Raw genomic sequence first — 132,198 nt, 5'->3', positions numbered from 1 at the left:
TCCAACCAAATTTTATTCTTCCCTCTCCGCCCACTCGCAGCTCAACTCCAATAAAAAATATAACAAGCCCCGAAACCAGTTTGGCTCAGTGAATAGAGTGTTGGCCTGTGGACTTGAGGGTACCAGGTTTGATTCCAGTCAAGGGCATGTACATCCTCAGTAGGGGGTGTGCAGGAGGCAGCTGATCGATGTTTCTCTCTCATTGATGCTTATAGCTCTCTATCCCTCTCCCTTCCTCTCTGTAAAAGAAATTAATAAAATATATTAAACATACACACACACATCCTATATATTAAAAGGCCAATATGCAAATTGTCCCCATAGGAGTTCCAGCACTCACTCTGGTATGTGCTGACCACCAGGGGGCGGTGTGGGATGAAAGAAGGCCCCAGCCAGCAGATGGCAATCGGGGGAAGGAAGGCCCCATAGGCCCTGATCACCAGCCAGGCCTGGGGACCCAACCCATGCATGAATTTCATGCACTGGGCGTCTAGTGCATGAAATATATATACATATATACATATATACATATATACATATATACATATATATATACATATACATATACATATACATACACATACACATACACATACACATATATACACACATATATACACACACATATATATAACAAGAATCAGGCTCTTCAAGATTGGTTCTCAAAGTATTGGACAGCAGCATCAGCAGTATCCGGGAACCTGTTAAAATGCAAATTAGTGAGTACCACCCCAGAGCCACAGAATCAAACTCTCTGGATGGGGCCCAGGCTTCTGTAACTTCAACATGCTCTCCGGGTGATGCTGATGAGCACTTAATGAGACCCTGTCCCAAGACAAAGCTTCTCAGCTTGGCTGCACATTAAAATCACCTGGAGAACTTAATAAAGGTTTGGCACTTAAGTGGCACCCCAGAGAATCTGATTTTATCACACAGCTAAGGTGGAGCATCACTGTTAAAGAAAGTCAGCACCCCAATACCACCCAAGGCCGGTTCCTCCTCAGGCAGAAATCACCATCTCTTGTTCTACAATAATTCCCTTCCTCCCCTGAAGGGTAGAGTATCTAGGGTATACCTTGCCTAGGGCATAGGATAGATGTAAAAATAATAACCTGCAGGATTAAAAAAGGGAAGAAGTCATCGATTGCCACTAGTCTGCCTGTTAAACAGCCTTTCTAGCTTGCAGATCGGCCCTCGCCTAGTCAGATGGCTTATTTAATGATTAAAAATTCTATTAGGTTTAAAATTGGCTGTTTATTTATTTAGTTGTGCATGTGAGTTCAGTAGAGCTATTTATGCCCTACCACTCTTTATTTGCTTCTCCTGGGTCTGGTATCTTATGGTTTGTGAGTTTCAAGCAGTTGATTTATATGAAGCCCTTCAAAAGACTTCCTAAATTGAAAACTATCTGAAATTTCTTTTACCAAAAAAAAACAAGAATTATATATAGTAATTTTTAATGATTGTGTCTCTACCTGGCAATTTACTACCAGAAGTGTTCAAAGTGACTTATTTTTCACCCAAAATATAAAGCTAAAAGCAGTCATTGATTCCTACTGATATTATAAAATCCAATTAAATTATTCAAGCTGGGAAATAAGAAAGCTGAAAGGTCTCTGGTTTTCCGTCTTTTCATACCCAGGTTTTAAAACTATTCCTAAATGCATAGGATTGGTAATCACCTAGCTTTTTGTTAGAGCATACTATTTTATATTACTTCATTATATATTTTACCCTCCTAGGGCTATACTGTAGACCATACATACTATTTTTGTTGTTAATGCTCTCCCAAGAATACTTTTTCCTTGATTTTTTTTTCAGAGAGAAAGTAGGAAGGGGAAAGGGAGGAAGAGAGAGAGAAAGAAAGATTGATGTGAAAGAAGCACATCAATTGGTTGCCTCCCGCCTGCACCCCCAACAAGGCCAGGGATTGAACCTGCAACCCAGGTACTTGTCCTTGACTGGAAATCAGGCCCAAGACCCCTTAGTGCTCAGGTCAACTCTCTAACCACTGAGCACACCAGCCAGGGAAGATCATACATACTTTTGAAATTAAATTTGTAGCTTGATACCCATAAAAAGTGTGACTAAGAGTTGAACTGTTATTGCTGAGTATATTTAATAGAGTATATTACTTAGTAGAATTACATTGAGGTTACGTAACTTTGGCAGAGCTGTGTAAGCAACTTTCCATTTGTCCCTTGGGATGTGTCTGGATGATGATTAGTAGACTCAGATGTAATTTTTTCTCAAGAACACACATGGCTTTTAGAAGACATATATCAATACTTTAACCCACATTCTAGGTGAATCCAAATTGCCAGTCAGCTCTGGACCTATGGTAGCCAGTTTCCAGGATGCCCCCCAGTGAGCCTCACTTCTTGGTATTCCCAACCTGTGTTGTGCCCTCCCACACTGTAGCATGGTTTTAGTGGGTGACCAATCAATAAAGCCGAAGTGATGGCGTATCACTTCCAAGAATTAGATTATAAATGACTATGGCTTTCTTCCTTAGGGTTCCTTCAGATCACACACTTTGGGAAAAGAAATCTGTCCTGTTATGAGCACACTCAGATAACCTATGGAGAGGCCCATATGGCAAGGAACTGAGATTCCAGCCCATGGCCAGCAAGGATCAGAAGCAGTCATATGAATAACCATTGCTCCATCCCCAGTTGGGCTGTCAGATTATTGCAGTTCTAACTGACAGCTTGACTGCCTTCCTTTGAGGAACCTGGAACTAGAACCACCCTCTGGGTTCTCCCAGGTTCTCAATTCCCAGAAACTGTGTGAGATAATAAACATTTATCATTTTAAGCAGTTAAGTTTAGGGGCAACCTAGCCCATTCTCAGATTGGACTGTGACTAATGAAAGCTTGGTTTTCCCTCACTGTAATCTCAGCACTTCAATAACTTCATCAATCACAAGAACATTTGAAAAGTATGTAAAGGATTCGTTCATTATAGACTATAATTTTATAGCCTCAACCCCAGGTTATCATCAAACAAGCAAACTGTTATAGTCGTGTAATGGTCACATTTCTTTTCTCAATAATTCAAACTCAGAGGGAAAGTGTATTCGTACACAAAACACCTTTGATGCTAAAATTGAAATTTCAAGATCCCAAAGCCTCAGTGAGTTTACAGTGTCCGTTTTTTATGTTAGTAAATAGAGACTAAAAAAGGAATGCTGAGCTTTGGTCCTTCTTTGTGTAGTCAGTTCTTTGGAATTACATGTGTGGCAAAGCATAAAGGTCTTCCCCAACTGCCCATCACAGTTCAGAACATCAGGTTTTCATTTTCTCCTGCTTTGTTTAAAGATTACAATATATATTTAATATATCATTTATAAGCAATACCAGTTTTGCAACATTTAAGCAACTTTTTAATAATCAGATTAATTTCCTTGCATTCTGTATGTTCTCATTACTTTTGCCTGGAGGTTTCAGTGATACCATTACAAAAGTAAAGAAACAATTTCACTTTGCTTATTGTGAGAAAAGGCTTATTGTGTGAATGAAGTCCTTTAAGAATGTTTTTGTTAATGTATTTTAGAGGCAGCCCATTATTTTTAACATATTAGATTTTACAAATGCAGGGTATTTCAGTAACTGTATAGACTCTAAATAGTATATTTATCAGCAATGAAAAATACAAGGTAGTGTATGATAATATGGCTTACGGCAGCAAATATTCATAATTAGTTTCTGAGCATTTTGCAACCAATGCACTAAACCCAGCAGCATTGTGTTTCTCTGCTTCTGTTTTATCCTTCACATTTTCTAGGAAATGAAGGTCCAGATAATCTCTGCCTCACCTTGTAACTTTGAAATAGTTACAATGTTGGTAGTTCTGATTGATTTATACTCTGCACTTTTGTAACATTTTCCATTTTCTAATACAACTTCAAAATCAATTTATGTTATTTGAACATCAGATACTATCATGGTGAATCCCTTCCCCCTCCAACTCCAATAGCATTTCAATTAAAATGACTGTGTGACACAATGCTATGACCTTATCACACAGTGGAACACTGTTAATGACCACATTACTGCCTATTTTAAAATGTTCCATAGTAAAGAGATGTGTACATTGTGTACATATGAAAATTAGTGGTTATAATTAACTCACAGAGAGTATGGAGGGTGACTTCAAACACAATTTTCCCCATGGTTACTTTTTCAATATTCTCATTAGGGTCTTGATAAGGATTCAGTAATTTCCTAGCTAACAACTTATTCCATTTTCATTTCTTTAATCACAATGTGTATAATCATATGTGAGCATGAAATATCAGCAAGAATAATATCCATTGTCTCCAGTTAACTTTCCAACCTAAATTTCTACTTAGAGAAGATGGGGGTAAAGACCAATAAACTGAACTGAAGGCTGTGACCTGGAGAGAACCAACCCACTTTATTCTCAGAATAATTGTCCTTTACTTTTTTTCCTAACTTGTCTCATTTTATAAGAGGTAAATGGAAGCATCCTGCATATTCTATATCTTAGGTTACCTTAGGTGCTTCAAATATCAAGAGAGGCAGGGACAACATGGAACAGACACTTCTTCCTAGTCTTTCCACTAAGTATAGCTAAAAACTCTAGATATTGCATATAAAACAATCATAAGAAGACTCTGAAAGGTGGAGAGAAGACCATAGAGCAATTAAGAACCTTACAACTGAAAGAATGATATAGCAGTTAATCCTTTGGTTTTCTTTTTGCTTTGTGTATTCTGCACAGGGTACTCGTGAAGCTGGCAGCCAACCCAGAAACATCAATGGCCGCAGACAAAAAGAGAAGAAAAGCCTTTTCCTCTAGCCAAAGGTCCAGGAGAGGGGCAGCAGGACTGAAAACTTTTAGACAAATAACTGTTCTACTCCAGTCAAATACCACAGGAAGAACCGGCCCCACCCCAGCCCTGTAGGGAGTTTAGATTTCACTCCGCCCAGCTGCAAAGAGGTGCAGCCATCTCCGCAATGTCACTGGAAATGCAGTGCCTAGACTTGTACTCCACCGAGCTACACTGAGGCATCCACACCACCTCTGGGGCCATGTTAGAGAAGCCAAGATTTTCATTCCTGTCCAGTGACAGTGATTCCTCCCCCTCAGTGTCAGTGCAGGCCATGTGAGGAATAACAATATACCCCAGGGTGATGTCAGTGGACCCTGATGGGAGATCTGAACTTCCACCCTACCCAACAGTAATGAGGGACTCCTCCCACCCTACCCAACAGTAATGAGGGTGTCAACAGACACTGAGCCAGAAACATGGTCCTTCACCCCCACCTGGCAATAGCAAGATGGCACTCCCACTGGCCTGGTGTCAGAGAAGATTCTCTAAAACGGAAGACTTAAATAAGATACAGGGTATCCTAACAAACAAACTGTCCAGGATGCTATTGAAAATCATTTGTCATACCTAAAACCAGGAAAATCTCTACTTGAATGAGAAAAAAGTCAATAGACACCAATACAAAGATGACTAGATGTTGAAAGCATCTGACAAGGATTTCAAAGCAGTCTCATAAAACTGCTTTGATGAGCCCCAGCCAGAATGGCTCAGTTAATAGAGCATCAGTCTGGGGATTGATTTCAATCAAGAGCATGTACCTCGATTGTAGGCTCAATCCCTGGCCCTGGTGGGGGCTTGTGTAGGAGGCAACTGATTTTTCACATTGATGTTTCTCTCTCACTCCCTCTCTCCCTTCCACTCTCTCTCTAACAATCAATGGAAAATATCTTTAGGTGAGGATTAACAACTACAATTAAAAAAAAACAAAACTTTGATGAGCAATTAAGAAAACAATTTAACAAGCACTTTATTCAAATAAAATAATAGAAAGTCTCACCAAAGAAGTAGAAGATATAAAGAAGAACCAAATAGAAATTATATACTGAAAAAATTTAAAATTCAATGATCTTGTTATGACTTGAACTATGACTTCCCCCCGCAAAAAAAAAAAAAAAAAAAAAAAAAAAAAAGGTATGTTAAAGTCTTAATCCCTAATCCCTCCAAGTGTGACCTTATTTGGAAATAGGATTTTGCAGGTATAATTAGTTAAGATGAGGTCATACTGAAGTAGAGTGGGCCCCTAATCCAATAGAACTGATGTCTTTATAAAAAGAGAATAAAGATAACAGGAGGACAGCCATGTGATAACAGAGGCAGTGATTGAAGAAATGAATCTACATTTCTGTAGATTCTGTATAAACCAGGGAATACCAAAGATTGTCAGCAAACACCTGAAACTAGAAAAGGTGAGGAAGAAATTCTCTGCCAAAGGATTCAGAGGGAATGTGGTTATGTCAACACCTTGATCTCAAACTTCTAACCAAACTTCAACCTATGGTAATACATTTACGATATTTTAAGTTACCCAATTTATGATATTTTGCTAAGATACATACAGTCCTAAGATACATACAGGGCTCAATAGCAAAACAGATGTCAAAGAAAAGAATCAATGAACTTTAAGATCAAACAATAGAAGTAACACAATTTGAACAACAGAGGGGAGAAATTAGGCAATTCAACTATAAGTGGACTCTTAGCGAGGAACCATTGAGGCCAGAAGGAAGAGGCCTGAAAGAAAAGAACTGTCAGCTCAGAATCCCATACTCAGTGAAAATATCCTTCAGCAGGGAGAAAAGAGGGATGAGGATCAAAACATTCTCAGATGAAACAAAACTAAGATTATTTATCACTAGCAAAAACACTCTAAAAGAGTGACTAAGGAAGTTTTTTAAATATAAAATAATAATTTAAAAAAGGGATATCAGGAAGAAGTAGAGTGAAAAGTAAATATATGAATAAGTATCATAGACTTTCCTTCTCTTGAGTTTTCCACTGTGTCTGACAGTTGAAGCAAAACGTATTACATTGCCTCGTGTGGTTCTCAAATTCTATGATCAGTGGGGGAGGATAAAGTAAGGTAAAGTTTCTTCAGTTCACTGGTGTTAGTAAAAATATTGACTGTGGTAAGTTATGTATGTATAATGTAATACCTAGAGCAACCATGAAAAAAGCTACACAAAGAAATACACTCAAAAATACTATAGATATATATAGATACATCAAAATGGAGTTCTAAAAAATGTTCAAGTAACCAACAAAAAGGCAGGAAAAAGAAAAGAGAGACAGAACAGAGGAACACACAGAAAGCCAAAAGACAGGCACAAGCCAGTGTTGGCAAGGATGTGAAGAAAGTGTAAAGTGGTACAATTTCTTTGGAAAATAGTTTGGCAGTTTCTTGAAAATTTAAATATAAATTTACCATATGACCCACCAATCCCACTCATACCCAAGAGAAATGAAAACACATGTCAAGCCTAGCCAGCATGACTCAGTGGTTGAACATCAACCTATGAACCAGGAGGTCATAGTTTGATTCCTGGTCAGGGTATATGCCTGGGTTGTGAGCTTGATCCCCGATGTGGGACATGAAGGAGGCAGCCGATCAATGATTCTCTCTCATCATTGATGTTTCTATCCCTCTCTCCCTCTCCCTTTTCTCTGAAATCAATATATATATATAAAGAGCCAGGGTTGTAACATCCAACATGAACGAAGGCTCAACTGAATGCCAGGCTGCATAAGCAGCAGGCGAGCGGCTGAACTGCTGACCTTTTGACCTTTTGGAGACAGAGAGAGGAGAGGCTGATCATCAGCAGCAGTGGCTGCTGGGGAGCCAAGCCTCTCTCTCTCTCTCTCTCTCCAAGAGGTCAGCAGTTCAGCTCATTAGCCATCAGCCTGGGCCGGCTGATGATCAGCCCTATCTCTATGATCAGGCCTGGAGATAGCCCTGGAGATGCTGACTGGCATAGAAACCCACCAATCAGAACCAAATCTGGGTGAATTGCGAGGAGCCAATGGCTGTCTAGGAAGCAGAGCTTTTGACTCTGACTGGCATAGAAACTGAACAGTCAGAACCTACTCTGGGTGAACTGTGAAGGCAGAACCTAAGGTGGGGGCTGAGGAGGAGTTTTAAGGGCAACAGCTGTTTGGTGTAATGTGTAAGAAAGTGATTCAATTTTTAATAACCAGTTTGGCAGTATAGTGCATATGGCAGACTATCAGTCCAGATATAGGAATTATGTGTTTTTGTCTGCCAAGAGCATCTCCTCCTGCTGAAAAAAAGTCCCCCTCCCCTCATTTAAGCAATCCTATTCTATACAATCTATCTATACTAATAAAAGGGTAACATGCTAATTAGACCAGGTCAACTGGCCATCTTCCAGACGTCCAACTTACTTCCAGACAAAGCCATGGTGATGGGGCCGAGGCAGAGGCAGTTAGGGGTAATCAGGCAGGCAGGAAGAGAGGTTAGGAGCAATCAGGCCAGTAGAGGTGGGTGGGGGGAGTGGGAGATAAGGTAGAGGCAATCAGGCCAGCAGGCAGAGAGGTTAGGGGCAATCAGGCATAAAAGCAGAAGGGTTAGTGGCAATCAGGCAGGTAGGCAGTCGAGTGTTAGGAGCCAGTCCCAGATTGCAAGAGGGATGTCCAATTGCCGATCAGGCCTAAACTGGCAGTTGGACATTCCCTGAAGGGTCCCAGATTGAAGAGGGTGCAGGCTGGGCTGAGGAGCCCCCCTCCACGCACAAATTTCATGCACCAGTCCTTTAGTATATTTTGAAAAAGAAAACATGTTCACACAAATACTCATACATGGATGTTCATAGCAGCACAGTTGATTATAGTAAAAATGCAGGGAAAACCCAAATGTCCATCATCTGATGAATGGGTAAATAAAAATGTGGTATCGCTGTACAATGGCATGAAATATTTTGACAATAAAAAGGAATAAAGTCCTGATATATTCATGAACCTGGATGAACAATGTGGAGGAATCTCAAAAACATTACACTTAGTGAAAGAAGCTAGAGACAAAGGGCCTACCTTGTGAATTCTATTTATATGAAATACCTAGAAAAGGTAAATATATAGAGACAGACATTAGATTAGTGGGACTGGGATGAAAACAAGGAGTCACTGAAAATGGGCTTGAGGGATCTTCTGGGGGGATATGGAAATGCTCTAAAACTGATTGTAGGGATGGCTGTACAATTGTGTGAATGTAATAAAAACCATTTAATTATATACATAAAACAGGTGGATTTATTATATATGTTATTCCTCAACAAAGCTGTTAAAAGGTGTCAGGAGAGGCTCTCTTCTTTAGTGTAGACATAATGTTTTTTAAATTGTGGTAAAATACACACAACATGAAATTTGCTATCTTAACCATTTTAAAGTACAGTTCAGTGGCGGTAAATACATTCATACTGTAATGCACCCACCACCACCACCATCCATCTCCACACCTCTTTTCACCTTGCAAAACTGAAGTTATATGCCTATTAATCAATAACTCTCCATTTTTATTTGGAGAGTTATACTCTATCCTTACATGGACAAGTCAAGGAAATGAAGCACCTTCTGCAGCTATAGAATGGGTCCAAAACACTTTTAACAAAAGGTGCTCTCATTTCATAATCAGAAATAACACTTACTGTATCAAAGGTTAAGGTATTCAATGAAAAAACACAATTCCTGGTACATAGTAGGTGTTAAAAGGCTAAAAGTGCTTTCTCTTCTCTTTAGAAGCTTTTACAAACAAGATAAAAATCAAATTTAAAACCAGCATTTTAATCTTTTCAACCCTTTGAAGATATATACATGTGTGTATTTATTAAGGAAAAGTCTTTTTTGTAATAAGTGTGATAGATTTTAAATTTCTCAAGGACTGAGGCTATGTATTATTCATCCTTATATGCCCCCTGAGTGCCTAGCACAGTCCCTCCATTATAGAAAGCATTCATTAAATCTTATTGATTTGAAGTTATTGTTAAAATGATATAAAATGGAATTTCTAGCCCATTTGTGGGGAAATAATTAGGGACTGAGATGCAATTATCCTTAGGAGAAGTAGCACATCGGTCCAAATTCATCCTATCATTTATTCATTCACTCAATATTTTTTATTCAACATATAGGTTTTAAGCTCTGGCTAAGGGGTCAGCACCATAGCACTGGCATTGATACTGCCATCACCTACCACCACCTCTGGATTTTGGCCTCTTCCCAGAAAATAGGAAATCAATGGGCAGAGCACTCCAATCAGAATTCCAGCAGGGGAAGAGGAAAAGATAAATACACAAGCAACTACAATATAGTGGGATTAGTTCTAAAAATCACTTAGGAAAAACACCACCTGAATGGGGAGAGCATGGGAATGCTCTCTGTGGTGAGGTCCCTAAACTAGGATGTGTGGGATGCATAAGGGACAGAGGACGGGGGCCAGGAAGAGGAGGCCAGGGAGAGGGCACTTAAAAGCCAGAGCGTAGGGCATGAGAGAGAACATGGTGGGTTTGAGGAAATGAAAGCAGTGTGGTTTGGCCAAAAGACAGAGAACCAATTGCCAAGCAAATGTGGCAAAGCTGAGACAGGCTGGTAATCCGTGCCAGGGCACTGACTGCAGCATGGAGCATGGGTTGGAGGATGGCCATGCTGAAAGCAGAGAAGCAGTTAGAAGTCTGTGGGGTCAGGAAGAAAGAGCAGCCGTGTTTGAAAAGCATGCAGCCGGAGTAATGCCTACAGGGTAGGACAGCAAGATCTACGATACTGATATACAACCTTTCCGGACACTCAACCAGTAAGGCAAACAGGAAGAGAGGGGAAGACCCCAAGGGACTTGAGGAGGTTTAGGGAACAGAGTAGAGCAGCCAAGGATGGAGAGAAAGGCCATAAAAAGAGGGTGACAAACATCATCCTGTTCACAGCTTTACCCAAGGTCACTTCTGGTCCCAGTGTGAGTTTAATATAGAATCTGTCCTTTTCCACAATGAGTACTTAGCGAAGCCTTTGAAAAGCGTTTCAGAATATCTCAAAATTATCCACTGGAGAGGCAGGCTCTTGGCATTTAACAATGCCACTGTTCACAGATGCTCTTTCCCTGTCCTTTTCATGGCACTTGACCTTTCAGTGGAATTCTCTCTGTGCAGTGTAAAAATATCAAAATAAAACCCTACAGAAAAGGACAAGCACTGCAACTGGGTGCCATCTTCCACCCACCTCGCAGCCACTTGCAGGTCTGCAGTGTCTCTCAGAGATGAGAGGCAGGAAAGGAGACTAAATTCCATAGTGTTCACAGTGGGTTTCCCCAATCAGAACATTTATTCTCTGTTAGAGGGAATTAATAATCTCAGTTCCCAAATTACAAAATAATTGATATTCAATCAAGCATTAGCATCAGTAAAGAGCACATACATTGAAAGACCTGACCAAAGTATTCAAGAAAATAAAATTAGCACTGGCCAGTGTGGCTCACTTGGTTGGAGTATCATCCTGAACAGCAAAAAGGTGGTGAATTCAATTCCCTGTCAAGGCACATACTCAGGTTGCAGGTTTGATCCCAGATCAGAGTGCTTACAGGAGGTAGCCAATCATGTTTCTTTCTCACATTAATGTTTCTCTCCCTCCCCCTTTCTCTCTCTAAAAAAGTCAATGAAAATAAACCAAAAGAAAATTAAAGTCCATCACAAAGGAACCTTAAAGGGATTTCACAGACACTCACCCTCTGTGAGAGGGTGAAAAGTCTCTGAATCCATTTCCATTTCCGGAAAAGAAATAATACTTTGGATATATAGGCCTTCCTGCATCTATGCCCATAAACTCTGCCTTCCCGCCTATTGCAACCAGTGAACTTTTCATGCCCTTATCTATTGTAAATCAGCCCCTCTGCTAGCACCTCCGATCCATCTCCTCATTTACCCAGAAGTATAGCCCCAATATTTTCTCTCTCTGTCTTCTGCATCATCATTTTCCTTTCACTAGTGCCAGCATGCAAAGATAGTCACTACCCAAAGGTATACAAGGGTGGGGAGGAATAGTCAGTCTTGGGTGCAGGTAATAATGGAATGCATTGTCTGTACAGAATATATATATATTGTGTATATATATATATATATATACATATATATATAGATATAGATATAGATATATAGATATATATAGATATATATAGATATATATATAGATATATAGATATATATAGATATATATAGATATATATATAGATATATATAGATATAGATATATATATATGCCTAAGCAACCAAATGACCAATCAAAACAACTGGAACAACCAGAACAACTGGTTGCTATAATGTGCCCTGACCACAAAAGGGCAGATGCTCAATGCAGGAGCTGCCCCCTGAGGTCAGTGCACTTCCACAATGGGAGCGCTACTCAGCTGAGACCTGTCCTGCAGCCCACCAGCCCGGTGGCAGTCACTCACTCCCTCAGTAGTCCTGCAGGTCCAATTTCTAGAGAAGGATCAGACACCAATGGACCAGTGCCACTGGCATGATCCCAATAGTGCCTCTGGCCTTCTGGAAGTCAGCCTAGGGCACTGAGACTGCTTCCTCTCCCTAGCTGCTCCACAACGAAGAAACATAAAAGCAGCCACCAGGTGGCTCCTGACGGTGTGAATGTCAGAGGGACAGATCCGGATCCAGGCCAGCAAGGGCATCCCACCACCTGCCTGGTGGGCCGATGGCATTCCAGCCGCCCCAACCCCTTTGGGGCCCCACCCATGCACAAATTCGGGCACCAGGTCTCTAGTTTAAATATAATAATGAAACTCACTAAAAGTCAGTCTGCTTTCTATAATCACCATGTGCTATTCTAAGCCATGTCGGAAATAAAATGTTACCACCAAACCCCAATTTTTTCATTAGCATAGTGTTCTAAACAATTGCTGAATTACTATTGAGTTTAATCATGCATATGTAAGCTTCAAATCAGAAAATTTAAATTTCTCAGCATTAATAAACATTGTCTTCTATAGAAAGGGTAATTTGGAAAATTCTCAGTTATGTACTTAAACCAAGGACATATGTGGATTCAGATACACATGTTCATTTGGAGGATACCTGATGGCCCAGGATCATTCACACTTGATTTAGGTGCAGTTCTTGCCTCAATCCTGGATTTAAACCACAGAGTAAACATTAAAAAATGATTGTAAAGATAAAGAAATAGAACCTGAATTACTTCAACTCTGTCATTCTCTGTGACCATTTGGAGTTGCTATTTACATCTTTAAAATTTTTTAAGTGAAATAGAATGTGAAGGGCACGATGTAATATTTTTGCTTAATAATTTTTGTTTAGTTACTTTACACATATTTATTATATTTGAGTAATAATATATTTAAAATTGAAGTTTATTATTTTATTTATTTTTAAAATATATTTTTTATTGAGTTTAGAGAGGAATAGAGAGGGAAAGAGAAACAGAAACATCAATGATGCCGGGACACCATAATCAAATATAGGACCTTTCAGTCCACAGGCCTACTCTTTATCCACTGAGCCAAACTTGCTAGGGCTATTCTTTAATCATTGTCTTAAAACTAAAGAAGGAATTTACACTAATTAAAGAGTAAGATGCAAATTGACTGTACTGTCACAACGCCCACCAGCCAATCAGGAGTGAGTATGCAAATTGACCCAACAAAGCTAGTGGGTTGATTTGCATACACAGGCACCAAGTGGCTGGGGGCGGGTGGGGAGGCAAAAAGGTGGCTCTGGGCCTGAATGAAAAGGCAGCTCTGGAGTGAAGGTGGTTTTGGCAGCCAGGGGAAGAAAGGTCCATTCTTACATAAATCTTTGTGCATCAGGCTTCTAGTAAAAAATAAAACATTACAGTAACAGTTGCTTAAGTTGTACCTTTTGCAAATATTTTTATTAAGATTCACTTGTAATTACTGGACAACTATTTAAATAAAATGTTATTATACCAAACTGTAACAAAGAACCAAAGTATAAACTGCTAGGTAAATATAAAAACTATTGAATAAATATTTGTGGTTTTCTTTTTATCCTGCACAAATGTGGAGGAATTTGCAAGTGTTTGTTTGCAAGATTGTGAAACCAGCAATCAGTTCATAATTATTCTAAAATTCATAACAAACTCTAAAATAAGATCTCCCTACCAATATGAAATAAGATTGACTGGTGGAGTTCATCCAAGAAAACATTTAAAAGCAAAACAAGAGGTGTTGAAGCAATACCTAAATTTATAGTTAATGAAACTCCGAAGCAATCCAAGCTGACACATCCAAAGCACCCTATGATAGCAACACCACAAGATTCAGATGACATGGGACTGAAAGATGACAAGGTCCCAATTTCTGTAAGCACTAACAATGAGGAAGAGAAGGAAATGTTCAGCAGGAGTCAACATCAATAAGATGGTTTTTATTTTTAATGGGGAGACACTAGTAAAGACCAAGACTAAGACTTTAGTCTTAAGCAGGGGATGGGTGTTAAAAAAAGATCTCATCCTCACCAGCTACTGTCCCAATGTTCATATTAAAAAAAAAAAAAAAAAAAAAAAAAAAAAAAAAAAAAAAAAAAAAAAAAAAAAAAAAATCCTCAAAAAAGCCATCTACTAACTGTCTCCACACCCAGTTGTCTGTCAAGGTCACCGACGATTTCCATATTGCTTGCCAAATTCAGCGGCCACTTCTTAGTTCTCCTCTTATCCTATTAGCAACACTTGAGACAGCTGTTATATTTACTCCACATAGTTTCTCATCTCCCACCCCTTTACTGAATCATCCTCCTTTTCCTGCACTCTAAACTTCAGAGTCCAAACACTCAGTTCTCAGACCACCTCTACTCTTCATATTCAGTGAGCTCATCCAGTTCCACGGCTTCTAGTACTTATAGCTCTAAATGTTACATCTCCAGCCCAGACCTCTTCCCAATGATACACTCAATTGATACCTGTTGTCTCCATTTGATGTCTGATAAGCATCTAAATGTTAACACACCAAAACCTGAATATCTGATCTTTCTCCCCCAAACTTGCACCTACAGCAGTCTTATTTTTTTCCATAAAAGACAGCTCCATTTTTTAGTTGTTGAGGCCAAAATTCTGGCAGTCATTTTTGGTTCTCATTTTTCCCTCATGCTGGGAATCTCATTCAATCTATCAGCATATCTATTAGCTCTGTTTTCCAATGGGTTGAGTCCAACCATTTTTCATCTCCCATCACCATTGCTAGTGACCATCTCTCACCTGGGTTAGTGCAATAGACACTTATTATTGAACCCAGTGGTTCTCAACCTTTCTAATGCCGCAGCCCTTTAATATAGTCCTCATGTTGTTTGTGGTGACCCCCATCCATAAAATTATTTTCATTGCTACTTCATAACTGTAATTTTGCTGTTATGAATCATAATGTAAATATCTGTGTTTTCAGATGGTCTTAGGCGACCCTGTTAGCGGTTCTCAACCTGTGGGTTGTGAACCAGAGGTTGAGAACGGCTGCTGTAGAGCCTAAGGGTCCTGAGCTCTATTCCGATTAAGGGCACGTACCTCTGTTGAGGCTTCTGGCCCCTGTTGGGGGCATGCAGGAGGCAACCAATCGCTATGTCTCCCTCACATCAGTGTTTCTGTCTCTCCCTCTCCATTCCACTATCTCTAAAAATCAATGGAAAAAAATATCCTCAGGTGAGGATTTTTTTTTTTAAGTCAACAAAAACATATTCTTAAAAATATACTTTTGGAAGGATATTGTTCTAACAGGCTTTATAAAAGAGGACAACATCCACCCAGAAAGGTTTTGGAGAGGAAGATAGTGCCCATCTTGAAAAGACAAAGCCCATTACTGACTTCTGAGGACTACACAGGGTGAAAAGGCTCATTCCTGAGTCCAGGTGGCCCGGAATATTCTCCTGAAAGCATATATTTGCTTGTACTTACCTTAAGAATCTGAAAGTACAATCCTAGGCTGAAGCATTTTTGAGACCACATTGACCTTGATACATGCAGCAGAAGCTCAGAAGTCAAACAGGATGGAATCATTATAATTGTTTATAAATCTTTTAAAGTAAGCAGATTTTAAGTTTATTAACTCTCATTAGAAAAAGTATGATTGAAATATGTTGGGAAGAATGTCACTCTTTTTCTGTTCCTAGCTAGCACTTAGAAATGTTTACAGATAAGCATGGTATTTAAATCTTTGGGATGTATAAAATTGTATTCAACAGCATTTTTAGACAAAGCATTAAGAATACTTCTAAGTGTTTGTCTAGATGATTAATTTTAAATATACTCCACTGGACTCCCAATGCTTTGAGATGCTTTACAAAATGCCCGCAAGATCTTGTATTACAAGGAACCACCAAATTCAAATGTTTCTAATGCTGAGGAGCAGCAGCTTGCATGTGAGCGCCCTCTTCTGTTTCCAGAATATACCGCAAAATGCCTTACAAGAAATTCACAATTCTGGATAGTACAAAATGGGCTTTCTGAGAAAACTCCAACACACACAATCATGTTCTTGAAATAAGTTATCCACTCACCTGTGGCTTAGAAGGCTGTTTTGGAGCAGATGCAGAAGGGGAAGATAAGGGAAAATTTTCAACCCCCTAAGCCAAATGACGGTTTGAATTTCTTCACTAAGAAGTCTCATAGAAATGAACTTCATTCAATCTTTTAAAACACACGTTGGGTGATGAGCATGCAATAGAGTATACATATGTTGTATTATAAATCCCCTGAAATTTATATACTGTTTCTAACCAATGTTATCGCAATAATTTTTTTAAATGGGGAAACTAATCTGTTTTCCTTTTCCTTACGGATGAAAGATGAATTTAAAGACAGTATTATCTGAAATGCTTTTTATAATTTATATTCTTTATTGTTTAAAGTATTACATATGTACCTAAAACTTTTATTCTATTGTTTTGTAATTCAACTATTTGCTTTCTGACCAGTTGGCCTTGCTTTAGAAATTAATTTACAGTCAAATTCTTATTTAGATGCCAGTTCCAAGTAGGAACTTTTAAATACAATTGTATCAAGAAAATTCTTTTATTTCATAGACACTGGGAAAATATGAAGGTTACACCCCATTAAATTGCCATCAAGAATGGATAAATTTTATAAGATTCAATCCAATACATCCAGCCCTGTGCTTTAGGAAGGGCATACGAGGTTTCTGGAGTAGTTGAATAGCTCCAGAGGCTGGGGAGGGGCTGGAAGAGAGCAAAATCTAGTGGAATCACTGTGTGTGTACACCAAGCATGTCAAACTCATGGCCGGTGGGCTGATGCAGACCACTGGCCACGAGTTTGATGTGGTTGGTATACACAAAGTGGGTGACCGTGAGACAAAACAGGAAAGAATTGATGGATGAGAATTTGAGAGGTTTTGTTACAAATATGACCAGTGTTAGGATACTCAATCCTTTATTGTTCCTAAAGAATTAGAGCCACACCTTATTAATTCCAGCAGTAGCTAAAACAGTGCTTAACAATCTGGCCTGCATAAAGTTTTATTTCCTGAGGCAGTTTTGAAATTTAACTTCAATATGAAATAAAAGTTAAATTTCAACACATGGAAGTAAGGAGAGTTTGCAAATCTAAAATATGCCTGTTGGGGTGCGGGGGTCGGTATTTGATTATTTTAAGATGATTATTTTTAAGAAACTATTTTAATATGGTTATTTTTAAGAAAAGACTCAGGAATAACCTTTGACCTTCCCCCTGTCTAAAATAATTTAGATAGAGGACCTGCTCCAAGAAGGGAGCTATCATCATAGATAACTGTAGTTTGATATAAACTAAATGTGATGGACAGGGAGGAACCCAGCAAAGCCCATTTGGTCAAAGTCTTCTGATCTTTGTTAAAGTGGACCCAGCAAACATTTGTTTACCAAACATTTGCTTTCCATCTCCCTGGGAATTGTCTCCTCCCCTCTGGAGTTCCAAACCAGGACCTCCTGTTCTTTATCCTTAGCTCAAACCCCAACTGCCACAATTGTCCTTGGTTCTAGATTCTTACAGAAACAACCCCCTCCCCCAGGTACATATGCAATAAACTTGGTTGTTTTCTTCTATTGATTAGAAGGACTAAAAGGGTTGAGGGGAAAAAAATGTTTTCTCCCTCTCCCCTCACAGCACCTTTCTCATAAAAAGGGTGTGTAAAGAGGTTGTTAGCTTAATTTATTTTAGAGCTGATTTATCTTCATATCTTTTACAGCCTCTCCCCTCAACCTTATCTAAAATATATTCTATACAATTATATAGATGCATGAAGATTCGTGCTGGAATGGGCTTTCCTTTCCCTGGCTGCCAGCACCACCTTCCCACTCCAGCCCAGCCCCTTTCCTCTCAGGCCTCTAAGTCACCTCTTTCTGCTCCAGCCCCGCCTTTCCACGCTGCCCAGAGACTGAGGGTAGGGCAGAATGACACAAGCATCCTGCCCACCCCCATCACTCAGCGCCTGAATATGCAAATTAACTGCCATCTTTTTTTGTTCATTTGCATATCACTCCTGATTGACTGGTGGCGTAGTGGAGGTATGATAAATTTACATGTTTGTCTATTATTCTGTAAGATAGCTTTCTAAACATTCAGAAAATTGTTTTAAATGCCCATTATATCTATAATACTAGTTGCCAAGATTTGAAAATTCTTTAGAATTATCCTGTGGACAAAGTTTGTCCTGTTGTCAGGAAAAAATGCCAAGGATTTTGAATAGTAGCTCATTTGTCCAGGGTACCAACACCTTTCATTGTCTTTGCATTATTTTACAACTCTGTATGTTTTAGAAAACTGCTAATACACATAATACAAGTCCATACAAATGCAACTTAATTTTGGGCCAGTAGGGGAAATTGATTATCTATATATATAAAAGCCTAAGTGACCGTTATGATGCAGGAGCAGACCCCTGGTGGTCAGTGCTCTCCCACAGCCAACCTCCGGTGGCTGGCCAACCTCACAGTCCCCCACCCTGGCCAGCCAACCAACCTCCTGCAGTCCTTCCCCTCTCTGCTGGCCGGCCCCAATAGGCCTCAATCAGGACTGGGCGAGATGGCCCGATTAGCCCCAATTGCTGGCCAGGCCAAGTAAACCCACCTGTGCACAAATTCGTGCACTGGGCCTCCCATTGATTATATTAGTGTGCTTTGGATAGATTCATTCTACATCTTTTTGTAAATTCATTTCAGAGTTCCTTATTTCATGCTTTTGAATTCTCCTTGGAACAAGTTGCAACATCTTAACCCCCTCCACACACACACCCAATTAGTTAATGAGTTAAGTAAAACCATGGGCATATACTCACATTATTTCTTTAGGAGAATAATGATTATATCCTCTTTTAAAAGTTATCTTTAACATCCCAAATGATAGTTTGGTGGTATTATTTTTCCAGGATGTACCAAGATGCCATGTCCACTGACTCCTTAATAATAAAGCAGTATACATTCATCTGACAGAGTCAATTGTTTAAGGTTATTGCAATTGATTTCACACCTTTAAAAAAAATAGCCCCAGACCTTGCAAAAGAAGATATAAGTCCACCACACAGCAAGAATCATTTGAAATACATCTTTAATTTTGAAAAACCAATATGCAATCTACCAAAAACTTTGTTACACAATTATTAAGGCTCAATCTATTTTATATTTGTGTTGCTATGTTATAAAGTAATATTTTAAGTAAGATATAATACTTAATCATTATTAAGGAAGGCTTTCTAACTGAATTTACAAGAAAAGGGCTATATCATAAGCACAGCTTCTGAATGAAGGTAACTAAACCCTAGAGCTGTCCAATATATAAATCATGTTTAAAAAAACACACAAAAAACAAATCCAATCTTTATGTGCTAAAAAGTATTTTTTCATACCTTTTTAAATGAATAAACTATTTCTATTCCCATAAGAAGAGAAAATGTCTTTAAATTCTGATCTGTACAATTGATCAAGTAACCATCAAGCTATGAATTCACTTCCACAGTTAATATGATCCTTTGACTGGGAAGGCACCCAGACCTGAATAACTAGAACCTGTTCAAGTCCTTGGAAGCCTGACATGTGTAATCCAATGTCTGACCCCTAACCAGTCAAACTCAGAAAGGGTTTATCTAAAGTACCTAAACTAAAATGCTAGAGAGGAGTAGCTCCTCCTTCACTCTCTTCCATCCTTGCCAACCTTAAAAGCAAGGGGTTTCATTATTATAGTTGTTGTTTTTCAGATCATCATTTACTTTCTAGCAAAGAAGATTCTACTTCTTAATTTGTAAGCCTAAATGGACCCTATCTAATTTTTCACTTATAAGCACTGTGGTCACATATTCTGTCATTTCTGAGGTCAGAAGAATTGTATTAAAAAACCTCTCCTCCCTCCACAGAATGTTAATTTAACTTTAAGTAATGACTATTTAAGGATTCTAATAGATGTGCAAATTAACAATTATGCCAGAGCACCCTGCTGTTAATGCCATCAACCTTTGCATTGCAGCGGAAACTCAATTTGGGATTTAGTAGGCTTTAGTCCGCGGTTTGTTACTAGGTTTCCAACACTAATCTGGAGATACTCCTGAAGGCTGATGGCTGGTGAGTAAGTGACCCCAACAGGGAGGTAGTCACAGACTGGGCAACCTGTGAAGCATGAGGGGCGATTAATTGAACCATTTGCTGAAATTATTCCGAGGTGTAAATATTCATTAAGTCCAACTGAATCAGACTCTGAGTTCTTCATGGGCAGGATGCCATTAAACAGATCTGAAAGGAAAGGCAGTAATTAATCCAGCGAACTTTGCTGGCACCTGGAGCAGCAACACACGCAGCCGCCTTCATATTTGCGTTGAGCAGACTGAAGTCTCTCCAGAGTGTGCCACACCAGAGGATGGGGAAAGATGGTGAAATTTTTCTTAATGATGCACTCACAGATTTGCCCTCCTATACATCAACAGTGAGTCTCAAGCATAGGATATTATGAGCAATGCATCAAGTGGAGTTAAAAAGAGCAATAACACTTCATTTGAACAGTCAACTTCTGCATTCCTTGCTGTTACAGCAAAATAATGAAAAACAATAAAATCTGCTGATTGATACAAACCATCATACATGTTTGCTTTAATCTGGTTTTGGAACAGATTACAATGAATGTGACACAGCATTAAATAAAACATAAGACATAAACTCTGGGCCAACCAATAAATGTTGTTTGGAAGAACATCAGTATATCAGTTTTTATTCAAAACAAATCTAGTAAATAGAGAAAAATATGTCCTAATCATACTGTAGATTCAACATAAATTGAAGCTGTGTTAATACCAAATGGAGGACTTTGTTTTTCAGGCTGAAAAAAATACCTAGAATATAGATTTCATGAATTTTAAAATTTGACCTTTCCCTGTAAATATTGAAAGGAAGTTATAAACGGAATTATAACTGCTAATGTTATTGGCTTTTCATTAGAAACCAAACATTTAGCTGAGTGGAGAACAGAAATGTCAAAAATCTAGGGAAAATAATCTAATGTTTTTCATTTTGCTCTAAATTTAGTAGAACTAGCATAAAATAATCATGAGCTAGGCTTCTACTCAAGGGAGACTTATGTTAATCACAAATAATACTTTATCAAAATACATTCTTAGAGTCTGTACTTTTGGGAAAGAATATTCATGAAGTTTAAAAATTCATCTTTAATGCACATAAATATTTTAAGTGGTGTCCAATCCTGGGATTCCATTTTAAAAGAAATCTCTCCAAGCAAAAGGCAATAGGTCTTAGTGACTGGTACTAAAATATGTATATCAACAGAAATAGCTTCTTTGTGGCCAACACCAGAATACAAATACATTTTGAAAACAACAATATGGGTGGGGTGGGGGGGAGACAGGTACCAAATAAACAGCCAATGATTACTTGCAATGTGATAAGAGGACAGGAAGATAAATAATTCAAAATCACAGACACTTCCACATCTCCATTTTAGCTTGTGGTTTCAGGATCAATCTATACCGACCCACATTTCAGAGATGAGCAGGAGGGAAAATTAAGTATTTTGGTTTATGTTTCTTTTGACGGCCTCACCCTCCGGTACAGGTGCTAACATGGCAAGAAGAAATAGGGACAGGGGGATAATAAATATGACAGCTGGGTAATCCAAAGCACAAAACAATCAGCCACCGAGTAATCAAAAGACAAAACCCCTTTAGCCAAACTGGGTCACACGCTGAATAACAGCGCCTTTGAGCTTCAATAGGAAGCAGAAACATCACACAAATTACAGGCACATTTTAGATCAAATCCCTGGGGCACAAATATATCGAAAAGCATAAAATACAGATTGTTCAGTTTCAGGTCTAAACTTTTCCAAACACAGCCAGCCACTGGACACTGTCCCAAGCCCTCTATTCAGAAGTCATTTCCACTAGATAGTAGCAGAACTGTGTGTGATTTCTGTTTGAAAAGTGGGTTGTCATCACTAATTCTTGCTATTCCTACTGAGTGATGCAATCACCAGCTTTATCTGGGTCTTCTCCATCGATTTTAATCCACTTCTTTTCTATTTCAACCTGTTATGCAAAAGCAAAAACACAAGCAGCATTAACAAATGCAACACAGCACTAGCACCTGTTCAGTCCCATTTCATACAGGAAGCATGCTCTGCAGCCACATCACCCTTTGGACACACACAGCTCTTCCTCCCTCTTCATGCCAGTTCCTTAGTGAGGACCCCTCCTCTCCTTTTGGGCAACAGAGGCCGGCCTCCCCGACCCCAATCCTTCCCTCTAGGGTCAAGTCTTAAAAAGAACTAAAACTCTCCTCTCTTCTAAGTCAAGCATCATTTTTATAAAATGTCCTCAGAATATATATTAATAACACAGACTTTCAGCTAGGCATGTAATCGATTATATCCTCATATCATAGACCCAGGCCTTGGCCCACCTGAGATAGCACAGATCACTCTCGATAAGGAAGCCATCACCAACCTGTATCCTATTACCCCATTTGATTCTCTTCCTCGGATCTGTCACTATTCGAAATTACATTATTTATTTGTTTACTAATTCTTTTTTGTTCCCCACTAGAAGGTAAGCTGCATGTGGACAAGGCAGTATCTCATTCACTCTTGTATCCCCAGCATCTAGAGCATTTCCTGGCACTTAGAAATGGCTCACTAAACATTTACTAAATGTAAGATTACATTTTGAAACCAACTACCACCCAGTGCAGGTCAATTAGTAAATGCTATTAAACTAGAGACTCTGTTGCACAATTTTGAGCTGCCCTTCGACACCATGTGAAACTGGCACACCCTGTGAATAGAAAACTATGCATAGAGGAAGTCTCTGGGTGCACTCGGCCCACATTTCATTCACACAGAACACTTATATACCTAGAGTTACAGGTCAGGTTCCCCAAGATGCAAACTCTGAGGTGGATAATGGTGTGCAGAAGGTCTACTGGGGAGTGCTGTTGGGGTTGACACCTGATGGGGGAGGGAGAAGGGGGGAGAAGGAAGGAAGCAGAACAGGAAGAAGGAGAAGCTGGGCTGCAAGGAGATCACAGTAAAGGCTTCGGCTGATGCCCAGGGAGAGCCGAAGCTAAGATGACCCTGTGGAGTTACCCAGGCTGAGGCAAAGGGTCTTCACACTCCTGCATCCAGCAGTCACTGAACGAAAGCTGCCCCAGGAAGAGCGCAGGACCGGAGCCTTCTTCAGCCAGGGCAATTCCCGGCTGCCGGGGGGACAAGTGCTTAGGTCCCCACGGGGCCACACAGGACAGATGGTCCAAAATAAAGAAAACTCCTGACAGACTGCTGTACGTTCAAACCACAATCAAAACACCAGTTGGTGTTAATGAGTCAAAAAATCAGAATGGCATTAATCATAGCTGAGATTCAAGCAACATCCTATCTAATAAAGAGGGAATATGCTAATTGACCCTTGTGCCATCGCAAAGATGGAGGCGCCCACAGCCACAAGATGGTGGTGCCCAGTCCCCTCAGCCCTGCTGGGGCGGCAGGTGTGTGCCATGGCTGGGCCCGCCCCCAAGCAGGTCTGGCCACTCTGTGTACCTGCCTCCAGAGTCCCCCAGTCCCCTCAACCCCCCAGGTCCCCAGGGCTGGCCCAAGGGATGACCAAACAAATGAACAAGCAGGCTGCATGAGGCAACCAGGCAGGCAGAGGGGTTAGTGAGGGATGACCAAATGACTGACAAGCAGGCTGTGTGAGTGACCAAGACAGCAGGAGGGTGCTGTTGGAGGCAACCAGGTTGGCAGGAGGAGGGGGCAATTGGAGGCAACCAGACTGGCAGGGGGGGCAGTTAAGGGCTACCAGGCTGGCAGGAGGGGAAGTTGGGAGCAACCAGGCCAGCAAGGGGGGCAGTTGGGGGCAATTAGGCTGGCAGGAGGGCATTGAGGGGTGACTACATTGAGGGGGGGGCAACTGGGGGCAACCAGGCCAGCAGAGGTGGGCAGCAGGCAGGTGAGCAATTAGGAGCCAGTGGTCCAGGATTGTGAGAGGGATATCTGACTGCTAGTTTAAACAGTTTGTCGGACATACCCCAAGGGGTCTCAGATTGGAGAGGGTGCAGACTGGGCTGAGAGGACAACCCTGAACATGAATTTTGTGCCTCTAGTAGATTTCAAAATATTAGAAAGTATAAAATACTACTCATGTGCAAGATTAAAAAGAAAAATAAATTCTAAACAGAACCACCTGCTTGTAATTTACTGTTTACGATTTTTTTATTTTGGAAATATTTTCTAATTAAATGAAATACTGGTAAACAAAATCAGTGATGCATCACCATTTCAAGATACTTTGAGAAATAACCATTCAGAAAGGATATATGCACCCCTATGTTCATAGCAGCACAATTTACAATAGCTAAGATTTGGAAACAGCCTAAGTGCCCATCAACAGATGAGTGGATTAAAAAACTGTGGTACATCTACACCACATGTGTCAAACACAAGGCCCGCGGGCCAAATCCGTCCCGCCAGGCCTTGCAATGTGGCCCGCACCGCGCTGTCATCACTGCACTCCGCTGCGTTTCCATCACAATGACAGTTTATGACTGTTCAGTAAACCATTCGGCCCGCGATTTAGGCTGGATTTTAGATTTTGGCCCCTTCTCTGATTGAGTTCGACACCCCTAAACAATGGAATACTCTGCTGCTGTAAAAAGAAGGAATTCTTACCATTTGCAACAGCATGGATGGAAATGGAGAGCATTATGCTAAGCAAAATAAGCCAGTCAGAGAAAGATAAATATACATGATCTCATTCATTTATGGATAATAAAGAATATTATAAACTGAACAAAAATAGATTCAGAGGCAGAGAAGCATAGAACAGACCGTCAAACTACAGCTGGAAGGCTGGGGAGTGTTGGGGTAAGGAGCTTAGAGATCAACTGAAGGACTTGTACGCATGCATATAAGCATAACCAAATGGACACAAGACACTGTGGGGGAGGGGGAAGGGCATGTGCTGTGGGGGAGGGGAGGCCGGGGGAATATCAATTGGGGGGAGGGGGGGAGAGACAGGAGACATATGTACTACTCTTTGTAATACTTTAAACAATAAAATAAAAATTTTAAAAAAATCTAAAAAAAGATATGGGAAATATATGGCAGAGTTTATGTCTAAATCTACTAACTTTGAAGAGGAGAAAAAAAGCCAGCTTAGAAACAGGTGTAAATGTATGCCACTCTTGAATTCATCTGGCCTAAGGATGCAGAAGCACTGATGGTGAACATTTAAAAATGGTTGTAATAGAGTAACTTCACATTTCCCAAGGGATGCTTCACAGAATACCATTTTGGAAGATATAGGTATACATTTTACATGCACATGCCCATACAGACCAGATTCCATACTCAATAAGTTGGAGGAAACAAGGTTAAGGTTAACAAGCTTCTTTAATGCAGGTCTTCTCAGAGCCTTCATTTAACATTAATTTACAATATGGCATTCCCGAACTTTTTTTTTCTCTTGGATGCATGTTCCATAGAACACATATTGTGAAGTGCTAGTCTAACATAATTTTTGTTATAAATATGCTTCTGAAACGTGAATTCATTGTTATAAATATGCTTCTGAAACGTGAATTCGTTTTCCATTGATGAGAGCTGATTAAGTATGTAGCACTCTGTGCTCAGGCTCCTAACATTCTCTAGAACTGAGAAGGGACAAACGAGGCTCACTGGTGACCATCAAGTTTCCATAGTCAAGCTCTTTTTTTAGCTCAAACACACACACACACACACACACACACACACACACACACACTCACACACACTCACTCATACATGGTCACATAAGAGGGCAAAGCAAATATCTAAAACCAATCATGTTACAGCTCTATAGCCCTAAAAGGTTTGGGACGTACCTGGATGTTGTAGCAAGCTCGCTGATGAACATGTTTCTGGGGCTGCACATCGCTCTCCACCCCCAGAGACCTGACCTCGGTCCTTGAGGCACAGGTGTCAAGCATCCCAAACTGAACAGTAGCAAATGGATACCAATCAGAGGGAATTTCTTGGTCAGATCCAAGTTCTAGTTTGTATGACAAACAGTGAGGATGATCAGGACCTTGAGGAAAAAATCAAATTGGTCAGTCAAAGTATTTCAATGGTCACTGAGCATTTCTCTCGAATGTGAAAGGCACTCATCCCTCTCTTTAATAAGAAATGCCATTAGCACTATGACAGTGTGAATTCCATTTGAGCAAAATACCATCAAAATTTACAATTCTGCTCTAAGGGGAAATCTTCCATTTTTAAGTACTAGCTTTAAAATAAACACAACTTTATTACTGTATAAATGTATATATTAACTCCAAAAATGTTTTCAAAGTATGCTGTTTCTTTAATTAAAAGATCATTGATACCTTTTTAATTAATATGTGTAGGATTTGTAAAAAGTACTAAGGTATATAACATGGTTTTCTACAATGTATGTAGGATTTATAAAAAAATGTGTGAATTTGTAAAAAAAAAAAAAAACTTTTTTAAGTAGACTAAATGAGCTCTTGTAATAATTCTTAATTTATTCATTTTCTTACTATTCTTATTGATAGTTAATGCAAAGATAAACTATCTAAATTAGGTCACATTATAAAATAATTCTGAATTTTTTAAGTTAAACTTAATGAAATTGTATTACATTTCAGGAACTATTTTAGGCCAAGAATTCCTTTTTCAGTAGAACAAATTATATTTTAGTACATTAATTTCCACTCACCCTTCTTAAAGCTTTGATGAAAACAGACATGCTGTGTAGAGATGGGCATATTGGCTTTGAATGTTTTAATCTAATATTTGTTTTCACTTAATTCAGTGTGTCATTTATTGAGCATCTACTCTATGCCAGGCCAGGCTCTGTGCCAGACCTAGGGCAATCAGATAAATGCAAAACTTTAAGTGTAGTCATATAATGTTTGTGTGTGTGTGAGTGTGTGTGTGTGTGTGTGATAATGGAATAAAAATATTTCCATTTAATCACTGTAGTAACAGTGATTCTGTTGCATTTTCCACAGCAGCTGCATATTCAATGCAGCTATCTGCACTTTAATAAATGTATGAGGTGACAGTAATTTCAAAGCCAGATTAAATTACTGTAGCACTGACAGCTTCCGAAATAACATTTCCATCAGAATATAGCTTTAGGCACAAAAACAAGAGTTTAAAGGATTTCACTTAATTCTTAAAAGATAAATTGCCTTTCATCCCTTACAATCTGTTTCTTGTAGAGAGACTAATAGAATTCTAAGGCTGTAAAAGGCCTTGAGAAGGCATCAATCCATTAACCACCAGAGGCTCCTTAGCCACCTCCACCTCTTACATGCAGGGCAGGACCACAGTGGCCTCTGCGGTGCTCTAAGCTGCCCAAATCACTGCAGGCAGATGGTAACTTTATTCACACATACACACCCAGGGGAGAGTCCACATCCATTACCGTTTGTTTCCAGTCTTCTGCCTGCAGTGCAGACACAGTAAGTTCATTTAAACTTAACTCGGGAACTCTAATGTCCTTAGTGGCACACAGTGGTGAGGAACACAAACACGGGACCCAGGTTGCCCAAAGCCCAGGCCCGGCTCTGCTACTTAAAAGCTGTGTAATCCTAGACAAATTACTGGACCTCTCTGAGCCTCAGTTTCCCCACATGAAAATGGGGGTGATGGTGATGATAACAACAACATAAACCTTACAGGATTGTTATAAGGATTAAACAAAACAATCAGCAAACATAGACACTAACACCATGTTATACCATAGTGGTATAGATAGAAGTGGGGGATATATATATGATTACTTTACAAAGTACTATTCGATTGTAAGTACAATATTATTATTTAAGTACTATAGTTTTTGCTAATGAAGCGACAGTGAATTCTACACTTTTACAGCTGAAAATTATATTGGAGATTATCTAATTAGATATTCACATTTTAAAGGGGAGAAAAAAAAATTTGGTGCCTTCTGCATTCAAAATTACCAAAGTTAAAGACCTAGTACTGCAAAAAAAAAAAATTAGGAACAAAATCTTTCTACTTGCTTGTCTTAAAAACTGGTAAAAGGTAAAGGAGAGCAATTGTTCCTTTAAGTTTTCTGGCATATTTTCCTTGGCTTTTAAAAACTCTAAATACTCTACAATGTTTAATAACATACTTTCTCCTTTAGACTTTCACCTCCGTGAGGAGAGGTATCATGTCTGTCCCCAGGACAATGTTTGGCACGTTTGTGGCTCCATGGATATTTGATGAATTTAAAAAAAAGGAAAGAAAGAATAAAAAAGGCAAATCATGTTATTTATCTCAGTACTGACCAGCAGGAGGCACTCTCGGGCTTTGGTAATTGCTATACTCTCACCATAACTTTCTCAGCAAAGGGAATGTAAATTACTTATCTTCTTAGGTATAGTAGATACTGGTCCTTCTTAAAACAACACATTTCACATCTGAAACAGAACTGTTTCGAGTTGGAAGATATGAATGAAAAGAGTATGATACAAGTGGAGGAGGAGAAAAACAACCAATGTGCTGGTGACAGAGAGCAAAGAGAAAAAGTAAAGGCAATTGGGAAGGTAGAGATAGATGTATTTGTTAATTGACCCTCACTATTCCCACTCTCCTTTCTAATTCTATGCCACCTTCCGCACCTTCTTTGGTTAATTAAATTAATATTCTCATCTTTTCCTCTTCTTCCTCTCTCTCCCAACCCACCTCTGTTTCCCAACCCTCCATTCCTCACACCGACCTCCTAACTCCCCACCAAAGCCTGTCCTCAGAGAAAGCTCCTCTGTTCCTTTGCTGTCATTCACATCTTTGTCTGAATAAACTATCTGAGCTACCTTCCCAAGACCAACTTCTGTTGTAAAATGAAAGACCTGCCCACTATTAAAATATTAAGCATTGACATGTCAGAAGAAGACACATTTAAAGGGCCAGCAGCCCATCCCACCTCCCTTGAAATCACATACATGTAAGTGAAAATTAAGTCAATCCTGATCTCAAAATTCCACAGGAGGAAAGGCTTTTTTTTTTTAATTAGTATCTAGTAGAGTAGTTCTTATATTCTCTTTCACTTTCCATTTTAAAATATTTTTTTTTCTAAAAGTTTTTTTTTTCTAAAAGGTTTTTCAGAAACTAGCTTGGAAAAGGTATTGTTTTAATGACTTTAAAAACCTGCTGTTCTCTAAACACCCAAGTGCTTTAAAAATCATATAGAAAAGTAGAGATGTACTCTAAGACTGTTATTCTATGTATGGTCCGAGGGCCAACAGCATTGGTATCTGCTGAGGACAGTTATCAGGCCCCACATGTTGAATCACAGTCTACATTTGAACAAGGTGATTCATGGACACACACAAGTTTGAAAGCACTGCCTTAGAAAAATATTGTCGCTCCACCCCAACCTATTTCTGTACTTCTCTCCTGCGGAGGCAAGTTGCCAGGCAAACCTTTCCCTCTTTGCATTTCCTCCCCCGACCCCCACAATGGAGAAGCCACAAGACTGAACCACAGGATCCCACCTACCTCAGAGACACCTCCTGCCCCCAAACTCTACCTGACACACTCCATTTGCCTTTTCCCTAGGCCTCCTCTTTGCACACAGAGCTAATCTGAACAAAGCAGCTTTGATCCCAAAGGATTTGTTCAGTAAATTATCACTGGAATGCTTATAAAATGTGTTCTGTGTGGGCCTGGTGCTATGAAAGTCCTCTAAAAGAATTCCCAAAGGCCAAGATCAAGTCCAGCCACCTCTCTGGGAAAACCCACTCTTGTAATTGTTCTTTGTGAGCTCAACTGCTAGTACAAACAGGTACAAGGGTAATCACAGAGCTCTCCAGACATAGGGATAGACAGCGCAGGGAGGGATGTTCTCTGCCTAGGGGACCATAATGTTCCACTGGTTGGTAGTTCTCAACACTAGCTGCCTGGGAGAGCCTTTTATCAGCGCCCATGCCTGGGCCTCCCCCCACCAGAGAGTCATGGTTGGGATAGAGCCTAAATACGGGTATGATGTTTTTAAATCTCTGATTCTAGGGTCTCTGACAGACAGACAGGGCTGGGAAACAGATTTTAAAAGGAAGAGTGATGACAGGATCTTCAGCTATCAGCTAATGGCACCACTGTCCACCTATTCCCCAAAGCCGGAGACCCTGGCCTCCTCCCATGCTCTCCCATGCCCACAGGTAACCTGTCATTGTCTTGGGAGCTCCTTTTTTGAATTTCCTCATCCATCCCTCACAGGCCTAGTGAAAGGCCCAGATGAAAACGCAAGGAAGAAGCATAAGAAAATGAAAGTGCTCAGGTATACTCACAATGCAGATCTTTGAAGATTAATCAGAAAATCTAATGTCAAGAAGTCAATTATAAGTTTTCCCCATGTGCCACCATGCACAACTAAATCCTAGCCTAGTATACACATACACACACACACACACACACACACACACACACACTTATCTGGCAGATACAGGCACAAAAGAATGAAATAAGCTGGCTATTTAACTAAATGTTCCATCGTCCACCCAGCAATGTATAAGCATGTCCTCAGCTGACCCAAGTTACCATCTGTCTCAGTCTCATTTCAATCTACGTAGGGTGAAAACATTGAAGCTGTTTCACATGCAAATCAATTTAAGGTGTTAAATATTTACTTGAATGTTTATCAGGAAGCCGATCGATCTTCCATACCACGGCCCGGTAGGCACTCTCATATTTTGCTGACCCCACAGTGACCTGTATGACAGGTTCAGATTCGGGTTCATGTAAACTCCCCAAACATGCCCGGCGGTTCATTTTGGCTTTCAAAGATTTCTGCCTCTGGAGGTTCATGGTCCAGAGAGCCTTGATCCACTGCGACGGGACAGGAAAGTGTATCATTACGTTGTCACAGGACCTCAAGGAGCTGGCATGGGATGATATCTGAGGCAATGGGGTCATGTTGACAAAGGCCTGAAGCTCCACATATGCCCCCTGGACGACCACTACAGACTTCAGGGAAAAGGGAAGGTCTTCCCCGTTATACAACGTCTTGAAACGCATCAGCTCAAACCGGCAGGCATCCAGAGGCACAAACTTAATGATTCGTGATCGCTCAAATTCTTCTGCTTTCACACACTTATGAAAATGATATTCTAGAATATCAATCCCCTTCTTTTCTGGGTCTGTTTCAAAATAGTGTTCATTTCGCTTCTGCAGCTCAAGATCGTTTAATGTTAAGAAGCATTCCGAGTTCCCGTTCACAAAGCAGAGGCAACAGATCTGAGTTATCACAGCACTTTCAACCAATTTCCCTTCCTCTTTAGTGATTTTACCCCAAAAGTTATCCACAATTTCGAGGGAGATTTCTTGTTCCTCGTAGTTCTTTTTTGGTTTGGGAACAGCTGGCAGCTTCATCAGCTCCTCCTCCACAGTGGTCAGAAACTCGAGGAAGTCATGGTACTCGATGGACCCCAACTTTAGCATCTGCTCTATGTCTGGCTCATGAACGACTTCCGTCTTTGAATGGTACTTTCTCTTTTCTGTGTAGGACACATGTTCAATCTTCACAGTATGGATTTTTCCCGCCATGGTGAAGTTCTCAAGTTTGGGTTCAGAAAGCCTACACTGTGAATCAAGCTGTAACTCTTTAAATGGTTTTTCTAACCCCTTCTCATAATACATTTGCAAAATTCCTCCAGGTAAGACTTTTAAAAAAATGGGCCCCCACTGACGGGAAGACATCATGTTCTTCTTCTCAGGGATTCTCAGCATGAAAGACCATCCAGGCTTGGGCTGACTCCTGAAGAGGGTGTGAGGGACAAAGGAAGAGCCTGTATCTTCAGCATCCAGACACTGCATAGGCAAACTTCCAAATGAGTCTTGGTCCTCAACTGATTGGAGGTGTTCAAGCTTCTTACAGATGTAGTTGAGTGAACACTGATTTAAGCTTTTTTGATCAATGGGCATTTCTTTGTCTCTTGATGGGAATCCCTTTTTGCTTCCTGGAGGGTCAAAGGTGAACTGGGAAGCACTGCCTCCTTCTTTCCAAAATGGACTTGAAAAGGCACAGTCCTCCTGAAAATACTGAAACTGAGGAGCCTCACTTTGGAACCCCAGGCTTTCGGCTTGTGGGGGATTAACTTCATCTGGAAGACCCACTTTGGGAACTGGAGGTGTGCATGAGTGATCTTTGGGCAAGGAAGCATGGGGTACACAGGTTGGTTTAGTAGACACTAAGGAAGAATCTGCTGCAGGTGTTGTGAGTGGGTTGTTTGAAGATAATTCTGGAATAGGATAAAGCACATGAGTCCCTGCTTTGGGGAAGCCAGGAATTCCTGGGAAGTCTTTGGTAGGTGTAGAAAGAGGAGAGTTACTTGGAGGTCCTGGACTGAAGTAGAAGTCTATGATGGGAGAGGGGATGGGGGTACTGTTGGTGGAGGAAGACCCACTGGAAAATTCCTTAGGAGTGGAAAGGTTCAGCTTAAGTCCGTTTGGCCTACAGATGCCTTGATTCTCTGGATGGAAATTTTTTGACTTTTGAGAAGACTGAAATGTAGGGTCATCATCAAATGTGACCCAGTTGCCTGGGTTTGTAGAACACATCTTTAAAATCGGATTGTGATCTTGTCAATGATTCAGATGTGTTGTCTCTGTTAAAGGAGAAAAAGAAAAGAAGAATAAAATGAGGGGAAAATTTCAATTTACTAAGGTCTTTAGTTCTGAAAAATGCTTTGACTTAAAAGCATCCGGATTTATAGATTAACCATGTTCAAAGAAGTGCTTAAAAACTGCAATATTTTTTTTATGGCTGAATGGATTTAAAATACAATATCTAACCATATGCTGTGACAAGAGAGTCATTTTAGTTTCAAGCACACACATAGGCTGAAAGTGAAAGGATAAAAAAAATTATATTCTATGCAAACAGAAATCTAAAGAGATCAGGGGGGTAACCATACCATCAGAAAAAAATAAGTTTAAGTCAAAAACTATCACAAGAGATAGAGAAAGACATTATGTAATGATAAAGGGGTCAACTTACCAGAAAGATAGAATGATTACAAGTATATATAACTCAACATTAGCATACCCTAATGTATGAAGCAAACATTAAAAAACTAAATGGAGAAATAGACAAGGACATAATAATAGTAGGGCATTTCAATACCCACTTTCAATAATGGATAAGACATTCAGACAGAAGATCAATAAGGAAATGGGGGACTAGAATAACATTATAGATCAAGTGGATGTACAGGACATATCCAAAACATTCCACATAACAACAGTAAAATCCACATTCTTCTCAAGCACACACAGAACATTCTCTAGGATAGATCACAGTTTAGGTCACAAAACAAGTTTCAACAAATTTAAGATTGAAATCACACAGGTATCTTTTCCACCACAATAGAAGAAAGTGGAAAGCGATAGCAGAAGGAAAACTAAAAAATTCACACAAATATGTAGAAATTAAACAATACACAATGGGTCAAAGAAATAAAAAACAAAATTAGAAAATATCTTGAAACAAAAATTAAAACACAACATACCAAAACTTATGGTATACAGCAAAAGTGGTGCTAAGAGGGGAATTTATGCTGGTAAATGCTTACATTTTCTTAAAAGATCTCAAATAAACAGCCTAACTTTATAGTTCAAAGAACTAAAAGACAAACAAACAAGAGCTAAGCCCTAAGTTAGCAGGAAGGAACAAATAAAGATTAGAGCAGAAGTAAATGATATAGGCAATAGAAAATAGAAAAAATATCAACAAAACTAAGAGTCACATTTTTTTTTTTAATCAACAAAATGACAAATCTTAGCTGGACTTAAATAAAATCACAAGTGAAAGAGGAGACATTACAACTAATGTCACAGAAAAAAAATTTTTTAATTTATTGGAAGAGACTATGTGAATAATTATGGGCCAACAAATTGATTAACCCAGTAGAAATGGATAAATTCCTAGAAACATAATATCTACCAAGATTCAATGATAAAGAAATAGGAAATCTGAACTGACCTATACTATAATTAGTGAGAAGACTGAATTTTTAAGGGGTAGAGTATTGCTACCAATATGCACATTGTTGTACAACAGATCTCTCAAACTTTTTCTATTGGCATGGCTAAAACTCCATCCCCATTGAACAGCAATACCCCTTTCCCTCTCCTCCCAGCCCCTGGGAACCATCATTCTACTCTCTGCTTCTATAAATTTGTCTACATTGTGCACTGCTTAACAATGGGGATACATGCTGAGAAATTTGCCATTAGGCAGTTTCATTGTTGTGTGAACATCTTAGATTGTACTTACACAAACTTAGATGGTATAGCCTACCATACACCTAGGCTATATGGTAGAGCCTATTGCTCCTAGGCTACAAGTCTGTAGGGCATGTTAGTAACAAAACAACATGAGATTAAATCAAGCACAAGAGAAAATGGTGCAATCAAGAGTTGTGGTAAACATAAGAGGTATGAGGCTGCTGCTGGAATAACATGGTGTACTGTTTCACAATGAAAAATTTGAGAATTGTTTTTATTCACTGCAAATTTTTTTAATCACTTCAAAAAGTCTTTATTTGAATAATTGTTATGTAGCCAGACCCTGTTAGTGCTCTAGAAAATACAGAAGGAAGAGATAATTAATAATGAACTTATAACCCTCTTTCAGCCCCAAAATAAGTGATGTTTACACTTTAGAAGCATTTTCAAATTCATGGTCTCATTTATGAAAACAATCCTGAGAGATGTACATCATTATTCCCATTTCATAGCAGAGATTACTTGGGTTGAGTCATTGCCTAAAATATTCCAGCTGATTAAAAGGCAAATCTAAGATTTTTTTAAAATAACAGTTTTATTGACATACGACTCATATATAAAATTCACTCTTTAAAGAAAAAAGAAAAGACAATTCAGTGGTATTTAGGACATTCACAGAATTGTACATCACCACTACAAAAGCCCAGAACATTTTTATCACGCTCCTCCCAAATAAACTGCACCTACTCACAGTCACTCCTCATTTTCTTCCTCTCCCAGGTCCTGGAAACCACTGATCTACTTTACTTTCCTGAATTTGCCTAGAATAGACATCTCATATAAATAGAATCTCTACAACATATGGCCTTTTGTATCTGGCTTCTTTCACTTAGCATAATGTTTTTAAAGCTCATCCATGTAGTAGCACATATCAATCAGTACTTCACTCCTTTTTGTGGCTGAATAATATTTCATTGTGAGAATATCCTATATTTTGCCGAAACCAGTTTGGCTCAGTGGATAGAGTGTCGGTCTGCAGACTGAAAGGTCGCCCGGGTCTGATTCCAGTCAAGGGCATATACATTGGTTGAGGGCACATCCCCAGTGGGGGGTGTGCAAGAGGCAACTGGTCGATGTTTCTCTCTCATCGACGTTTCTAGCTATCTATCCCTCTCCCTTCCTCCCTGTAGAAAATCAATAAAATACATTTTAAAAAAAAAAGAATATCCTATATTTTGTTCACTGGTTGATGGACATTTGGTTTGTTTCTATATTTTGTTTATTATAATACTGCTAGGAGCATTTGTGAGTAAGTTTTTTATGTAATCACTAGAGGCCAAATGGGATCTGGCCTAAACGGGCAATCAGATGTCCCTCTCACAATCCAGAACTGCTAGCTCCCAACTACTCGCCTGCCAGCCTGCCTGTCTGATCACCCCCTAACTACTCCCTTGCTGGCCCGGTCACCCCTAATTACTCTCCCTTGGCAGCCTGGTCACCCCCAACTGCCCTTCCCTACTGGCCCAGTAAACCCTAACTACCATCTCTTGCCAGCCTGGTTCCCCCTAACTGCCCTCCCCTGCTGTCCCAGTCACCTCTAACTGCCCTTCCCTGCAGGCCTGGTCCCTCCCAACTGTCCTCCCCTGCTGGCCTGATAACCCACAACTGCTCTCCCCTGTTGGCCATCGTGTAGCAGCCATCTTGTGTTCACATGGGGATGGCCATCTTTGATCACATGGGGGTGGCCATCTTGTGTGTTGGAGTGACAGTCAATTTGCATATCACCTCTTTACTATATAGGACTTGTCTCAGGTATATACCTAGCTTGAAAGAACCTGAATTTGAACACAGGGCACTTCATGCAAATCTAATCCAACATACGTTATTGAAAATATTCTAATGACATCAGAGGTGAAGAGCTATACAGAACACAGTACTGCCCCTGGGGGTGGGTATAACTCAAACACTGGGCATTGCTCTGCCACTCATTCCAGATATTCAGTGATTAGACTAGAATCAGCTCTGAGTTTCTTTCCAATTCTAATACAACTCTATGGTAGTTGACATCCAGTTGATTTTTTTTTTTTTTCAAAAGGAGAAATTGTGTTACCGCTGGGATTTTTGACCAAACTTCCAAACTGACAGAAAGTAAAATTCCATAAAATCTACTAGTGTGAAAACTCAAAAACTACTGGAATAAAGGCCATGAGAAAGGCATATTTTTCTCCCTCCCACCCGCCTTCTTGCCTCCCCTTGTGGAAAATGAAGTCTCAACCAATGCAATCACTCAAGCTCAGAAAAGAGCCAACACAAAGGAAGAGCGAGGGCCCGGGGCTCAGCTGAGGACAGGGCTCGCTCAGTGTTGTCATTTGCTAAGTCCGCACATTCCTAAAGGCACAAAAACACACAGTGGAGCGGCAGCCCTGACCAGCTGGCTCTCTGGAGGGCATTTCACTGTCACTGCCCTTGGGCTGGAGTTGCCAGCAAACGAGTTCCCTTGGGGGCAGGAATAGCAGTGTTTCAAGGGACCCTGCCAGGAGCCTCAGAGGCAGGAAATCAGCAACAGTATTTAACAACCCATCCCATCTCAGCCTCTTCAGAAGGAATCCGGCCAAAATACTTCTTCAGATAGGGTAGAATATCATATAAATATTTACTTTAGTCTGGTTTATTAAAAAAAAAAAAAAATGAAAACCAAGAGAAGAAATCATTCAGCTTCAGGCTGCCTCCTATTCTGATCTATCCCGAACGTTTTGCCTCATCCATTTCTCATGGGTAGCTTCAAAATGTGGAACAGAGATATTGGTTTCTTTAGATTCATGCTTATGATGGGGAGGGAGGGGGGAATGATTTCCATAAACCAGATAGAAAAATCAATCCCATTACTTTCTAAGTGACCCCTGAACTTTGGAAAGCACACCTTGCAAAACCTCTCCTACCTTGAGTACAAAAACCTATGCAAACCATACTCTTCTCCCTCTGCAAGACTGTTCCACAGGAGGCACTCAGCAAATGTAATGTGAGCTAAGTGCAACCAATCAGAATTCTGTATGATGCCAAAGAGAGCCCAAATCTCTGTCCCTATTTAAAAGGCAGGATGAGATGCTGCTCTGGAGTGAGTGGCTAAGACTCCAGCTCCAAGGTCAAAGGCAGGTTTGTTTTCCTGTTGTGCTCCTCATTCTCCTCTTCTCTATCCCTCTTGCTGCCCTTCATTATCAATCCTTTCTATACTCATTTCCATTTCTTTCCTTTTACCCCTTCCCTCTCTATGGCCTCATCTTTCTTGTCTAGTCTCAAAGCAGCAACCAGACAGCTTTCCCAAAGTCAACAACTAGAATAGATTCTATTCAGTGCTTTCCTTCCCTCCTAACCCACTCCTACCACCCGCAACAGGGAAGGGGGCCACATCGGAATCTAGAGATACAGAATGTGTCTTCTTTTAGTCATCTGCACATTCATCCCATCTACTTCAAGGCATAGATTTTTGAAAACACTGGAGCAGTAGCGTCCATTTAACCCCAGGGATTTTCATTTGTTTTGTTTTTTCTGCCCTGTAAATTGGGTAGGATCTAAATATGCATCTGTGCCTCCCAGAGAGCCCTGAGCTCTACCATTTACAGAGCCCTTTTCCAGACAACATCTTGTTTAAATTTTATGACAATCCAGGGTGAGCCACACTATTTAAGAGCCTTCTCCAAAGTCCAGGATCCAATGAGTGCAGAGCTGGGAACCCAGGGCTCCTGGCACCAAGTCCCCAGCGGCCTTCCTCTGCAGCAAAGATTCCTCTGGTTCAACTCCCTGGCTTTTCCCTTGGATGTGGATGCCACCCCACCCTGTTTTCAGTCGATCTAGATTATCCTGCAAACTTGTAGAAGACAATTCCAGATGAAATTCAGAGACAGGGCAAGACACTAAGACTGAATGCGGGGCATAGAAAAGAAAAATGTACCATGGTAATAATTTCTAGAAATCAATTTCTAGGGAGTGTTTGCTTCCTTTTAAGACTAATTAGACGTCCTTTTTGTCTTCCTATTTTCAAAGCAGCATCAGAATACATTGAACTCAAAATTAAACTGAAAGTAAATACCCATTCTTCCTCGCACTGGGAATAACACGGAGCTAGGCAGACTGGGGTTTTCAACTTCTTACCCCATTATATGTGACAAATGGCATTTTGTTGGCGTTTTTTTAATATGTATTTTTATTGATTTCAGAGAGGAAGGGAGAGGGAGAGATAGAAACATCAACAATGAGAGTCTTTGATCGGCTGCCTATCGTACACCCCATACTGGGGATGGAGCCCACAGCCCAGGCACGTGCCCTGACTGGGAATCAACCTGTAACCTCCTTGTTCATGGGTCAATGATCAACCACTGAGCCACACTGGCCCATCCAGGTGACATTCTGAAGCTTAGCACGTTCTCTTGGATGTACCCAAAATTTTACAACCCCCAAAATATTTAGGGAAGCCTTAAAATGATAACTTACTCCCTATGCTGAATGTTGGATAAGCACAGGAGGGGCCCGGGCCACGACCAGCCATGAGAAAGGCTGCGCTTACATACAATTCCTGAATTCCAGCCCTTTCTTCCACCTAAGAGATCATACGAGAATTCTTAAAAAGCATTATGGAAATTATAATAAATTTATCCTAAATTGTCTTAAAAATGAAATCTTTCACAAATAGCAACATCTTAAATATTAATAATACTGCAAATTACTTGCAATAAGCCTTATGAATAAGTTGCAGTGGTATGAAAAAGTGGTCTCACCAAAAACAACTTGGGGATAAAAATGTTCATGTTATCGTAGAAAAAATTCATATCTTCCCTGAGAGTCAGAATGAAGCTTTTTTCAGAAAGGGATCACGTCTCATTCATTAGACCATTTTCCACAAATGTCTGACACGAGTGTGCAGCACAATACAATTTTGATTGAATCATTTTAAATGGTCTATTGGGTGCTCCATAAAATAAATCTCTATATTGCCCTCCCCAGTTCAAAGAATCACTGAATTTTAGAGTTGGGCAGAAATTGGAGGTGTTCTGTTCGATTAACTACACCAACAAACATTTATCAAGCACTCTGTGTTCATGGTATGCTAAGCGCTTGACCGCACTTAACCCTCACATCAACATCAGGTAACGATATCATCGTTTTGTAGAAGAGGAAAAGAAGGCTCAAGGAGGTTAAGCTACTTGCCGGAAGTCGCCCTTCCCAGGTAGGTAGACCTGTACTGTGACCAGGTCTGTTTGGTACCATCACCTCCAAAGGTCCCAAGAGATGTGATGCCTGACTGAGCCAGTGTCCTAACTGCCATTTCCAAGCACTTTCCACCATTCCACTCTTCACTAAGGACGAAACTCCGGGGTAGAAGCCACCATTTCCTGAAGCCAAGAACTCTCTACGCTGGAAGGATTCTGTTCTCACCTGCGAAGGCCCTACTTCTCCATTAAGCCCACCACACGTATCTGCTGCATGGACCCCCCAGGCTTGGGAAAGGCAGACTCTGGGACAGTTTTCCCCATGATGGTTCAAGAACAACAACAGCTCATTATCAAATTGGGTCAATTCCGAGACAGGCTTTTGTCACTCAGCCTGCCCTATTCCCTGCCCCTTCCTCTCTGCATCAGCCGGACAGCCCACCCTTGGGGATGAACAGTTCTTCAGACTTGCTGCCAAACAAATGCACTGATGTGCCACTCTTCGAGTGGCAATCTTGGCAGCCTAATTCCCCAAATGCTGTGTAACTCCCTGCATTGTCCTTCCTCCTGGGCCAACTCCCAACCCCCTCCATTCCCAGTTGTCCACTTCTGCTGTTCTTTGCAGTTTCCCTTTGCTTTTCTCCAGAAACCCTTCAAAGGAAGTATAAACATGAAGTTCTACCTTATCCTGCAGATTATCAACATTGAATTAAACGCACTTGGTTGTTGAATTGGCATTCCAGATTATCTGCGTCTGACGACTATGTCCCCACCTCAGCGTGTTACCTTGTGGATGAATCCAGGGTCCGGCTTCTCTGTATCTGCCAGACGCTGGGGGAGATCGATGCTAAAGGGGTGCTCAGCAGAGAGAGCTCAGGGAAGCGTCGTCACCCTCAGCAGCAGCCTCCTGACATTGCCCCCACCAGAGCTGTCACTGTTGGGCTGCCTCCTACGCAAGCATCATGAACACAGCTGGACCCCAGCAACGCCCTCGCCTTTGCAGAGGGCTGAATTTAGTCCTTTATGCCCATGACTTTGTTGCTCTATAACAATGCTGCATAATCTAGAGAAAGAATGTCTTCACGTCAGTATGTGTGTGGTTTCCTTGGCTGTCCCCCAGAGAAGGAATTCTCCCACTCTCCCCAGTGCTGGACCCCTCAACTGCCACACAGAAACGAGCCTGGAGCTGCACGTGCAAAGCCTCCCTGTTGTTTTGTTTGGTTTGAGGTCTGCAAAAGTGACCCCCCTTGTCCTTCTGCGATGGGTAGCCTGGAAACAAACCCAAAGTCAGGGAAAGCCCAGGGTGCACAACACGTCCATGAAGAATTTCCTGAAAGGTTTGCTATGAAAATATTTAAAATACCATTCCTATACATTTAGTTTCACTTAAAGGGGAAACTAAAAAAGTTTGAAACAGAAAGGAATCATAAGACAACACAAAACCCTAAGGAAAAAAAAAAAAGTAAAATGAAAATGCTTGCAGAGGTCTTACCTTAGCTCACAGGAGAAGGGCCCACTGCATGCACTGGAAATATTATTAACACATATGTTCTGCAGTCCATACAGTTAATCGCAAACATGTGTGGTATTTAGTTCAGCTCTGTGGCAGGAAATACCATTTGTAAAATATTAAACCCCGGCAAAACCTGTCCATGCCTTCCAATATCATTTGTGCTGCTTCTAGCTGAGCTCCCCAGCCCCACTCCGCCCCTGGGGTACTTAACCTCCACTTTTCCAAAAGGATGAATTTGGTTCCCAGCTATTATTTTAACCTTATTCTAATAATCTGCTTGTTTCCTAAATTTGGAGGGTAGTAGAGACAGATACCAACTCGAACTGGCTAGTCCCGAGAGATATGAACAAAGAAGAGATTGAAGGCCAGGCAGGTATTCTGACTTCAGAATCTTATTCTTCTTACCATGACAGCTTTTTGTGTGATGTTTTTATTTTTTTGTTTGTTTGTTTTTGTTTTGTTTTGTTTTTTCAGCTAAATAAGTAAGAATGCATTGGCCACAGCAAAAGCACATTTAGGTGGGAAGTTTCTTAAAGCTGGGGACAGTGAAACAAGGAAGGGCTTAGCATAGAAGAAGCAACAAGAGAGCCTAGGTTGGGCTGCTTTAGCTCACTGGGGAGTCAGAGAAAAAGGGAGCCTCGGAGACATGGTCAGGGGATTCGTCCAGGAGGAGTTGCCGCCGCCCATTGCTCCCCTGGTTGCAAATCTCCTGGGTCCCTTGGAGTTTAGAGGTGGCGTGCCTGAGGGAGGAGGAATGGCATGGGTGTGCTGAGGGAGAGTGCACCACCATGACAGCTGTTGTTTTTTAAAGATATTTTTATTGCTTTCAGAGAAGGGAGAGGTAGAAACATCAATGATGAGAGAGAATCATTGATTGGCTGCCTCCTGCATGCCCCTCACTGGGGATAGAGCCTGCAACCCGAGCATGTGCCCTGACCAGGAATTGAACCACAATGTCCTGGTTTATAAGTTGACGCATAACCATTGAGGCAGACTGGCTGAGCACCACCATGACAGTCTTATGGAGTATCAACGTTCATGTCACTGTCATAGATGCTATGGAAATTTGTTAAACAGAGATCTATAGGTCTCAGTTTCTTCATCTGTAAAATGGTGGGATGTTTCTTAAAGCTAGGGACTGACACAAGGAAGAGCTTGGCATCTTATATAAATTGTCTCATAATAGTAGTTTTCCTTCCTCTTTCTCTCCCTCTTATTTCTCCTCTCTCCCATTCCAGCCTTCCTTTCTCTGGCCAGCAAGAAAGTAAAGAGCCCAGATCCTGGAGTTGGCATTGGCATCGGGTCAACTTGTTACAAATCCTTTTCCAGAACTGTCTCCATTCTGCCTGGCACATGACCATGCCTCTACCCTGCCCTCCAGATGTGATCTGTGCCTGGATCCATACTCAGGGCTTCTCCTTGAAGACAGCATCTCCCAAAGTAGAGAAAAGTTAATAGTGTGGGGACAAGACCCAGGGCCAAGGGCATTTATGGGTCTCTTCATGGCAATCCTTCCCAAAGCCTATGGTTGACATGAAAACCTGGGCCATGCTTGTCACCCCTAACCCCGACTCAGCATCAGTCTATACCATTAGTTCTCAACTGGAGTGATTTCACTCCCAGGACACATTGACAGTATTTGGAGACATGCTTAGTGATCTCAACTGGGGGTAGGGCATGCTACTGGCCTCTAGTGGGTAGAGGCCAGGAATGCTGCTAAACATCCTACAACACACAAGATGGTCCCCACAACAAAGGATTATTCAGCCCAAAATATCTCTAACACTGAAGAGAAATCCTGCTCTCTGGTGAGGAGGTCAGTGAACTGAGTGTGCCAAGAAGGTTGTCCGTCCACATGTGTGTGTCTACTTTGTAGATAAGGAATTGGAGGCACAAGTTTGGGGATTTGCTTAAGGTGGCACACTCAAAAAAAGGTGCTGTCAGAATCGAACCCTGTCTCGGGCCCAAATCTCATGCTCTTCCTACTAAACCATAATGACTACCAGGGTGGGAATTAGAACAGGAGAGAGCTCAGACAAAGGAATATTGTAAAAGATTTGACAGGACTTGGACACCAAAAGCGATCTAGAAAACACGGGGAAGGAGGAGTCTGGCACTTAGAAAAGCAGCTAGAGTGATACCATTGTAATGACCTGGTTATTATTTAACAAGGAAGGAGTAAAGGGAAGACTAGACACTATAGACATGCGATTTATCGATTTGCTAGAAAGCTGAAATTTAACACTCTCCAAGTCTGTTCCCTGCTGACCAATGGAGTAAGGGACTGGGCCGAGGCAGCTGGACCCACGCCCAGTAAGGTCTGAAGGGGAAGGTGCTGACTTGTCAGCCACACCTGGGAATGAGTCAGTGGACAGAATAGGTGTGGCCACTGCAAAGTCTAAATATTTGAACTCCTAGACAAAGGGAGTTCACTCTCTTGACTCCTGGCCCTCTAGTTCTCTTGGGAATCTTGTCACAGGGGGCGCATTACCCTGCCTTTGCCCATGTGGCCAACAAGCCATGTGGGATCCACACAATGGGCTAATGGACTTTGCCTGATGCTGAATTGGACCCAGCTGCAACATGGAACGAGACTCTGGCCCTGCTCCTAACTTTGCCGAATCCACAGCTGCTCCTTTTCTAAGAGACTGGATTAAGGGGCATGGGCCTTTTAAACCCAAGGAACGTAACTCCAAATAGTCTTTTACCTCATCTCACTCTCCCATGGGGGGGCCTCTAAACATGCTTATTTCAGCAGCATCCCAAGAACCCCTCTCCCATGAGCAACGAGGAAATGTGGCCCACTCATTTCTCCAGTAACCATAGGAGGCAGGAAGAGGAGCAGGTCAATCACAAATTGGTCAGGTCTGAGGTCCATCCCAGTGGAAATATCTAGCAGAGAGCTAAAACACAAGACTGTACCAGGAGAGGAAACCAGAGGCCACACACATAGAGCTGGGGGGCTTTCTCCACTAGGGGAAAGGTGAATGCCGGAGAGAATAAGAGAGGCCACAGGGCACCAAAGCGAAGGACGCTATCATCTTATAGGAAGAGGAATGAAAAAGGAGAAAGTAAGTCACACAGAAAAGGCCAAGGGAAACCTAGGAGGTGCAGACACACACACACACACACACACACACACCACCGCCAAGGCAAGAAGGAGTGTTCCTATGAGCCCTTGAAGAGCTGGGGAGGGTAGAGACAGATGACCTCTGGGTTGAGTGATTAGGTCAACAGTGGTAGGGTTGGGGGCAACTTCAGCAGAAGGTGGGCATGAAGCATGGCTGCCAGTCTGGAAGCCAAGGAGCAGGGATGCTGGGGCTCATGGATGGACAGAGGCCAGGCTCAGCTGTCCATGTCTCAGCAACTCCATCCCTATACCCTCCCTCACCCTCCCTCCCCAGTTTTGGGGTTTCTGCTGCTCTGGGACTGAGTTGTTTGCTGGTCGACTGGTTTCTGGCAGCCCTAGGAACAGCCTACCGCTTTGTACCCTACCTACCTTTTGGTCTCAGGAACACAGAAGGGCCCCAGGGCTTCCCACGCTCCAAAACATCCAGCCCACCCCCACAGGGGAAGGAGGCAGACAAGTGAGCCTTCGTGCAGACTGAGGGCCTGAAACAAGGCCTGCTTTCAGGGCAGCCTTCTGGTATTTATATTGCCGTGGGTTCTCCAATGGGCAGAGCAAGGCTCTCAGAGATGGAGATGAGAAGCGGCATTATCTCCTGAGGGGCCCCCAAGGCTGCACTGGTGTGTGGCTCCGTGGTTATTAGGTGGCAGCTCCTGGATTTTGGTTCTGAATTCTTAGAGGAAACCATGAAAAAGATGAGGGATAGTTAGCTCAAGGGGCTTGGTGCAGATCACACATCTTAAATATGCAAACCTCTTTCCCCTCTGCCTCTACCTGCTGGCCCAGGGTCCCCCTGGAGATAAGCAGAAAGTCCTAGAAGGTTAAAGAACTAGAAAGATCTCTCTCTGGATTTAAATATTTAGTGAGGGGAAAACCAAAATTGGCCACTTTGCTATGAAAATGTTTCAAGTAATTTATCTTAATTACCGTGTAATTGCTTTTAGTGTTTTGAGAGGAGGCAGTAGCTAAATGGCCCAGGAAGAATAGTTAACGCTTTACAATGTGATTCCTACCCACACACTAACGGTGCTGTGTTCAGATTGGAATGGTCTGCATGAGAAGTTAAGGACCAACATCTTCCAGGAAAGTACCCCAGGACCTTCGCCTTTGGATGCTGGGCTTTGGGGAATGCCTTCCAAATGTTCTTCCATCACACACCCACTGTGCATTCATTCAGCGAAGAGTTACATTCTCTTCTAGGTGCGGGGTCCTGAGTGGAACACCATGCAAACCACAGAACCAAGACCTGAATCACTGTCCATGTGGCCGAGAAAGTAGGGTTGAAAAGTTACTATGTGTAAGCCCTGTCCTCAGCTAACTGAGCATCATGGGGCAAGTTACTTTACCTCTGTGAGCCTCAATGTCCTCATGTGTGAAACAAGGACAATAGTTAACTTTTATGAATTGTTACGGGCTGAGTTGTGTACCCCCAAAATTTAGCCCTACTGCCCAATGCCTCAGAATGTGACTGTACTTAGAGGTAGGGTCTCTAAAGAGCTGTTTAAGTTAAAGTGATGCCATTAGCCTGGCCAGTGTGATTCAGTTGGTTAGAGCATAACCCCATGTGCCAAAAGGTCACCAGTTCAATTCCCCATCAGTGGCACATGTCCAACTTGCAACTCAATCCCTGGTTGGGATGCCTGTGGGAGGCAGCCGATTGATGTTTCTCTCTCATATCAATGTTTCTCTTTCTCCCCTTCTGCCTTCCTCTCACTTTAAAAAAAAATAAAAACATCCTATCTCATAAAGAGGGGATATGCTAATTGACCATCACACCCTCACAAATATGGTGATGCCCACAGCAAATGAGGGAATATGCTAATTGACTGTCACACCCTCAAAGATGGTGGCACCCAGTCCCCTCAGCCCTGCCGGGGAAGCAGGCGCCACAACACAGTTGGACCTGCCACCAGGCGGTTCTGGCCACTCTGCATGCTTGGATCTGGAGTTCCCCAGTACCCTCAGCCCTACAGCCACCCAGGGCCATCCAAGGCTCAGGTAACCAGGGCCAGCCAAGGTTTGCACTGCTGGCAGTGGCAGCAGCAGAGTTGTGATGGGGCATCACCTTCCCCTGATCACGAGGGTGGTCGCCTCCCACCCCTGAGAGTTCCTGGACTGTGAGAGGGACGCCCACCCCCGTCCAGTGCATGAATTTTCATGTACCAGGCCTCTAGTGTTTAAAATAAAATGAGATTGTTAGTTTGAACCCTGAGCCAGTCTGACTGGTGTCATTATAAGAAGAGGTTAAGACACACAGAGAGACATCATGGAAGCAAACACACAGAGAAAATGCCATGTAAGGACATAGTGAGAAGGTGGCCATCTGCAAGACTAGGAGAGAGGCCTCAGAAGAAACCAGACCTGCCAACACCTTGATCTTGGACTTCTAGCCTCCAGAGCTGTGAGAAACACATTTCAGTTGTGTGAGTCACCCAGTCTGGTATGATGTTACTGCAGCCTGAGCAAAGTGAGGCAGGGTTCTTGCACATACTAAAGCAATATCTATAAAATGGAAGATTCAGGGGGAGATCATAAATAGAGGCTGTTGTTACTATAGAGTCCTGCTCCTCAGGTGCTTAAAACCTAGTAGAAAAGACCAGAGAAAAGAACAAATGATGGACAGATGTGCTGTCCCCTGTGCTGAAGTGCACTGGGCTGTTCAGAGAGGACAGCCCCTGCTCAGGGGCAGGGGGGCTACCTGGAAAGGGGTGACTGCTTGGGCAGAGACAGGGGGACAGCAGATGAGGCATCAGTAACCACACCCTCTGCTCATGTTCTGTGCGTCTGGGTAACATACCCATCAGTTAATACCAGCCTACGGGAACTTCTCCCACCTGGCTTCATTCCCTCCACGAAAAGAACACAAAACCCAATTACTCACGTATTAATCATCGCTAAACAGGTCTCCTCTCTGGCTGCCCAAGCTGGGCCACATGTCACAGAGACAACCTCGGGTCAGGCTCTGTGCAGATCCCAAATCTAATGCATTTTGGTTTATCCGTGGCCCGTCCTAGGCTATTGCTGACCACCAAGCTCACCTGGAAATGTCTACATCACTTTGGATACAGAGGCAGGAAGCACTAACTTACAGAGAACAAATACATATTGGCTTTGATCCTAACCATTTCTGGAGATTTCATGAATATACATACGTATAAATATTTAACAACCTGAGCAATACCAAAACTACGGAAATTTTTTTTAAAAATCAACACACCCATCTTTCCACCAGACCTTCCTACTGCTCAGAGCACACAGAGGTCCCTCTGGAGGAAGTCCCACAGCTGTGAGCCCAGCCTGGGGGCCAGGAGGCCAGTGTTTCGTTTTATTTTCTTTGGGGGGTGGGGGGTGTTCCAGTTCTCTCTGGCTCTGTGTGTTAAAAACAAGGGCCCTTTAAACTCTAACAATGCAGGTGAATTCTCCTAAGGGGGTCTGCAGAGAAGTAAGTGCCTGCTGGACTTCCCTGTTTAAACTCTTTAAGACAACTGCAACCTCAGGCAGGACATTTTCTGAAATGTCACCTTCTCCCTCCTTCCTTGAGAGCGAAGCTCTGTTTCCCACCCCTTGAATCTGGGTGGGCCTGTCACTGCTCTGATGGACACGATGTGGCCGAAGTGACACAATTCTGGGCACAGGCCTGAAGTGACCTAGAAGCTGCCATTTCCTGCTCGCCAGAGCCCTGAGCCACTGCCACCATAGCAGAAACTTAGGCTGGACACATATAGTGTGTTCCCCCAAAATAAATGTATACACACTTTAATAGCTGATAGCTGTTAAATGAAATGAAATTTATTTTAATAAACACTGCCTTTATAATTACCCGAAGTATGTGGGGGAATTTTTGGAGGAAGACTCTATATATATGAGATCCTCATAAGAAGAAGTGTATGTTAGAGATTTACTTATGTTCAATAGGTGCTTGCTGATATTTGTGGAATAAATAGACGAATATCAAGATTATAACAAGACTCACATTATAACAAGTGTCCCTCACCACACTTCAGAATCCCCCGCCAGTGTATCTTCCAGATCTTAGAAGGCCACCTCTCTCCCCAGGAGGTTAAAACCAGTTAGCCTTGTCCTACCAACCAACTTACTAAGCCTGTACACTTCCCTCCCAGCTACCCTTGCAGTCTCCCAACCTGCTGGAGCTAGCCTGACATCCAGGGTCAGAACCTGTCCCAGTATCCCTGCCCCAGCCCTGGCCCAGCTCCCATTTTCAACATGGCATAAGACTTCATCTTGGACCAACTGCCAAGTCCAGAACCCTAGGTCTCCATTTCCTTTGACACCAGATGGAAACAACTCATTCCCCTTTCCTGATTTTCCTGGAGCATAGGTCAAATAGAAGATTTGTAGACCACAAGCTAGTATATCTCAGGGCCCCCTTTACCCATGACCTTCACCTGCAAAATGAGGCTCACATGGGCTCTTCCACCTCAAAGGGCTCTGGGGAACTTGATAGAAAGTGATGGCCTTAAAACTTTCTTTGAAAAACAAGAAGCACTCCATAAATTCCTTTGCTCTCATCACTTCAGTGTGATCTCAGAGATGATCTGAGGCCTCGGACTGGCCCCTGGGTAAATTCTTTCAGCACAATGACCACACACACAGAGAAAAGCTTGATGATCTTTGTGGCTCCAGTGTTACCAGCAAATGCATGTGATCTCCCGGACAGAGGCTGGAAAGTCAGGAAGCCATGAGACTTGGCACTGCCAGTAAATTAGACACATCACTTAACCTCTGGGCATTTTTCTTCATAGGCACAATGGAGCTGACAAGCCACCCACATTCCTATTCACCAGGATACCAGGAAGGCAAAGAATTTGAAAAGAGAAAACAAGTAGAAATGTGGTATTCAGTGAGCATGGAGAATTGAGAAAGAATAGATGAAAAAAATAAAAGGGGAAAAGAAACAAATAAAAGAAAGGGAGAGCATTTGGGGTGAAATGGGAGATTCTTGAGAAGGCACAGATGGACTGCCATGGAAGTTCCCAGTACAGAAAATGCACCTCAAATTGAAACTCATTGTCTAGATTAGAAGATTTATTGCAAAGGCATCGGAAGTTCAACTCCAGCTCAGCTGGCGTGGCTCAATGGTTGAGCATTGACCTATGAACCTGGTCATGGTTCAATTCCCAGTCAGGGCACATGCCCAAATTGCAGGCTCAATTCCTAGTGTGGGGCGTGCAGGAGGCAGCTAATCAATGATTCTCACTCATCATTGATGTTTCTCTCTCTCTCTCTCTCTCTCTCTCTCTCTCTCTCTCTCTCTCTCTCTCTCTCTTCCTCTCTCCCTCCCTCCCTCCTTCCTTCCCTCCCTTCCTCTCTTAAATCAATAAAATATATATTTTTTAAAAAGAAGCAGCAGCAGCTCAATTCCAGTGGAGAAAAGTGGACAAAAAGAAAGTCTGTCCATCATCTGAGGTGGCATGAGCACATACCAGAGGAATCAAGACCTGCTGCTGTTTGCTTTTACAACCCAGCTCAGAGCAAGAGAGATGAGAAATTAATAGGTCCACTGTCTGTAAAAATTGTGTAATGTCCCTAGAGAGGCCCTGGCCCGGACACAGCCTGGCCCATGAGGTCCAATTCAGGATGCTTCACTTTAAGGGAAACCTTCAAAGACTAAAGAGTTCCTAAAGTGTAACCACATAGAAACTCCATTTCTTTAACATGACCCTTACTCCTTTCTATCCATCCACTCCCTTCCTTAATCATTATGCCAGTAGGATATCAGTTTCTGGTCAGTATCAGTCTTAAGAACTATCTGTTGGCCACAGAAACAGAGTTTGGTCAAGCTAAAGATAACATCTGGATTTCAGGTGTTTTCAGCCCTAAGCCCATAAAAGGGAAAGGACCCTACAGACCACACCCTCGTGAAACAGAACACTGCAATGGCTGACACCAGCACAAGATACAATGACCAACTACTCCCTACACTGGCCCCAAGCAATCGGTAGGGCCCAGGACCCCGGCTCCTTTAACCACCAGGATTAATGATTTTCCCCTAGAAGCCATCAGGGAGCCAGGTCTTTTAGCACTAGTTTGCCTGAGACTCCAGGCCTGGCAGCATTTCCTCAATTAATAAACCTCTGCTTTCTTTGCTGCAAACTCCTGTTTGTGTTTGATGGGACTTTGATGCACACAGATGAATGGACCCCTTTAGGCCAGTGACAAAAGGCAGGGTGGCTGAGAAGGATTCTGAAACCTGAAAGCATTTCCCTAAATAAGATTAGGGGGGGACCTGAGAAGCAGAGGCTCTCCTAGAAAAACTTTAAACATCATCTAGTCCAACCTTCCCAATTGAGGAATTCTTATACATCGCTGCTGAGGAATTAATTGTCCAGCTGCTACAGAAACACTTCCAGTAGTGGAGACCTCATTACTTTAAAAGCAAGTCCATCGCATTATCATTTAGATAGGATTATACTCTTCTCCCACCGATTAACCCCAAATCAACTTCCTCCTGGCTTCCATTTACGCTGGCGGGGGAAGGGGGGGGGGGGTCACAGACTAAGTCTAAACACCTTTCCACCTACTCATCCTTTAAACAACTGAAGCTGCCTTGATGACTTGCATTGGGTCCTCTCTCACACTCTCCTGGGAGGGGAACCATTTCCAGCTTACCCCTGAAAGCTCACTGTCCAGCTCCCTCCCAAGCTCCTTTCCCAAGGATCTGGCAAGCTTTGAGCTTGGACTGACTTGGGTCACTGACTGCTGCTCCCGCATGGCTCGGGGCATCTCGCCCTGTCTTTGCTTTCCAACTAGGTCTTGGCCTCCTGCCACCGTTTGGGAAAACTCTGGTCCATCTGTTGCTCTCGGCTTTGCTGCTGCTCTGCCCAGAGCTAGAGGGCTTGTCATGAACGTGCTCCATGATGAGGCTGAAAAATGAGTCCCACATTCGTGCCACTTAATGGAAAACAGCTGGTGGTTTGACTTTAGGCCTTCTAATAAAAATGGCATCTAGACTATTCAACAGGCATTAAATACCATTTCTAACACCTCATATGACAGATGAGGAAATAGGGGTCCAAAGAGGTAAGATGATCTCTGCAGGGAAACAGAGCTGAGAAGATGAACATGAACTCTGACCTTTGATTTTCCAGTCCACATTCTTCCTACAGTCGTTACGAGGAAGCGAGGCTGCATGGTGGCTCTCTTCTTTAGATATTTTGGAGTAAATTTTCCATAGTTTGTAGGTCTGTGCACTTATTCTTTCTTCAACTCAACAGACATTCACTAAGCGCCAACTATTTGCTTTGTAAATACACTCAGTAAGATTTAAAGTAAGCTTCCCATGGGAATCTACATCTTGGTGTGTGTGTGTGAGTACCCAGTGTGGTGTGTGTGTGTGTGTGTGTGTGTGTGTGTGTGTGTGAATTTCATGCAGGTGAACATTCACCTGACAACGATAACAGAACACCCTTAACACTAAACAACACACTGGTACAAGTGAAAAAGAGGCACAGACCATTACCAAGGCATTCTTTGTCTACCAGAGTCAATTCTCAAATGTTATGTTAACGTGATAAAGCCAAGTGGAGGGTATTGTGGCACTTCATTGAGCCAGATGCTCAATTAAGATGGGTGACAGAAATTGTGGCTGTGTCCACAACTATAGAGGAAATAAAGCTGCTGGTTCTAGTGTGAAAAGACCTCAGGAAGAGCAGGCTTCTGGGCTGAATCTTGAAGGCTGATGTGAACTGATCAGGCAGAACAGAGTGGAGAAAGGTGTGTGTGCAAAGACAGGAAGGCAGGGAGAGCCTGATTTTGCAGGTAGAGGGACCTGGCTGGAGCCGGGAGTGAACATGGGTGATACAGTGACAGAGGCACACAGGTGAGGTACAGGAGCCTTTCTGTATCATGCTAAGGAGTTTGATTTTATCGTAAAGGATACAGTGAAAGAATGTAGAGAATGTAAATAGGATCAGGTAAGAATTTTAGAAGGAAAGCTCTGGCGGGAGGATGAACTGGAAGGTGGTGAGGCCAGAGGCAGGGAAGAAACCAGGGTGGAACCTGATGCTTCCTGCCCCCACACACTGAGTTCTAAAGCCTCAGATATAAGGGGAGAAGAGATTGTTTTTCAAGCACATCTCTATGGTATGGGACAATCTCCCCAAAGCTTTGCAGAATGGCATCACCTTCATCATTCTCCACACTGACTTGATGGCACAAGCGTGATGTCCCCCAGGGCACCTCGGCCAATGGGGACGTGTAGGAGCCTCAAACAGAGGAGCCACTCAATAAGTGGTGGCTGAGTGTATGAGCCACAAATATCAAAGGAGGGTGGAGAGTAGACAAGCCCTTAACAAAATTAGGTCAGAGTCTCTGGAGCACGGATCAGTCTAAGCAAGGCAACAAGTCAGAGTCAAGAAAAACCAAAGTTGAGGAGGGGAGGGGTTAAAGACACCAGTTCTCCACAGGAACAGAGGGTTAAAGGCACAGACAGACTAGGAACCCAGTAAAGGAGCTAGCTCTGCCTCAGGAGTCCACGCGGTGCCCTTGTGAGAATCCGGGAAAGACCCTCCCTCTGGCCAGAAAACAAGCAGGCCCCGAGCAGCAGTTTACAGCAGGGTTCCCTCCCACGAATGGCCAAGCCTGTGTGCACGTGTGGAAGGGCATGTGCGAGCAGTTACGGAGGAACATTGGCGGGAGAGGGGAATGTGTGGGTGAGGAGGAGGCAGATCCTGACAAGCAAGGGCTATTTAAAGCTGAGTAAATCCCATCCCCTGTGGTACAGAGTCGTTCCTACTGGGAGTGTACGATCAAACGATGAACGATCAAGAGGATGAGGTCGGAAGCCTAAAATAACAACCCTCTTAAGGGGGAAATACACTCAGCTAGGCAAGCCGGACCCTTCTTAGCACTGAAAACATTCTGACATTGCCACCCAGTTGCCAGGAAAGCCTGATCGTACCCCTCCCCAAGATAACTTTCCTGAAAATCAAGAGCACCTGACCGCCAGCATGCTGCTTAGAAAGACTCGAACTAGGCACTTTCCCCGGAATCCAGGACCAATAAAGGAACCGACAATTTTCACAAAATTTATGAGGCTCTGCTTCCAGCCACAAACGAGCGACAGGCCTGCAGCTGCATCTCAAATGGTTCTCTTCTCAGTGGTAAAGACACGAGATTAAAGCATTTCCCTATGTTTGTGTTAACACGAAACTGAGGCCAACAAAAGCAAGGTTTGTAGCATCAATTACCATCTTCCAGGCCCTCCACACTGGCCTGGGATATGAGTTACCGTGAGCTCAGAAAAAAAAACATTCAAAGGGATGAACAGAGGCCAACGTGTCAGCCCCATCTCCGAATTTCTGGCCACGGCTGTTTTAAATTAGATCCTCAGTGCTGATTCCATGAAACTCTTGGCTTAGCTCTCCAGTGGAAAAGTTATTTTTGTGCTCCGAGCCACAGATATTTATATGGAGGCACATCCATAATTCCAATTATGTTTTGTCTTCATGATGCTCTTCTCCTCCACTTAAGAGCAATGATAGCTCTCATTATCATTTCTGGGAAGACACTTGCAAAAAGCTCTGAGCCAAGTACAGATTCCACGGGGCCCAGATAAATGACTATAAAATAGGTAGATTTTACATCTTGAGAAATCCTCAAGAAATACCTTCTGCCCACTATTCTGCCCTTCTTTGTCAATTCCCTACCCCCCCCCCTTACCTCTCATAATCGATCCTCAGAAAAACCTAGTCCCAGAAGTTATTTATTTATTCCTTCTATTCACTCTCTGGGGTCTTTGCATTTCAAATGCTATCTTCAATAACAATGAGTTTTTATTTTCTTAAAAGAAGGAGCACCAACAAATAAAGCAAAGAGCTATCTCTCGTTAAGAGCAGCATGGTTCTTAATAACAACATAGTTATTCTATAGAACTGTTGGAACAACAGTCTAGGAGGGCTACTAAGAGATGGTATAGATATAGAACCAAAATGGTGGTCCAAAAGCTTCCAGGAAATTGATCCAAGAGAAATCTAAATTGACTATCAAGAAAGCCAGAGACATGGAAGTACGGAACAGAGTGTGGAATATCCGATTGAAGGCGTGGGAGGGTGGGAGGGTAGGAGGTGATCAACCAGAGAATTTATATACATATATGCATAACCCATGGACCCAGACAATAAGATGGTGAAAGTGAGTGGGGGTAGGTTGGGGGAGAGGGGACATATGTAATACTTTCAACAATAAATATTTTAAATAAATAGCCACCATAGAAAAAAAAGAAAACATAAGGTATCAGGAAGTACACACCTATGGCCTCTTTCTAGAAGTCTCTCTGATTAGACCTTCTGAAACACAATTCTGGTTTGAAAGAAAGAGCAGGAGAGGAGAGATGTTGGGAAGAAATTAACATTTGTGAGCATTCACATATGCCAAGCATTTGGTCCATATTATTTCCTGTGATCTCACTTAATCTTGAAAACAATTTGGGGGAATAGGTTTCATTATTATTGTTTTATAGAGAAGAAAACAGCCTCAGAGATGTGAAGCAACTTGCCCAAGACCATGCGGTAGTCTGAATTTTTGTGTCTCTCCTCCACCTCCAAATTCATGTTGAAATCCTAAGCCCCACAGTAAAGGTATTAGGTCATGAGAACAGAGCCCTCATGAATGGGAGGCCACAGAGCACTAGCTCACCCTTTCCACTATGTGAGCACACAGAGAGAAGTCAGCTGTCTGCAAGATGAGGGTCCTCACCAGAGCCAATGCCAGTACCTTCATCTTGGACTTCCAATCTCCAGAACTGTGAAAAATCAACTTTTGTTGTTTATAAGCTACCCAGTCTGTGATTCTTTCTTATAGCAGCCTGAACACACTACAATAGCCACATGCCTAGTTAGTGGCAACGTTTGGATTCAAACCCAGATCTGCCTGATTCCAAAGTCCATTTCTTTTCCATATCAGAGAAGGCTGTTGTGAGGGCAGGTGGAGGCCAAGGACGATTGCTGGTTTGGTTTCCTTAAAAGAATAGAGTTTGTTGCAGGAGTCTGGAAAAGACATATGTTTGCGTAGAATTCTTTATATGTAGGATGTCCTCCCAAAATGTCTACACACACTTTGAATAATTACAAAGGCAGTGTTTATTAAAATACAATGGATTTGCAATATTGAGCTATCAGCTGTTAAAGTGTATATACATATTTTGGGGGACATCCTGTATAATAAACAGGCTTTGTTAATATCAAGCAACATTCCCAGAAATGCTGTTAGCCAGTAATAGGAAATCAACTGTTGATTTCTGCACTGTTAGAAACATGTTAACACACATGTGAGCAGAGAGAGAACATCATCTCTATGACCAAAGAGAACAGGCACTCTCCTCAAAGGCTTTTCTTTTCAACATGAATGTGAGTGAGGATACTGGTTGATCATAAGAAGGTTTAGTCTACCACAGAGAATCTAAGGACACCATTCGGGGACTGGAGCAGTGTATTTGGGAAATTCAGAACTCTTCTCAACTGAGAGCAGAAACACAAATTCATCAATAATCATTAACAAAATGAAATTGTCAAAAACCTGACACACATGCCCTTTATATGCAGTTCAGATTATCTATACATATAAAAGGCTAATATGCACAATGTCCCTTCAGGAGTTCTACCGGGAGACCAGGAGTTCGGTCGCTCGCTATGATGTGCGCTGACCAGGGAGTGGCGCAGAATGAAGGAAGGCTTCCGCCAGCAGCTGGAAGGCCCCAATTGGCCCTGATCACAGGCCAGGCCTAGAATTTTGTGCATCGGGCCTCTAGTTTTATAATAAATTGTACCAAATTCTTAAAGAATAGATAGTCTTTACCTCTTACAAACTGTTTAAGAAAAATATAGAGGCAGCTGGTCGATGTTTCTCTCTCATCGATGTTTCTAACTCTCTCTCTCCCTCTCTGTAAAAAGTCAATAAAATATATTTTTTTTTTAAATGACGAATGTCTCTGTGGGCCAGTAAATAACCAATTTGAAAATATAATAAGAAAAAATATGTAAAATATTAATAAAACTTATAGCAAATCAATACAGCAAAGGTTGTATAAGACTTTTATAGGGGAAATCACCAATAATTCACCTGAATAAAAGGAGAAGATCCAATATTATAAATGTGTCAGTTCTGCTGGAATATAAATTAAATACAATTTTAATTAAATTCCCAACAGGACCGTGTGCGCGCACGTGCGCGAACTAGACAGACTAACATTTAGATGAACTAATAAAACCCAATAAAGTCAAGAAATTCTGAAAATACATAAAAGAACTCATGCTAGCAAACAATTATTATGTGCAGGCACTTAAATGGCAGGCACTATTCTAACAGTTTGTATACATTATCCCCTCACAATTACCCTTAAAGTGGATACTATGATCTATTTTATAGATCTGGAGACAGAGAAATTAGGTAACTTGTCTAACCCAGGAGCAGTAATTGATGCAGGATGACAAGAATGTAATTCCTTCCAAGTACTGGGGAGAAAATAACTGTGAGTCCAGAATTCTACCCTCAAACTCTCATTTGTAAGAGCAAAATAGAGACATTTTCAGGAATACAAATACTTTAAAGTTTGCCAAAGACCTTTTATGAAAGATCTTCTAAATTTATGTTGACATGAAGAAAAATTAACTAGAAGGAAGGAATGGGATGTCAAAAGTAGCAGCCTCCAAAATGCATAAATAAAACAAAACTATGTAAAGTAGGTAAGAAAATTGGGACTCAATGAAAAGTAAAGTAAAAGGGGTATAACAATGTTATTATTGAAAAATAGAGACTATAAAGTTCTGTACCTATGCTAGAAGTTGGCCCCTGAGTTGGCCAAATAAGAAACGGAAACAGTCAACTAAAGGATTCCCAGCATCCACAAGACAAAACAAACAAGTTGCTCACAAAAACTTTACTTGGCACTGTGATTAGAAAAGCATTTTTCACATAGTTAAACGTCTACAAGATCTAGGATATTCGTCTGAGTATGATAATTTGGGGAAAGTGCTTGACTCTTCATTTTTTTTCAACAAGGAGGTGATTTAGATGCATCAGCCTTCCAGAGGTCATTTCCTTGTGGAAGAGAAAAGATAAAGCCTCCTTCTGAAAGTAAGTCATTTGAATGGCGAGGTGTTATAGAAAAGCCCATCCTTCTGGGATATTTAGGGGTATTTCTGGAAAAGGATGAACAAGGTGGTAACCTCTGGGGGCCTGGTTACCTGTGAGGACAAGTAGTGGTCAAGAGGTGGGCATTTGTCCCCATAGTCTTCCCCAAAATCACTCACATTGAATATTTCCACCTGCACTAAACCAGTTAATCTTGCCAATGCATGGAATCGCCCATCTAGCCAGTCTACTAAAAAAGAGTTTATCATTGCATTTTCACAGGAATAAGTATCAGGAAGCAATTAGCTTTCCTTCTTCTTCTTGTTCCATAAATCCTTGACTCCCCTACCAGGTAACACATAGATAAATGGGAGCCTGGGAACTTTCCCTGAGTCTTCCTGTCCATCACACTCCCCTGACAATGCCTAGAACAGAGTAAGCCCGTATTGACAGAGCTCTGAGGACATAATTTGCCTGAAGTATTTAAATTAAAATCCTACCTCTACCAGGACTGCTCCAGAATCCCCTGGGGTTCCTGGAGCTCAGACTGTCTGAGAAGCCTCCAAGGAATGCTGATACTTATCGGTACAACTGGCTTTCAAGGGAAGGTGAGCTTCCTCTAGCGAAGGCTGGAGCAATTCCCAAGGACTTCCAAAGAAAAGTGACAGTGGAAGGAAAAAAAAGGGGGGGGGGGGGGCGGGGAAGAGAAGTGACAGTTGAAGTTAGGAGAGATGAGAAACAGAAGCACTTTACTATTACTCAAAATATCAGTTATTAAAGCACAAAACACTCTTCCTTTTTCTATCTATTTTTCTTATAATTAAAATAATAATGATAATAATACAAGTGAGGAAGATTGTAGAAAGTAGAACTGAGATGCATTGACTTTGGCCACTGATCTGAATTCAAAATGGCTATGGTTGGCAAGTTACCCCTCTGATTCTAGCTTTTGAACCTTATATCATGAGAATATTAATAATGGCCCATACCTCAAAGAGATTTTTAATGAGATGCCCATATGTGTGTGCTTCATACTCAATAAATCTTAGCTCTTACTATTGTAAAAAACTTAGAAATGCAGGCAAGCACACACACAAAATTAAAAGCGCCTATAATCCCACCATCCATTTTGCTGCATACAACCCCAATATTCCTGGCTGTGTTTTTAAAGAGTTTACAATGCTCTCTATTTCATAGCCCGCTTTTAACATTCCCCGTGTAATTCTGTATTCTTGTACAATATTTTGAAAGGCCACATCCTTTTCCCTTGGGCTATTTTACCTCTTTATGACCCTTGCCCTCCTTCCTCTCTGCAGGCTCCATACTTCATGCATTTCCTTCTCATCTGACCGTCCAAATGACCATTCACTGCTCTCCAATTGGCTCACTGGGGTGGCAACCTTCATCTCACCATCCAGAACGCCTGCTCCTCAGGTAAAGGGCACACTGCTAGCACTCACCACATCCCCAGCGTCCAGAGCAGCCTACCTGGGTCCAGCTGCAGCAAACCCTCATGATTGATGGCAAATAAGATTCCATGGAGTGTTGGCACAAAAGCTGAACAAGGCAGAAGGGGCGTTCTCTCCAAAAAGCCTAAGGTTAATTTCTGGGGCACCAAATGCACTATTAAAAAAATCTCAGGAAGAGGAAGAAACTGAAGATTTTTATCTGAGTGCATTGTTTTTCTAAGCAGCAGGGCCAAACAAGTTCAAAATTAATGGGCTTTCTTTTTGAATGGAAGTCGCTAACAATGCGTCATTGAGACCACAGTGACACTTTAGTAATTCATACAAATGGGGAATGGTCAAATGCAAGCAGCAAGGGAAAAGGAATTCCATCCTTTTGAAAATAGAGGGATTTATTTCCAATGAAATTCATTTTTTTAAAAAAACTCTTTATTTCCAAAGAGTTTAATGTTTTGATGGGTTGTTCAGAACCTGACCTAGTATATGTGTTATACCCACACTTATCGTTTGTATAGAAATGGGAATTGCTAAAGTTCTTCAAAGATGCATTCTCCCTAAAAAATTAGAAGTTCAACTCCCCTAGGATCCCCCTCACTCCTTAGGACAGCTCTTCCTTCCTGGGTTTCGGGGGCAGCATACTCCAGCTGGGGTGCCCCTGCTGCTCCAGTTCTGAATGGGCAGAGGCTTACCATAGCAACCCCCATCAATCCCCCTCCCCTCAAAATCTCCAGATTCCAGACTAGATCTGTCCAGACTCATCTGAAAATTAACAAGCTCCTTCTGAGCACCCAGAGCACCAGGCCTTGTCATGGAAACACTGATTCAACCGTAATGAGAACCGACATAAAACCACACAAATGAACTAAACATTCTTCCACCCAATCCGAGTCAAGCTGAAGCAACAGCCTCAGGAGTGAGAGAAGGGAGGCTGCACTTTTTTGTGGTCCTGCTGCCTTGTTTTCACAACTCCTGTTAATGAGAAAGTGGGAGTAGGGGGAGCTGGGAGAGAGACACAGCTAGCAGGAGGGGAGAGAAATGCAGAGGGAATGTGCCAGGGTGGGGAATGCCAACAAACACTGCGGCTTCTGTCGGGCAAATTAAAACTTCTAGCCCTCTGCTTGAGAGAGAACAAGCTATAGTGAACGCCCATCTTCCACTAACAGGAATGAAGTCTTCACCTTCCAAAGAATGTTTCTGCACAGCAAGCATTGTTTTTATCTTTCTTCTTCATTATTTTTTCTTGTTTTTTTTTCTACCCTATTAGAAAGGCTAATTACATGGAGCACCGTTATTATGGAAAGAAAAGCAGAGTTAAAGAAGTTGTTAAAAAGATGCCCAACCAATAGAAATAGTAAAAATCCGAGGAAGGAATACAGTATTTCAGTTCCCCTTGGACGCCTAAGGTACAGCGTGTAGGTCCAAGGAACCCAACCGCGGATCCCAGGGACGGTCACTCCCGCAGGAAGTGTCTGGGCGAGGGCATCGCCTTCGGGGGCTGCCGAGGACGGCGGCCCTGGCCTGGGGGTGCGGAGGGGAGAGGATGGAGGGGGAGGTGGCGGCCCCGGTCCGGAGGGCCGCACCGCGCGTGAAGGTTTGCACGAGCCCCCGGCCCCGCCCTCCGAATCGCGTCTAGAGTTTCTGCTCGTGGAGTTTCTTTCCCTTCAGAGTGGGGCCAGGTCACAGCGGCCCCGCAGCAGAGGGGGGCCCGCAGCAGAGGGGAGCCCCGTCGGGGCCACCCGCGGGCCCGGGCAGCTTCGGGGCGGCGAGGGCGGCGGGGAGCCGGGGGAGACCCGGCACTGCGCTCCCGCCAGCCCGGGGGATGGATGCCACGTCCCGGGGCACCCAGGCTCCCCACCCGCAAACTGCCCCCCGCAAACTGCCCCCCGCACCCCGGAGGGACTTCCCACGCCCCCCGCCTTCCCCTGGGGCTGGTCACTCACGGGCAGCACCGCGGGGCTCGGACTCCGACCGCCGCCGTCCGCACCGGGAAGAGGGGCGGGAGGAAGAGGGAGGCGGCGGGGAAGGCGCGGAGGGGGCGGGGGAGGCGGCGGCGGAGGGCGGAGGCGGCGGCCGGAGCCTACCCGCGGGGAGGGGAGGGGAGGGGAGGGGAGGGGTGGCCACTCCTCCCTCCTCCCAATCCCTCACCCTCTTCCTCCCCCCCACTGCTTGGTCCCCGGCCGGACCCCCTCTTCTCTCCTCACTCCCTTCCCGCCCTGGATCCCCCAAAGTTTTCCTGGTGTCCGATTCTCCGTTCTCCTCCTTCCCCGGAGTCTGCAGCCAAAGTGGGGGGCGAGGCGGGGCAGTGTGCATTACCGTTACACGCTCCCTGGAAGCAGGTGGCTGGGGCGCTGGGCGGTGTGAAGCAAACCTGCACCCCAGGACCCTGAGCCGCAGGTCCCTGAGGGGTGAGATGATGGCGGGGTGCGGGGGTTAGGGACTTTGTGGTCGCGCTTTCCACTTTCACTGAGGTTTTTTTGTTCGTTTGGGGTTTTATTTTATTCTTGTGATTAGGCGAATTAAAGGACTAAAGGATTATATTTGAAGTGTCTGTGAGCTTCTTTTTTCCTTCGGAAGAGGAACTAAGATGAACCCTAAAAATGAAGCCTCACCTTCCCGGGGTGAATCAGCACCCAGGAGGGGGACACAGGGTGGCTTGGTTGTGGCTCGGTGAAGGGCCACGCTGTGTGGATAGGGCAGGAGGTGTAGACTTACAGGTGTGTGCTGTAAGTAGAGTGCAGAGACGGGGAGTTGACCTCTAAGGAGAGCTTGGAGGGGGGCTTTTAGTCCTTAGTCCATCCCCTGCTGGCAGGAGATTCTGGGCAAATCACTTGGCATCTCAGCCTCCTCCAAGAGTGGGGCTGCCTCCCTGGCAGAGTCAGCATAAAGAGGAGAGAGATCTGCCTGTGCCTTTTCCCCTCTGCCCATCCCCAGGGTGGAAGCTTGAACTGGGCTTGAGCAGACTCAGGGGAGAAAGGAGGGCATTCTGGGCCCTGAGTTCTGAGGCGCTTTGGAGGCTGGCGAGGCTGGGAGCCTTAGAGGAGGAGGGAAATGTCTGTTTGGGAATGTATAACTGGACACGAAGCAGAAAAAAAGGAAATCCATGAAAGCTTTGTTTTAAATATTTTTATTGATTTTTAGAAAGAGAGGAAGGGAGAGGGATAGAGAGATAGAAACATCAATTAGAGAGAAACATCATGGATCAGCTGCCATCTGCAGGCTGCCTACTGGGGATCAAGCTGGAAACCCAGAACCGGTGACCTCTTGGTTCGTGGGTTGACACTCAACCACTGAGCCACACCCAGCTGGGCTCCATGAAAGTTTTCAAGCAAAGGAATATTTTGACCCAAGTGCTGTGCTATTCATGTTGTATTCCCAGAGCCTGGCATACAGTAGGCGCCATAATGGTGGTTGAGGAATGCTGGTGTAACGGTCGGAAAGATGAACTACCTAGGAAGAGAGGGCTTGGGCCCTAGAAGGGGTTAGAAGGCCTAAGAGAACATGCTCAGTTGAAGTGCTCTGCCTGGATGGTAGAAAGGAAATGAGGGAATTCTGAGTGAACACTTGTGTTTGCATGACAATGTGATTCTCTTTTAAATGCTCTTTTAGGTCCAGTCTTGTACTTGACTTTGAAGTTCCTGGTGAAATGGAAAATATGTTGTTCAGAATCCTATTCACCCTCCAACCAGAATTAAGAATCTATGCTGAGGGCTGAGGAGGTCACACGGCCAGGATCTATTTAGGACATTTTTACTCTCAGGTAAAATCTTTAATTGTGTTTTTCCTTAAGATACCCTAAACAGTCAAAGGCATCAAGTCCACCTCCCTCCCTAATTTCCTCCAGCTTCCTTCCTGGTAATGGTCATGGTTTGAGGAAGGGCAGGGGGGAGGCTAGAGAACAGAAAGTCAACTGACTGATGACTTTTCAGACTTCTATAGAACCAGACAGATACTGGGCCGAGCCAGGCTTCTTGTAAGGAGCAGGACAAGAAGGACAAAGGAAGAGGAAGGGGAAAAAACAGGTACCTTTACCCTAGGCTTTCTGACTGAAGCTCCAAACTGAGCCTCCTATAAACTGTCCAGCCACTGGGCCTCCTAAGAAGACCAGCCTATCTCAAAAAATGCCACAGGTAACAACTAGAGAAAGGACTGACTCACAGGAAACAATACACTTGACAAATAACAATCATCATTTCATTAAAACAGGGTTTGGAATGCATCATTTAAATCTATCATCTTTGCATAAGCAGTGTGGCCTTTGAATAAGCAGCAGCCCACCTAGTGGATGAAATATCTTTTGGAAACTTTGACACTTCTGCAAAGCAAATAGGCCCGTTATTTCCTAAAGACCAATTACTTGGTTGAAAATCATTCATCTTTTACAAGGGACATCCCACCACCACCATCCTCTTCTGTGTGACTCTGCATTGCCCCAAAGGTTGCCACTTTCACGAATGCAGATTTATTTCTTGTAACTCCATCACGTCTTTCCAAAGGACCCTTTCTTGGCATTGTCTCTTTGTATCAAAATCTGCTGGTAAACAGCTCAGCCTGGCCTCAATTAGTGAGGCCACCACAGCCAGTCATCACCAGCTGTGACCTCATTTTACTCCAGTTCCTGCTCTTTTCCTTGCTCTGCTCTTTGCCTTGCTCTACCCTTCAGATGATATCATTCTCCTTCCTATTAACAGGTCCACTGCCTGCAGCCTTTTCATGGAAACCATTTAGAACTCCCACACTGTTTAACAAGGGGTAACCCAGAAGATTAATGTGGAATGGCTTAAAACTCAACTCAGCTGAAGTTGTTGGGATCAATTAATATAAATTCAAACCAGTTTGCAGAAATGCCTGATGTGAAAGGGGATATGGTTGGGAAAAGAGAGGACTTCAGAATTAGGACAAGCTTAGCCCCAAAGGCTTGATTAAGAACATCCCTCTCTAAAAACTTTTCAACAATTAAGTCTCTATTTATATTGCAACATTCATTCAAGATGGAGTGAAGGCTTTTGGAACGCCATATTTTAAAAGATTACAGTGTATGATGGCTTCAACGGAAGTGAAGATTAAATAGGAAAGAAGGATCACCTTTTTAGGTGCATGATACATTTTGGCCTATGAAACACACAGTTTTTAAATGGCGTTTCCATGAGGAAACCTGAATACTCTTTGAATAGAAATTCCCAGACTAAAAGTCTGTATCTTCATGGAGAATGCCAACTGCAATCACTGATATTTAGGGAGATGATCATTTAATTCAGAATGGCCCACTAATGGCTATCCTTTGTCTTAGATATGGGGCACTCTTAGGTGTGCCTTGAGCTACACTGACAATTGTCATTGGCCAGTCCCTTTGCTTGCTCCCTAAAATGTACCCAATTAGTAAATACCTAAATTCAACACCTACTATGTACAAGACATTCTGCTAGGCATTGTGGGGGAGTTAAGTACTAGTATAAGGCATGGCTCCTGCCTCACACATCTGGGTTGCTTAGGGAGATAGCATACTACATGACAATGACTACATGAGATATGTTGGCCATTTAACACAACAGAAGGGTCCTAAAGAAATACAGGAAAGCACAAGTCAGAACACTCTTCAGCATCTGAGCACGAAGTCACTGACATTTTGTTCTTTGCTGGTTCACTGTGTTGATTCTATTCTTGGACCTATGTGCTGTCACCACTTGGCTATTCCACTGGTGTTTAGGGACCAGTGGGATTGAGTCCAGAGATCATGAAAGCTCCTTAAAAAAAAAACTAAAAAAAACCATAAAGGTTCTAAGTGGGGGAGGTACCTGCAAAGCAGACAATAGTCTCCATCATGTTTTCACCTGGAAGCCCATGCTTCTAATCCTCTCTCCTTAGGAAAGTGGTTATTCTAATGCTCAACGACCTTTTCTTCCAAAAATTTCAAAGAGTTACCATGGGTTTCCCTGCTCTAATGCTTTGACTGCCAGTTAATTTCCTAATTTGGAATTAATTACTAAACTGCTTAAAAATGTAAAGCATGGGCAACTGCTTACTGACAAGCTTTCCATTTATCACCATGGTGTCTGAGGACGTGGCCCTTAGCCAAGAACAGAAGCTTTCTCTTCTATCACAGAACAAACTAGTCCTTGTCAGTGTGGCTATGCCGGATGGTTTCTTAGCCATCCTCGTCTCGTGTTAAAGTTATAGAGTTTGAAGCTTTGCAAGAGCTGGGGGCAACTTCCAGGGTTATAGCTTCAAAAAAACCAAAACTAGCTGAAACCGGTTTGGCTCAGTAGATAGAGCAGAAGGTCCCGGGTTCGATTCCTGTCAAGGGCATGTACCTTGGTTGTGGGCACATCTCCGGTGGGGGCTGTGCAGAAGGCAGCTGGTAGATGTTTCTCTCTCATCGATGTTTCTAACTCTCTATTCCTCTCCCTTCCTCTCTGTAAAAAATCAATAAAATATATATTTTTTAAAAACTATAAACTGCACATTATTCTCTCTGGGGATTTTTATTATTAAGAAGGCTTTAATTCATGGTCATTTGGAAAGGGCCTTGTGCTTTTTCAACTTTTTTGGTCCCTTTCTTAGCTAATTGGTTCCTCATTTTATTTATTTTCTCTCACATTTTTGTTTGGAAATAGTGCAGCTCGATTTTTGATTGGATAATGAACTGGGGAAAGTGGGCATATTGTTAAAAGGTCTGTTAGCTGAACTGATAAAAGTTAGTCTCTTACCAAAAGCAATGGAAAATCCAATTTTATCCGCTTTTAAAATTGACCAGTAGTGCTTGTAACAACATAATGGTGTGGGTTGGGGGTTATTTAAAAATGCTCCCACAAGACACATGCTGTTTATCACAGCTTCTCAAGCTGTGCCTGGAGGGTCTTAACCCTTCACCCAGTCCTGCTATGTAACATAACATTAACAGTGCCCCCTAGAGTTGTGCAGCCCTCTAACCTATACCCTGTCCTATTACAGAACCTTTTTCCCCCCTCATCTGGAATTCCTTATAATCCCAATTTTGATTAAAAACAAAAACAATATATATATATATATATGAAAAAAGCAGGAATAAGTAAAAGGTTAGTATCGATTGTTGAATCTCTACAAAGAGAGATGTGAGCTCTTGATACTTTTCCTAGACAGAGAATGACCTCTTATTTTCCTTTCCATGGCACAGGGGACAAGACAGGTAGACCAGTCTTTGAGAGGTGGGCTGCAATGGGAAGCAGAGGGACAGGGCAGTCACTGGGAGGGCTCATGGCATGTGAGAGGGTTATGTTAGGAGTGGGAGACCCTTGAGGCCCAGGATGAGGAGGAAGGACGACCCTGGGACAGCAGCAGCACTGATGGCCTGGAGAGCAACCCGTCCAGCCTGGAGCAGCTCAGAGGGCTCTAGGAGAGACTTCTTGAAGAAGATGAGGTTGGCTGAACACCCAGTTGAATTTGACCACACTGAGAGGAGAGTTAGTTATTACCCACCTGGGAGAGAATTTAGGAATAAGGTAACATAGAAAACACAGTGGGCAACATTTTTAAAAAGACAATGATTAACTCCAGGAAAAAACAAAGAGCTGTGAAGGAGAAGTAATCATAGTACATGATATGACTCAGCTATGACAGCAATAAAGGCAAACAGCAAGTCTGTTTCGCTTATCACAGTTTCCTTAGGACTGAGCACATAGTGGGTACTCAACACATACTTACTGAATGAATGATGAAATGGATAAGGCAGATTTAGAAGTCAATGCTCACCATTTATACAAAGATATGCATAATTAAAGTATTGACAGGCAAAATTGGCCAGTATCTAGGAATTGTCTTAAAATGCTTAGGAAAAAAAAGAAGTATGGAAACAAGATAAAACAAGAGTGACAAATGTTCATGACAAGTGATGGGGAGATAAGGATTTACATTCATCTCTCTACTTTTGTGTATGTTACAAAATTCCTTTTAAATAAAAGAGAAATAACTACAAAGTTTGTACAGAAAGAGGCCTGGAAGGAAGAGACAGCATTATGACATAAATATATTAAATTCAGAGTTCAATAATTAGAAAGGTTATTTGAATAACAGGGAATATATAAATAAAAATGAAACATCAGCCGGAACCAGTTTGGCTCAGTGGATAGAGCATCGGCCTGAGGATTGAAAGGTCCCAGGTTCAATTCCGGTCAAGGGGATGTACCTTGGTTGTGGGCACATCCCCAGTAGGGAGTGTGCAGGAGGCAGCTGATCGGTGATTCTCTCTCATCGATGTTTCTAGCTCTCTACCCCTCTCTCTTCCTCTCTGTAAAAAATCAATAAAATATATATTTAATTTAAAAAAATGAAACATCAGAAAGAAAAGCATGTCAAAGGCAAACATTGTGCCAGCCCATTAGCCCAAAAAGCTAACTAAAATAAAATAAAATAAAATAAAATAAAATAAAATAAAATAAAATAAAAGCTGACTGAAAGAAGGGGTAAGTAGTACTTAGTGAAGACATGGAAAGGGAGAATTGAATGAAGTACTGGAGTTGCTGGAAATTAACAATTTTATCCTTCAATATAGAGAACCTGAGGAACAGAACTGGATGTCCCAACTGAAAGGCTCATATTACAGTACGAATAATCTGGGCTCTGGAGTCAGACTAACCTGGTTGAATCCTGGCTCAACATGTTCTAGTTTGACCATGCGTAAGTTGTTTAGCCTCTCTGATCCTTGGTTTTCTATCTATAAAATGGGGATAGTAACAACACAAGTGAGAAACAGTTATTGGAGGCTTAAATGAAATAATACATGTCAAGTCTTACCCATGCCTGACTTGTGGTAAATGGTTAATAAATAGTGGTTGTTATATGTTTTGGGAAGGGATTCTGCCAATAGACCAAAGCTCTTACCAGTTAAGTTAAAAAGGAACAATCTTGCCAGAAAACCATCTGCACCCTTTGTAGTCCTGCCCTGTCCCTCAGCCCTAGAAAACCTCCCAAGATGCACTGACACTCACAGAATAGCCAACCAGTCCAAAAGTCCTGTCTGAGGGTATATGGGGCCAGACACCAGGCAGGATAATAGGGGTGTCTGGTCTGGGAGCTTGGGACAACTCACAGCTGGAGAGAGACACAAATCTCAGCTAACAAAGCAAAGAGGGAAATCCCCAAGATTCACATTGTCTCTGAGAGAAAAACAGGCCCGTTGTGCAGGAAAAGTTAAATTTTCCCTGATCTGAGAGTTTTCAAAAAGGTAGAGGGAAAGTACACAGGATGCATGGTAAAGAATGGAGAGAAAGTGAGAGCCTGACCAGAGTGGTGGAGTACCGTTCAGTGCACCAACAGGTTGCCAGTTCAATTCCCAGTCAGGGACATACCCAGGTCAAGAAGTGTTGCCGAAACCGGTTTGGCTCAATGGATAGAGCATCGGCTTGGGGACTGAAAGGTCCCGGGTTCGATTCCGGTCAAGGGCATATACCTTGGTTGCAGGCATGTCCCCAGTAGGGGGTATGCAAGAGGCAGCTGATGGATGATTCTCTCTCATCGATGTTTTTAACCCTCTACCTCTCTCCCTTCCTCTCTGTACAAAATCAATAAAATATATATATTTTTAAAAAGTGTACTGAAGGCAACTGATTGATGTTTCTCTCTCTCTCTCTCTCTCTCTCTCTCTCTCTCTCTCTCTCTCTCTCTTTCTCTCTCTCTCTTCTCCCTCTCTCTCTCTAAGCATTTCTCTAGTGAGGATTAAAGCAAACAAACAAAAAAGAGAGATGTTAGGCTATATGTGTCTCACACACACATACCACTGCTAGATGGTGCCCAGCAGGCACTGAGGAGCTATGTGAAGGCGTCCCGTCAGGTTCAGCAGAGATTATGCTTTATAACAATGCTCTGGTAAAGGGGGTGGGAGGTCTGGAGTATAAGAAAGGGTAGTCCAGCCAAAACCGGTTTGGCTCAGTGGATAGAGCATCGGCTTGGGGACTGAAGGGTCCCAGGTTCGATTCTGGTCAAGGGCATGTACCTTGGCTGCGGGCATATCCCCAGTAGGGGGTGTGCAAGAGGCAGCTGATCGATGACTCTCTCTCATCGATGTTTTTAGCTCTCTCTCTCTGTACAAAATCAATAAAATATATATATAAAAAAAATGAAAGGGTAGTCCAGAAACACTAAGTTATGATGGCAGTAACCAGCAGGTTATTTGATGTTTCCCTCACAGTGCACGGGGACCTAGGCACAGCTGTGGGGAAAATAGCCTGGTCCAGCTGACAGAGAACTGGAAATGGGCAGATTGCAGAACATGAAAAGGGCAAAGGAGCTATGGACTCGAAGGGCTAGGAAGAATGGGACTGAGCTGACTCATCAAAGATCCCCAAAGCAGGACCCAAACACTTCATCACTGTGGGGGCATAACGACCTGTCTCTCTATGATTTAGGGCAGAAGCCAAGAGGTTGGCTTAAGTGCTGAGCACAGAGAAGCCAGTGGTAAACTCTCAGGCAAACCATGATAAAGCATTTTGGAGGGCGATTAGCAACTGCCAAGAGAAGAGGCTCAAGGGAGATGGAGCTGCAGGGAGGGTGGTTGGGAGATAGAGAGGAAGGGGATTCCGGAACATCTCTGCAGGAGATGAGGACTTGGACCTGGGGTGAAAAGGGCCTGTGCAAGCAACTCAGAATAAAGGAGCAATCAATATATTGAGGGCCGGGAGTGGATGTACAGGAGAGACACCCCTGAGGTATATGCTGAAATAATAACAATGTTTATAAAATAAACTAAGTGGAGCTGAAAGGACTCAGGGTCCCAGCTTGGAGTATGGTTATAAGTACCTCTCAAAGCAAAACTCGAAGCCTTAAAAAAGGATTAGCCATACAATTATGGTAAATTTTGTAAGGCCTACTCTAATAGGTTTCAGTTTCCTTTATCACATTTTCATAGAGACTGGAGGTTTGACATAAGTACGAATTTATTGACATCAATTCCTTAAGCTATTATTCCAACACAGAGAGAGTACTGAAGAGCTGGAGACAATGATAATAAACCCACGAGATCTGAAATGTGCAAGGCCCACTCCCTCCGAGAGAGAGAGAGAGAGAGAGAGAGAGAGAGAGAGAGAGAGACAGAGACAGAGAGAGAGAGAAGTCTGTCTTCAAAAAGAATCTGGAAACTGCTTGCAATTATAGCAAGAAGTAATGAGTTTGACAATGTAAGCATTTTATCCAGAAACATATATCTATTCCATAGATACCAAATCGATTACCATATAATTGAGTTTGAAAATATACAAAATATTTGTTGTTCTTACATACTGAAATTAAAACCTAATTTTAAAAAGTGCACAGTAAAAACAGCGTAAGGAAACCTACAATATCCATGGTATGTGTATAGTTTTCCATTTTACTGTCAACATCCAATTCTGTATTTGCCTTACTGGTTACAAATATATTTTAAATGTTTCAAGGCCATGTACAACACTGACTAGTTTACTAGGTCCAACAACGCTCCAGCTTCCGGAAGGCGGCCAGCACTGGACATGGAGGCGTGGCCCTGCAGCTCCTGCAGCAGTAGCAGCTCTGGAAAGAAGTCACCAACCAGGTATGTGTAAACTATCGACCCTTGTTCTTTTTAGAATTTCCCTGGGGGGAAGGAGGGATAAGAAAAGGAAGAGGAAAAAAACCAACAATAAGGACACAAACTTCAAGAAAAATATTTCACATAGTTTAACGACCAAGCTGTCTGGAAGCCATATTTCACTTTGGACAATTTTAGTTTCCAAGAGGAGAGATAACCTTGCATTACAAACTTTTATTCAGTAATCACAAAGTACTCCCTACTTAAGTTTATGAGCTCCATCCCCCTAGGGGCCGAGGACAGGCAAAAAAGAAAGAAAATAGAGTTATCTTGGATTTAGCAAACCTCAAATATTCCTTCTGTTCCGAAGACAAGGGAGTTTATGACTTCATGAAACTAAATAAAAATTTTAGCCTACACATGTTTCTTTGTTGTTTAAAACAAATACCTTTAAAGAGTCTTTTTTTATTAAAATATATTTTATTGATTTTTTACAGTAAGGAAGGGAGGGAGATAGAGAGCTAGAAACGTTGATGAGAGAGAAACATCAATCAGCTGCCACATCAACCAGCTGCCTCTTGCACACCCCACACCGGGGATGTGCCCGCAACCAATGTACATGCCCTTGACCGGAATCGAACCCGGGACCTTTCAGTCCGCAGATCGACGCTCTACCACTGAGCCAAACCGGCTTTGGCTAAAGGGTCTTAATAGATCAAATGTCAATGATTATCTGTCAAAAGGAAGTGCGGATACTGGTTGAAAACAAGCTAGAGGGGAAGATGTCTTATTCCCAATTCCCTCACAATACAGACATTTGGACTTTCCAGTTTTGCTTTCTGGAGAAGTTCACTTTTTAGAAAAACATTCTCATTAAATTCCTATACTTAACTATTAAATATAAATACATTCTTTTCATGTAAGTGGGAAATGCTTGCAGAATACAAACAGTAAGAGCAAGATAATCGCAAGCAAATGGTTCCAGGATGTTTACTTGGTATCCAGTAGAGACAATGTCAACCCTGCCATAAGATAATGCCTTGGCAATCTGAATTACTAATGGATAGGGAGAGAAAAAAAGCAATAGGGATCAAAGAATAATCAGAGAAAGGTTAACAACATATACTACAACGTGAAGAAGGATCTCTAACTCAGTGTTTTATTAATGGCAGGTATTTTAAGGACCAGACTTAAAAGTTCTGAGAGGAGCTTGAAAATTCCCTAAGCTCAAAGGTGGCTGCAAAGAGCTCTACTGTACTCAACAAGAACCCTTCTGCATTCAGAACCACATGCCTTCCACCACTCTGGAGTCTGAAGTCCCCCTGCTACTTTCTTTCATGTGTAAGGTGCCAAACGGGCTTCCTCGTATCACTCACACTAAGGTATGTGCTTTCTACTTGACTAGCTATTGCCCTGCTGCAATAGCAAGAGGCCAAAAGGATTAAAGGATGCATTCCTCAAGAGGACCAGCCCCCACCCCCTATATCTCCAAGAGCTCAAGTTTCCTGAAGCACAAGTAACAGGAAAACAGTAATCAAAGCCACATTGGCTGGTTACAGTCATCACGTGATGTCCCAGAAAAGCATCATAGACACTCTGAGGTAGTCAGAGGCCATCACGGAACTACCCTGAGAACACAGACTCTACTACATTACAGTGATGTATTTCCCAAGGAGATGCTAACTAAGCAGAATGCTGCCCTGCACCACCACTAGCAGATGCTAAAATAAAGCGATGGGTTTGTGCATCTCTATTTCCTACCCAGATCTAGCACATAGCAGGAACTCAATAACTGCTTGTTACATCAATAAGGGAAGCCGTGAATTTTGAAGAGCACAGGCTGGAGACAGTCCCAAGCTGGTGGTGGTACAGTATTGTCTGAGTTACCAAAATGTGCTAAGCATCTGAGATGATGCATGGTAGCAAGCCCTGGACCCCTGAACCCGACCTTTCATGATATGTGGATATGAGTTTCAACATAAAAATAATGCCAATAGCCACTTGACCTCAGCCTGTAGGCTCTATGTGAAATTAATTCAAAGAAATATTTTGGAATTAAAAGGACAAGATATTCTTAGGCTATATAGATATAGATGAGAATAAATTTGATAAAGAGAATTATTCTACAACAGATTCACATAAAAAAGAGCAAGCCCATCATAAACCTCCTAAGAGTCCCCTGAACTTACAAAACAGTAGCAGAAATGCCAAAAAACAAAGGACACAGGGCCTTAGAAGGTCTTCTCTCAACTTAGAACTCAGCCAAAGAAGCTTAATTAATTTTACTTTTAGATAAAAGGACAAGATATATATTTCTAAATACTTTAAATCTCTTAGCCCTTTTCTCCTGAAATGCATAGAAACGAAATACCTTATATGAAATATTCTATTGTAGAGAGCCTGCCCTCTCCCCTCCCTTACCTTACTGGACATCTTTAGTATGTCAATCTCTTCTCTTTGTTTAGACAGTGTCTCATTCATGCTGCACAGGTGGTCACTCATCATACTTAACTGACCCTCATAACTTCTCTTGGTAGTTGTCAGTTCATCCTAAATGGCAGAGGAACAAAAGAAACAAAAATTCAAAACCCCGTTAGTCATACCACTCTGAAGCTTTTGTAATTTATTGAAAATTTTTTGGAAAAAGCAACTTATCTAAATGATCTATTATGATCAATTAATATGAACTTTAAGCCAAAGGCTTAGTAACAAAAGAACAAAGTTAAAAGAAATGGGGAAAACGTTTTTTCTCAGTCTTCCAAATGTTCCAAATGTCTTTACAAAAATAAAGGCATACTCTTCTATGCAAAGAATAAAATTGTCACAAACACAAAAAGTGAGTTATTGCTCTTTTCAAGTTCCCTAAGGTTTTCCCAAGCCTTTGGTGATGTGAGGATTCCGTCTCTGGCACCATCCCAGAAGTGGATGGCCAGAGCCCCCTAGATAGGATGTTCCTTGAAAGAGGCACTTTCCTCTCTCTTCCCATCTCTCAGGCTCTCTTCAGCCCCTTAAACTCTAATCCTGTGCTCCCAGCTAATCTAATAAACTAATCTGAAACCAGAAGGAAGAGGGTGTTGCTGTTCTAATGTGTTTATTCTTTGCCTGTATCATGTTTATAGTTAATAAAAGTTTTCTGGAAACAAGGGTTTAAAACAAAGCAATAAGGAGAAATATTTTGCAGCCCTACTTTTTGGTTTAGATCAATTTTATGAAACAGTAAAGAGAATAAACAGAGTAAAAATAATGGGACAGGGATTAGTAAGGAGGAAGAGAGAAAGAACAATGGGTAAATAAGTAGTAAAGAAATGCTTTCATATTGACATGTGAATCATACCACCATACATGTGGAATGAAAACATGAAATATGCTCAGTGCTTCTGTAAATACCAGAATTTTAATCCATAATTGGCAACTTGGACATAAGCAGATAAATATTCTGTTGACTCAGCGAAGGTGGCACTTTGTAACTAAAATATCCCAGCGTTTATCATTTTCTTTGCAATTGTGTTGGAAGTTTTGGTAAGTCGAGAAATGTAAAGAAGTTGCATGAAGGGTATAGAGAGATATAACTATTGTATTTGCGTTAACTATTTCATATACTTTATACTTCATTTAAAGCAGATAATGACATAATATTCGGCTAAAAGTATTGTTTGTATAATGAATTATCTTCTTATTTATAAAGTAAAAGTAATTTTACTTATCAAAGAAAGAAATGTTGACTACGAAACTATTTAAAATTAAAATCAAGTCAGAGAAACAAACACCACTACCACTTTTTACCTTACACAAGTAAAATGTTACTTGAAAATGAGTTAGAAACAGCCGAAATCGGTTTGGCTCAATGGATAGAGCATCAGCCTGCGGACTGAAAGGTCCCAGGTTCGATTCCGGTCAAGGGCATGTACCGTGGTTGCGGGCACATCCCCAGTAGGGGGTGTGCAAGAGGCAGCTGGTCGATGATTCTCTCTCATCGATGTTTCTAACTCTCTATTCCTCTTCCTTCCTCTCTGTAAAAAAATCAATAAAATATATTTTAAAAATAAATAAATAAAATAAAATGAGTTAGAAACAAAGTGGTTAGGAAAATATATCTAGAGGTCAAATGCCACTACTTTAGAAAAAATGCTGCCTGAGAACTTTGAATGAAATAAACCTATGAAAACTGCTTCGGTAGTACTTATAAACTCACCTGAAGTCTGCTGATGTTCTGACTGGCCACTTTCATCTCCTCTGTCAGGGTCTCCTTGGACTTTTCAGCCAAGGCCAGTCTTTTAGAGAGTGCTCGGCACTGTTCAATCAGAAAGCATTCCATTATCACAGGGAGCATTTCCCAAAAGCAAATTTACTTCAAACAACATTATTATAAAAGAATCTCCCAAAGCAAAGCCCTACCTTCCTCCCTTCCTTCCCCAAATATCTGCAGAATATCTACAGGCCTTGTACCAGACACTAGAATACACATAAGGAAGATGTGGCCTGACTCTCGTCATTCTTAAATAACACTAAAAGCATTTATCACTGAATATTGTTTAAATGTAAAAAATCCAGCAACCCTGAACAAGAAATGGAGATATGGCACCAAGAACTCATATCAGCAATGAAATAAGACATTACTACAGATTCCACAGATTTTTCTAGTGTCAATGGAAATATAAAAGGTGAACTGAGGCAAGCTCCAAGGACCAAAAATTGAGTCTCTTTGGGAACAACAGAGAAACTGAAATTCGGGACATGGAAACTATAGTAAGCTCACTAAGGATTTGGAGCAAAGAGGTGGTAGGAAGCTACAGTCCAAGCACAAACTTTATTGTCTTGAGGATGGGGAGAAGCTCTTGGTGAAGGTTCATTGATCGAATGTTGTTTTGTTTTCTATAAATCAGGTGTTTATGGGAAATCACTCTTTCAGTCTTTAAATTTAGTTTACCTGACACCCATATGAGAGACTCCCCATTTCATATCATCCAATTCTCTTTTAGAATGAAATCTTTTCACATTAAATATAAATGCACCTTATGGAGAAAGAAGGTAATCCAATTTAGATAAATCGAACTAATATCCAAAATTTATTTTCTAAGACAGCCTCAAGAATAAATAGATTAATGTAGTTCCATTTGTTTATTTTGTTTTGTTTTGTTTCCTTTGCCCAAGGAGAGAGATCAGAAAAAATATTGCTAAGGTAACTTTCATCATTTTAATAAGGAAATAGAATGTCTACTAACCCAAGCTCATCGATGTTTTTTCCTAGCTCTAATCCAACAACCAGTGGTTATAAAAAACATAACAAGTTTTTACATTTACCCAGGATTCATTTATACTCAGACTGGACAAAAAGGAAGTGGTTATTTCAAACATTATCAATCATGTCTGACCAGGCAATATAGATCCTAAGATGCTTTTCTTGTGTCTTAAGTTATTTATTAAAGACCACATTACAGGAACAATAAACGCTTTATAGCCCTGCTCTACAAATTATGCTCTATCCATATATCCATAATAAAAGTGAAGGCAGGAATGTAAAAGTCCCAGTTGCTTTCTTTGTTTTCTTTTTCTTTTTTCTTTTTTTTTTCTTTTTTTTTTTACCAAACCTAAGCTATCCAGAGACAGAAGATTAAAAAAAAAATCAAAAAAAAAAATTCAATTTCACTCTTTTTTAAGAGGGTCTACCATAAAAGGATCACTAAACTTTCTGATAAGGCCAAAAGACTGTCAAGGAGGATCTATTGAGACACATATGCATGCTGTGTAGACATCTGATGCTCAGAGGAATCATTCCAGTAAAGTCATAGGGGACACCACTTCCTGTTTACAAATGAGGAAAAACTAGGACAATTTAAAAATTCTTGTATCACAATTGTGCTGAAGACATCCACTAAAATAAGCAAGTTTCTGGGAAATAGAACAGCCTCAAAAACCCCCACTCATTTCAGGAAAGCTCAGCCAAACACCCTCTGTTAACCAAATATCTATGTGCTCAAGCACTGACCCTGGAAAAAAGGGAGAGAGTTTTACAAGATGGCTTCATGAAGATAACAATCAAGTCAGGGACACCGGCTCAGCAGGTAATTAGGGATCCAAACAAGGACATGACTGTGTGCTGCACTATGTGACTCAGGTGGCAAGCACTCCAGCAGTTCCGCTGAAAGCCATCCACTCCGCTGCCCTCCCATTTTCTAGAGCCCTGCAAACTGTCCCTGTTGATCAAACAGGTATGTAATGGTTGTTTGTGAACAACACCGAGAGGCACATCATTTATTTTAGCAGGAAACAAAGAAGCCAAGCAAATGGCCGCCCATCAACTTCTCCATCTCCATAGTTAATGGTGAAAATCACAGTCAGTTCCATTAAAGGATGTCTTTTTTGGTAGTTTTTTTTTTAATTTTTATTGTTTCTTTAACAATTACAGCATTATAATTCCCTGTTTAACATCTATAGCTGACCTTTTAATATCAAGTTTCATATTGGAGACCTTACAGGCATTCTTTTTTTTTTTTTTTAATAAATCTTTATTGTTCCTATTATTACAAATATTCCTCATTTTTTCCCCCTCCATTGCTCCCCTCCACCAGGTTCCCACCCCACCCTCTGCCCTTTCCCCACCTCCCATTGTCCTCATCCATAGGTGTATAGTTTATGTTCAGTCTCTTCCCACGCCCCCACTTCCCTTTTCCCCGAGAATCATCAGTTCACTCCCCTTCCATACCTCTAATTCTATTATATTCACCAGTTAATATTGTTCATCAGATTATTTAATTCCCTTGGTTTTTAGATTCACTTGTTGATAGTTACGTATTTGTTGATCATAATTTTTATCTTTATTTACTTTCTCTTCCAAAAAAACCCCCTTCAGCAATTCATATAATTCTGGTTTGGCGGTGATGAACTCCTTTAGCTTTTTTTTTTATTAGTGAAGCTCTTTATTTGGCCTTTGATTCTGAGTGATAGCTTTGCTGGGTAGAGTATTTTTGGCTGTAGGTTCTTACTATTCATCACCTTGAATATTTCTTGCCATTCCCATCTGGCCTGCATGGTTTCTGTTGAGAAATCAGCTGACAATCATATGGGTGCTCCTTTATAGGTAACTACCTGCTTTTCTCTTGCTGCTTTTAATATTCTCTCTCTGTCTTTTGCTCTTGGAATTTTAATGATTATGTGTCTTGGTGTGGTCCTCTTTGGATTCCTTTTGTTTGGGGTTCTGCGGGCTTACTGGACTTGTAAGTCTATTTCTTTCCCCAGGTGGGGGAAGTATTCTGTCACTATTTCTTCCAGTATTCTTTTGGTATTTTGCTCTCTCTCTTCTTCTGGGATCCCCATAATTCTGATGTTGGTTCGCTTGAAATTATCCCAGAGGTTTCTTACACTATCTTCAACTTTCTGAATTCTCTTATCTTCTTGTTTCTTCAGAGGAGTGTTCTCTGGCTCTTTGTGTTCTAAATCTTTGTCTTGATTCTTGCAATCTTCCAGTCTGATTTTAGGATTCTGTGTAATATTTTTTATTTCAGACAATGTTTTCTTTATTTCTAGTTGATCTCTTTTTATTTCTAGTTGATCCCTTATTATTTCTAGTTGATCCCTTTTCATATCCTCATAGGTCTAATTTTTTTATCAGCCTTTTTAAGGATATTATTGAAAAGCCTTATAACAGTGGTTTTGAACTCAATATCCATTCTTTTCTTTTCCTCCATCTCCTTCCTTTGTGTTCTGCCTCTTTTCTGCATTTTAGTTGTTTACTGATTTGATGGAATAGTTTTGTGTTAGGTGTTCTGGTAGAGCCCAGTAGCACAGCCTTCCCATTACCTGCAGCGGACAGTCTTGGCGTAGCTCTTTGTGGGCTATGTGTGCAGTCTTGTTGTTTTAAGCCTTGCTTATCACTGGGAAGCGTTGATCTCCAAGCCAATTGGCTGTGAGGATCAGCAGTGTCTCAGCTAGGAGGGCTTCTGTACTCCGCTTGGATAGGGCAGAGTCTCGGGGTGGCGCAGACAATCTTTGGTTCCCTGTCAGTCTCGCCTTAGAAAAGTCCTGTTCAAGATGAGTCTCGCAAGATTGGTTGCAGGCTCACGCACCTCTTTGGTAAAGGCGCAGACAAGCTTTGGATTCCAGCCAGTCCCTCCTTAGAGAAAGCCAGCCTCTGGGAGAGCTTCTGTGCTCAGCTTGGATGGGGCGGAATCTCGGAGTGGTGCAGACAAGCTTTGTTTTCCCGTCAGCTCCTCCCCAAGTGGCTCCTCCCCAAGTCCCGCAGTAATGGCTGTTGGCTTCACACACCTCTGCGAGATCTCTGCCTGCTGCCTGAGAGTCTGGCCTCTCCCTGACTGGGGCCGTCTGTTAGAGCAATAGGATGATTCTATTTTCCTCTCAAACAAGAAAGCCAGCCGCACATTAGCTGTGCACCCTCTCTGCATGCCGGGAGTAAGCCAATAGCAAACTTGGCCCAGCCCGCCCTCTTCACACACCGGGAGTAAGCCAACGCCTTTTTGCACGCACAGTTCTCCGTACCTTCACAGTTTCTGAGGATCGGCGCGCTTTTTCTCTCCTTCCCAGATGGCAGAGCCTCCTCTCAGCTAGCCATCAGGTGCTTCAGGGCAATGCCTTTCCTGTTTTCCAGTTCTAAATTCAAATTTGTTGTGGTAGGCTGCATTCAGGTGTCTACCCTATGCCGCCATCTTGGTTTCTCCCGGCATTCTTATATTCACTCTATCTTATCATTTGTTTCTTACTTTTTGATAGTGGTAGCTTCTTCCTTCATTTTCTCCCCTTCTAATATATGAATTGTGTAAAATTTTATTGATTATTTTACATAGTATTTTTCCAATTCTCTTTAAAAAATGAATTATTTAGTGAGGAAAGAAGAAACTATAACAAAAAGTAAGATTTCATACTTTTAAAGGTTGAAAAAAAAGGTTATATTTTTATCACAGAAACTAATTTCAACAAAATTGGAAAGTACCTTTTAATAAAAGGAAAAAGGCATACGGTATTTTATTTTTTAATTTCCCTATATAAAAATTCTTTGGCCAATAGCTGTCTATAACTATCTAAAGCAAGTAATCTATAATAATAATATTCCAAAACATGCATGACCATCAGAAAAGCTACCTATCAGTCTCAATTATATTTTAGTAACTTGGAAATGACAAATCAGTCCTATATTTACTGAAATGAAAATTTTTGGTTGGTATGTAAACCAATCAATATGAACTCCAATCAAATTCATGGATGAATAGATACTGACGTCTCTCTTCTAGTGAACAGCAGGAGACAGGACCGTGACCTAATTCCTGAAGGGGTTAGGAACAATCCACCAAATCTCATTAACTCTCCACTCACCTCAGCATAAAAATGCACGGACTTGCTGTCCGCCAGCTGTAGCTGAGATGTCAGTTCCACTATCCTTGCCATGTAGTGATTTTTAATTAGGTCTTCGCGAGATTCCACATCTGGAACCTAAATAGAGCACACATGACTAAGTAAATGAATGCCAGTGAGATGAAGCAGTTCTAGAAAAAAAATAAATAAACATCACTTTAGGATACAGAAAAGACAATATTTTGTACATTGTCATTTGAAATTTAATGGGGGATCATAGTTTTTTTACCCCACAAAGAAACTTCAGCCAGGGCAGGCAAATGAATACTCCAAATTTCCCTCTTTTTTTTTTTTTTTTTTTTTCTCAAATATATTTTTATTGATTTCAGAGAAGGGAGAGGATGAGAAATAGAAACATCAATGATGAAAGAGAATCACTGATTGGCTACCTCCTGCATGCCCCACACTGGGGATCGAGCCGGAAACCCAGGCAGATGTCCTGACCAGGAATCAAACCATGACCTCCTGGTTCATAGGACTACACTCAACCTGTCAGCCAACACGGCTCCAAATTACTTTTTCAACACCCTACCTATCTCAGAATGAAGCTATGGCTTCAAGAAAACAGAGCAGAAGTGAGGTATTGGGAAGCCCTGGCGCCATGTCCTTCCATCCCTTCATTAACCACAAACCTGACTTTTAAAATTTCCATCTGTCTGATTCCTATGTCCTCTTCTAACTGGAAGAAGGCAAGGAAAAGGGAACATGTATTGAAACCTCTAAAATCTGAACATTCTTGCCCTGACCGGTTTGGCTCAGTGGATAGAGTGTTGGCCTGCAGACTGAAGGGTCCCAGGTTCGATTCTGGTCAAAGGCATGTACCTTGGTTGCGGGCACATCCCAGGTAGGGAATGTGCAGGAGGCAGCTGATAGATGTTTCTCTCTCATTGATGTTTCTAACTCTCTATTCTTCTCCTTTCCTCTCTGTAAAAAATCAGTAAAATATATTTTTTCAAAAATAAAATAAAATCTGAACATTCTTTTCCCCCCAACGTTATCTTAAATCAGACTCTAATGCTCTTAAAAAGATGCTAACAAATTAAACTATTTCTATAATGAAGTTATGAGCCTTGTCCCAGACTAGTATTTCTTCTAGTTACTCTAGCAATGACACACTATTGGATTCAGTAAAAAAAAATATACTCAGAGGCTCAAGATTACCCAAAGTATAGAGCCAATAAGGAAAGCAAAGAATTTAACAACTTGAACTACAATATATTTACCAGCTCACCATACTGAGTGGTAAGATGCTTATTTATAAAGTTACATCTTATGATATTTCAAAACTCTAATGTGCAAACCTCTGTGGCAAGCCAAGTCTGACCTGGGTTCACCCACTCGAGGGCTGGACACAGCTAGAGGGCACACTGTCCCTCAAGGCCTGCCCAGTGGGAGGGCTAAAGGCGCTCAGCCTTTCCCAGCATGCTAGCCAGCTAATGGCCACATCTTGTCAAACTGCCAAGTCAAGTCATTCAACGAGACATTAACAAAGCAAGCTGTAATTTGCTGGTGACAGTTAAAATAGAGCCAAAGAGAAAAGCCAAATGGATCCACTGAAGGAGGGGAAAACACTGGTTCCACATTTGCTAGAATGGTCAGAAAACACACTTAGACAAAGCTGATTGTTGTAAGACTTTGTCAACAAACATGCAGCCCGATATTTACTAACAAAACAACATGATGCCAAGCACACTTTACCTCACTGTCAGATGCCCTGGTTAAAATCCCAACCTAGAACACAAGGAAAAGAATTCTTTAGAATAGACTGTTTACATTTCAAACACAACAATTTAAAACAATGTAATATTTTCTCTTCTCAGTTAATACTTGTAAAGCACACTGGGCATGGAGTACTAGGTCACTCTTGGATTGTGTTTTACTACAAGGAAGCAGTACCTGCAGACAGGTAACCACATTTGCTATTTCTGCCATGAGGTGGTAGAGGATGTTTATCACTATTTCCTTTAGCAAATGCTGAAACCAATAAATTGGGAAGAGACAAGAGCTTCTGACTCCCCTTGTCATTTCTGTGCTTATTTCCAAAGCAGTAGCTGAGATGGTGACCATCATAATAGAATATTTCAAACAGAAAATAAACACACACACACAACTGGCTGAAAATTCAAAAGAAGATGAAAGAAATACATGTTTGATACAAGTTGTTATATCAATAAATATTCATTTCATATTTAAATCAATGAAAATGTAATTTTAGACACATTAAAGTGCTGCCAGGCTTTTAAAGCTTGTTTTTTTTATGGATTACGACTTCAAAAACAGATAGTCATGCCCTGGCTGGCGTGGCTAAGTGGACAGAGCAATGGTCCTCACACCAAAGAGTCACAGGTTCAATTCCCAGTCAAGGGGACGTATCTGTATTGCAGATTCAATCCCTTGCCCTAGTCGTGTCTCTCTCATACTGATGTCTCTCTCTCTCTCAATCCCCAACCCACACACACTCCCACTCTCTCTAAAAATCAATGGAAAAAATAACCTCAGGTGAGTATAACAAGAAAATAACAACAAAAAAGATAGTCATTATTACTAGATTAAGGTTACTGTTCATGTGCTTGGGCACAATAACTTTAAAAAGCTACTGGAAACACAGTTTCAAAGGATTCTGCTCATCAGAGATGATATCCAATAAACAGTTTTCACAGATTCTAAATAATAATCCTCAAGAGTATTACTCTGAAGAGTGCACAGTATATCAACTAAACTGAATGTGTGCTAATGAATATTATGCCCATCTAGCTCTAAAGGATCTTTTATAAGACTTTTTTTTTTTAAAGAGTCATAAGTTTCTACTCACTGAAGCAGGAATAGCAATTAGTTTCTCTCTTTCAGTTGAAAACTGTTTACAGTAACACGCCAATCATTTACTTTTATATAATCAAACTAGAGGCCCAGTGCATGAAATTCGTGCACAGGGTGTGTGTCCCTCAGCCCAGCCTGCACCCTCTCCAATCTGGGACCCCTCCAAGGATGTCCAACTACCCATTTAGGCCCAATCCCTGTAGGAGGATTGGGCCTAAAAGGGCAGTTGGACATTCCTCTCATAATCTAGGACTGCTGGCTCCCAAATGCTCACCTGCCTGCCTTCCTGATTGCCTCTAACTGCTTCTGTCTGCCAAACTGATCACCCCCTAACCACTCCCCTGCCAGCCTGATTGATGCCTAACTGCCCTCCCCTGCAGGCCTGATCACCCCTAACTACCCTTCCCTTTAGACCTGGTCCACCCACAACTGCCCTCCCCTGCAGGCCTGGTCTCTCCCCACCCCCCCAAACTGCTCTCCCCTACAGGCCTGGGTCCCCCCCACAACTGCCCTTCCCTGTAGACCCAGTAACCCCCAACTTCCCTCCTCTGCTGGCCTGGTCACCCCTAATTGCCCTCCCCTGCAGGCCTGAACCCTTCCAACTGCCCTCCCCTGCTGGCCATCTTGTGTCCACATGGAAGCAGCCACCTTTGACCACATGGGGGCAGCCATCTTGTGTGTTGGAGTGATGGCAAATTTGCATGTTATTCTTTTATTATTCAATAGATAGGATATGACTACATTTGGCATCCATTCCGCTCTCTGCCCTCACCCTCTCACTCCTGAGTTATGGTTTGAGAATGTGGGACTGCACACATAGCTCCTCTGTACAATGTTTATCCAAGTTCCACAACTTTAGATTGAGAGCAACTAAAGGAAAGGAACAGATTCAATCATATGAAAAAAGAACGAAGGCCAACCATGTCCTGACCATAAAAGACCAAATCCAAAACCATGGAAAATGTGGTGGTAAATGTGGCAATCTCAACTGTACCTTAAATGAGAGGCGAGAATAAGAAAAGCTAAAAAGCAGAATCATAAGAAAGACAGAAAAATGCCGTGTCCTTTAAAAAAAAAAAAAAATTATTGATTGATTTTAAAGAGGAAGGCAGAGAGAGAGAAACATCAATTTGTTGTCCTACTTATTTATGCATTCATTGGTTGATTCTTGTATGTGCCCAAACCAGGGATCAAACCTGCAATCTTGGCATATGGGCACAATACTCTAACCAACTTTTTTTTTGCCAGGGCGAAAAAGCTCTCTCTTTTTATCTATCGTCTCCAGATCATTTTTGGCAGGAACCTGCTATGTGCAGAGGAAAAGACCCTTCTCTCAGCCTGAAATAGTCCTTTCCGGTTCGACTCCTGCTCATTTTTGAAACACAATCATGCTACCTCTTCTGTGAGGTCCTCCCGGAGGCCTCCAGAGACTGTCTCTGTGATCCTATAGCACGCTGACACCACAGGTCAGGGCACTGCAGATGCTTTTTTGAAGGAGGCATCTGCTTATCTACCTGCTTTTTCTAAAGCACATGGATTATTCCTATTATAAACAAACATGTAATTTAGATGATTAACAGTAAACACTAGGTTAGATCCTTCCCAATTAACATTGTTTTTAAAAAGACAGCACTTACCACACTGGTGCTGTGAACTGCCTCCGGCACAGCCTTAGCTGTTTCTTCCTGGTCTGAAGCATTCGCCACAGAGGCATTTTCCTGGGCCAGCCCAGCCACTTGCCCACTGCTCGTACTCTTCAGCTTATCTGCAATTCGCTGGTTTTCTTTCTCCAACTTGATTTTGGCTAACTGTGCTTCCAACATCCAATGTTCTTTTTCCTGCTCCAGTTTAGAAATCTTCTCCAAACTCTGCTGAACCTAGAAGGCAACAGAGAGTTTTGCACCTTAGAGGATAATGAGGGTAAAATTCAGCAGCCAAAAAAATACTTTACAGAATGTAAACCAAAACTACCAAAGTTTAAAAAAAAAAAAAAAAAAACTTGACCCTGGAATAAGAAAAGATTCATTCAACAGAATACATAAAGCACATCCATAAATTAAGAAATTGATGCTCAGTGGATAGAGCATTGGCCTGGAAACTGAAGGGTCACAGGTTCGAGTCCAGCCGAGGGCACGTGCCTGGATTGCAGGCTCAATCCCCAGCAGGTGTGCAGGAGGCAGCCAACCAATGATTCTCACCCATTATTGATGTTTCTATCTCTCTCTCCCTCTCCTTTCCTATCTGAAATAAAAAATATATATATATTTTAAAAAAACATAAAATAAGAAATTAAACTAGAGTAAAATAAAAAATTTCCCTTCATCAGAAGGTATCATTAAGAAAGTAAAAAGGAAAGCCAAAAGGTGGAAGAAGCAGGATGTATCCAATAGAGGACTATTATTCAGAACATATTAAAGCACTTCTACAAATCAATAAGAAAAAGACAGATAACCCCACAGAGAAATAGGATGGGGGAGTGGGGAACATCTGAATAGACATTTGAATAAGACTGCAAACATAAAAAGAAGGCATTCAATGTAACGATCAAAGGAAAGCAATTTAAAACCACCCAAATGACTACTAGTAAAATTTAAAGCAAAAAATGGTGAAGGGATGAAGAAGCATAAATTGGTAGTTATAGTCACAGCACTGTAGATGACAGCATAGGGAATACAGTCGATAACACTGTAATAACTATGTATGGGGCCAGGTAGGTACTTGAGATATTGGAGACCATTTCATAAAGTATATGATTATCTTATCACTATGCTGTCTGCACATTTGAAGCAAATACAGAAGAATACTGAATGTAAACTGTAATGCGGGGGGGGGGGGGAGAAAATACAAAGATGGGCATGTTTGTGGAGTAACTGTAATAATCATAAGCATAGTGCTGAGAGAAGTGGAATTTGGGATAAACACTGAAAAACTGTTTGGCAGGATCTTTTAAAACTGAACATTATCGATGACCCAGTAATTTCCTTCTAGGTATATACCCAATAGAAATGCATGCATGTTTACCAAAAGACATGTATAAGAATGTTCATAGCAGCACTATGATAGCCAAATACTTGAAACTACTCATAAGCATTAAAAGAATAAATAATATATATTCACACAATATTCAAAAGCAATAAAAAAGGAGAGGTTACAATTATATATAACACAGATGAATACTATAAATATAATGTTGAATGAAAGAAGCCAGATCTGAAAGAGTATATATTACATACTCTTATGTAATAAAAAGTTCAGTATCAGACAACAAACCTAATCTATGAATGCAGGGTAACAGTTATCTTTGGGAGAGAGGAGAATAGCAACTGGAAGGGGGCATGAGGAAAGCTTCTGGGGTCCTAGTAATTCTTTTAAAGTATACCTTACAATAAATAAATATTTTTTAAATGTTTATCTAGGTTCTGGTTACATTAATTCATTGTGTATATATTAATAATTTGTATACTTTTAAGTGTATTATACTTTAATCAGAAGTTTAAAAAGTTAATTCTCAGGGCAAATAAAAGTTTGAGAATTACATCAAATAAAATCTTACAGTGAATTCCAAATGCTTTACCAACTATCATGATTGAGCAATCACCACGTACTAGCACTATTCATGGTACTCTCCTCCCGTTATCCCCCCGAGGCCTCCTGACAGTCCTACAGTTTTCATTTCTCCAAGAGAATTAAAGCTCCCAACAGCTACACCACCTGCTGAGCCGGCAAATGGCAGAGCCGGGATTTGGGACCCCATCTGTCTTGCTCACAAGTCTGATTATTTTCACTACATCACACTGCCTCCCATTGGTTCATCCTTACAAGACCCTGAAAGGCAGATATTGTCCTCACTTTAGAGAGGCAGGAAGTGAGACCCAAAGTGTTTATCAGACTAGCCTGCAGTTGGTCAGTGGCTGAGTGGGAAAAGCAATAGCTTTGAAGTCACACAATTCTGTCCCTTAGTAGCTACTTTTGGTAAAAGCTGCTTCATTTCTTTGAGCCTTTCTTTCTACACATAAAATCTAAAATAAGTTCTATAGGTATTCCACATTTTACTGTTTGTCTCAGGAATTGTTTTTCAGGAATCATTCTGTGTATGAAATTTTTAGCATACAAATATCGAAAAGATAAGTGATATGTGTCCTATGAAAATAAGGTCAGCATAGATAAAATATTGCTGCAGATGAATTTGTGTTGTCTTTAAAATAAACATTTGCAAAACTCAAAGCAAGCCAGTGTTAAAGTGAATAAATCTCTGACAAAAGTTAAACTGCTGTCAGTTTGTACCAACTTGTATGAAGATAATATCTATTACTTCATTCTGCCTCCAATTCGATCAAACAATTGAATATTAAAATTTTTTCATTCCTGCTCATTTAAGAAATAAAATAACTCACTGAGTCTCTAGCCCCTCCCTCCTTTGCCTTGTTATTTCAGACATTTAAATCTAGTACCGAAAGAAAGAATTATCATGGCCAAAGTGTGTTGATACTAGTTTACTGGCAATTATAACACCGATTGAATCAAGATGACTTTAAATATAAAATACACAGAAATGTCTTTCAATGCATTATGCTTATGGTGCTTTTTAGAATGTGTTAAACAGTTAACTTTACATGTTTACTTTATCGCCTTTTAAATCACCCTGTGTATGTTTAAAACCTTTCCTAAGGGATCTAACATTTATGCTCTTTAACAAGTACCATGATGTTGCAGGTGCCATACCTGTTGTGCAAGGCCTTCTCGGCTTTCCGTAGAGCTGAGAAGGACCCGGCGGTTCGCCAGTGCTTCTTCATAAGGCACAGACTCTGAGAGGGGCTATGGGAAAGGCATCAGGAAAATGAAAGAAAAAGATCATCTTAGCTTCGTGATCCGACATTTACAAATTAGAATGCTAAATGGGGTTTGATAATAAACTCAGATATATGCCAAGATAGACTATTTTCTTTAATACATGTGAAAAGAAACCTCTTTTTAAAAAAAGATAAATAATGAAGGTAAATATCATACCAGTTACAAACTACTATCAAAACCATATTGTCCAGCCAAAACCGGTTTGGCTCAGTGGATAGAGCGGCCTGCAGACTGAGGAGTCCCATGTTCAATTCTGGTCAAGGGCATGTACCTTGGTTGCGGGCACAACCCCAGTGTGGGGTGTGCAGGAGGCAGCTAATTGATGTTTCTAACTATCTCTCTCCCTTCCTCTCTATAAAAAATTAATAAAATATATATTTTTTAAAAACACACAACATATTGTCCTGCACCAAAATAGAAAGATAAAGGAACAGGAGAGACAATCTAGAAATAGACAAAAGCATATATAAAAGTATATTATGTGACAAATGTTTCATTTTTAAGTCAATGATGAAAGGGTAGTCAAAATAAATGGTACAAGAACAACCAGCTAATAATTTAGAAAAATATGTAGTTAGATTACTGTATATACTCCTCATATCAAAATAAGTAAACTTAAGATGGATTGGAAAGCACAACCTAAAAATTTAGACCACAAAAATACTAGGGGAAAATATAGGTGACCATTTCAACATTAAGAAGTACCCTGAGTTTCCAAGATCCCCCTAACTGAGAATCACCATGGTTAAGAAAAAGAATGGTTTGATGACATAAAAATTAAAACTTTTATTTAGAAAAATTAGTACAGCAAACGGAGGGGGAAATATTTATAATATCGATATAATAAGAAATGAAAATCCTTAATATAGAGAGCTTTCTACCCTAATTAGGAACATTTATTTAAAAACAGATAAATAATTTGGACAGGGAACTGATAGCCTAAATATTCATAAATATTTATAAAATTTCATTAATATTTATGAAAGAATGTTCCACTTCAATAATAAGCAAAGAAATGCAAATTAAAATAACAATAAGGAACATCTTCTCTGAGGTTGACAAGTTATTGAATTAGTTAGTTAAATTTACACTCCTATTATTGATCAACTATAAATCGATAATCTCCCTAAAGTGTCAAACTATGAAAATGTGTCAAAACATGAAATATTCATAGACTTTGAGCCAACAATTCCTTTTTTAGGAATTAATCTTAAAGGTATAACTAAAACAATTAGACAAATATAGAAAGATAGGTAGCCATATACATTGTTAAAAGTGTGTTTGTCTGTATGTACATGTGAGCGTGTATATATACACACATTAAAATTTTTTTGGATACAGATATACTCTAGCAAAGTTAAGAGTAGTTAGCTTTGGGTGATAGGATTTGGGGTGACCATAATTGTCTTCATTTACAGCTCTATCTTCTGATTTCTTTTTGCAATGATTGTATATTTTTATTAGATTCAGATAAAAATTATAAATGTATCCCAAATTATTTTTCTGTTTCTACAAGTTTAAGATTTCCTGAAGTTTGACACCCTAAACAGTCTACCAGGTAATGGAGGCATGACTCCAACATGGCCTCTGCATATATCACATATTAGGTTTGGGTGTTTATTATGTCCTCCTCCTCAAATACCCACAACACTCACCAAACATCTGTGCCTCAAAATTGTGTAAAATTTAAACACTGTAGTATGAGTTGCAGAAAAACTCTTGCCATTCTCTGGAATTAATCCTGATTTTTTCCTCTGATTTAAATGTTAGCAGAAGTTCACTAACCTTTCTCAAAACCTTCATGTAGGCAGCAGCTTTTTTCTTGTACTGTAGCATGCATTCGGCGGAAAGAGGATTAATGAATCCACTTGCTACCTTAGGCCCATAGCTCAGTGAAGCAATGAAGTAGTCCACATTATTGCTGAAGAAAGATGCAATCTAAAAGAAGTGCAACAAGAAAATAGATTTTGTTTTCAAAAAACATATATCTATATCTATATCTATCTATCTTATTATCTATCTATATAAAAAGCCAGCGACCAGAACACGGTAACGACCAGAAGGACCAGTTGCTATGACACCCACTGCAGCCAGTGAACCAGAGGGATCAGGGGGTGGGGCCGGCTGGCCCACTGCCCACAGCCCCTCCCCACAACAACCCCCACCCCTAATCGGCCCCCTCACTCCAACTGGAGGTGGGGCCCACTGGCCAATCACCCACAGCCCCTCCCCTCAACCGCCTAGCCCTGATTGGCCTATCAAAGTGGGGCAGGGCAAGGCCAGTTGGCCCACCTCCTGCTCTCTCCTCCTCACAACAGGCCCAACCCAGAGCCAGCTGGACCCTACCCATGCACAATTCATGCGCTAGGCCTCTAGTCTAATATATATATATCCATCCTATATAATAAAGATGTAATATGCAAATGGTTGTTATGCCATGAAGCCTAATGAGTGGATCATGTATCAAAGGGAGGGTGGGACAGCGAGCTACAAGCCAGCGACGGAGGGGGCAGGGCAGCAAGCTATGAGAGGGAGTGGGGGAGAGCTACACAAGGGCGAGGCAGCGGGCAGAGAGCTACTGGTGGGTGGCAGCAAGCTACTGGTGCACATATTCATGCACAGGGCATATATATATATATATATATATATATATATATATATGCTTTCGAAGCAAAGTAAAAGACACTGAGAATGAAAATGAAATTTCAGCACCTGCTCAAAAGCCCACATTTTTTATTTGAGAATGCCTAGGCAATGATTTATATTATTATAAAATGACAATATCAATATAAATATTGAGACTATTCTTCTGACAGGTCTTAATCTAGATAACTTTTATTCTTCCTAAAAACCAAAACTGATTCTGATTTATTCAGACTATTGCTAGATGATGTTCATGAGCTCTGGATCTCATTAATTCTGCCACTGCTCTCAAAAATAGACATATTTGAATTTATACATTCCCCTTTGAATTTTAACTTCAAACATTTCATATTACAACATAACCCATGACATAGGCATCTTAAATATGCACTCTACTTAAATTTAATTCTGTAAATCTCAATCTATATATCACAAATATAATAGAAAAGACTGAAAATTAAGTAGATCCTTGTTATTTACTGATTTAAACTTTATTAAATCTATATAAGAAGTCACAAAAATCTGTAACTTTGTTGGGCCATAATTTTGAATCTATGTGCTATATTAAATTCTAGTATAAATAAAAATATCTAAAGAAGTTCTTAGCTAGAAAATTTATTCCATTTTGATAAGGAAAAGTGAGTTATGAAACAGAGTATTCTACACTGGCAAAAATTGCTCAAAAAGTAGGCAATTACTAATGATTTGAAAGATTATAATTTTCATTAATAATTTACCTTGTCAAATAAAATTCTCTATTAGACATTATTCAGAAAATGAGTAACTAAAACTTTTGAGCTATGTTTCTTATGCATGACATAGATAATGATATACCCAGTGTTTGCATTTAGGTCATGGTAGTATACAATGAGGTTTATTTATTCTTTCCTATTCTTATGTCTATATTTTCCAAGTGTTCTTTCAAAAGCATGTTATACTTTTTAATTGGGTTTTTAAATAACAAACAAAATTTATTTTAATCAGTCACATTAGCTACAAATTAAGCTACCACAGACTAACGTTAGTTCAGGTACTTATTATAGTTAAAAAACATTTATAAAAAAATTCAGACTGAGCCAAAACCGGTTTGGCTCAGTGGATAGAGCATTGGTCTGTGGACTGAAAGGTCCCAAGTTCGATTCCAGGGCATGTACATTGGTTGCAGGCACATCCCCGGTGGGGGGGTGTGCAGAAGGCAGCTGATGGATGTTTCTCTCTCATTGATGTTTCTAGCTTTCTATCTCTCTCTCTTCCTCTCTGCAAAAAAATCAATAAAATATATATTTTTTTTAAAAAAATTCAGACTGAAAATCAAATACCTTTTTTGAGACAAAATTTTAAAGTTTTAAGCAAGTCAAATCTAAAATAAGCTATGAGTATACAGGTATTTAATATTCCCGAGTTCTCAATAAAAAAAAAAAGTGGCAAATGCAGAGACCCTGTAAAATGGCAATATTCTCTTTTTCTGGAATTTGCCTTAATTGAATCAAAGTTAGAATTATCCTCAGAAAGCTTCCAGCATGCCTGTAGATAAAAGTATTAAAGCTGAGGCAGTGGATATGGCTTTCTGTCTAAGGAATCCTATGGGCACAGATCTATGAATTGATAGAACCTAAAGAAAATACCTTTTAATTATGGCTCAAACTATAGCAAAACTGCACAAAGACAAGTCTGAGTTTGGGAAAAATAATACTGAAGATCTGACATAACCTATGGTCATTTCTGATTAACTTAAATCACTGGAAAAATTTGTTTCTATTATGGTCAACCTGTCAGAAAAATAATGGTATATAAATATAGAAATTAGCATTTCCTTGAGAAATTATGTTGTCTGTTGAAACAAATGGGCTAAGATCGTCCTAAACACAATCCTTTCAGCTTCATGCTAGTACATATGGGGAATTCTCATAGAAATCTTAACCTTTAAAGGCATGCATTCTTAGAATGCGACTTCTGCTAAAACTAGGTATCCAAGATAGGATGAGTTTTTAAGAATCTGCACGTCAGCCATCCTATATAAGCCTAATATGCAAATCAACCAAACAATAGAACCACCACCAGAGGGCAGACATGCACTGACCACCAGGGGGCAGACACTTGATGGAGAGCTGCCCCAGGACAGCCAAGGCAGGTGCCAGTGGGGGCCTCCCCATCGCCCCTCCAGTCGCCCCACATATTCGCCCTGATCGCCAGCCAGGCCCAGGAACCCTATCGTGCATGAATTTTGTGCACTGGGCCTCTAGTTTTATAATAATACTTAAGTACTTAATGATCCAAATGATCATTATCCAGTATTAAGAGTTCAATGAAAAGACATATGTTAAAGGCACTTTAAAAGTACTTGTTAAGGTAGAAAACCACAGAAGTAGCTTTACCACAAGTATTATCAAAATACAAACAAAAAATTAGAGGGGGCCGAAACCAGTTTGGCTCCGTGGATAGAGCTTCAGCCTGCGAACTGAAAGGTCCCAGGTTCGATTCCGGTCAAAGGCATGTACCTTGGTTGTGGGCACATCCTCAGTAAGGGGTGTGCAAGAGGCAGCTGATTGATGATTCTCTCTCATCGATGTTTTTAACTCTCTATCCCTCTCTCTTTCTCTCTGTAAAAAAAAAATCAATATAATATATATTTTTTTTAAATTAGAGGGGGAAAAAATACCAATTTTTTTTCTCTTTTTACGTACTCCAATTTTTAAATATACCCAAGGGTCTTTCTATATTGAGACCATCTACAATCTTTAAATGACCAAATAACTCATTAAAACATAAAGTGTGAGTGATCTCCTTAGTCATGACAAATGCTTAACAATAATTACCACATTGGTTTAAATAGTGGGTAGGGAGGAGGGAAAGGGAGATAACTTTATTTTACAAAAAGCCTGAGAGTCCAAAATTCTTTCACAGATCAATTTTCCTATATCACTGAAGGAAGGGGAAAACAAGCATATTTAAATATAGAATTTAATGTCAATATAAACAGAGACATTATGCTAAGTGAAATAAGCCAGTCGGAGAAAGATAAATATCACATGATCTCATTCGTATGTGGGATATAATGATCAACGTAATTTGATGAACAAGAATAGATCCAGAGACAAATGGTAAGGGGTGAGGGGAGAGGTTAGAGAGCAAGCAAAGGACATGTATACATGCATATTAGCATAACCAATGGACAGACACTGGGGTGGTGGGGGCTTGCCCGGGGTGGGAATGGCTGTGGGGGGTAGGGGGGTGTCAATTGGAAAAAAAGAGACATATGTAAACTTTAGACATATATACACACACACACACACACACACACACACACACACACAGAAAAATTACCTTTCCTGCTCCATTTGTTAATGCCACTACTGATGACAGGATGCAGTCATTCGTTGTTATGAGCTTCTGTGTTGCTGTTGGAAGTTCATGCTCTATTGTTGCTTTTTGACTATAATGTTTGGAAATATCTAAAAAGCAGTTGAATGAAAACCCATTACTACCTTGTACAAGTGACATATACTGGTAGATAACTAATCTCTTACCTTCTCATATCTATTCTTACAAATTTACTCAAAAATGGTCCTAAATTTTAAGATTGTGCTGAATATCAATTAGATCGCAAATCCTCATGGAAAGAACAGAGAGAAGTGAAGGTCCCTTAATACCATCCTGACATCTCTGTTACAGCCACCAGCTTGTATGTCTACGTCCCTTATCTGGATGTTAGCCCTTATTCTAGTGTTGGGTAAATGACCCTGACCAGCATTTAACCTGATTAAAAACCCTGATTTGATAGTCCAATAAGCAAAAATGAGAATTTATCTTATATTTACATAGCAAACCATGAGCCTTGAAGAGAACAACCAACAGAGGCACAATAATGTCCCACAATCCTTACTGGACCTTCACTAGTTTGCTAGTACACACTTAAGCAATGAAAAATGTCTGCACAGACAAAGGATTGATACTCCAGTGCCTGGCTTCACGTGCTGCCTCCTCCAGTCCAAGAATATTACAGGAAGGTCTGTGGTTAGAAAAGCACAGGAGAGAGGCTTAGATATAAATATGTTAAGACAAACTACAGTAGGTGAAACTAGCCAAATATCTAAAGCTTGGAGTTTTCTGGGTCTCTGAGAAATAGAATAATTTTGTCTTGGAAGTAAGGGAAAATGGGAGAATTATTAAGACAACAATGATTCAAAAAGAAGGGTAATTATATTTTTAAATAATAAAGTGTTTACTATAAGCCTTCTTTGAATTTTTTTTAGAATACTTTCGTTATACAGCATTATCATTATCAACAAAGCTAAAAATAAATAACACAATATGAAAATTAAATTTTATAGCAGGTGTGTAATCAGAGACTTCAATTTACTGAGAATCAGAAATTTAGTTGATTTCAGACAGTAGATAATTAAGAGGAAACAAGAAAGAAATGATATTTGAGGTTTAACCTGATATAATCATGATAGTTTAATATAAATACCACAAATTTTATGAATATTATTTTTACTAAAATTTTAAAACTAGGGTATTATTTTATTTATATATTTTATATACATATATACACATATAAACTTTTAATTTAATATAATTTAAATTTATAGAAAAGTTACAGCCAGTTTTTCCTATTGTTAACACATTACATTACTGTAATATAGATGTCACAGCAAAGGAATCAACTAACTAGTACATTACCATTATGTTTAATATATTCTTAAAAATAAATGATTATTCTCTATATATTCAGAAGAGTGAATAAAAATTCTACTGAAATGCTGAACATTTTTTTTGTATACTGAACTTGCTAACCCCTAACATAGACATTTTCTTTCTATACATCACAGAAAGTTTTATTTAATATTTTATAGGAAGTGTACAATACTATAATACAACTTGGTTGGTAGGCAATCTTAGTTGATTGGTAGGTGATTGAGACACTTATGAAAGATGTACAATACTAAAAACACTTCTATTTGGATCAGTGCTGTTAGTTTGATAATAATTCTCCCAATCCAATTGTTTATTCTTTATTCAGTCCAAATATTTTAAATATTTAAAGTGTTCTTTGACATTAAACTTTAATTCCAAAAAGAACAAAGAAATCAGAGATTTTTCTTTTATGTTTCCTATTAGTCTACTCACTTTAGACTAAACATCAACAATTCTCACTTCAAATGTCCCTTGTAAAAGTATCAATTCACTCCTATTTTAAATCCATGTAGGATACACAGCTTTTATAAATCTCTCTCTCTTTTTACAGAGACCAGTCTGCCTGTCTGCCTGCCTGCCTGCCTGCCTGCCTTCCAACTCAGGGCAGAGCAGGAAGGGAAGAGATTTGAACAAGAATCTCTTAAACACAAAGCTGCTTCTGTTAATGCCAGTTAACACTCACTGTGAGGTTTCATGGGAGATACACAACAGTCCTCCAAGCGAGGTAAAGAGATTTGAAGTGTAAACCTAGCAACAGGACCCCAGAATCTTGCCAACCATCCTTCATGTTTCCCAATATTCTCTCTATATATCACGTTCATTTTCAAGGTCAGAAATAAGTGGAGGCACAAAGGGAGGCACAAAGGGGAAACCCAGATCTTCCCACAATCTCACCTTTCATGACATCATGAAATCCATCCAGAGCAGCACCAACGTTTGTTAAGACGGTACTGAAGTTTGCCCGCAGGAGTCCATCTGGCTCCGTACCTAGGAAACCAAAGTCACAGACCTAAGCATTTTCCCAGAAGACTTAGCCTGAAAAATTGACAGCCCGCTATCTCCCCATAATTTTGGGAAGACAGAGAACGAAGACTGTTTGTGATATGTTGAGAATAATGGCTCTTAACATCATTGCAGACAAATTCAGATATAACGGCAATAAACATAAAGACATATCTAACTAATTTGCATTCCCCATGTCCACAAATATTTTCAATGGTTAATAATCAAAATTAAATTACTAAGCAGGATTATATCTTTCATGATTCTTCTGGAAAAGAAGGTCTTTGTGGATTTTCACTTTATTACTCTATAACACTTTTCTCATTTTATTCTTTCCCTACACATTTTTTTAAAAATATGTTGTTATTGATTTTTAGAGAAAAGATCTGAATAGACAGGTCTCCAAAGAATATGTGCAAGTGGTCAATAAGGGCATGGAAAGATGCTTGACATCATTTGAAACCACAGAAATGCAAATCAAAACTGCAATGAGATACCACTTTAAAAAGTCAAATAATACTCGATGACTAAAATAAAGTCAAATAATAAAAAAAATTGTAAGGATATGGAGAAATCAGAGGATCTGTAGAAATTATACATTGTTGGTGGGAAGATAAATGGTGTAGCCACCTTAGAAAAGAGTCCGGCAATTAAACACAGAGTTAGCATATGACCCAATTTCACTCCCAGGTATAATATATCCAAGAGAAGTGAAAAGATATGTCCACTCAAAAACTTGTTCATAATTGTCTATAGCAGTGGTTCTCACCTTCCTAATGCTGTGACCCTTTAATACAGATCTTCATGTTGTGGTGACCCCAACCATAAAATTATTTTCATTGCTACTTCAAAACTGTAATTTTGCTACTGTTATGAATCATGATGTAAATATGTGATATACATATTTACATATCTTAGGCGACCCTGTAAAAAGGTTGTTGGACCGCAAAGGGGTCGTGACCCACAGATTGAGAACTGCTGATCTATGTAGCATCATTACCAATAAGAGCCAAAAAGGTAAAAACAAAGCAAATTCCATGGACTTATGGATAAATCAATAAAATGTAGTATAGTCATATAACAAAATGTTATTCTCCAATAAAAAAAAATGAAAGACCAATAAATACTCAATGTGGATTAATCTTGAAGAAATTACGTTATGTAATTCGAAAGAAAGGAGTCAAGATGATCACATATAGTTCTATTTATATAAAATGTTTGGAATAGGTAATTCTAAAGACAGAAAGTAGATTAGTTATTGCTTAGCACTGAGGAGGGGCAGAAGGGGAAATAAAGAGGTGAAGCTAAAGTGTACAGGGTTTCTTCTTAGGGCAATGAAAATATAGATTGTAGTGATGGTGTATGTTTCTGTGAATATACTATAAGCCAATGAACTGTACACTTTAAAGAAATAAGTTGTATGGTACGTTAATTATATCACATTAAAGCTGTCACCAAAAAACAACAACAAATCACAGTACCAGGAAAATGACAGCATTTTTTAAAAAACAGCATTTAAACTGAGATCCATTCAATTACCTAAGAATACATTTTTGAAATTAGAACAAAGGGAAACAATTGGCATTTTTACTACTAAACCCCTTACGCTACTTTTTGGAAAGCTATTACAAATTCTTTTGTTTTGTCTGTCTCCATTTTTAAAAGAAGGAAAGGAAGGGAATTAATATGAATGCATATCTTCAATTACATCTTTAATTTAACCTAATAATCACATTTTTTATCACCATTTTAGAAATGGGAAAACAGGTACAGGAAAGTAAGGTGATTTTCCCCAACTTCATAAAGGTGTAAGGGGCTGGAGGACTTGAATTTGAGTTTTTCTAATTCCAGATCCTATGCTTGGCTCTCTCACCCCAGCTCACATCTGGCTCGTATCTCCCTCCTCTGGCTTCTTGTTCTCTAAGTTCTTCAAGTTGAACCATGAGTGACAAACATACTCACTTGGCAAGGCGAGAAGGCTGACATAAGTCTGCAGCTTCTCAAACACAGCTGTCATCTTTTTCATGTCCTGAGACAGTTCTAGATTCCTGGCTCTTAACGCAGATGTACAAAGAGAAGATTCACATTCTTCTTCTAAACTAGAAGTGGGCAGATATTTTAAAGTGAGCATCCTGAACATTTTCAATTAGCTATAAGAAACCATCTACATTCTCAAACAACTCTACCCAGAGACAAATTTTTTTTTTTTTTTAATTATCTCGCCGAAACCGGTTTGGCTCAGTGGATAGAGCATCAGTCTGCAGACTAAAAGGTCCCAGGTTCGATTCTGGTCAAGGGCATGTACATTGGTTGTGGACACATCCCCAGTAGGGGGTGTGCAAGAGGCAGCTAGTCGATGTTTCTCTCTCATCAATGTTTCTAGCTCTCTATCCCTCTCCTTTCCTCTCTGTAAAAAAAATCAATAAAATATATTTAAACATTTTTTATCTCATTTAAAAGGTTTCTTTTTTTTTTTTTTTAATCCTCACTCAAGGATATGTTTTCATTGATTTTTAGAGAGAGAAAAATGTGTGAGAGAGAAACATCGATTGTTTGCCTCTCACATGCACTCCAACCAGGAATCAAACCCATAACATAAGTATGTATCCTGACTGGGAATCGAACCCAAACCTCTTGGTATACAGGACAATGCTCTGAGCCACCGGCCAGGGCTGAGGTTTCATGTTTTATACCATGATATGTAAACCTGCCTGCTGCAAATGTCAATGGAATAACAGAGGACTAAATAGGAAAAAATAAAGGCGTGTATCCATTATCTCTTCATCCTGAGAGCAGCATGAAAATGCTTCCCTTAAAAATATTTTCAGAACAATATTTCATGGAGTGAATTCCTACAGAGAATTAATCAAATATGAACTAGTAGAACTTTTTTAGTATACTAAATTGCAAAAGCCATGCAGATTGGAATAAACAATCCATAAACTCAAATCTAAAAGTAAATGGTTAGCCGGGACCGGTTTGGCTCAATGGATAGAGCGTCGGCTTGGGGACTGAAGGGTCCCGGGTTCGATTCCGGTCAAGGGCATGTACCTTGGTTGCGGGCATATCCCCAGTAGGGGGTGTGCAAGAGGCAGCTGATCGATGACTCTCTCTCATCGATGTTTCTAACTCTCTCTCCCTTCCTCTCTGTACAAAATCAATAAAATATATTAAAAAAATAATAATAAATAAAATAAAAGTAAATGGTTAACATTCATAAACTACATTGTGTCATTTTCAAATTTATATGGTTACTGTAGAAAACTCAATTATAAATTTTTAAAAATCCTTGTGGATTCCAGCCAATGTGGCTCGGTGGTTGAGCGTTTACACATGCACCAGATGCACTAGGAGGTCACTGGTTCAATTCCCCATCAAGGCACATACCTAGGTTGAGGGCTCGATCCGCAGTATGGGGCATGCAGAAGGCAGCCAATGGATGTTTTTCTTTCATCAATGTTTCTATCTCTCTCTTTCCTTTTCTCTCTCTCTGAAATCAGTAAAATGTTTGTTATTTTTTTAAAAAAGAATAAAGTTCCTTGTGGACACAGCACTTTATAAAAAATGTTGCAGGTGATTAAGTAAAATGCTTTTTACACAACTAGAGAAATTATTAGCACAGGAATGATCATCATAACACTTTCCTTGACCTTCCACTTTATTTATGGCAGACAACTTCACTGAATATTAAGCCCATTTACCACTAAAGAATATGTTATCTTGTCAAAGTGATATTTAAACCAATGACCAAAAATTGCCTAGAAACACAAATACCTGATGAGGGAGGACTAAGAGCATATGAAACAGAACATTCCAAGAACAGAAATCTTAGATCAAGAAATAACTTATCCATTCTTTCTAAAAATGTAATGGTGAAAAAAATAATAGAAAATAAAAATGCATAACTGTTTCAAGTAGTAAGTGTCACTTTGCAATAGTTCCAAAACAGATTTTTCTTAAAAATAAGCCAAATCATAATGTTATTTAAATATCTAGAGTCAATTTTCAAAAACAAAATAATTACATTGAACCATAACATGTAAGGATATGAAAAGAAACTATACTTAATAATACTTTAACTCCCTGATTCCTAAAATTCTGTCATATGCACAAATCATAGAATTTAGTTACTGACACGCCTTAATAGGTTATAATTAGGAAATAAGATGGCTGTTATTAATTTTTAATTTTTTTAACAACAAAATTTTATATTTTTGAAAAGTTAAAACCTACTTACTACTTTTGTTTTATAAGACCTATTATCACTTGTACATCTTCAAAATCTATAAGTAACTCATTTACATATTTTTAAACCTTATTCTACATGTATGTTCTTCTTATATGTCCTATTACTCTTTTTTTAATATTTTTTCATTGATTTCAGAGAGGAAGGGAAAGGGGGAGAGAGAGATAGAACATCAATGTTGAGAGAGAATCATTGGTCAGCTGCCTCCTGCATGCCCCCAACTGGAGATCAAGTCCACAACTCGGGCATGTGCCTTGACCAAAATCAAACCCAGGACCCTTTAGTCCACAGGCGACGCTCTATCCACTGAGCCAAACCAGCCAGGGCTGTCCCATTACTCTTTGATTTTTTTTTTAAAGGTTAAATCTGAGATAAAAATATTTAGAAACAGAAGTCTTGGTAGTTTTAGGTCATAAGTATCAAAACTTTTAATCAGTATTATCAACTTTCCAGTTACATAAATTATTTTCTCTTGCCTTCCCCAAATATTTAAGGTGGGATAGTTAAGGTTACTAAATGACATATCCTTTAAGGGCTAGAGTAGATTAAGTTTTTAGTTTATAACTTAAATAAACTACTAATAAAAAGAAGAATATACAATTTCAAAGAAACCTAACGACTACAAATCCAAATATAATTAACTATTGTAAAACCCCCCCCAGATATTTACTGCAAAAAAATAGTAAGAACCCAAAAATGAAATAGTTTTTGCAATAAATGTGTCATTCACGATCACTGAAAATAAAAATTCATATAGTATTATGTAGTGATAGTAGTAACCACAGTACAGAACAACAACAAAAATCCTAGCTGATGAACTGCAATTTCATTTTCTTAAATGTAAGTTTACACTGTACAAGCCTCTTTTTTCCTGTTTCACAGAAGTCCAACTGGTTGTGGTACAGACAGGTCAAACAGACACAAGAGGCACATGCTTCTATTTATTAACTCCAGTGCAGGTCAGGTGACACCTCACAATTCCCCAAGCTCCCCAGCCTCGAGGAATAAATACCTTTTTAACTGATAAGGAAGAATCTTCCTAAGAAAACATATGTAAGAGGTTAAATGCTCTGAGAAAGTTTTCAATTTCACAGTTGTCTCCTAGAAGAGAAAAACAATTTTGAGGTTAATAGTTATTTGAGAAAGAGGAGCTCCCACTTCCAGAAGTAAAACAAAGAAAATTACCAGGACAGTCACAGTATCTTCAGTAATACTTTCAAATAAATGAAGCATTCCTTCCTCAAGAGGGCGGACATAGGACGCATTTTCATGAAGGTATTGTGAGAACTAAGTAGAAAGGAAGGAACTGAGTTACATCACTGGAAACTAATGAATACCAACATATTTGTAAATAGACTTACTAACTTACAAGCCTAAAAACTTTTTTGGGGTAAATTTTGCTTTTATACAGAGATGTTCCCTCCAACAGTCCCAGGTACTATCCTCAAGTCCCCATACCAATATAAAATGAGGACCAAGAAGAGGAATGACATAATGAACAATCAGGCAGCCCTCTTCCCTTAACTCCTGCTTCTCTCCATAGGGATCCTTGCTTTAAAAAAAAAACTACTATATATTAATATATATATATATATGTGTGTGTGTGTGTGTGTGTGTGTGTGTGTATACACATATATTAGTTTTTATATATATATTTTTTCAAATATATATATATATATTTGAAAATCAAAACTGTGTGACAGATTTCTGTGTTATATACTTCATTTTTTTCTTTTTCTTTTTTTAAATATATTGTATTGATTTTTTACAGAAAGGATAGGGATAGAGAGCTAGAAACATCAACCAGCTGTCTCCTGCACACCCCCTACCAGGGATGTGCCCACAACCAATGTACATGCCCTTGACTGGAATCGAACCTGGGACCTTTCAGTCCTCAGGCCGAGTTTCAGCTATACTTCATTTTTTAACAAGTCTATTGAGTATATAGCTTCTTTTACTTTTACTGTATACAATATTCAGGATTACAATTCCAAGAATATAATTATCATCAAAAAAATGATATAAAAACTTTTATAACTGTCACTGATACTTGAATATATACAAAGGATTAATTCGGCAGGAAGAATAGATTAAGAGAAGATCCTATAGGCATTTAAATGATTTAGAAGCAAAAAATAAATTTTCACTTATGAAATACTTCATTTACCAAAGTATTATATAATGGCTCAAATTTTGACTTCTCAGTATAAAAAGTCTCATTCTGCAGAAATGGAATTCAGTTGACCCTACCCCAAACTACTCAAACATATGGCCCAGGGAAATTCACTTAGTTATCTTTGGGCTTTGATCTTTAGCGCTATAAAAAAAAAAAAAAAAAAAAAAAAAAAAAAAAAAATGAACTCTAAGCTTACAGGTGTAAACAAATACTTTAAGATCCTATAAACAAATGTAAACATTCTAGTCATCTTTTAGCAAATGGTTTTTTAATCTCTTTCAATATTTCAGACTTACTAGAAAATCACATATCATAGGTCAAAGCATAAAAGAGAAAATATTGAGAATATATATATATTTTTCAAAGTAATGAAGTGTATCAGACAAAATTCCAATAATGGATAAAGAACCAGGATTGAGTAGAAAACATTTTTGATATTACAGGAACTATTAAAATACATATAATTACACTAAAATGTTGCAGTGCTGTTTTCCAGGTCTTCTGACAGCTTTTTCCCACAGTGATACTAAAGACCCTTTCAAAGACCCAAGTTTTAATTTTTATAAACTTCAAAAGACTTGTGGGTCACACCAAAACTGATGAAAGCCAAGTACCTACTAAAGCTTCTTATATGTAAGGCATAATAATAATGTTGATGGGACCCAACCGTTATTAAGTGCCGTTCTTAGTGCTTTGCATGTATTGTTTCATTTAATCTTCATATACACAGACATACCTGTAAGGTAGGCACTCTTATCCCCCATGCTAAAGATGAGGACTGAAGCACAGAGAGGCTAAATAAATTGCCCAAGGGGAAAGACTTACACTGGGACCCCAAAAGTCTGATTATAGTGGCCAAGCCTTTGCTATACTAATGTAAATGGCACGTGGGGGATCCGTGGACATAAGTACAATACAAACCATGGGAATACTGCGTGGTTGAGGCATCAGGTAAGTGGGGAAAATGGCATGACTCATTTCAGGCGGGCACTTAGCAAATGTTTATAGCAAGATCCCTCATCTTCTTTCCTGTGGGGACAGCCCTTAAGATGGCCTGAGGATCTCTGCCTCCTGCTGTTCATGGCTTTGTGTGGCACTATTGCAAAATGTCTCAGGATTGGCCTCAGTGACAGTGTAATATGGCAGAAGTGATGGTATGTGAAGACATGCACACTCCCTATACTTTCCTACTCCATGATTTTGTTCATGTCTCCCTCTTCTGGGGGCAAAAATGCCTATACCACTTTTCTCCTTCTATACAAATCATGCTCAGTTTTCAAAGCGCGTTCAAATTGCCAAAGATTCATTCCCAGACAATGCCACGGACGGCAATCTTCCCTCCTTAATGACCACATATCGCTTACTGGCCATAACCTCTCACTCACACACTAAGGTCTTTTAACAATTCCTCTAGTATTTAACTTCTTAAGAATCTCCATGTTTGTCACACTTTATCTTGAAGGGGAAAGACTATGACCAACAGACTCTGCCTTCCATAGTACTTTGCTGATGCACAGAGTGGTATAAAAATAAATATTAAGTTTCCCTGCTTGTTCAGGGCAGACAAAAGATATCTTGAGTTAAGTTTACCTTCTGATTCAATGGAGATATAGTGTCAATGGCAGAATCCACAGGAAAAATCTGAATCCTCTGTTCTGTGTAGGTGTGGAAGTTCAGAAGAGCTGTCACAAGGTCTTGAACAAAAGCCAGGGCCTGCCCAGCAATGTCTCGCATCTTCAGCTTTAAAATGAAAAATCTATAGTTAAATCAACTCTCAAATTATAATTCTCAAACTACTTTACTAGGTGTACCAATTAATAATGCGAATTGTGTAATCGAAGAAAACATGTTAATTTTTAAAAAAACATCAAAAGTGCTGTATTCAAAGTAATGTCCATCACTAGCTACACATTTCCCCATCTTTCAGGTAATTTGTGGATACTGTCCCAATAGAACTTTTCTTGTTTTGAGGCAAACCATCCAGAGACCCAACTTTCCACTTCTTCATATGTTCGGAAGTGCTACTCAGGAAGTGTGTGCGCCTTCAATTGAGAACAAGTGATGATCTGAAGGAACAAGGTCTGGTGAATACAGTGGTGGGTTAATACTTCCCAGGCAAGATCTTTTAATGTGTCTTTAACAGGTTTTGAAGTGTGTGATGCTGAGTTATCATGAAGCAAAATTACTTTGATGTGTCTTCTGGCACATTCTGGTCATTTCACGATCAAAGCATGGTTCAAATTGATTATTTGTTGTCAGAAGGGATCAGTATTAACGTTGGTTTTAGAAGCTCCTAATACACCACACCTTCCTGATCTCACCAAATGAAGAGCATTGTCTTCTTTCTCAAGAGATTTGGCCTTGCAGTCGATGTTGATGGTTGACTTGGATCAACTCATGATTTTGCGCATTTGGGATTCTCAAAATAAATCCACTTTTCATCACCAGTCACAATACAATGCAAAAAAGACTTCCTTCTGTGCTATTGAAGCAACATTTTACTGATGACTTTTTGGTTTTCCATTTGTCTTTCATTCAGTTGAACCCATTTTTCTTCCTTTAAAATCTTTCCCATTGCTTATAAAAATCAGAAATTGTTTCCTGAGCAACATTTAATCTTTCTGCAAGTTTTTTTTTTTTTTTAGTTTAATATGCATCTTCATCCAATAATGCTTGTAATTTTGGTCTTCAAACTTTTTCGGTTGATCTGCACAGTTTTTGTCTTTCACTTCACTTTTAAAGCGTTTAAACCAGCGTTCACAAGTATCTTGAGATCGAGCATGTTCACATAAGCTTCCCAAAGTATTCAGCAGCACTTTTCTTCAAAATAAAGTAATGAATTATAACTTCCCGAAAATGCTCTTTTTTTGGCATGAAATTCGACATTTTTAAAATGTAAAAATATCAATGATGTTAACACCTTCAGCAAATTTGACATCAAATCGTATATATATTACCATATGTATAACTCCATCTATTGAAAAAAAATCTGCCTTATTAACCAGTACACCTATATTAAGCCTGCTTTTGGAAAAAACATTTGAATGCTGGCATAATTATTCCTTAATTTAATTTATTTGCTCCTACTTGAATTTTAATAGTACCATCTAAGTAAATGAGAAAGCCACCAGTTTCGGCAAACACATCTCCTCCACTTTACCTGGACCAATTAATTGCAAGGTCTACCAACCTAGAAGAAAAGTATGGCTTATAAAATTAGAGCATCCCATAATTCAGTTCTAATGTTATACAAGAGAGACAGCAAAAAAAATCTGTTATAAATTCAATAAACAGCAAGTTACACAATTTTTCAAAAACGTTTAAGAAAGTAAAGCAAAAGTTAAACACAATAATTTAGTACACTAATCAGGGGCCCAAATAACTAATTCCTGCTTCTGAAAAGTATGACACGCACATTACTGAAAAGAAAACATGTACTTCATCTTTACCTGATGTCGCCTATTGTGGAGTGGAACGTTCAGAGCATTATACTGACTATATTCTACAAAACAAAAATAAATATATATTAAATCTTTCATTTTACATTTACAGAAAAACAGCTTAATTGCAAAATAATAAATTATTGCAGCAAAATCAGCTTTACATAAGTATTAAAAATGATCAAAGCCACAATCTCAATATAGGAAAATATGAAATATACACACAATCAGTTGTTTCTAAGATAAAGTAATACCTCTAATATTTTTTTACCTTTAGGATAAAAATTTTTTTAAATCCTGTTTTTCTTTTTCTAAGAAATCTTTTTAAAATGTTAAAATCCTTTTAAAACACTATCAAGATTACTTAGGGCTCAGTTGATTTTTACCTTGGTATATGCTAAATATACACAATTAAAAAAAAGTGAATTTCCAAAAAGGCTGACTTTTTCCAAAAAGGCTGACTTTGAAGCAGTTATAAGACAATTTAAAATCTTAAAAAAAAAAAAAAAAAAACAGAGGAAAAGAAGAGAATAGAAAAAAATTAACAAAAAACTTAAAAATAAATAAATCTCCCTATGAAATACGAGGGCTAAAGCTGATGAAAAGAACACAAAGAAAGCAACCTCTGTCGGGCCAATGAAATTTATTGCCAAAAGATAAATTATTTTAATTAGTTAGCTACCACAGAGGGGTTCAAAGTTGCAAATAAAAATAAACTGTACATAATACCTACTTGTATCATTAAAAGGTACTTTTTCATTGATGATTGATAAGGATTCCTCTAATCTACCTGACAAATCTTCATGAAGATTCTTTAACTGTAATTGACTGAAAGAAGAAAATACAGAACCACATTATCACCAATCAGACATGGATTCTCATTTGCTTATTACCTCAACAGCCGGAATCAGACTTCCAGAGAATTATGCCTGACATCTGAGATACTCTAGGTAGTAGAGAATATTATTAAAAGATGGAAGATAAGAAAAATACTAAGCCTTAATTCTAAAGCCCCTGGGACTTTTGTTCAATGATGTTGAAGTTTAGAAGAATTTGTCATAGTTTCAGTATTTTATACAATTTTGAGTTTTTTTCCCCAAGCATAGAGTAATCTTAGAGTCATTGCAACATCACAAATTTTCTCTTTATAACTCATAAATGTTTGCTCAAGTATTATGGTAAAGTTCTTTCTTATGTATTATATCATTTTTTTTTATTTTGGCTCAAAATCTGATCACTTTTCTGATTTTGATTCAGTTATGAAGTATACACCTAAACCAAGCATGTAATGCTACCAAAGCAACTAAACTAAAAAAAACTCGCTTGACCGATTCTACTGAAACCTAAAATATTATGTCATTTATCAAATAAATGTTGGAGAATGCTCTTACAACCCGTTGATATATAATATTTCAAGATTTAGATATCGCCAACTTAGATCACATATCCTTTATTTTATTCAAAATGGACCATTAAAGTTCAGCACAGTGGTTATTACTCAGTTTTCCTACCTTGGACTCCCTTCAGTGTAGTCTGAAATGGACAGTATCCAGTCCTTAGTACCGGAGCCCAGAACGCTATCTGCTATGGCCCAAAACATCTGCAGGCTGAGGACTAAGCCACTCTACCAAGAATGCATAAGGCCCCAGAGATAACAACTGAAAAGGACCCTGGAGATTACCTACTCCCGCCTCATTTCAAATGTGAGAAAATTAAGACACAGGAACTGCTAAACCAAAACTCAGGTCTTCTGATTATTACTTCACGTTTCCACATACCAATCTTCTGTTCGTAGTCGACATTCCTTGGCCTCCTTTTCTAGAGCCTGAGATTTTACCTGAATTTTAGAAGAAAAAGAAAAGCAGAAGGGTAAGACTTCAGAAGAGAGCACATCTAGGAGACACTAAAGGCAACTCTCACCTTGAGGACTGACTTTATGTTCTATAAAGTACACAACCAATCTACAAAAGCCTGAACTACTTCTTAAAGGGTTCTCACTTTAAGTTCAGGCTTACTTCTAGTTTGGCCTTGTCGTTCTGCAGTTTCTCAATGGTTTCCATGTACTTCCGTGTCAGGCCATCAACCACAGCTTGGTGCTGAGCCGTCTCCCTCTCCAGTGTGGCCAGCCGACTCCTGAGCTCTGCTTCCACATGCTTGTGCTGCTCATCGGCTTCAAAAAACTGAAAAGAAAAGATCATTTTCTCATCTCATAATATCCTAATATATACAAACTAGAGGGCTGGTGCATGAAATTCATGCATGGGGGTGGAAGGGGCCCTCAGCCCGACCTGCACCCTCCTGCAATCCGGGATGCTGCATGCACCAGTGACCATACTTCCCATACAGGTGAAAGGCATCTTGCTGTTGTATGGGCAGTACATTTTTTTGCCCTGGTTATAAAAAGTAGTACATAGCATAACATCCTTTTGAGGCAGTAGAACCATTTTCCCCATTTTATGGGTGGAAAAACTGAAGCAGAGAGAAGTTAAGTAATTGACTTTGTCTCACAATTATAAGTGTCAGAATCAGGGCTGACCACAAAATGTGCAAGCCAGAGTCCATTCATGTCATGACTGCATCATCCTGTTTTTTCAGTGTTAGAGTAGTCTTACCAGGTTTTAATTTTTAAATCTAAGGGAATGTTTCCAATATACAGGATAGGGTCCTTAGGCCTAGCTGGCAATCAGGGCCAATCTGTGGGGCAACCGGTGAGCAGAACGATCAGGAGGCCCCCTCTGGTACCCGCCTTGGCTGGTGGCTGGCGCTGTGCACTGGCCAGCCCAACCCCACCGCTACCGCTGCCGCTGCCAGTGGCCTCCCTCTGCAGGAGGTGACTAGCAGGCGATCAGGGGGCGGCAGCCTCTGCTTGCCAGCTGGTCCCGCCCCCTGATCACCCTGCCACCACCACCAGTTGCCTCCTGGTGGTCAGTGCATGTCATAGAGATCAGTTGTTCCGCAGTTTGGTTGATTTGCATATTAGGGTTTTATTATATAGGATGAAGAGAAAAACAACAGCAGTGACTATTCATTGAACAACTTCCATATGGCTCCATATGCTCACTATGCAAAACCCGCACAAGCATGATCTCACACTGAATCCTCATAGTAGTCAGAGGTAGTGTTGTCGTTAGCCCTCCTTTATAGATGGGGAAATGAGTTTAAAAGAATTCTATAACTTGTCAAATGTCTCACAGCTAAAATGTGGTAGGAATGAGACTGGAACATAGGAGACCTACTCCAAAGGCTACGCCTCCTTCCTCTCAGTCCCATGAATTTCTATTTTACTTTCTGGCACATAGATAATTCAACTGCCCAGGGTAAAATGTTTCCACTGAGCTAATTTCCATAATTAAATAATCAAAATTCAAATAGATGGTTATTCCTAAAACTGGTAATGCTCTTTTCCTTAATAAAAATCCAATACTAATTAGGAATACTTATCACAAAATGTACTAAAGTCAAAGGTTCATTTTTTTTAACAATGTCAAAGACTGAGAATTAATGCATTATTTATTTTTCACTGTTAGGTTGTGATCATCATTTCACACACAAAAAGAAAATCCAGAAGCACAGTTGGATACACTATGGATACCTTATGACTCTTATAATATGCTGAATGTCTGGAGGCAAATATTGATTATTCAACATTCCATAGCGACTTGAGGGCCTGCCATGAGTGTGATCTTGTTCTGGGGCTGGGTATACAAAGCCAGCACAGTCTATATCCTAACAGCCATTTAGACTAACAGGTGAACATTAATAAATTAAAAGGCAAATACTACTTACTCATAACCCCCCATCTAAATGATCCATCCAATCATTTCCCATGTAGAATAAATAGTGCTCAGTATATTTCTATATTGTCAAGTTATAAAGTTATTCTGCAATCCTCTAAACAAATGTATACTTAAAAATACACATCCATATCAAGATATTAGTGAAATGTAAGAAATGAATGGCAGTGACATTTCCTAACAACCATAGGAAACATCAAAACACCTGTACATACACAGAACACTCTATCTTGCTTTTTTTTTTTTTTTCATAGTCTAGATCATTTGACCCATTTTTAAATTCATATGGAAAAACAAAAAGATCTTCTCACTTGTATGTGCAACCGCTCATTCTCTTCTATCTTCTTTTGCAGATCTTCATCAAAGACACTCTTCTGCTCTTGGCTCAACTGAGAAGAAGTATCTCCACTTTTCTGATGGAAAGAATAAGTTATGTCCACATAACTTTCATCCTTTAGAGAAATATCCTAAGGTACACAGATTCTCTATCACCTTAGTAGCTTGTCTCTTCTACGTGTTCACCATTCTCAAACAATCCTGCAAAAGGTATACAGTCCATCATTTAACTTTTCCTATGTGATACAAGTTGGAACTGTAAATATTGCAGTGGGCAGGAAAGCTTAAAAAAGAGAGAGAAAAAAAAAACAGATAAGGCTCACTATTCTTTACAGGTGAATTCAGGAGTATTTCTGCTGGAAAACAGAGAAGACCCAAAGCCAGTAATGTAAATATGCTACTAAATGCCTATATGCTAATAAATATCATTTTGTTTCTTGTTGTTGTTGTTTTGTTTGGAAAATAAAAGTTTTAGCAATTCCATGAGTCTCAGTTAAACTCCTCTAAGATATTGTAATAAGTTATTTAACATTCACAAAGATAAATTTATACGAAAGTTCACATAAATTTCTAATTTAAAAAAAAAACAAAGCTATTATAAACAGGAGAAAAAAAGCTCAAAGACTATTTAAAATATCTTCCTTTTGATTTTTGGGTTTTTTTTTTTTAACCATTATTAACTTTTCTACACAGAAGAATAGCACTATTTAAAAGACCCAATAATGAACATTTGTTTTCATGGAATACAAGAACTGAGGCTATTCAAGGGTCAGCCTAACAATGAAACTGTGTTCAGACATCAGTCACTGCTCTTCTCTGCTTTTTTTGTACCCTCACTCCTCACTTTAAATGAAATCACTTACTGATGCAATGTGACCCAATTATTAGGAAACCCTTTGAAAATATTGTAGAGTAGCTATATTAAAAATATATTAAATATCCATTGTGTTTGGGACATAGAGGTGCTTAAGGAACTGCTGAATTACATATTCTGTGCCCTTAATGCGTACAGATTTGGATAGGTTTAATTAACATGATTCCAGGAGTGTTACATGCAAACCTCTGCTAAACAGCCCTGGGAAGGGATCTCACTAATATGTGAAGCACATTTCAAGACAATGGTTATTCCTTCCCCAAGGGTCTTTCAGTTTTTGCAGAGCATGTGCCTTTTGACACAGTTTTTCCAAGTGATTCTACTACACACCTTTTTCTTTGTTCTGTTACCATCCGAAAATTACCACTCTAGAAAATTCTTTCATGTGAAGGAAATGCGTATGGAAAGGTACTAACATATAATTATGCAGATTGCCCATCATTTGGCAAATACAGTCCTAGGCACCTTTACATGATCTCATGATCACAACAAGAGTATCACCCCCATTTTGCTGATGGAGAAACTAAAGTTGCAAGACTTAAAAATTTGCCTTAAGTCACAGACTATAAATGGCAGACAAAGAATCCAAGCTTGGGCTTTACTCCAAAGCCTGTGCTCTTCCTGCCACTCTGTGCTGCCACAGAGTTACTGTGGGTCTTCCTCTTCCCTCCTACAACTCCGTTATTACTGCCTCACAGCCACAATTTGGGGGTACTGTTCAATATATATATATATATATATATATATACACACACACACACACACACACACACACACACACAACTTAAAGATTTAATCACTAGCCCTAACCCTTAAAAAAAGAAAATAATGCAACTTCTTAAAGTACCAGATCATCCATCTTACAGCAGTAAGAATCTTTCTTCACCGCATAACCATAAGGGGCAAAGTTTTTTTTACATCTTTGGACAAGAATATCAAATTAGCCTTATAGGAATAAGCAGTAAGAAAGAATCTACAGCAAAATTACAAGCCTAAGGTATGTAACTGCTACTTCCACATGAGCAGTTATACTTTGACAATGCTTCTCATTTTATTTGCCCTACTCTGAGTTAATGGCAACCTGGTATAACTGAAACATCATAATTTTGACCAATATGAGATATTCCTTTCATTTTTCTCAGCCACTGAAATAAAATAAGTGCATGTCTGCTCTTAATAAATTCTTTTAAACTCACATTCATCTGAAAATGCCTCCATTTAGTGTATATTAATAGTAAATATCTGCTTTCTTGACCCGATATCCAGGTGTAATAATGGAACATTAGAGAATGTGAAAGTGACAAATTCATCTGTTATAAGCAGCATGGCCTACAGATGTCTGTACCTAACAACAAGGCTGCACTACCTTGCTTTTATCTGACTCACCTTGTTTTTCTTGCCTCGGGGTTCGCTTAGAGCCAGTTCATCCTGAAGCAGTTCTACCCTCTTGGCAAGCTGCAGATTTCGAAATGTCAAACTGTCCATTTCCTGCTGCAGTTTTCTCAATGATTGATCCTTCATTTTCAGTTGTTCCTACATCAAAGTGAAAACAAACCATTCTTTATAAGTTAGCCCGAAGATTTAAAAATGGAAAAAAATTATTCTTGTTTCACCAAAATGTAATCAAAGCCTCTTGCATTAGGGAATTCAAGTTGTATGTTCATCATTCCAATTCCTATGTTTTTAGCTCTGTTTTGTGGCAAAATCATTTTCTGACCAAACCAAGTAAATATAAAAATAAAGAGGGTCTATACTAAATAACAAGACAGTCATCAACTTAAAGTAAAATATCCATAATTATTTGTTGTGATATAATGTTATATATATGTCTGGCAGTGAGGAGACACAAAGCCTGAGGCTACAATTTTATAAACTTAAATTTTTATTTTTATTTTTTTATTTTTTTTTTAAATATATATTTTATTGATTTTTCTACAGAGAGGAAGGGAGAGAGACAGAGAGCTAGAAACATCGATGAGAGAGAAACATCGACCAGCTGCCTCCTGCACACCCCCCACAGGGGATGTGCCCGCAACCAACGTACATGCCCTTGACCGGAATCAAACCTGGAACCCTTCAGTCTGCAGACTGACGCTCCACCGCTGAGCCAAACCGGTTTCGGCTAAACTTGAATTTTTAAAGAGAACCTCCAACTCAGCTAATGATGTCCTTTAGTAAACAAGAACAGCCAGAAGTATATTTGTATTCATGTTTCCTATAAATACTCCCTGAATATAAGTTGATCCAAATGAAGTCTTTTTTCTTTTTTTTCTTTTTAATTTATTTTTTTATAGAGAGGAAGGGAGAGAGATAGAGAGCCAGAAACGTCGATGAGAGAGAAACATCAACCAGCTGCCTCCTACACACCCCCTACTGGGGATGTGCCTGCAACCAATGTACATACACTTGACCGGAATCGAACCTGGGACCTTTCAGTCCACATACCGACGCTCTACCACTGGGCCAAACCGGTTTCGGCCCAAATGAAGTCTTTTTAATACACTTAATTTTATTTTAAACTATTCTGATTTGTCAGAGACAAAATTATTATTATCCTAACACAAAAATATTTTCAGCTGCTGTTCTATATTAATTTCCTTTTAAGTTTAGTGAAAGTAGAAACAAAAATCTAAACACAACATGTCTTCTGCTGACCATTCTGTATTGTTTATACCATAATAGGGTAAGAAAATGGGGAAAATAGAGAAAGATTTAGTTTCATTCTATTTTTAAAAAAATATTACTCAAACTACATTTTATTTATGATGTTCTGACAATGCTATATTCACTGGTAATCAAACACAGATGGCCAGATGCTAATGTATATTTAAAGATCTGTAGTTCTATTACTTTCACGTTAAAACCACTGTAAAGCTAAGAAGAGGTCAAATTTTAATGAATAGGTGATTTAAGTCTATTGAAACAGCAAACTAAAAACCATAGGCTGGTGCCTGCAGTCTACTGACTTTATTTATATGTTGAGAGCAGGCTAGAGTGGTAAAATAATGTGTTTCCAATAAGTAGAAAAATATTGTTCTTTTCTATTGTTTGTTTAGTAGCCCTTTTCCTTTTAATGGTAAACTTAGTTCTACCTCATGTCCAAATTATCATATGGTTCAAATTAAAGAAATTCAAATCAATGAAAGTATGTTTTATCCACAACTCATTGAGGCAAAACCAATATAATCAAAAGCCTACTGTAGCAAAAGACATCCTAACATTCCTATTGAGTGAACAACAAACTGTCATTCTTATTGTAATTATAATGATCACTGCACTGAATAGTAAAACAAAAGTAATTTCTTTACATTCTTATAATAAATCTCTAGTTGACAAGTACTCTAACTCCATTTTCCAATCATTAATTTCAGAAGACAGCTCTCCCAACCCCTGTGTAAATCCTAGTTTGTGCAGTGGGGAGGATGACAATGTTATGTGCCCTCACAGAGCTAATGTGAACACTAACTGAGCTCATGGATATAATGTATTTAACAAAATGCCGAACACACAGTGAGTGCTCAGTAAATACTACCTTCAGTCAACACTGCCACAGTCACCACCACCACCACGACCGCAGCGTTAATCAAGCGTGACCAGCAACAGGAGCGTGTCAAATCAAGGGGGGCTACAAAGAGAAGCTAGGAAGTACTTTCCCCAGGAACAGGTTTTAAACATCATTAGGAGAGATACTATCATTTCTTCAGTGATTTAGGAAAAATAATAACTTGACTAACAAATTATGGCAATAAAGCTTATTTTTAATCTTCTCGACTTGGGCACAGAGAGCTTTGGAAGTATGGGTAAGGCATCCTGAACCATCTCAGCCCTCAGGAGGGGACACTCTCAAAAGACAGCCTTCTCTAGTGCAGTGTCTAACAATGGCTAAGTAAGAGGACATGCTTCTAAGTCTCAGTTACCTGAATGAAACTAGTGAGGCTAAGTTACTGGTTAGAGGCTACTCCAGAAAAAGGTAAGGGTAAAGGAAATCCTAATCCCTTTGGTCTAAGAAGGAGCAAGGAAGAGAGCAAAAGAATGAGGTAGGCAGTATAGAGGTGTGGACAAAAGTAGGTTTACAGTTGTAATACAAATACATAATACAATAATTAATTAATAATAATACAAGAATAAACAGTTTCAGGTGCTCACAACTGTAAACCTATAATACTTTGCCCATGCCTGTGCTTAACTGAAACTCAGGCAAGAAAGAATCCATATCCTAAAATTAAATTATCCAACTAAAAACATCACTAAGCAATATTTATTACTTACCAACTAGGATGAGGCAGAAAGAAATTCCTTCTTCTACTACATATTTCTCTTTCAGTTAACAAAGATGCTAATGTTGCCGAAACCGATTTGGCTCAGTGGTAGAGCGTCGGTCTGAGGACTGAAAGGTCCCGGGTTCGATTCCGGTCAAAGGCATGTACCTTGGTTGCAGGCACATCCCCAGTAGGGAGTGTGCAAGAGGCAACTGGTTGATGTTTCTCTCTCATCGACATTTCTAGCTCTCTATCTCTCTCCCTTCCTCTCTGTAAAAAATCAATAAAATATGTTAAAAAAAACAAAACAAAGATGCTAATGTTAAAAAGTATCATCACGCAGTGTCCTGATTAGCACAGGTTATTACTATAATATTAAAAAGTTCAACCCAAAAGCAAGATGGATAGACTAAATGATTCACACTTTCAAATCCATTTATTAGGGAATAACCATATGCTGAATGCTGGGGATATAAATATAAATGTGACATGGTCCTCCTCAGAAATCTGTCAGTTATCAAAACAGATAAGAAGCCCTATTAATTCAAATGCCAAATAAAGGCCTTGAGGTATAAAAGAAATGCATTCAAGTCAAAGAATACATTTTTAAAATGTTTAGCTAAGAAAATCAAAGCACATAATATTCACACTGAAGGAAGTGAAAAAGTTAAACACACACAAAAAAACACTGTATTACTCATCACTATTCCTAGTGAATTATTGTCAGAGTTGGGACTTTAACCCACAAAATCAGCTAAATTCCCTAATTTAAGCAACACCAAACACTCACTTAACCTCACAACACAAATATCCTGTTGCATACCTTTAAAGCAGCAGAATTTGCTTGTTCATCCACAACCCCTTTTTTCAGAACCTGATTCTGAGCCCGAAGCTGCAAACAGAATAAGAAATAGTTAATTTTTATTTTAAAGCAATCATTTGTAGCAAAAACAAACAAACAAATAAACAAAAACGCCATTACTTTACAGGAATCATATCACTGTCTTCTCTTGTATATATGAGAACAAAAATATTAGCCCAGAGAGGATAGTAGGAATCACCATTCTGCCACTTTTCAGTGACTCGGCTGCCCATTGATAAAAAACACATAATCTGTGGCAAAATTGAGATTAAATCCCAGTCCCTCAACTTCCGGCACATGGTTCTTTCTAAGAAACCAAGTCACCTCCCTAAATAAAAACTACTACTTTCCTTGAAACTCCGGCACACCATTCATATGTAAAATATATGCAATTGGACCAATTACGGAATAATGAATCTACAGAAGATCAAAGTGTAGGACATCAACATACCCAGCAGGACTCTGTGCCTAATACTGCAAGCATCATTAAGAATGCAAATTTGCTATTGGGCATCAGCTGAGGCAGTTGAACCAAAAGTGTCTAAGCAGCAGACTCAATTAAGAAGCAGCTAACATCTGAATGCTCGTTACATACCAGCGCTGTCCTAAGTGTTTTGCTTACGTTACTTCATTAAACGTCACAACCCTATGAAGTAGGTGCTACAGGGTGGGACAAAAGTAGGTTTACAGTTGTTCACACGGAAAATAATGCAATAGTTAATAAATAATAATACAAGAATAAACTGTGTTTCATGTTCTCACAACTGTAAACCTACTGTCACCCCACTCTGTATATTATCTCCATTTTATAGATGAGTGCTTTCCCAACACACCGAGGTTGCGGGTTCATTGTCTGGTCAGAGCAATAGAAAAAGCAAACAATGAATGCATAAATAAGTAGAACAACAAATGGATGCTTCTCTCTCTCCCTTTCTTCTTCTTTTCCTAAAAATGAATAAAAGTTTTTTTAAAAAGCAGTCCCTGTTTTCAAAGAGCTTATAAGTTAAAAGGGAGGATGAAAGATAACAACTAGCAATCCTAGTATTTTCTGCTTAAAAAAAAAAAAAAAGAAAAAAGCAATATAATCATTAAATTCTCTAGAACAGGGATTGGCATCCTAAGGGCCATGGACCAAACTGGCTTTCAGCCAATTTTAAAGTTTTACGGGAACACAGACACACTCATTATTTACATATTATCGATGATTGCTCTTGAGCGACAATGACAGTGTTCTTGAGCTACAATGACAGACACAAGTAAAGAACTGTGTGGCCAGAAGCCTAAAATATTTGCTATTAAGCTCTTTCCAAAAAAAGCTTCGGGACCTCTGCTCTAGAAGTTCAGAAGGAAATACCATTTTAATATTGACTTCCATCATGTATTATTTTATTTTTAAAGCAATATCAACATATTCTCGGGTATAGTGTTATTTAGGTAACAAAATTCAAAAAATACTTTCAAACCCAGTTAGCCAAAAGGCAGCAATACAACTTGGGTATCTAGGTTTCATTTCGTACCCCTGCCCTAACTTTGATCTATGCTATCTTCTTGGTGTGGTATTTAGAAGCTCCTATTGACTGCTTCAAAGACTAGAGATGAAGCTTGAAGTCCACTGAGCTATAAGTTTTCTGTAGGACCAGAACTATAGCAATAAAAAAAATGATCATAATGAAAACTTATTTGAATTTTCCTTTTGGAAATATTGTTTGCTAAATTAGTAATTATTCAAACATGGTTGCAATGAAACTGCTTAATAGAAAATGCAGCTTTTAGAAATATTTATCTAAAATCCCTTTCCGTTATTGATATTTAGTAGGTAGAAAAGGATGACAATGATAAACGACATACTCCATTGCTATGTTAATTACACTTTGTAGCATTCGGCATCTTCCTGCATTTCAGCATCAGTGCTGCCACACTTGTGCATACTGAACCAGCAGCCTGCTAAAGGCTTGCACTGCTGTGATCAGTCTGGTCTTTAGAATTTACTTCTCGCCAGCCTTTTCCACAGTGGGAGGCAAATGCAGATGGTTCCTGTTTTAGAAACAGATATAACATCACCAATGGTCCTCCATTAGGACAGGAAAACAGTCCAGAAGGTGAAGCTGTGCACTAGCTCCTCCATTCCATTCAGCAGAGGAGCAGTACCTCTGAATCCCACCTCTGAAGCCCTCTTAGTCGTTTGGCCCCACGTTTGTCATGGTCTTGTAATCTGATTACTCTGAAAGCACAGCCCTTCCTCATTGTGACCAACCAAACTTCAGCTGTTCCTCTAGGAGTTTACTTCCTACTTCTGGTCCTACTTCCCCCATAAATTTTTCCTAACCACTCCCTGTGCTCCCAGTACGGTCCACAGTGAGCCTGCCCCTTAGCACTTACTAGTATAGTAACAAGGCACCTCTTATTAAACTGTCCAGTTTTAATTTTACTTTTAAATAGTAAATTTTACATTTATTAATTCATGTGTGATTTATGATTAATTTATTATTTCTCTACTCATCTCTCATCTGCCAACTCAACTGTCTTTATGATAGATAGAGACTACAGTATAATCCCTTGTATCTCCAGACTACAATGAAAGATCAATGCTAGGAATAGAGAAGGCACTCAAATTTTTAAACAATCAAATTAAATACTGTATGCAAACAGTGTTTAAATGTAATGCATTATACGATTATAAGAGACTGTCATTGTTAGCAGTCTCTAAGACCCTTCTCCAAATGATTTGAACTTCAGGTTCCTATTGGACACCAACCAGTCTCAAAATCCTTGAGACTAACTCTTCAATGACCAGTCCTAGGTAACTTTGGACCTGTCCTAGGTAACTGGTTCAGGAACAGCCAAACCTGCATCAGGCTTATCACAAAGCTGTTTTTCCAAGGGCAGAGATATAGTGGTGATCTCTCTCATGCCACTCTGACAATCTGTATTGAGATAACTGGCCCAATATCCAGGATTTACTATCTACAATCACAAACTGTTGGAAGAGTTTGTGGGGAAAGAGAGACAATCATCTATATGCATTTCTCATTTAATCCTCAACCATCTTCTGTGTCAGAACCACTCTCGCATAGCTATTTTCATACAGTGGGCATTTTAGGACTTATACATGTTGTACAACCCTATAAAAATAATCTTTAAACATCTAGGTTTTTTTTCCATTGCAAGTGAATGAGGGCAACAGACAACATGGAGCCCATTCCTAAGCTTTACCAAAACCTTCATTTGCAGCTTCAGAATACTAAAGTCATTTGCAGACCCCAGCTACAGCAACTGTAGCCTTGATAATCACTAAAATACCTTTCAGAGCAGAACCTGAGGCCCCACCCGACTTACCAAACCAGAATCTGCAATTTAGCAAGATCTTCTAAAACTGAGTTCTTCAATGGCACTAGCCACATTTCAAGAGCTCGACACCCCCACATGGCTAGTGGTTACCCTACTGTACAGCATGGATGCAGAACATTTTCATTCTTGTGGAAAGTTCCATCGGATAACACTGAATACAAACAACGCTGTCTTCCAATCCAACTTTATAGTCAACCCTATGCATCCGGGTGGGGAAAAGCAAGTTGATATTCGATTTAAATCCAATCCAGCTTCTGAGCCTGTTTCTCTTACAGGAAGAGTTGATTAATCAGGTTTCCAGGCCCCACTATCTGGAAAGCAAACGCACAGAATCACAACTGACCTTCTCCCATTGAGTAGCTCTATACTAACAGCGTAAGTCTGTAAATTTCCTAAAGACAATATCCAGCATAACTAAAAGAAGCATCTATTGCCAAGTAAACTGTTCAAGAAATAATGAATGTCTGGTTTTCCCATTGGTTGCCAATTACCGTATTTTTCGGACCATAAGATGCACTTTTTTTTCCCCCAGAAGTGGGGGGAAAAAGTCCCTGTGTCTTATGGTCCAAATATAGCCTACACATATACTTTTTAAAAAAGGTTTTTTTACTTGCCCGGCTCTGTGTGGTCTCTGTGTGCTTGCCAGGTTCTAAATGCTGCTGTTTACTTTACAGGGTTGATTACATGTGTTTATGACTGTGATGTTGGGTTTTAATGCACATAAAATATTTTAGGACACTATTTGTTTCAGAATCTTTTTTTCTTCATTTCCCTTCTCTAAAAACTGGTGCGTCTTATGGTCCGGAGTGTCTTATGGTCCGAAAAATACGGTACCTCGAAAAGAATTTTTAAAAGATGAGACTATCATTCCTTGTGCAACAGTTCTCAAACTCTGGTGTGCATCCAAATCACCAGAGAGGTTTATAACAACACAGACTACTTGGGCCTGACCACCAGTTTCAGATTCAGTGAGTTCAGGTTTGACCCAAAAATTTATTTCTATTTCTAACCCTTTCCCAGATCTAAGGATGCTGATCCAAGGGTTGCACTTTGAGAATTATTGACCCAGACGAACAAAACATGGTACCAGGCAAGAGTGCTCCTGCAAAGAAAGCAGATTGAAATTCATGAGATACACCAAAGCCTCAGAAGCATAGCAGGCCATGGAAGAAACACCAAGACATGGTCTTTGATTCTTCAACAGTGAAGCAACTAAGGCTTTGATTAGCTTTCCCTCACATCTCAAAGAAACCTCTGAAAATCAACTTCTATACATCTGTCTCCTCCACTAAACTCTATAAAACCTGAAATTTTATAAGTCTCCAGTGATGCTTCTTAATTGCCCAAACTATCTTAATGTCCACTTTTATGTTGTTTTAGCACTCTATCTGACTCAGCAGTTCTCATCTGCTTTAGCCTCCAAGGTTCATCTTTTATCTAACTAAACTCTCAATCTCTTTAGTGGGAGCTCCTCAGACTGTATTTTTCTTCTCAAGAGGAAAGACAATTATGACCATGATTCTTAAGTAAGAAACGAGCTCCTTCCAGGAACACAGGCTGATATCTAATTTATAAAAGAATGAGAAGATTCTGTAAATGTCCTTGGATTAGGAATCTTGTTTGTTCCTCTCCTGATATGTAGGCTTCCTTCTACAGAATAAGAGGAAATCTTTTTTTTTTTTCCTTTGTAAACTAACTGGATTTCAACATCAGCCCACAATTTCTCCACCAGGGAAGGTAATAAGAAGGTAGAATACCCCTTCCATAGGAACAAGGTTGAAGATAGCATAGATTTTATCTAGAAATTGCTTGGCATTAGAACTGACAGGAAATAAAAAACAAATGAAATCTTTAGACCAAACTCTGTTCTCTGGTGTTCTGAAATTAAATAAAATCTAAAACTGAGTTCTTCACATTAAAATTAAAAGGATGAGCCGAGACCAGTTTGGCTCAATGGATAGAGCATCGGCTTGGGGACTGAAGAGTCCCGGGTTCGATTCCGGTCAAGGGCATGTACCTTGGTTGCAGGCATATCCCCAGTAGGGGGTGTGCAAGAGGCAGCTGAACGATGGCTCTCTCTCATCGATGTTTCTAACTCTCTATCTCTCTCCCTTCCTCTCTGTACAAAATCAATAAAATATATTTTTTAAAAAATAAAATTAAAATTAAAATTAAAATTAAATTAAAAGGATGAAAAATGGTCTGGTCCAATAGGAGAGAATACCTCAAGTCTGGTAGACCTGTTAGTCTTCTTAGCACCTCCTCTTCCTGTCATGTCCTTCCCAGAGATGTTCCCAAATAATCTACCTGAAGTGTTCTCCCCTGATTCACTCTTATAGTTCAGCTATCGTCTTTATGGGAATTATTCCAAAAGTCCTGGCCTTTGTCCTGACTTTTAGCCAGTCCGTCTCCACTAGAAATTTTCTCCAATTACCCCAACATCAATCACCTCAATCTACTATATGAATAAGATGACTTTAATGTGCCTTCCAGCCCAAAAATTCTATCCAAACTTCATTTCAAATTGGCTGGCCTTTGTGCCCACCCTCCTCTGTCAGTGGCAGTCATGTTCCCTCATCTCACAACTTCAGGGTCAACCCTCAGTCTTCTTCCCTCACTTACCATGTCCCACAGAATGAATAAGACTCAAAGATGAGCCCCTCATACATTCTTCATATCCATCATGAGTTTAGTGCTATGTGAAAAGCTGTGACTCAGCAAAGAAGTAAGCTAAAAAGTATTTTTAACCGTTATTCCTAAATCTAGGCCCCCTCTTCATCTCAACTGTCACTATTTTCATTTAATTCTACATTACTCTCCCTCAAACTATTCCAACAGCCTACAATCTGGTCATCTTTTCACCAATCTTTCCTTACTTAATCCATTCTCCAAATAGTTACCTTTCCTTCCTGAAAGTGATATTATGCCCCTGTTTAAAAACCTCTGATGTTTCTCCACTATTCAAAAACTAAAGTTCAGACTTCTTATCTAACATCCATAACACTTCGTGATCGGGTCCAAATTACCTCTCCAACCATATTTCACCATTCTCTGTCATGCAACTTAGCGTGCTTTCTCGTCCACCAACATAGCCTTTCCCCTTTGCCTGGAATGCTACCATCCTTCCCTCCCTCTTCCCTACTCCCCAATCTCATAACTTCTACCCTCACCCTCCATCTCTTTTGTGCACCCACTGACCTAACGCTTGTCATAGTGTATTATAATTACGTACAATGTTTGAACATTCTATTCAAGGGATCTCCTGAAGCTGGAACTCTGCCTCACTCAACCAACTCTGGCAGTCTGCAGGGGGCACACAGTAAGTATCTGTTGAATGAAATGGCTTAAATGTCCAAAAGAACAAACTATTTCAAAGTTTTTATTACTTTCTTTGGGAGATTATACAATTTTTCAGCAATGCAGTCATTGCTCAAACATTTCTTCTGAGCATTGAAACATCTTTCCCCAAACATTTCTTCTGAGCATTGAAACATCTTTCCCCAAAATAAGAGTCAAGTTTGTGTACTATTGCCATCCTCCACCCATCCCACTTCATCATATGGATTTGTTCCAAGCGACTCTGGCCCTTTCAAACAAGGAAATATTCTTTCAAAGAAAGAAAACTATCATCACTGACACTGTACACAGGCACTTAGGACAATTTCTAACGGAAATGCCAACGGTAGCACTGCTGGAATAAGTGTGGTATCTCATGAAATCATAAGAAATAAATGTGTCTCGGTTTCCCCGAATTGTAAAAAGGTGCCTAAGTCTTTCCATTGCCACCATCAATGCTGCGAACATTGGAAACTAAGCTTAATGACTACTACATCGATTTCCACAGAGGTAAGATTCCGCTTTTATAACTTCATTAGAACATTCTGAAAGCAGAAACGCCCTCCCCAGAAGCAGCCCTTTTCCTAAGAAAGGATTCCATCATTTAGAAGACTTATACCATAAGCACGACAAAGGGCATATTCCAACGTGTACTGAACACCTGCTGGGTGGGTGCCCTGCTCCACTCCAGGTGACAGAGGAAAGGACGCAGCCCTGGGATTCAAGCTTTCAAAACCACTTCCACACATCTTGCTAAATCACTGAATATACAGTAACCACCATGCCTGGTGAAGCAGTTTACATGACTCTATTTTCCCTCCCGAATTGAATGGGGGGCAGATATATGGGGGGTTGGAAAATTGAGGAAGCAGCACCCTCCGGCCAGCACCGGAGGCAGAAGGCAGGGTTTCTGACATCCAGTCCTAAGCCCGCTAGTTCAGTTAAAAGGAAGAATCAAACTCCAGCTCCTCCCCGCAGCAGCCCACACGACCCGGACACCGCCCCGCTCCATCTCCTGGGAGCTGCAGGTGGAGGCTCGGGAATCGTGCTCAGATGAGGCGAAGGAGAGAGGGGTGGGGTGCGCTCGCGTGACCCCCTCCGCGGTACCCCCCAGTCCCGACAAGTCAAGGCAACCCGAGGCCGCAGGGCCGGGGGACCCCTCATCCCCGCCCATGATGGGTACCTTCGAGTACTCCTGAGCCAGCTTCTGGTACTTCCCCTGCAACTCTGCGGAGGCCATGGCCTCCCCCGCCCCGTCCAGGCCAGGCTGCCCAGGCCGTGCAGCCCCGCCTCCCACCCACCAACCCCTACACGCTCCCGTGTATAGGGCTCCGCCAGCGCCTGTCCGCTGGGCCACCACCGCGCCGCCTCCGCCTCCTCCTCCCCCTCCTCCACTTCCGGGTTCGCCCAGGGGCGGGGCGACCGTAAGGAGGTGGGGCCACGTCTTTACGTCACCGCCCCGCCCTCCCGCGCCCGAGCACATGCGCGCGCAGCCTCGCTGGCTCTCCCGGGTTTGGCCCCCCGGACCGGGGGGCGCCATCTTGACGCATGGTCCAAGATGGCGGCTTCAAAGGGAGACGGCGAGTCCGGAAGGGAAGAGAACGACGGGAGTACACAGACTGGGCGGGGGACCGAGGAGAGGGCGGTGGCTGCGGAGAGCCGAGGACCGGAAGGAGAAACATTCTAAGCCTATTAGGAATTCTGGCCGACCCGCTGTCCCTTTCCCCGGCTGTTTCCCAAGGCAACCGTCTGGCATTTGCCGGTTGCAGCTTTGGAGACCTGCTCCCTCCCGGAGAAGGACTTCTGTATTCCGCTGTCTCTGTATCCGGATGTGGTAGCGCCGGACATGCCTTGCATTGTAAACTCTCAGACCTCCCCCAAATGGATGACAATTGCTGCCGCCGCCCTCCCCTGCTCGACCACAGACAAACCTCTACTGTCTTATATTTTGACGTTGGGGATTCTTTGTGTTCTGTCTCTACCCTCACCATCCGCTCCCCGCCCCCCTGCCCCCGCCGGTGCACACCCCATCCGAGCCTCCTTGGGTTGGGCGAAAAGCTGCTAAAAGGTTCAGAGTGCCTCCTGCCACGCGTGCACATAGGGCGGGCGTTAACGACAAACAGCTGGAGAACTGAAACAAGAAGTAGTCTGTCTGACATTTATTTTGTGCCACTTGTGCTTGAATTAAAAGCATGCCTCTGCCCCTTTATTAAATAATGTTTGAGGACCTGTTATATCTTAGATGTTGTTCTAGCGGTGCATGTATTGCTACGCGGAAATGTCCATTGATAGAGGAATGAAATACACTCAAGAGTATACGTTTGCCATACATTACAACACGGCAGTTAAAACTGGTGATCTAGATCTGTATACATAGCAACATGACAAAGCATTAAAGTCCAATTGCAGTATACTTTAGTATGAACAGATATTTAAAAAGCACTCAGCAGCATTGCTCATGAACACATGAACATGTGTTGAAAATAGAGAAGCAAGAACTGGAAGGGTACACATCAAATTCTGGAAAGTGGCCACTTCTAGTGAGAAACGGAGAAGAGGAATGGAATAGAAGAACAAAGGAGCATAACTATTTTTATTTTATTTTTAAAGTAAATATGACAGGATGTTTACATTTATTATCTAGGTAGTAGATCGAAGGGTGTTGATTATATCAGCCATTAGAATGCTTGACATTTTCTATAATTTTTTAAAAAATGCTTTTGTGCTTTCCTGGTTTCTTGTTTGGCTATGAATATGCCTGGAATTTTATAGTGAAAGCTGAGCTTGTATGCATTTTGCAGCCACTGTAATGAATAAGAGGATTAAAAATGTTTTAACATGTTTATATTTTTCTATTTGCTAATTAATAGCCATGTCCTATTATTCAGAACACTTTAAGAACAATAGTTTTATTGTTATTTTTTATAGAGCCACCAAGCAGTGAAATTAAATATTTTATGTATATTTCTGTGGTTTGTAATGTAATGGGATTTTCAGTCATAAAAATAAAATGATTGAAAATCTTATTATAAATATCTCAGAAATAACATTCCAAAGAAAGAATGTACAACTTTGGCTATAGAGCCTGTGTAAGCTCATTTTACTAAATTGAGGAATGTATTTTACATTGCTTAATCTAGTTATTCTGTCAGATACATTATTTTCAAATCCCAGTTGATGTCTGAATACATTAAAGTTAACACTCTCTTCCTCAAAGACGCCATTAAGTGAGTGAAAAGGCAATGCAGAGTGGGAGAAGATGCTTGCCACATATATATCTAACAGAGGTCTCATCTAAGTATATAAAGAGCGCTTACAAATCAGTAAGGAGAAAGGCAACCAAATAGAAAAATGGGCAATAGACTTCAACAGGAATTTCATAAAAGAAGATATACAAATGGCCATTAAATGTACAAAAGGGTGTTCAGTTTCATTAGTAATCAGGAGGAAGTGAAATTAAGACCACAATAAGAAACCATGCACACCCACACAAATAGCTAAAATTAAAAAGACTAGAAGAAAAAAAAAACACACATAAAAAGACTGACAAGTGTTAGTAAGGATATGGAACAAGAGAAGCTTTCCTAAAATGTAGGTAGGAATATAAACTGGAACAATCACTTAGGAAAAGAACTTGGTATTTTGACTCACCTGAAAAAGACACATTCATGACCTAGCAAGTCTACCCTTACATACACACTTAAGAAAATGTGTGCACCAGCAATATTTATAGCAGTATTATTCATAAAAGCCAAAAAAAAAAGTCTATCAATGAAATAAAGATTGAACATTCATATTATGGAATACTAAACAGCAATTTTTTAAAACTGAACTACAGCCCCAGTTAACTACTAGATAAATCAAATTCAGAAGAAAAGAAGCTAGATCCTAAAACAATTACATTATATGACTTCGTTTATATAACGTTCAAAAAAAGTCAGGATTCAACTATAGGGTTTAGAGGTGCGTGCTTGGGTAACAAGACTAGAAAGAAAAATAAGGAAGTGATAACCATAAAGTCAGGAGCTTGATTACGTCTAGGAGGGAAGAGAGGCGTAACTATTGGGCTTCAGAGATGATGGCAATATTTTAATTCTATGCTATAGTTATACAGGTGTTAACTTTGTGATTATTCCTCATGGGATACACTTTTGCTTTGTGCACTTCTTTGTATGGGTTTTACATTTCACAATAACAAAAAAAAATTTTTTTTAATCTTGTCTCATAATGCTTTCCAGCAATAGTTGCCAACCTATAAATATAGTATATTTATGGGGAGTGGTGTAACTTAAAGTGGCTTGGAATTATTGTAAAATGCAAGTTCTGTAATGATCATTAAAGCATTTAAAAAACATACTGTAACCCTCGGCTGTTGTGCCTCAGTTGGTTGAGCATTGTCCCAGTGCACCTAAGGGTCACCAGTTCGATTCCCAGTCAAAAGTGGGTTGTGGGTCCAATCTCTGAAGAAATGGGCCAGGCACCGGGGTAGAGGGAGAGAATATCTTTTTTTTTAAAAAAAAATTTTAACATACTGTTTCAGGATTTTCCTTTTTTTAGTTGCAGGTGTCAGAAACTGGCACTAGATTGCACTCAGGGGGAAAATTTACTAGACAGATGCATGGATAGATGACAACAATAGAAAGAAAAGAGGAGCTGCAGGCCCTCAAGTACAACTTGGACCAAGGATCATGATGCTTCTGCAATGTTCATCCTCTGTCCCTGCTGTCTGAGCCAGGCCACCTCTATTTCTGCTGGGTAGTAAGCACACAGCCTCCAGGTCCTGAGCCTCTTAGCTCACAATTTTACCTGCAGAGAGCAACTAGGTTGCTTAGTTTCAGTTTGGGGGGAAAAAAAAACAAAACAAGGAAATTCTCTGGTGGCCCATTTGGGGTGAGGTACATCCCTGAGTCAGTCAGTTCTGGCATGAGGTTTCAGTAGCATGGGACAGCGAAGTCCCCTGAGAGAACCCCTAGGTGATGACCAAACCACGAGAGACTAGATGGCGCTTTCCTCAGATGAAGGCTTCTGTGAAGGTTAAGCAAAGCTGCAGTGTCTGCCCCCCACTCCCACACTCCCCTGGGAGGCAGAGGACAGCACTCAGAACAAGTGAGCCTTTTCTGGAAGGAGGGACTGTTGTAAACTAAAAGAAAACTGTTTTGACTGAAAAGACTGGAAAATGACTAACTGACGAATTAGGCTTTCCCTTTCAAATGGAGAGGAGACTGGGGAAAACCAGATCTGACACAGGAAAGGGAAAAGCTGCATTTTCTCTATATATCTAAGCTTAGGATGAGTCAATTATGACCCCACAGCACTAGCAACAAAAAGTTTCGGAGCGTATTGTTCATACTCCATCCTGAACAATAAAAGATCTGGATAAAACAAGATTTGAGGACTTCCTTGTGCCCGGTGAAGGAATAATAATGATGAACAACATAACTGTTAACTATTCAATGTTGACAAATCAATAATATATTTTAAATAAGGTGTCTTTTAACCAGAAACACGCCTACAATAATGTATTGATCAGTTGAGTGGGGCTTGCAGGAAACCTACCGCTTTATTTTCTCTAGGAGCAATGTTCTTCGCTAATGTTCTTCAGTGTTTGTTGTGATTTGATAGAACACAACTGCAAATAATGGGAATCAACTATATGTACATAGAGAACAGTATGGAACTTCCCGTGGTTACACAGTCATCAGTTATACCGCCGGGTTACTGAGATGTTCTCAGTCTCTGAGTGAGTATCATTTTGTAGTACAAAATAGAGTTGTGTGTTTTCCATCTTTACATACATCTGAAAATCAAAGAACTTCTTCCAAGCTTCAAAGCTCTGTCTCCTGAAATCATACATTCTACTTCATAATAACCCGTGGGTATGTAGCAGCTACCACAGTGACGTCAGAAGACCATCTGGCCCCACCAGCATCTCTCCACTCAACCAGTAAGAGAACCACCGCCCTGGCTCAGTGGTGAAGCATCGACCTATGAGCCAGGAGGTCACCGTGTGATTCTCTGTCAGGGCACATACCCCAGGTGTGGGCTCCATCCCCAGTGTGAGGCTTGCAGGATGTAGTCAGTCAATGATTCTCTCTCATATTTCATGTTTCTGTCTCTCCTTTTCCCTCTCCTTTCCTCTCTGAAATCAATAAAAATGTTTGTTTGTTTGTTTGTTTGTTTTTTATTTTGGTTTTTAAAAGATAACTAAAGTTTTTCTCTGGCCTGGTTTCACAATCCCCAAGGCTGGTCACCACTCTGGATTACTGAGATAATGGACAACAAATAGTGTTTATATTAGAAAAGGGTTAAAGAAGGCAACTTGGTATATTGTCCTTGTTAAATATATAAATATATTTTTAACTCAGTGGGAAATGCCTATCACTCTACCATGAAATTAAAAGAAAGGGGTGGGGAGGGAGGGGAAGACTTTCCACCACATGATTTTCTCTTGAGCAGCTAGCTCCAAAGCTCAGGTTTTGTAGTGATTACTCAGTGAGGCAAAATCTGTAGCTTTGCAAGTTTGAGGAACTCTACTAAAAATAGAAACTCTGGAGTTGGAGGTTTTGCAACGCCTTCCTCCCGGCCGCACCCCCATGCTTTGCCTATCTCAGTGGCAGCGAGACAGAAGGATGATGGGTTAGGCACAGGGCCCTGACCTACCTTGCCCAAGTCCCATGGCAGACAATGCAGAAGCAGAACTAGAACCCAGGTCCTGCCCTTCTCCTGCAGGCTGTGTTTTCTCTGTTAAGTGCCACGTGTGGGAAACCCTAAGGTCAGAAGGTGAATGAGTCCTAGACTAGGGGCAGGATGTCATTGTACTCCTTGATGTTTGTTTGGTTTGTCCCTTCATGAGACAGATGCCATGAGAGCCATTGAAAGGGAAAGGGGCAGGAGCAACATGTTAATAATGATCATCTTGGCAACCTATTACACTTTGATATAGAAGAGTTGCATTTTCTTAAGCATGGAGCCTTCTCTTCTTCCCTTCTTCTGCTCGTGCATCCTGGTTTTGCCCTTTCTATTGGAGTGTCGTCCTGTAAACTACCTGTAAACTAAAAAAATAATTTAAAAAAAGGATGTGCATGGAAGAACAATGGGTGATAAAACTAGATATGGGAGGACAGCATGTACTGGCTTTTAAGTCTGGCCTTTCCGCAGGAGGGTGGGGAGAGGTAGAAGAGGCGGAAAATAAAGATTTAACTTGAACATTTCTGAAAGTCCACTGCTGCATTCCTCAGTGTGAGTGTGCGTGTGTGTGTGTGTGTGTGTGTGTGTGTGTGTAGTAAAACATGCCTCACGTAAAATGTATCATTTTTTTCCCTACAGCGTTAAATGGCATTAAATAGATTCACCTCGTTGTGCAATCATCACCACCATCCATCTCTAGAACTTTTTCATCTTTTCCAACTGAAACGCTGGCAACCATTATTCTGTTTATTTCTATCGATTTGACTACTCCAGTATCTCATATAAGTAGAATCACACAATCTTGGCCCTTTTGTGCCTGGCTTTAGTTCATTTAGCACATCTTCAAGGTTCCTCCATGTCAGATTTTATGGCATTTAAAGTTGAATAATACACCACTTTTTTTTTTTTTTAATAACACAGTAATGTGGGTATAAAGTGCTATCTAACTGTGGTCCTGATTTGTGTTTCCCTGATGATTTGTGATGTGGAGCATCCTTTCATGTGCTTCTTGGTGTGCTTCATTGTTAAAGATGCTTCACCATCACCCATTGTTTATTTGCTTATTCTACTGCACATCTCACCACCTTCTTCCTTGCCAGTGTCACACCCGAGGGGTGGAGGGAGGCCCTGGGTCTCTCTGACCGTGTATGAGGACAGGCTGTGTGGCCTTCCTCCGCGGCTCTACACACAGCACCACTCACCAGGCCTCCCCGAGACGAGTGGTCTCTTAACTGTCCTCCCTGACTCCAGACAGCTCTCCTTCTTGCCACAAATTGCTAGCTTCATAGATGAGAAACAGCTTCTTAGCTCCGTAGGACAACACCTGGGCTCCACTTACCTTTCTCACACTCTGCTTCTCTGGTGGTGATTTTCAATCAGCTTCCCTGGCACTCCGCAGTCTCTATGCACACCCCCTCTCTGGCTCTACATGGCTTCCCTGGTCCCCACCTCCTGCACAAATGCTTCTCTACATTAACTCCTCTTCTCTCTTTTTCCTTTCTCTGACATCCTTAAGCATTGCAAAAATGTGAACCATTATTGGCACTTAGTTTTCTTTAAATTGTGAATTGCCTGCTATACCCCATTTAGACATGTGCCCTCAACTAAACAGATACATCTTTAGGGTGAGAACGGTGTCTTATTCAGCCTTTCGAGGCAAAGGTTATTTGAAACCATTAGATGAAAGGTTGATGGGGAAGTTTACAACGGGAGGAGGGGGAGGCTGCCACCCGCTGGATCCACTGATTGGTTGTAGCATCTTCACTAAGCGCAGGGCAGCCACGCCACATGTGCTTTCCAGTGAGATGTGGGATGAACTACGGAGCACCAGGTCTGACACATTCCTGCCAAAATATTTAAACTGAATCTCATCCAGGTTTTAGAGCAAACTAGTTTATAGGAAATCCAGGGTTAGAGGAACAAGTTAAGAGACACTACCAGGAGGCTGAGGGACATAGGCAGAATGCTGAACTAGGGACAACTGAAAAGGTGGGGGAGCAGGGAGTGCTTATGAGCAGAGACTTGGTGTCTTCTTACAAAGTGAAGTACAGCCATTCACTGTGAGCAGTTGTTCTACGCAGGGGTATTAACCCAATGGAAATGAAGACACGTGTCCACGTAAAAATTTGTACAAAAATATCCATAGGCCCTAACCGGTTTGGCTCAGTGGATAGAGCGTCGGCCTTCTATCTGAGGGGGGTCCCAGGTTTGACTCCAGTGAAGGGCATGTACTTTGCAGGCACATCCCCAGTAGGGGGTGTGCAGGAGGCAGCTGATGAGTGTTTCTCTCCCATCGATGTTTCTAACTCTCTATCCCACATGTGTCAAACACAAGGCCCGCGGGCCAAATCCGTCCCGCCAGGCCTTGCAATGTGGCCCGCACCGCGCTGTCATCACTGCACTCCGCTGCGTTTCCATCACAATGACAGTTTATGACTGTTCAGTAAACCATTCGGCCCGCGATTTAGGCTGGATTTTAGATTTTGGCCCCTTCTCTGATTGAGTTCGACACCCCTACTCTAACCTCTCCCTTCCTCTCTGTAAAAAATCAATAAAATATTTTGAAAAATATTCATAGTAGCTTTTTTCATAACATCCCAAATTGGAAGCAAATCAAATGTCCAGCAACAGGACTGCACATACTCGACGTATGATACATGCATAACAATGGGATACAACTCAATAAAAGGAACATGCAATGTGGATGAACCTCAAAAAACATTGTGCCGAGCACAAGAAACTTTTCACAAAGAGGTACGTACTGTGTGTTTCCATTTTATATAAAATTCTAGAACAGGCAAGACTTGTCTACGGTGAAAGAAATCGGCACGGAAGTGAAGGCACAGGAGGAAAGTTTCTGATGTGATAGAAACGTTTTCTATCTTTTTTAAAAAATATATATTTTATTAATTTTTTTATAGAGAGGAGGAGAGAGGGATGGAGAGCTAGAAACGTC

At 40.3% G+C, this 132,198-nt stretch overlaps 2 protein-coding genes across 10 annotated transcripts; both read right to left on the bottom strand.

Moving 5' to 3' along the window:
* Window positions 1–21,910: 21,910 nt before the first annotated feature.
* LOC123651019 (stonin-1-like) lies at window positions 21,911–61,038 on the bottom strand. Of its 7 annotated transcripts, none has more exons than XM_045580722.1 (5): window positions 60,942–60,990; window positions 46,808–46,948; window positions 31,005–32,981; window positions 26,229–26,431; window positions 21,911–22,402 (listed from the first exon to the last, which is right to left on the bottom strand). In XM_045580722.1, exons 3-5 carry the CDS (start codon window positions 32,932–32,934, stop codon window positions 22,328–22,330), a joined length of 2,208 nt encoding a protein of 735 aa, XP_045436678.1. In that variant the 5' UTR covers window positions 32,935–32,981; window positions 46,808–46,948; window positions 60,942–60,990; the 3' UTR covers window positions 21,911–22,327. The 7 variants fall into 7 exon arrangements, 6 of the variants coding, with proteins under 6 accessions (XP_045436678.1, XP_045436677.1, XP_036291152.1 ...); XM_045580721.1 differs by lacking the exon at window positions 46,808–46,948 and adding an exon at window positions 41,299–41,406 and having other exon boundaries at window positions 60,942–60,970; XM_036435259.2 differs by lacking the exon at window positions 46,808–46,948 and having other exon boundaries at window positions 60,942–61,038.
* An 8,849-nt stretch (window positions 61,039–69,887) lies between these two features.
* On the bottom strand, window positions 69,888–123,974 carry PPP1R21 (protein phosphatase 1 regulatory subunit 21). Of its 3 annotated transcripts, none has more exons than XM_036435256.2 (22): window positions 123,739–123,974; window positions 115,833–115,901; window positions 112,137–112,283; window positions 109,852–109,953; window positions 107,762–107,926; window positions 107,525–107,583; window positions 106,480–106,574; window positions 105,756–105,808; window positions 103,897–104,046; window positions 101,316–101,417; window positions 101,143–101,231; window positions 97,847–97,983; window positions 95,777–95,869; window positions 93,509–93,636; window positions 89,327–89,479; window positions 87,413–87,505; window positions 84,328–84,567; window positions 81,572–81,604; window positions 79,835–79,951; window positions 74,703–74,801; window positions 72,932–73,060; window positions 69,888–70,575 (listed from the first exon to the last, which is right to left on the bottom strand). In XM_036435256.2, the coding sequence occupies exons 1-22, from the start codon at window positions 123,793–123,795 to the stop codon at window positions 70,546–70,548; spliced, it is 2,340 nt and encodes a 779-aa protein (XP_036291149.1). In that variant the 5' UTR covers window positions 123,796–123,974; the 3' UTR covers window positions 69,888–70,545. The 3 variants fall into 3 exon arrangements, with proteins under 3 accessions (XP_036291149.1, XP_036291150.1, XP_036291151.1); XM_036435257.2 differs by lacking the exon at window positions 123,739–123,974 and adding an exon at window positions 116,671–116,708; XM_036435258.2 differs by lacking the exon at window positions 81,572–81,604.
* Between the last annotated feature and the right edge of the window lie 8,224 nt (window positions 123,975–132,198).

Source organism: Pipistrellus kuhlii, unplaced genomic scaffold (genome assembly GCF_014108245.1).
Source record: "Pipistrellus kuhlii isolate mPipKuh1 unplaced genomic scaffold, mPipKuh1.p scaffold_m20_p_13, whole genome shotgun sequence".
Lineage (NCBI taxonomy): Eukaryota > Metazoa > Chordata > Mammalia > Chiroptera > Vespertilionidae > Pipistrellus > Pipistrellus kuhlii.
Note: the sequence above shows the minus strand (reverse complement) of the source record. Positions and strands in the feature narration are given on the sequence as shown.

Excerpts from the sequence above, each read along its gene's own strand:
- LOC123651019 (XM_036435259.2), bottom strand. The coding sequence starts at position 32,934 with ATGTGTTCTACAAACCCAGGCAACTGGGTCACATTTGATGATGACCCT. Across the intron at positions 26,432-31,004 it reads GCTTCCTGATAAACATTCAA|GTCCTGATCATCCTCACTGT; the intron begins GTAAATATTTAA and ends TTTTTCCTCAAG. Across the intron at positions 22,403-26,228 it reads GAGCTTGCTACAACATCCAG|GTTGAAATAGAAAAGAAGTG; the intron begins GTACGTCCCAAA and ends TTTGCATAACAG.
- PPP1R21 (XM_036435256.2), bottom strand. The coding sequence starts at position 123,795 with ATGGCCTCCGCAGAGTTGCAGGGGAAGTACCAGAAGCTGGCTCAGGAG. Across the intron at positions 93,637-95,776 it reads ATTTCATGATGTCATGAAAG|ATATTTCCAAACATTATAGT; the intron begins GTGAGATTGTGG and ends ACTGCTTTTTAG. Across the intron at positions 79,952-81,571 it reads CCAGGGCATCTGACAGTGAG|GTTCCAGATGTGGAATCTCG; the intron begins GTAAAGTGTGCT and ends TGCTCTATTTAG.